Genomic DNA, 141,766 nt, shown 5'->3' with positions numbered 1-141,766 from the left:
AAATTTTTCTCTTTTAGAATCTGGAATATGTCACTCCAGTCTCTTCTGGCCTGTAACATTTCCTCTGAAAAGTCAGCTGTAAGTTTAATTGGGGTTCCCTTGATTTTTTTCTCGTGCACATTTAAGGATTTTTTCTTTTTGTTCAACTGAGGAGAGCTTGATTATCATGTGTCGTGATGAAGTTCGTTTTTGATCAACTCTGATGGGAATTCTGTAGCCCTCCTGTATATTATTTTCTAATTCTTTGCTCAGTTTAGGGAAGTTTTCCTGTATTATTTCATTGAATACACCTCTAATCCCAGCTTCTCTTTCTGTACCTTCTGGAACACCCATAACTCTTATGTTAGACCTTTTAATCATATCTTTTAATTTTTGGATATTATTTTTAGCTTGACCTAGCTCTGCTTCCAGCTTTTTGTTTGTTTCTTCGTGATGGCAGGAAATATATTCTAATTCTGAAATTCTTTCTTCTGCCTCATTCATTCTGTTTTTGAGACTCTCCACTGTAGTTTTAATTTGCTCTACTGTGTTCTTCATTTCTGATATATCAGCCTTAATTTGATGTATTACTGCTATTTCTTCTTTGAACTCTTGTTTGTACTTCTCATTGTTGACCAGGAGCTTTGCAATGAGTTTTCTGAGTTCTTTGTCCTCCATTTTCTCAATGTCTTCCTCAGTTAACTCTGAGAATGGGCGAAGCTTTTGCTCTTTTGTTGGAGAGACTTTAATAACATTCATAGTGTTTTTTTCTTGTCTTTTTCCTTTTGTAATTGTCAATCTGTTTGACGACATCTCTCTGGTCTGTTACCTCAGGTGTATAAATTGACTTTAATGCTCAATCAGTACCCTGGGTTTAGGAAACACAACTGTCCTAAATAATTGCTTTGCGTGGCACTGATTTTATAGGCAGCACTGAGCTTATTACCCCCTGCTAGCCAACACGTCTAAGTACCTCCTGAGGTCGTCCTGGGCAAACTTGGTGGCCAGAAAGATCAGGGGGCTGTCGCAGTCAGCTCCAGGGACTACACAGACACCCCCAGGCTGCAAGACTATTGCCGTGGGCTCAGCTCTGTGCAATCAACCAACACCACACCCACTCTGGATCTCCACTCAGGGTTCACACCTGCTATCCTGCCACCCGATATGGCTCCAGGTGGAGAACCGCAGCTGCTAGCTTTCAGCTCCAGGGACCACACCGACCCCACAGGGAACAGAGCCAGTGCTCCCCTCCACCCCCAGATCAGATCCGCACAGTCAGAAAGGGGCCTGTGTGCCGTTCTGTCAACTCCGCCCTGAGTCTCTCCACACAAGGCGGCCCCCCGAGTCCCCGACTCCCTCTGTGCGCAGCTGGTCCCAATCACCCAGCTCAAACCGTCAGGTCCCGGGCCACACTCGCCCTCCCAACCCCCCACACAGACCCAGGCTCCAACCTGGTAGCCACAACGTCCGTGTGGAGGCCACCGGCGGATGTCCAGCTGGCACTGGAAATGAATCGCTGGAGTCCGGACCACCGGAGCCCACGGCCCCGAAGGCTGGCGAGTCCCCAGCCAGCCACAAGGTCAGTCACGGGAGCTCTTTGTGCCAGGAAAGCCAGGTATTCGCCCGCCACCACCGCCCAGCGCAGGGACTCCGAGTCTTAAAATTCCATTCTTTATGTTATCAGTCTAAGATGTTTTGTTGTAGCAACCCACAAATAAGATGAGGGTGGCATGAGCTTCTGTCGCGGGCAGCAGAGCCAGCAACGTGGGCACGGCGAAGGTCCGGGGGTCGGGCGAAGGTCCGGGGGTCTGGCGGAGGTCCGGGGGTCAGGCGGAGGTCCGGGAGTCAGACGAAGGTCCGCAAAAAAGTTTTCTTATGCCACAAATATTGTGTGAATAATTCTCGAAATAACAATGTTAATGTGCTTTAAAATTAAGCAAGCTGTTCTATTATACTTTATATAAATATTATAATATTATGAACATTTCTTAATTTTCTCCCTTGAGAATTAATTCTAATTTCTCTCCTATTCCTAAATATAATTTTTTTTTAAATGTTGTGAATAGGATTCCCTTCTTGGTTTACTTTTTAGCTGTTTGTTATTGGTGTATGGAAATTCTTTGTATTTTAACTATATGTTCTGAAAGTTACTTCGTTTCAGTTCTTTTTTAAAAAAATTTACTTCTTTTTATTATTATCATTTTATGATGCACTTCCATAGGCCCTGGGATTTAACTTATCCCTTCCCCAATTGCCCCCCCCCCCACTGAGTTCCCCTATATCATTACTATAGCTCTTCATACACAGTCACATGTCCATCATTGCGGACATGGACAATGGCAGAGTCCAGCATCCTATTGTCAAGATATAGCAAACCAATTTAGTGAAAGTCCATCTTTGTCTGGAAGTAGAGATCAATACTGCATTGTATCCTCACATCTGGATATGATAGTCTCCATTACACAGTTACTATACATGCCCTTCAATGAAAAAGCCACAATATCAACAACAGGAAGAAATAAAGAAATTTACAATGCCATGAAGTTAAATAACATGCTGCTAGATATGATAGTCTCCATTACAGCTATTGTACATTCCCTTAACTGAAAAGCCACAAAGCAAAATCAACAACAGGAAGAAAGAAAAATAAAAAGAGCTCAGTGGTTGGGTATATTTTCATCTATATAATCATGACATCTACAAATACAGATAATTTGACTTGCTTTTTACTAATTTGAATGTCTATTGTTTCTTTCACTTCCCTAATTCTCTTACCAAGATTTACAAAGCTGTATTAATTATAAGAGTGGTGAAAATGGATATTTTTTGTCCTGTTGCAGTCTTAGAGGAAACATTTTCAGCATTTCCCCATTCAATATGATATTGTCATCTTTAATATATAGTGTTTATTTTAGTAATATTCCTCTATACCTAACATGTTGACAGTTCTTATCATTTTTATAATAATCTTATACATTTCTTTCCTGCATCTACTAAGATAATTATACAATTTTAGTTCTTTTTGCTGTTGATGTGATTTTTGCATTAGTTGATTTGTGAATTTTGGACTGTCTTTGAATCCCTGGGTAAAAAACTCCTAAGTCATGGTCTGTGATATTTAAAATGTGTTATTGGGTTTGGCTTGCTGATAAATTTTGTATCCCTGTTCGTCAGGGAAATTGATTTGTAGTTTTCTTTGTTGCTATTTTTTGGGTCCTTGAATAGCTTCATTATCAGAGTAAGGCTAGCCGGATAACATTTGGCAAAATTCTATCTTTTTAGTTTTTTTTAATAGTTTCAGCAGCATTGAAATTAGTGCTTCCTCTAACACTTTGTAGACGTCACCTGTAAAGCTATCAAACCCTGAATCTTATGAAAATGAAGATTTAGCTTAAAAATTGAGATGTTACTATGAGTCCAAAACTTTATTATTGTATTTCACAATTTTGTGAAAGAGGAAGTTGACTGCAGTACAACCTATGTATTTTCAGTTCAATGTAAAAATGGAGATTTCTTGAAAACGAAACCTTTCTGAGGAGTATACATTGATTACACTTAGCTTACATATAAATTTTAAGATAGCTGACATTTAAATCAGATTGGATCTTCTGATCTATTAAAATAATCTTTTTGTGCCACTTTTAATTTCTCACAAATTATTTCATAGTCTTTAGTATAAAAGTATACGTTCTACCTTTAAATATGGAAATCTTGTTATACTTTAAATATGGTTATTACACATAATTAAATCATCTTTTCATTTCATTTAGCAAATTATAGCAATGTGTAAATTGTATTTTCCCAAGTTTATTGCTGTTATATATAAACTGATATTTTCATATTACAGATCATTTCAAATTATGTTCTCTTTCTTCCTAATATTAAAAGACAGTATCTAGTTTCTTACCACTAAGAATGAAATTAGCTGTAAGTTTTATAAGGGTCTTGGTCACATGTTAAATTATTTGCATCTTTGTTCATTTATTGATACAGTCATGTTTTCTTTCATTTTCTTGTTATGTAAGGTTACATTAATCCAGGAATTCACTGCTGATACATTCCCATGGATCATTATTATTTTTTCATCTTCATTCCTGAAATTATTGATAAAATTAAGGCAATGATCTGGACCTGAGGGTTGCTTAATTGTAGATAATTTTAGAGTGTTTTTTAAATAATAAATTATTCTGAGTTTGTATTTCATCAAATAAGTTTTAGTAATTCCTGTGCTTTTCATGAATTTAGTCAATTTAATTAGATTGTTGAAAGCAGTTTTGTAAATTAGTTCATATTTCCTTAAATCCCTGGTAATGTCCAAGATACAGGATGATATCACCTTTTCTATTTCTGATCTTGGGAATATTATTTGCCTTTAGACTGTTCTTCCTATTTCTTTTCCCCACTTTATTTATTGTTTAGAAAGAACCCTTCTGTCACTGTATTTGCTGTTGCTTATATTATTAATTTCTCATTTTACTTGCATCTTTCTTTTCTAGTTATAATATGATCTTCTATATTAACTTTTTTAAGAATAAAATTATTTGTTTCTAACACGTTTAGGATTATAAGCACTATACTAATGTATCTCATCAAGTTAGAAATTGTTCAGTTCATTATTTTCTCATTTTTGTAATGAATTTTATTTTTAATGGAATATTTATAAGCATTTGGAGACTTTCCAAGTAATTATCTACTGCCTCTATTTTAAATATTATGGTAAAAGATGAGAATTTTGCAGTATTTCAGTTTTACAAATTTACTGAGTGTTATGATATAGCATATATTATACCTTGAGGAGAGTTCCATATACCCATGAATATATATTTAGTAGTCATACAGTTGAAAGCTCTATAATTTTCAGTAATTAAACATGTTTACATTTTATTTAGATGATGTGAATTTTAATTTTTATATAATTTAGAGAGAGTAGTTTTAGGATTGCATGTTTATTATTGTGAGTTATTTTCTATTTATGTATTTGATCTCTAGTTTTCATACCTTTATCATAATTTTTAAATTTATCTCTTGTTTTTGTAATGTAACATGTTCATCTTGGATAATATTTGTAATGCTGAAGTCTCCTTTGTGTCACATTGGAATAATATAACTAAATTTCTTATACTTAAAATTGCATGTTGTTTTATCTTTGTGAGCAGCCTCCTTATGTAGTTTTTTTTTTAACTAATGTGACTGTCAGTGACTTTTCAGCTACATTCTTTCTAGTATGTTTTTATTCAGCCCAAGATCATAAATAATTTACTTTGCGCCCTCCAATGTTACTTAAAATAATTCATTTAGTTGTTCCTTTCAATTCAGGAATTTTCATTGGATTCATTTTTACAGTAGCTTCTATTTCTTGTGTTTATTACACTTAACTCCCTATAAACATTATTCTCTACTCAAAAATATAAAATTATTTTATTTCTTGAAAAATATTTGAGATGTGCAGAGTAAGACAGGAAGAAGAGGGAGGGAAGAAAGGAGAGTGAGTGAGAAATCCCATCCTGTTTCTCCAAATGCTCAAGTAGTTAGTGCTGGTTTAGGCATCTGGTAGCCAAGAAGTCAATTCAAGAACTCAGTACAAGTCTCCGATATAGATGACAGAAACACAATTACTTGAGTCGTCACCACTGCCTCTCAGGGTCCACATTAGCAGGAAGCTGGTGTCAAAAGCAGGAACCAAGTGTAGAATCCAGGCATTCTGATACAGACGTGTTAAAAATCAGGCCAAATTTCCACCCCCAAACTTATTTTTAATAGATTCCCTACTCCTATTGTATTTCTGTTAACATACATGTAAATGAAGTCTCCAAAAACTGTGAGAATAGTTAGAAATATTAAGCTAGGAAATATTTTAATATAAAATATATTTATCTTCAAATATTTTAAATCATTATGGTTTTGTTTTTAACTAAAGCTAAGATATATTATTTGGTTGTGAGTATGATATCTCTGCATTATAATAATAGAGAAAAATGGGGTGGGGATGAATGTAATTTTAATGGTGTATTTTTCTTATACTTTTACACGAGTTTTACTATATTAACTCTTCAAGTATATTGTTATAACTTAATAATTTTATAATTACACATATATATTACATTAACACAGAACCTCACTGAACAGTGGAGTGAAACATAGCTACACAGGCAGCAGCAGCATTAAAGCATAATAATGAAATAATACTTGATTCACCCAGAATAACAAAGAGCTAAGAATACAGGGATCTGTAAAAAAACAAATGGCAAAATGATAGACCTACATCCAGTCGTATTGATAATTAACTATACTTACATTTTTCATTGCCTGGTCAAATATTAAGTCATGCATTTTAAAGCTTGTTTGAAATTTTTTTTATTAATTTTTTATCAACATTACGGATTTTATGAAGCTTTTGCCTTATAAAATTTGATGATAAAATATTTATATTCAGTGGTTTTAATCTAACTTTATATTCCTAACTTCCCAACTAAGAGTAATTTTCATTTTTATTGAATGTTTTCTTAATTTGTTATGTTTTTATTTCTATTAATTCAAACCTTAATCATTCCATTCTATTATTCATCCAACTGACAGCACCCTGTTAATTTGCCTTTGACATTTTGTATTTGTTCTTCTGTAATTGTTAGTTTAAAAAAATTATGGTACTTATTTGCCTTTGTATTTTATTTTATAACTGATGTTTTTCTTCTCACTCCAGTGATTTGCAATATATCATATGATGGTTTGATAAATTTAGATTTTTGAATATATCATATATAGTTAAGTGTTTTATTTGGTCAACTGAATTTAGAAATAAACTTAATATAAACATCCTTGTATGAAACATGAATCTTACACATTTATAATTTTGTATTCATATAATAAAATAATAATTTTTATAAGAGTTCCATGTACTGAGTGTGTTCTAAAATGTGAAAGATTCCATGTTGAAATATTTGTAAACATTGCCTTTTAATTTTTCCAATTAACCAATGATGCATGTGTTAGTATTAATCTGACACATAACCTATGCAGCATATAATATATATATGTATATGCCTATACAACGATTATACTTCAGTTTTTTCTGAAATTGCTTTTTTTTGAGTATTCAACATCTTTGTGTAGATTAAGCAACTTGGAGAAGCTTAAAAATAAGGCTACAGTGATCAGCTACTGGGAATAGCAATAATAGTGGTAGTCATAATTAATAATACAATATTTTAGATGAGTATATCTTACTATATATAATGTAATTACCAATTGCAAATCTATTCTGTCAGGATTTACTCTGTTGGCAGAAATCAGGGCTCTTAATCTCATTACTTATTACATTTGCAATTTATTTTGAATTGCTTTATTTTATTTATTTGAAACTTTGATTGACTGAAAGAGGGGAAGAAAAGAGAAAAAGATCTCCCAGCTGCTGGTTCTGAAATGATAACAACAGCCAGGGATTGGGCTAGGATGAATCAAAGCCAGTATCCAAAAACTCCATCTAGGCCTTTTGTAAAACTGGCAAGGTTTCAGTACTTGAGTTATCATCTACTTTCTTAGGCACATTAGCAGTGAGCTGGATTGCAGGCAGAGTAGCTTGGACTCTCAACTGATTTCTCAAATGGGAGCAAATGCCATGTCTTAATCCACTACACTACAATGCCAAGTGCTTGTGAGTGATTTTACATTATGAAATGTATACAAATGCCTTATATTTCAAAAAGGTGAATAGGTACCATATAATCAACAATTCTGTATTGCTAAGTATTGCATTGTCACCTCTTCTTTCATGGTGTTATGTCCACATCATTCTTTAGTCTCTTTCTCATTGGCAATAATTTCTTTTGGTTATGAGACGTAGCAATAACAGGGAGAAAATGGACATTAATAATCTCCAGTGATTACAAGCAATCAATATTTTATGGATGGTTGATTAATTAATTACATCACAAGATCTTATTGAGAAAGATACAAATAAGCAAGAAGTGCGAAAAGGTAAAATTCACGAGTAAAATGCTTAGATTTGACATCATATTACTGTACATTGAAACAGGAAAGAGCCATTGCCTGTGATGATGCATGAAACTCCCCCTAGCCATGTTAGCAGTGAACCTCATTAGAGTACAATCTCTTAAAATCAGATATATATCTACCTGAATTCTTTAGCAGAAATCCATTCGATTGATTTTCCCTGATTCCTGATGTTGTAGTCTGCATTACATCCTTGATTGTGGGGTTATATGTGCTTATTTTGTTGTCCCCTTTGTTGTTGTTGTTTTGTGTTTTTAATGGATGTTATATTAGAGCAAACATGATATCTGACCCTTTGGGGTTGGCTCATTTTCACTAGCATAATGGTCTCCAGTTTGGAGCATTTGGCTCCAAACAATTATATTTCATTTTTTAAATAGCAAAGTAATATTCCATGGAGTAAATGAACTACAGTTTCTTTGTCTAGTCCACTGTTAATGGGCATTTAGGTTGGTCCCATATTTTTGCAATTATTGAATATGCTGCAATGAACATAGGGGTGCATGATCCTTTCTCATATATCAAGTCTTTTGGATATATTCCTAGAAGTGGGATTGCTGGATTACATCATAAGTGAATTTTCAGTTGCCTGGGTATTCTCCATACTGACTTCCATAGTGGTTGCACCAGCCTGCACTCCTGGCAGCAGTGGAGTAGGTTCTTTCTCCCCACATGCTCTCCGACAAGTATTGTTAGTTTCAGATATGTAGCCCATTCTCACTGGAATAAAGTGGAACCTCAGTGTTGTTTTATTAAATTTCCCTTATTGCTAGGGAGCTTGAGCATTTTTTTCATATGCTTGTTAGCCATTTGGATTTATTCCTTTGAAAAGTGTCTACCCATATCCCTTGCCCATTTCTTGATTGGTTTCATTGTTTCATTGTTAATAGTTCAGGAGTTCTTTGTATATTCTGGATTTTACCCCCTTATCTCCTGTGTAGCATGCAAAGATTTTCTCCCATTCTGTTGGTTGCTATTTTAATTTGTTAATTGTTTCCTTTGCTTTGCAGAAGCTTCTTAGCTTAATATAGCCCCATTTGTTTATTTTGGTGTGGACTTTGCTTTTGATGATGTTTCTAGGAATTATTTTCCTGCACCTATATTTTGTAGAGTATTTCCAAAGTTTCCTTCCAAAGGTTTGATGGCTTATGAGTGTAGGTTTAGATCTTCTCTCTATTTAATTTTGATCTTTGCGTATGGTGAAAGGAGTGAGTCTTGCTTTTTATTTCTACAGGCTGCTATCTAATTGCCTCAACAGCATTTATTGAAGAGACCTTACTTTTTTCCTGGGTTGTTTTCTGTCTTCTAGTCAGAGATGAGATGGCTATACAAGTATGGGCTGCCTTCTGATGTTGTTATTATATTCCATTGGTCTTCCTCTCTGTATCTGTGCCAGTACAAGGCCATTTTGATAACTACCACACTATAATATGTTCGAAGTCTGGGATTGCGATCCTTCCCACTAGGTTCTTATTCTTCAGAATGGTTCTGACTATTCCTGGTCTTTTGTGTTTTCAAATGAGCCTTTGTGTCATTTTTCTGTGAAGAATGTTCTTCGTATTTTGATTGGAATCACATTGGATGTATATATTGTTTTTGGTAATACGGGCATTTTGATGATATTGGCTTTACCCATCAAGGAACATGGTATATTTCTCCTATTTATTCTATCATATCCTTCTATTTTTGTGTTTAATGCTTTATAATTTTCCTCATAGAAATCTTCCACATCTTTGGTAAGGGTTATTCACAGGTATTTTATTTTCTTCTCTGTTACTTTGAATGGTTTCATGCTTGTTAGTTCTTTTTCACCGTTGAAGTTGTTTGCATACACTGGGGCTGTTAATTTCTATTCATTTATTTTGTATCCTGCCACTTTGCCACTCATGTAAGTTCTGGCAGTCTCTTTATTGAATCCCTTGGTTCTCCTATGTGTAGAATCATGTCATCTGCAAACAGAGATAGCTTGACTTCTTTATTTCCAATTTGAATACCTTTGACTTCTTTTTCTTGTCTAATAGCATTTGCAAGTTTTCTAGTACTATATTAAATACCAGTGGTGATAGTGGACATCTTTGTCTGGTTCCAGATATTAGCAAGAAGGCTTCCAATATTCCCCCATTCAGTATGATGCTGACGTTGGGTTTTTAACATATTGCTTTGATTATGCTGTGGATTGTTCCTTCTATGCCTGTCTTATTTAGAGTTTTTATCATGAAATGCTGTTGGATTTTATCAAATGCTTTCTCTGCAACTATTGAAAATGTCATATAATTTTTGTTCTTCAGTTTCTTAATTTGATGTACCACATTTATAGAATTGCTTATGTTAAACCATCCCTGCATGCCAAAAGTGAATCCCAACTGGTTTGATTGAATGAATGATCTATCTGATGTGGGTTTTTTTAAAATTCTGTTGGCGAGTAATTTGCTGAAGTCTTAGCATCAATATTCATCAAGGATATTGGTTTATACCTTCCTTTCTCTGTTGTTCCTCTTTTTTTTTTTTTTTTTTCGATATTAAGGTGATGTTTTCCTCACAGAATGAGTTTGGAAGAATTGCCTCCCCTTCCATTGTTTTCAAAAGTTTATGGAGAATTGGAGTCAGTTCTACTTGGAATGCTTTATAGAATTCAGCAGTAAAACCATGTGGGCCCAACTTTTCTTTTTTGGGGAAGGCCTTGATTATTGATTTAATCCTGCATCTGTTATAAGTTTGTTTAGGTTTTCCCTTGCCTTGTGACTAAATTTTGGTAGATGGTGAGAGTATAGGAATCAATCCATTTCATGGAGTTCTTCTGATTTGTTGGCATATAGTTGTTTCTAGTAATTTCTAATTATTCTCTCTAGAAATGTGGCATCTGTTATTATGTTCTCTTTTTCATCTTCAATACTATTAATTTTTGCCTTCTGCCTTTTTTTGTCAGTTGGGCCAATGGGATTCCTGTTGTATTTATTTTCTCAAAAAACCAACTTTTTATTCTTTCAATTTTTATATACTTTTTAAAATTCAATTTGGTTTATTTCTTTTATTTTGATTATTTCTTGCTTTCTGTTCTTTGGATTATTTTTGCTGTTGTTTTTTAGTTCCTTCATGTTATGTATACTTAGCTCATTTATCTGCTGTCTTTTATGTTCCTTGATGTAAGCACCAATGCAACAAATTTACCTCTTAATATTTCCTTGGCAGTATCCCACAAATTTTGGTATGTTGTGATTGAGTTTTCATTGACTTCAAGAAATCTTTTGATTTTTTTCTTTCACTTGTTATCTGGCAAATTGTTCATTCAGAAGCATTTTGTTCATCTTCCAAGATTTTACAAGTTTCCTGGGGTATTTTGATTGATTGATCTCTAGTTTCACTCCATGGTGGTGTGAGAAGATGCATGGTATGATTTAAAATTTTTTGAAGTCAGTGAAACTTTGTTTTGTGCCCTATCATGTGGTCCATTTTAGAGAAGATGCCATGTACAGCTGAAAAAAAATGTATATTCCGTGTCTGTGGGATGGAAGGTTTCGTATATATTAAGTCTATTTGTTCTATTGTCTGTGTGAGTTCTGTTGTTTCTTTGTGGAGTTTCTGTCTCATTGATCTATTGATGTTAATGGGCTGTTAAAGTCTCCCATTGTTATTATATTGGCATCTATGTCTCCCCTTAAGTTTCGTCAATAATTGCATCTTATAGCTATATGCTTTGGTGTTTGGCATGTAAATGCTTATTATTGTTCTTTCTTCTTGGTTCATGGCTCCCTTTGTCATTATGTAGTGTCCATCTTTATCTCTCTTAATGTGTCTCATGGTGAAATCTGTATCATCTGATATTATAACAACTACACCAGTTGATTTTTTTCTTTCCATTGGTGTGAAATGTCCTTTTCCATCCTTTCACTTTCAGCTTCTTTGCATCTTTGTTGATTAGATGTGTCTCTTGTAGGCAACAGATAGTTGGTTCCTGCTTTTGATCCATTCTGGTAATCTATGTCTTTTTATTGATGAGTTTAGGCCATTTGTGTTCATAGTTAATACTGAGAGGTTGTGATTTAGCTTTGTTGTGTGTGTGTGTTTAATTTCATTTTCTTTTATTGGCTTTCATGAGAAGATCTTCCCCTTTGCCATCTGTGTGGTTTACTTCCTTTCTTTCTGACTTGAACACATTTCTGAGGAGCATTTCTAGGGCTGACTTAGTATTGACATATTCTTCTAACTTCTCTTTACTATGGAAACATTTTATTTCATTGTTAAATGTAAATGAGAGCTTTGCTAGGTATATTATCCTTGGTTTGCAGTTGTTCTGTTTTAGAATCTGAAAAATGTTATTCAATTCTCTTCTTGCTTGAAGGATCTTTTCTAAGAAATCAGCAGTGATTCTGATTGATTTTCATCTAAATGTTATTTGGTCATTACATCGTGCTTATTTTGATATTCATTCCTCATGTTCATTTGATGGGAGCTTAATAATCACATATCTGGATTAGTGCCTTATTGGGTCTAATCTGTTTGGGGTTCTCTGTCCTTCCTGAAATTGGCTTGCCCTTATATTCTCAGTGTTTGGGAAGGTTTCCTTTATAATTTCATTGAATGCTTCCTGCAATCCTGCCTTTCTTTTCACATTTTATCCAATTCCTATAGTTCAAATTTTCAACTTTTTGATGGTGTCATTCATTTTTTGGATAGATTTCATTGCTTTGTTCAGATTGTCTTCCAGAGGTTTAATTAATTTTGTGTTCACATATTGGTCATCTTCTATTTCTGATATTCTTCTGCAGCATTCATTTTGTTTGTTAGGCTATCTATTGTGTTGTTTAGCTCTAGTATTTAATATTGAATCTTTTTATATGATGATGTAATTCTTGAATTTCTTGAGTTCTTCTCAACGTTTTTCATTGTCTCTGAAGAGTTTCTTTATGACTTTTGTTATAATCCCTATGTGGAAGCTTCTCAATGTCTTCATCTTACAACTCTGAGATTGATGTGATCTTTTGATCATTTTGGGGGAAGCACTAGCTCCTTCATCTGTATTATTTCCCTTTTTACTGCTTCTTCCCTTATCTGTGTGCTATCTTGTCACTTTGAGTCTTTAGCCTCTGATGTGTTGCTGGAGATTTTGGGGATGACTTGCCTGTCCCATATCCTGGTGGCTACTAGGGCAGAGAACACATGCTGTGTTCCTGCTTGTGAATGGAGGGGAGGGTTTCTCCTTGACCTGCCTTCTTTATGCATTGGATGGGTCATGGGAATACTTTGTACTCCTATCTCTCCAGTCAGACAAGCAACCAGAACATTCACCAGTTGATGCTTCTCAGCTCACTCACTCTCTTCAACAACTGAGGTCCCTCACCTTTCCCGCCCCCTCCCCAAATAGATAGCAGGGATGCTTCTGAGACCTCTTTCAGGCAGCTAATCAGTAAGAATGTTCCCCACCAACTGCTTTGTGTACGAGGAGCTGCGCTTTCCAATACTGGTTATTTGTCACCAGAGGTTCCTCAATTTCCCTCACCCCCAATGTGTAAGCAGCAGCAGAAATATGCTTCAGCCACCACTTTTTCACTTCCAGTGTCTGTACTTCACCACTCAGTGTCTGAGAGAATCCTTTGAACCCAAGGGATGCCATGTCTGCCTCTCAGGTGATTCCAGTGTCCTTCTGGGTGGCTCAAAACTTAGAGTCTTTGGGTGCAAATGGGTTCATATTTGCCCCATATGTCTCTCTTTCATAGGGTCCATTCCCCAGCTGCCCTCTCCCCAATGGCGTCCCCTTCTCAGGTATGGGTTGCTCAATTCAATGCCTGTAGATTTCTCCTCCAGCTGGCTTTCTTTCACAAGTGCTCTGTGTGTCCATCTGCCTCCCTCTGTCTCTTTTGTAGATGAAGACTCCTGTTGGGAGTCTCTCTGTATTCATTCAGAACTCTCCAGACTTTGTTTAAGTCCCTGTTTGCCCTGGATGGCATCCACATTCACCTTCTCGGGCTGTAGGCTACAGTCTTGAGCATTTTCAGTGGCTATGCATTGCCTGTGTGGCATCTCTCTCGATCTTGTAGAATCTGGGGAGTTTCAGACACCTTGAACAGCAACTCTATTCTATTAGCTCTCTGCTCTATTGGATCCTGTCCCTATCTTTCCACACACAGGGAATAATTTCTTAAGAATCATTCAAGAAGCATTCCTATATCAATTAATGGTCTTTGTAATATCAGCCCTTCTTTCTTTTCTTTATAAAGTATGTTGATGGATCATATTATCCAATGATAAATGAGAGGCTGAAAAAATGTACCTTAAAAGGAAAGAAGCCAAGCCAAAATGAGTTTGGTTTTGGGCTGGGTGGAGTCCATGGATACTGAATCTAAAAAAGCAACTCCTCTTTTGTTCCCAGTGTATCTAAGTTACACCTGCCTCCTTTTTTTCTTTCAGTTCTGTGGTCAATTTCTTCTTTATATTAGTTGGAAAATGATCATTTGAATTCCTAGATTCAGATTTGCAGTTGCTTTACAAGCTTAGCAAAATGTGAACTTTTTCTCACCTTGCCTGTGTATTAAGTCACTATGGAGAGATGGGTCTGACTTGAGTCATTACAGTATTCACTGGCACAGTAATAAAATCTGATGGTAACTCTAGCCATATATCCAATAAATTTGTAATCGTTTCATGATTACAGCTCCATTAGAAACTCTGAGTTAGAATGAAATGTTCCATAGGGTACAAAAAAAAAAGAATTTGTTGCAAGCCTAGCCTGACCATACACTTGCAAAAGAGATAAGTACACTTTAAATAAAATGTAAAAGCAGTAAAGTTTTAAAAGAAGTACATCAAGAGGAAAGATAAAGTCACTTAAATAAATTGAAAGTGCCCAAATCACCACCCTGTAATGTACTCTAATATAAATGATTATTATGATAACTACAAAACAATGATTTCCACCAAATTAGCATAAACAATTTCATTTACCACCAAAAATGCCATGTAACCTAGTATAGGACTGAGAATATTGATCAGTTTGTCCATCTGTTCATATTTTCCTTTTGCAGAATAGTTCAGTTTTCTTGGGGAACTAGCATTTGTAAGGTGAAAGTGGTAGAAAGCTGCTTTGTTGTGAAGTATCATATAGAAACCTTTACAAGGATTTCAAAGGACTATTGCTTTTTGGTCAATTGGGTTTTAAGTTTTTCGCCTTCATGGACAAGTATAATTGCTTTGAAATATTAGAATCCTGAAATATTTGATTAAGAGAATTCCTTAGAATATTAAATACCTTTAGCCATTATTTCTTGTATCAAAACAAGCTTGTTTCTGTGAAAGGCAAAGTTACAAATGTAAGTGAAGAGACAGATACTGTCCATTAGCTGAGGATCTCACATAACAGGCAGAGGAACTCAAGCAGTTGAAACATCTTCCCATGTTTTCTATGCGCTTTAATAGGGAAATGGACTAGAAGTGAAGCAATGAAGAAGCCATCAACTGCAGTTTTAAGCAAATTATATAAACACAGGTATTCAGGTGCATACATATATTAGCAAAATGGATGGTATAATGCAGACAAGCATACTGGAAAGGAAAGTTACATCGCAGTATGAGTCTCTACTTCTTAATAAAAGCAAAATTCCCATTTTGAAAAACATAAATGTACCCATACACATACCTTCTGATCATGGCACCTATATTGTAGCTTCATCTTTAAAGAAAATTAAAATGATTCTGTCTTGAACTGGGGCTGCCAAAGTGTGTTACAGAAAATGTTACAAATATTCAACATGAGAGGCTATACAGTGGACTGTTTTGGGGACAGTGATCTGAACTCTCCTAAGAGAGGTGGGTTTATATTTCTCTTACTTCACTGACTCACAGGCTGTTTACAACTTTTCTGTAGACAGTGAAGGTTCCTTCACAAAGCTGTGCACTGTCTATACCAAGCTTGCAGAAGGACAGTTCAAAATGACATTGTCTGACATTGTCTATACCAGTATTATCGGAGCACACTTAAATAGCAGACTGATGGAACTGTAACTCCTTATGAAGAGTGTGACAGTATGGGAAAAGCCAATCAGGGGGCAGAAAATAGAGGGGAATCCCAGACTGTACAGAATTGGATGATAAATTTCAAAAATAAAAAATAATTTTTAAAAAATGGCACATCCTTGTTAGTGGTAACAGCATCAACATAGCTACCATATTCTACAGCATCTTCTGCAAGAAGAGATCTTAAGGTTCTGGACCATGATATATAAATGTCATGTTAATATTCTATCTTATCAACTCAAATTGTTGATTTCCCAATGACAATATCTACATGGAATATGGGAAGGAGGCATAACTGCTTTGGAGTTACCACAATAGTGAGGAAGGAACTGTTTCTTTTTCATTGTTTTCTATTTCATTGATTTACTTGTGAGCTCTCAGTCTCCACCCTACTAGTCAGCTCTTTATCTCAGTGGTGCTGTTTTCAAGCTATTGTAAAATTGAATGAGTAAAAGTTAGATTAGGATTTTTCTTACAAACATTTGTAAGATGAATAAAAAAAACACTTGATGGGTGAATGCACCTCCCTGTATGTACACATATATGTGTGTGTGTGTGTGTGTGTGTATATATATATATATATACACACACACACACACACACACACATATCCACAAATGGAAGGATTTGGACTAGAAAAGTGAAAAGTTTTCTCAAGAAAAAATATTTGTGTTGTTTTAATCACAGCTAAAGTACAGATTATGAAATTTAAACTTAAGAAATAGAAATACAATATGGGCCACTCATATTAAAGTCATTACTAATGTCCTTGGTAGTCCATTGCTGGAGTGAGGCTAGGCAGGAAGTTAATAACAACAACAAAGAAACATTAATGCAACTAAAAATGGCTACAATGAATTTTTTTGTCTCTAATTTATCTTCTGACAATTGTACTCTAGAGAGTCATAAATAGTATAAGACCTTTCTTCAGTATGTTCTTCACTCTTCTGGGAAGGATCCACCTGTATACAGAAAAGCAAGATTCATCATTAACAAAGTTCTATATAATAACTAAGAAACAGATCACAAAATTATCTTCTAAATTAGACTTCAGTATGAAGTTGTGGTATCATTCCTGGAATTAGTCTATAAATCCCAGCAGTTAACATATCCATTTTAATTACTGTCACCTTTCCATTCACCTTTGACTGTTATGAGCTCCTTGAAAGTATATTTTTCATATTCTGGTATCAGTGCTTACTATATTTTCTGATTGTAATATGTAATTAACAAACATGGTTTAATTCTTTGAGGGCTTACTAAATGACTGAAACAATGTGTGGTTATATACAGCAAATCTCTATGTGTCCATAAAAATACTTTAACTGATCACAGAAAATGTATTTAAAAATAAATATATCTTTTATAAACATTTTTAATTCTCATCTAGTATTGTCATAATGCATACTTTTGTATGTGTCCTTATGTATGTCTGTGCACACACACATGCATAATGCTCTCTATATATGTGTTGTTAATTCTCTCAGTCTGGTATGATTTTAATATAAAGAAACATGTAATTTAAAAAGTAGAATAAGACAAGCATCTTCAAAGTGATTGTTGGAGATTCAGGTAAATATGCTGTAGAGCACAGAGGAGCCTTTAGCTGTCAGCAATATGTTAGATTCCATGAAAGCACCCAGAGGGAGTTTTATACTCTTCTTGTGTCTGGCATAAGACATGGAATACAGGTGATGGTACAGTAATACTTATTTACTGAATAAATAACCAAAGTCATGAATGACTGAATGGGTAATGGGTTATGGGAAGGCACTTATCACTTTCATGAGACTTATATCTGGACACAATTCATACAAGTTTTGAGTTAATGCTGAATGTTTTCTATGATCCAGTTTATTGAGAGATGACAACATGCAATAATCATGATAGAATTCTAAATATGAAGTGACAGACATGTTAATTGCCCAGATTTCATCATTATATATTGCATACATGTATTAAAACACCACATTAAATCCCACAAATAAGTAGTTATGTGAAAATTTTATTTGTATTTAAAATAAAAACAATATACAAGTAATTTTAAAATGTATAGATTAAAAATAGATATCAAATATCCATTCATGATTAAAGCAAGATAAAACATTATCAGTTGGAAATACAAGAGAATTGAGTTCTTTTTTGACTACATATATAAACCACCTCAAACTCAAAAATAGTCAAGAAAAAGGAAATTTTATATAAAACTTTTACATCAGACTGAAAATGTGGGATTTTTGTCTTTCTGTGTCTGCTTATTTCACTCATAGTAGTGTTCTCCAATTCTACTCATTTTACTTCTGTAAATATCAGCATTTTGTCCTTTTTAAAGATGTGTTGATTTTTCTTGGTAAGTCAGATTTAAAGAAGAGAGAAATTTAATTCCCCAAGTGCCCATGACAGCAGGACCTGAGCCTATCTGAAGTTGGGAACCCAAGAGTTTCTTCCAGGTCTCCCATGTGAGTGAAGGATCCCAAGGATTTGGACTGTCCTCTACTGCTTCCTGGACCACAAACAGGGAGCTGGAAGGGAATACATATATATTACATATTGTGTGTATACACACACAATTTTACTTATTCATTCATCAATTTATGGACAGCTATGATTGACTCCATATTTAGCTATTGTGAATACTACTACAGTACACAAAGGAGTTCAGCAAATTTTCTTGTGCTGATTTCTTATATGTTCTCAGAATAGAGATTTCTGGGACATACAATTGATCCGTAGTTAACCTTTGGAGGAATCTCCATGTTGCTCTCCACATTGGATGTGCTGATTTTCAATTGCCCCACCGTGTAGTAGGGTTTCCTATACTCATCCATACCAATAAGTGTTTTTTTTTTTTTTTTGTCTTTCTGATAATAGACATTCTAAGTGAAGTGAGATGGTACCTCACCTCGCTAAGGTTTTTATTTCGATTTTCCACATGGATAGGAATACAGAGCATTGTTTCACATATTAGCCCTCTGTATTTCTTCTTTGAAAAAATTTCTTTTTAGACCCTTTGCCTGTGTCTTAACTGTATTGCTTTTTTGTAACAGTTTTCAGCACCATGTATAAACTGGATATTAATCTTTTATCAGATGCATGATTTCTGTACATTTGCTCCTGTTCTATCACTGGTTTATTCAGTCTGTTGATTGTTTCCTTTGCTTTGCAAAATCATCTTATATTGACAATCTCATTGTAATTTGCTTTTATTGTATGGGATATCAGGATCTTATGGAAAAGAGCATTGTCTATTTCTAGGTAATGGAGAATTTTTCTTATTTACCTATAGCAGTTTCAAGGTTTATGGTATTAATATCTCTTGATTCATTTTGAGTTTTTACTCCAGGAGTATTTTGGACAAGATTTCGAAACATAAATTGGTTGTGTAGATACATATTTAATTCTGAGGTTATAATGCTGTTTCATTGATCTGTATGTCTATTTTAGGTGTAAATACCTTGCTGTTTTTGTTACGTCTGCTTGGCAGTATGTTTTAAAATCTAATATTGTGATACCTCCATCCTTGTTCTGTTGTTTTGTTCATTGCTTTGGTTGTTTGGGGTCTTCGATATTTCCATTTTAATGTGAAGAATTTTGTCCTAATTTTATGAACACCCTTGGTATTTTGATAAGTCATTAAATATGTACATTTGAACAGAGTGTACTTTGTACGTATATCAATCCAATCCATGGTCCTAGGAGCACTTTCATTTTCCTGTGTGCCTTATTCAATTTTTCAAATTAGTAGGTCTTTCACATCCTTACTTAAATTTATTCCAAGAACTTACAGGGGTTATATTTTAGGTATTGTGAATGAAATTAGTTTTCTCAGTGACTTCACTATTTTACTTTTGTCTGTTTATATAGCATGCTGGTAATTTTATGTATTGATGTGGTAACCTTCGTGTTTGCTGAGTTCATTTAAATCTCTTGGTAGTGTTTTAAAGTTCTTCCCTTCATAGAATCATGTAATCTTCAAATGTTTCAATTTCATTACCCACAGTAATCTAATCAGGCTTGCTAAATCATCATTATTTAATTTTGATGATATTTAAACAGAAATGTACTTATTTTATATTTTTCAGTTTGGCACATAGTTCATAATAGTTTTCAATTACTCTTTGCACTTTTTAAGTTTCTGTTGCAATAATTTCCTTCTCCTTGACTAGCTTTGAGTTTGGGGTGGTTTTATTGTATCCTTGAAATGTTATTCACTTGATATTGTTATATTTATTTATATTGGTACATTTCACTTTAATTTTGCTAATAATACTTATGCTTTATCAGTTTGTTTAGGTATGTTTTTTATTTTTTATTAATTTCAAGGAATCTAAATTTTTCTTTTTATTTCTTTGGTGATTCATTGTTAATTAAGGAGTTGTTCAATTTCTATGTATTTTTTAATTTGTTTGTTCATTATGTTACAATGCAGTTTCATAGCCTCTGGGATTTCCCTTACAGAATTTTCTTGTTTGCTCCTTTTTGGTTTCATTCTATTGTGGTCATAAAATATATGATACAACCTTACTTTTTTGATTATGTTGAGATTGCTTTTAGACTTGCATAAAGTCTGCTAGAAAATATCCCATGTGCTGTGAAAAGAATTTGTATTCTTCAGCTTTTGGATGGAATATTCTGTACACCTGTGTTAGGTCCATTTTACTTATTTTTTTTAATTTCATATTTCTATGATCTCCCCATTAGTCAAAATGAAAGATCAAAGTCCCATAAATGATTGTTTTAGAGTTCACATCTTTTTTCATTAAATCTAATAACTTTGTTTTACAAAATTAGATGCTTCAGCATTACGTGTTTATGTGTTTACCATCGTCATATTTTCTTGTTCAGTATAAAGTAAATTTTTCTTTCTCTTTTCACACACTTGTTTTGTCTAATAACATAGCTATCCCTACTCACTTTTGGTTTCCATTAGTATAGAACGTATGTTGCATTCTTTCAGGTATAATCCATGTATGTTTACTAGCACATTTTCTAATAAGGGGAATATGGTTGTACCTTATTTTTTCCCTTCATGTTAGTTGTGTCTTTTAAAAGGAAATTTAATGCAATTTAGTCCATTCTTATTCAAAGTTATTACTGATAAGGAATGGCATGGCTCTGGATTCTGCCTACAAAATTTCTATGGTTTGTTTGTATGTCTTTTGTTGTTTTTAGTATGCTTGAAACTTTCACATATTTTCATGATAAAAAAAAAAATCTGTTTCTGTATCTAGGAAATCTTAAAATCTCAATGTATAGGACATAAAGTGATGAATTTCTTCATATTTTTTCTTCTAATTTTTCTGCATTTGTGAAAAAATATCTTCAATAATTAAAGTATTCTGGGATGACAGGCTTTTTTTGTTTTCTATCAGACTTTAAAATGCTACCATTCCTTACTGCCCTGTAGTTTCTTTTGAAAAATTGCCGACATTCAAATGAGAGTTCTGTTAACTTTGATCTGATGAATTTATCTGAATAGGCATACTTAGGGAAGTTTCACTATGATATATTGTGGCCATGTTCTTTTTGGTCATGTCTATTTGGTTCCTTTTTTAGTCCCTTATTTATATGTCCATACATTCCACATTTGGGAAGATTTTCCCCAAATATTTTATGAAATAAATTTAGTAAGCCACACCTCTTTCAACATTCAAGTATTGCTTCATGTAATTGTGCCCCAAGAGATCACAAAGATTTTGATTTTCCTTCCTCCTTGCTTCCTCTCATCCCTTTCTTCTTTTCTTCCTTTCTTATTCTTCCTCCTCTTCCTCATCTATCTCCTTTTCCAGCACTTCTTTCCCTCTGTACTAGATCTGTTTGTGTTCTGACATTGCCTCTTCTGATTGATCTATCTAATCCTTTCAATGCTATTTTCTTTACATTTTGAATTCTGAATTTCTCATATTTATGTTTAGTTCTTTTCTAGTACTTGCTTTCTGAATTTCTCATTTGTATATGTATTGATTTACCAACTTCATTTAACTATGTATATACCTGTATTCTCTTATATTTTTGAGTATCCTCATAAAAATTTTTAATATTTTATTAAAATAATTATATATAATCCTGGGTTACTTTGTGATATTTAATACATGGGTACAATGTTTACTAAAAACAGTGTAATCAACACCATTCCTTCCTTGACATTAGTGCATGATTGGAGTCTTGAAACTTCCTTTTTCTAATTATGTATAGTATACTATATATGTATATATATATATACACATACATACATACATGTTCATATATATACACATATAGTTATGAGTTATAATCACATCACTATGCTATATAACACTAAGAACTTATTACTATAATGCAATTCTGATTTTTACCATTTATCCACATTCCCTACATTTACCGTTGCCCCTCCCAGCCTCTTAATCATTCTTTTACATTTTTTCAATGTGCTTCCTTTGTGGGCTAATTCTAAAGCATTGTGTTCCTTGAATACATCTTATCATCTTGGATTCCTTCCTTGCTTCTGTCTTTTTCTTGATTTTTATGCATCTGGGGGGATCAGTTATTACTTTTAAATGGTTGAATGATTTTTCTTTTATGAAGATGTACTTTTCTATGTTGTTTGCATAGGTTCAGTTTTGTGTAGTTAAATGCTACACGTAATCCAGCCCCTCTGTACCTTCTTTCACCTTAGTTGATGGTGATCTAAGTGGAGATCTGAGATGCTGCTGTAGAGAAGCTCAAATCCCTCTTCTCCAGTTCCACAGCTGCCTTCTCAGCGAGGAACTGAAGTCAGAAGTCCTGGTGGTGAGACTGCTAGTCATGCGGATCTGACACACACAGCCACCACCTAGGTCAGGAACTGGAGAGCAGTACTTTACAGGGGGCTGATCGGGTTGGTTCTAGAAGCAGTCTGGCCAACAACTGCAACCACTGGCCAACTCTGGAGCCCCCAAAGAAGTGCAGAACAGCACAGAGTGATTGGACCACTAGTCTCTTCATGATGGTGTATCAGGAGCTGTGGAAATAACCTTGACTGTGACAACAGAGCATCCTTAGCCTGAGACACCCTCCACAGAAGGAACCAAGAGCCTTGACTGAATGGCTTTCTAGTTTTGATCAAATTCATTAACCTCAGATGACGTTAGCAGAAGGGCCAGAACCCTGAACAAGCAACATGTTAGGACAGGCAGGATGTGGCTGGATTGACTGCCTCTGGGAGGGGTTAGAACCCCAAGTGGTTCTGGGGAGTCTTTGCACCCCCCCTTTTGCTGGGCTAAGTGTTTTTACAATCATGAATGTGACAATTCTATCATGCAAAATCAAAAACATACTCACAGCTCTGAGTTACAGTGGGAAGAATGTTCAGGGCCACAGGAACCCAAACTGGAGTCCTGGCGTGCAGTTTCTAGTTCATAAATGTTGTTATAATGGTCAGGAGAGATTGTAGGGGAAGAAAATTTTTAAGATTTGCTTTATTTACTTGAAAGGTAGAGTGTCAGAGGAGAGAGAGAGATAAAGATATTTTATATACCCTAGTTAAACCCCCAAGTGACCACAGTTTTGGGGGCTAGGCCCAACCAAGAAAATGGAGCATCATTTGCTTCTCCCACAAGAATAGGCACCAGAGTGCTTGGTTCATCTTCCACTGCTTCCTCGTTCATATCGGCAGGAAGCTGGATTGGAAGTAGAGCACACTAATATGGGTGGCTTGATGTGATGCTACACAGTACTGGACCCAGAAGGACAATTTTCAAGTCTGAGATTGAAGGTTTCCCTACTTCTAGAATCCCATGGGATGGAGGTGCATGAAGCACTCTGTGTTGAGGTAAAAGAGTGATAATGTGGTCAAAGATTCCAGTATAATTGCTGCTTTTGGGGTCTGAATGGTTACAGTCTTCCTTGCTAGGGTGCTAGAGTATCCCCTGGGATGAGGCACACAAGAGTTTCAATCTTCTGTAGCAGTGTGTATTGCAACAGTGAATCCTTTCTCAATGTGATACCACACTACTGTTGTCTGTACCCTTGAGGTAAGGGAAGATAATGAAAGTTTCTCTCTCTTAAGCAGATTAACCATGAGTTTCCCAGGTTACTGTCTTGACTAGGTTCCTGATCTGTGATGGCCTGGCCATAGCTCTCTTTAACAGGTTTGGCTGAAGTAGGGTGTTTGCATGCAGAGGGGCTCTACTGAGCCTCTCATAATCACCTTTTACCATGCATCAGGATACCTTGACCTTGGGGATAGGCTATCAATTGCCAGTTGACTCCATTCCTCTTTACCTGCCATTGTCCCTGGTTTTCATGTACTGTTGCATTCCTACTTTCCTGCAATGCTCATCCTTGAGTAGTAATGTTGAGATGCAACTATTCCATGGTTGCTTTTCTTCTGTTTTGTGAAGGATGAGATGAACACTGGGCACCTCTATTTAGCCATCTTGTATCATCTACACCTTTTCTGTGTAACTTATCCTAAATAAATATTACAAATGTAGTACATTGTATGCTTAAGTCAACATGATTTCTTCCATTTGGGATTGCTTATATTTTATAGTGGCAAACGGATGGAGAAACATTATGAAGGATCTTCCAGGAGTTTATGGGACTGTATTTTATGAATAAATATGCATAGATTTCACAATATTTTTACCCAAATAGACTTATTCTTTAATTAATTTTCCTTTGGGGTTTTTAAAGTGTCTTGCATATTAACATACTAACAAAACTCCAGAACTTACGCAGACTTTTCACAGGACCTCCAGTATAGTGAAACAGCAGCTTACTCACATGCTCTTCTGCTTGTCTCACTTTTTGTTTCAGTCACCATTCCCTACTGAGATGTATTAAGAATGTAAATTATTATAATCCAATTTGCTCCTATTCCTCAGAGATTCAGATGCAAACATTTGAATTTTAAAAAGTCACAAAATATAATAAACTAAAACAGAAAACAACTTCTTTTATGTTACTAATAACCAAGGACAAACTAGACCTTAAAAAAAAATTCAGGGAATATGTTACATTATAAAATCCCATGCAGGATGGAAAAATCTGGAGTTAAAACCGTATAATCATACTAGGAATGATTTAGCTAACACTAAGTTTATTCTAGTCCCTGTGGATATTACTTTATAAAATTCTAACACATATGCTGTGTACAATACCTACAAATGCAAGTTATTTCCACAGTTTCAGAAATGACATAATCAAGGCAAATACTAAGTATAACATATATTATTCTCATTTTGAAATTCTTCATTTAAAGTACATGTTTGATGGTAACATTTCATGTATTAGTAGAGAATATGGTCTATTTTCATCCATTCATTGTAAAAAAAAAAAAGTAGCAGTGTAACATGTAGTGTAAGAACTGTCCTAGAAAATGGCAAAGTAGAGAAGAGATGGTAAGAGTCCCTGCAATTTATAAAAATATTATCAGTAGGCATAGCTGCTTCTCAGGAAGAATGTGGCTGCTACCATAGTTTTCCTGCATCCAAATTTCCATCCTCTGGGTTTTCCTGAATGTTTCTTTTCAGGTCTAGGTTGTAAGTAATAGTCTGGAGAATTTTGTGTCATCAACACAATATCAACCTCAAAAACTATTCAATGACCTGTTCAAAGTTTCAATAGCTCTATGAGATTTTCAAGTCAGTTTTTTGTTTGTTAGCTTTTGTTTGTTAGCTTTTGTTTTTTTATGACTAGAGGCAATGCATCGACACTTACTAAAACTCTTAGGGGAGATACATTTGAGAAAGTTATATCTAGCACATTCTATCTGTACCATAAATGTTAGTTATGACACTGAGAAAACATGCATTTAAAAATTAGTGAATATGTTATACAATTAAATTCTGGCTCCCGGAAATACTAACAAAATTATCTGTTCACAAGAAGAGATAAATGTGTTACATTTTTGATAGAGTATCAACAACAGGTTATAGAGGCAAAATCAGAATACTTGAAATTTTGAAGTTCCATTTAGGTAGAATCTTCCAGTGAGGGGGCATAATATCCAAGTTTAGATCCTTGACTAATTTTGAGTTTATTGTGTACATGGTGAGGATAGGAGCCTGATTTCATTCTTCATTCATCTTGTTTTTCCAGCTTCATTTATTGATGAGACTGACATTTCTTCAATGTATGAGGTATCTTCAAAAAGTTCTTGGAAAATATAGATCTTGAAAAAGTATGTGTAGATGTAAAAAAAAAAAGCGCAAATAAACACATCTTTTATTTCCAGTGTTTTTATACTTTTTGAAGTACTCATGTAGTCTTGGCAACTTCGTCAAAAATCAGTTGGCTTTAAATATAAGTTAATTGCTGTTTATCATGTTTTGTTCAAATAAGTATATGTCCATTTTTCCACCGTTTCAAGTAATTTTCATAGCTTTATCTTTATACAATGTCTTGAAGTCAGGTATTGTGAAACTTTCCAGTTTTATTCTTCTCACTTAGGTTGTGTTGAATATTACTTAACTTTTGTTCTTCCATGTGAGTTTTAGGATTTTCCTCCATGTAGATACCTAATGTCCTGCTTATTTTGATGGAGACTATACTGACACTGTATGTTACTTTGACATTAGGTGCATTTTAACCATATTAGTTCCTCTAAGCATTCAGCCTGAGATGTCTTTCCATATTTGTGTCTTTTATGATTTACTTCATTAACATTTTATACTTTTCATTATAGATATTTTAATTTTTAATTCTTGGTAAATTTACTGCTAGATTCTTTCTTGTGGCTTTTGTGAATGGGAATGCTTTTTTAGTTTCCTTTTAAGCTAGTTCAATGTTAGCTTTTAAAAGTGCTTTGGTCCTTTATATACTGATTTGCTAAATTCATTTGCTGTCCATGAAGAGACAACCTGAAAATTGGCAAAAATGTTTGCAAATGATTCATCTGAAAAAGGATTAATATTCATAATATGCAAGAAATTCAAACACTGTAGAAATTATCAACCCAAAATTATCCAGCTGAAAATTGATATTTCTCAAAGGAAAGTATATAAATCACTAACAAATACATTAAAATTTTTGTCCAACATTATTAATCACAGAAGTGCAACTCAAATCCATAGTGATATATTGTCTAAATCCAATTAGAATTTTTGTTTTCAAGAAGGCAAAAAATGATGAATGCTAGTGAGGAGAAAGAGGAAAACTCATACACTATTGGTAGGAATATAAATTGATATATCCATATGGAAAACAATATGAAGCTTCTTCAAAAATTTCAAACTAGAACTAATGTGTGATCCAATAATCCCGTTACTGAATATACAAAGGAAATTATGCTTTGCAGTACTATTGGCAATACTCAAAATTGTTAATGAACTGAGATGCGGTTTAATGGATAAATCTTTTAAATATAGCATAATGATGAAATCTTATTGAACCATAAAAGGAATGGCATCCTATAAATTGTGGCAGCATAGGTGAAATTGGGGGACATTGCATAAGCTAAGATAATCAAGGTGCAGAAACACATATTCTCATTTGTGAAAGCTTTTAAAAGGTTGATCATGTAGTGCTAGAGAGTAAAACATATGTCACTAGAAAATTAAGTGGAGAGGAGTGGACAAAGTGTGGGTCATAGGCATCAAAATACTAGAAGATTGGGTATTTATTGCTATGTGTTATAGGCCACAACTATTTGATGATAGTCTGCCATAGTTTATTATACATTTCAAAATAACTGGAAAGGAGATTTTGACAATTTTTAATACAGAATAATAATATTTAGGGAAATGGATATGCCAATTATCCTGATTTGATCATTACATATTTTATACATGTAAATATGTCAATTTTGTAAACAGAATATTATGTACTTTAATGTTATTTAACATGAGGGAGGAAACATCCTGTGAATTCAGATCAATGAAAGTTTCTTCTAGATTACAGGCTATGGCTATCGCCATTGGATCAAGGGAGACATTTGAGTAAAGTGATCTTTGACAATTCCCATGAAGTTAAGTGAGAATACTAAGAACACAGATTCAAATTGGTGGAAATTTTTAGGATAGTAAGATGACTCCAAAGTGGGGATCATTGAAGAATTATGTTAAAAAGTATCCTCATGTTTATGTTTTTAGAGAATTGTGGCTAGCAATGAGTTGTTTAAATCAGAGATGACCAATTTTGGATAATGTAGGGGCCAATTTAATAACAAGTGAGGTTCAGAAATCCACTTACCCATCAGCTATTAGCATAAAAAAAGGTTTGACTGACTTGTAATCTGTCAGATTTGAGGGTTTTACCTTAGATTAACAAATTTAACTTCTATTTGGAAATGTTATGCCCTTTCTTATATCTACATACATATATATGCATGAATATGGATGTATATATGTATTCACGCACATGGTGAGATGAACCTTAGGGCTTGTGTCACCTTTAGATCACAGAAATTGGTCATTAACATTATGAAAAGAGGAGACCCACAGAGAAATTTGAAGTCATTGAAGTCCTTGCAAAAGTAGGATTGTGTATGAATAAATCCAGGGGACATGATTCAAGTATGCAATAGACAAAATGAGTGCAAATTATTTTGATTAAAAGGCACACTATTTTAAAAAAACACAAGTCTGCAACTATAAAATATGCAAAAAACACTCATTCATTTATTTAAAATATTTACAGATAAAGGGAAACAGATCTTCCATTCACTGGCTCATTCCTCTATTGGCTGCAACAATCTTGGGCTGGGCTGGGCCAACGCCAGGATCCAAGAGCTTCTTCCAGGTCTGCCACATGGGTGGCATTCTCTGCTGCTTTCTCATGCCCATATAGGATTCCAACATCAAAAAATAGCAGATTAACTTGGTTTATGACAGTACTGGGGCCCTCGTTAACTCAATTTGAGTTCAGTACACACATTCTGTTTACCTATTAAACAGAAAGGACAGTATAAAAATATGAAAATTAGTTTAAGTATGAAGGAAACTATGATAGGCAGTGGCATGGTGAAATACCTGGGGAATACTGTAGAAACATAACAATACTGTAGAAACAATAATTTTTCATTTCTGGGGAAGAAGTTGTATAATAGTACACACACGGTAACATCCATAGGAACTTTTTCCTTCAGGCTTGGTGACACAGATATTTCACAAACTGAATTTCAAAGAGAAAACAGAAAAAGAATGAGAGAAAACAAATGGGACATCCAAGAGCTGTGAACAGATTTTAAAGGTGCAATGCAGATATAATCGAGACACTGGATGGAGAAGAGATACACAAAAGAATAAATAATTGAAGTAAAACTTGCCCTAAACTTTCCAAGATTAAAGACAGGCACAAAATCATAAACTCAGAAATATCATACAACACAAAAGTGAAAATGCAAAGAAGGATAAAAAACCTAGGCATGTCGTTTTTAACTTCCTGTACACCAAAGACAGAGAAAACCTAGAAAGTCGTAAGATAAAAACTTATTTATAAAAAACAAGGATAATCATTCTAGTGTACTTCTACCAAGAATTATAAAAGAAGACAGTAAGTGAAAATAAGTTGTTACAGGGGAAGTCTGTTTAGAAATCTATAACTAGAACATTTATCTTTTAAAAAGAATTTCTGGAAAAAAATGAGATATAAATTTCTAGCGAACAAGCCCTATAGGAAATGTTAAAAGAAGTTCTTTCACAAGGAAAATATACAAATTTGAAACTTGGAAGGATGAATGAGGTATAATAAAATGTGTTTATATTAATCTTTCAAAAGACCTTTCTGAAGCAGTAACAGTGTTAATTTGTTGAGTGATGAGGGTATATGGATTAGTAAAAAGAATGAGGGTAATGTCATAAGTACGGGTTATGTTTTACCAAAATATAGAAGAAATTGTGATTCATCAAAACAAACGGATTAGGACACGATATACTAGAAAAGGGTTTAGATAGATAAAAGTAAAGTGATAAAGAAGTACCATTATGAAGCAATTGAAGGACAGCTAGTATAGCTGTATTGATTGCAGACCAGGTACATTTCAGGGCAAAAAAGGATGAAATTACACAGTGATAAAAGGTGAACTCTAATAGACATAATACTCAAATGCATTTAACAACAAAGTATCAAAATACAGGGTGTAAAAAGAAAAACAGAAAATAGATAAAGCCAATGTTATAGCCATACACTTCAATATATTGCTGGTAGAAATCAATCTAGCAGTCAAAAAAAAAAGGAAAAGAAAACAGTGAGGATATTAATGGTACTGTAAACTAGCATGTTTGAACATTATTTATAGTATACTCTATGCAAAATAGTACAACATGTATTATTCTAAAGCTCACATGAAACATTCACCAAAATAAATCATATCATAGGCAATAAAACTTTAACAAACATGAAATATTTTGTGTCTCAGGACACAAGAGAATAAAACTAGAAACCTTTAAAAACATTGATATGAAGACCCCAAGTTGGAAGTTAAATACACATCTAAATAATGATATATCAAGAACAACTCAGTTAATGAATTGAAAATGATTTTAAAATAAGTTTTTGTGAAGAGACTGCTAAATACAATTAGTGGGGTGAAGTGAAACCCTTGCCTAGAGGGAAAGTTTTCCATTAAATTCATGAACTAGAAAAAGAAAAATGATACAAAATTCATAATAGTAGTTTTCATATTATGAAAATATATACATAAAGGGGGATACTCCAAATCTTAAGCAAGCAGAAAAAAAACACACATAACAAATATTAGGATAAAAGTGAAATTTAAACAGGAAAAAGCTCAGAACTACCAAATCCAAAAATTGTTTCTTTAAAAAAGTCAATAAAATTGTTCAACTTCTTGACAAATCAAGGGAAGAAAGAAGATTAAACGATCAATAGCAGAAATAAATGCATTTGAATTACCCTAGATTTTCACACAAAATCTAGACTCACTGGATAAATGACGATATCCTGTTGTGTGAATTTTGAAAGGCTATAAATAAATTTGAAATTTGAAACAAACAAAGAAATGCAGAGCTCTTGTTACTGGTCCCATGGACTTGTGTATGTATTCTTCCTTCACGCGTGACTGCAGTATTTGTTTACCTATTTAACAGAGGTCCTGTTCCTGGGTTCACAATCCAAACACCCATGAAGGCCATGGGCATAGGCCAGGGTCAAAGTTGGGAGCTGAAAACTCAATCCAGGTTTCCCACATGAGTTTCAAGAACCCAATTACTTAAGCCATCAGCAATGTCTCCCATGACCCACAGCAGCAGGAACCTGGAGGCAGAACCCAAAGCCAGGTACAGAAATCTGGTTCACCACCATGAGCTGTGAACATCTAAGTAGCACACTCACCACTAATCCAAATGTGACACTCCCAACAACAGACATTTTTAATATGGTTCTAAGAACAATTCTTCCCTCTAAAATGTGAAAAATGATATGGATAATTCCCTTGGAGGGGAAATTTATACATTCGCAAACTGAATGGTCATATAGTTATTACTTAAATTGAATTAATAAACTTCCAGAGAGAAATCACCAAATGGACTATTTTACTGTTGAATTTTATCAAATATTTATGGAAAAATAATACCAAATTATCCGTGATCAGTTACAGAAAATACAATGCAAACACTTCTTAAATAATTGTATCAAATCTCTTTTATGCTAACACCGTAACCAGAAAAAAGACATTACAAAAGATTATACTGATCAAAATCCCTCATGAACACTGACATGAAAATAATAAAATATCAAATTTCATTCAGCAATGTACAGGAAAAAAATCAATTGAATTAAATCCCAAATCAACAGGGACTTATACCTGGTATTCAATCCTGCTTCAGTCTCCAAAATTAGACCACGCCAATAGCCAGGAGGAGATAAGTCATATGGTCATTTCATTAGATGTGGCAAAATAATTTGACAAAAATCAAACATCCATTTTCAATGCAAACTGTCCTCAAGAAAGCTGTACAGGGAAATTTTTTCAACTAGATAAAGAAAATCTAAAAGCCAAAAATCCTATAGTTTGTGTCATACTTAAGAGATGGGAGATTATATATAATTTCAGGAGCAAGGCAAGGATGACTTGCACTGTGTTTATGGAACATTGTAATGGTAGGTATTTTAATAAATACAAAGTAGTAAGATATACATATTGCAATATAAAAATGCAAAACTATATTTATAGATGGCATCATTGCAGTAAAAAAAAAAACAAATCACAAAAAAGTAAAGCCTCCTAGAGCTATAAACATGTATGATAATGCAAAAGAATGCAATGATAATATGCAAAATCACTTTATGTCAGTAAACAGCTGCAATTTGGACAAAAAAGTATAATGTCACACAAAACCCTAAAATCAAGGAACAAAATCCTTGGCTTTAAATATAAATGAGTACAGGATACCCATAGTCTATGTGCAGAAAACTATCAACTTTGATAAAAACAATAAAGAAAATTTAAATAAATAAGCAGATATTCTGTGTTCACATATTGGAAGACTCACTATAGTCTAGATGTCAGTTCTTCCTAATTTGATCCATGTACTCAAGCAGTATTTTTCAAAATCTGCAGACACTGAAAAACTGTTCTTAAATTTTGTAAGGCATGACAAAGACTGAAGATACAAACTGAAGAAAAACAAAGAAGTTTCACATTACCTAACTGTAAGTCTTTTACTGTAAAACTGCAGTGATCCAAACAGTGCAGGATTTGCAAAACTCTACACAGAGATCAATGCTACAAAATGGTGATTGCAGATATATATGACAGTTAACTGATCTTTGACAGAATTGCAGCAAGTAATGGGTAATCTTTTCAATAAATAATAAATGGCATTCAATGAATGGTTCTGGAATGAAGGCATATCAACACACTCTAAAGTGAACTAATTCACTTTATTTACAAACATTGACTCAAAATATTTCATATTCATAGAACTGTTTATACAAATGTGAAAATTTTAAAGTTCTAGGGAAGATTGAATACAAATGCATGTGACCTTGGGTTTTGTGATAAGTTCTTTTGTTTTGTTTGAAATTATTTTGGCAATCTTTACATAGTTGATTGGGGCACAAAGGGTCAAGGGCTACAGAAAAGTGGGCAAGACTATTGTTTCCACATTAGTACTTTTAAAAGATTTATTTATTTTTATTGAAAAGTCAGATATACAGAGAGAAGGAGAGTCAGAGAAGAAGATCTTCTATCCGATGATTCACTCGCCAAGTGAGCGCAACGGCCGGTACTGTGCTGATCTGAAGCCGGGAGCCAGGAGCTGATCTGGGTCCGCCACGTGGGTGCAGGGTCCCAAGGTCTTGGGCCGTCCTCAACTGCCTTCCTAGGCCACAAGCAGGGAGCTCACTGGGAAGCGGGGCCACCGGGATTAGAACCAGCAACCATATGCGATCCCAGTGTGTTCAAGGCGAGGACTTAAGCCACTAGGCCATGGCACCGGGCCCCCATTTTTTTTTTTCTGTATAAGATCTTAAGATACAAATCCAAACCTCATACAACATGAAAAATAATGCAGAACTTTTAAAAATAAATCAAACGCTCTACTTGGCAAAAGGCATTCTGTTAGTGAAGACACAGGTTACAGATTTAGAAATACATTTTCAGTACATATATCTGGTGAATATTTTCTGTCTAAATGCATAAAGTGCTCTTAAAACTTAGCAGTAAGGAAATACACAATCCAATTAAGAAATTAGTAACATATTTTAAGACATTTCACTGAAAAATTTACTGATGACAAACGTGGATATGAGTAATATTTTCTGCTATTAGAGAAATGCAAATTGAACAGTAAGACAAAATAAATATAGTATAGCTGGTAAAATCTGAGGATTGGATAATGCTAATTACTGGAAACGTGTGGCATGGTTGGATAGTATTGGAGAGTGGGGAAATATGCTAACATAAATAACAATGAAATTAATGAAATCCGTAATTCCATAGGCTTAAGTCCAGTTCTCTACTTGAAAAGTTGCTTGCAAGGATGTGTGAGTTTCATATTTTAAAGTTGGCATTAGAACAAGTCTGTAATTGAAAGAATGACCAGAACTTGAACTTAGGAACTCTGAGAATTTGGGCATCTCAAATGGCATTGAAAGTGATACATCAAATATCTGCACCCCAAAAATCAGTTTCTTTATTTAAAGATGTATTCATTTTTATTTGAAAGCCAGATTTACAGAGAGAAGGAGACAGACACAGGGAAGTAGCTTCCCATCTCCTGGTTCATGCCCCAAATGGCCACAATGGCTGGGACTAACCCAATTCAAAGCCAGGAGCCAGGAGCCAAGAACTCCCCCTGGATCTCCAACAGAGGTGCAGGATCCCACGGACCTGGCCCATCCTCTGCTGCCTTTCTCAGCCATAAGCATGGAGCTGGATGAGAAATAGAGCAGTCAGGATACAAACTGGAGCCCAGACAAGATGCCAGCACTTAAGGCAACTTACTAACCTGTTAAGCATGGCAACAACAAATAAATACAATTAAATGAATCTCTATGTGAAATAATAGAGGTGGGTGATGAACCTAGTAGTTACGATTTTGATAAATAACTTACATTTCAACTTATATTTAGTACATGAGATACCTTGCTTGAGCTTACTTCTAGCACAGACCCTGGGACGCACCTCTGATGACTTCTTGGCATCAACTAGCCATATTGAGTATTTGGGAAGTGAACCAGCACATTGGAGCTCAACCTTTTTCTGTCTCTATGTAGCTCAAATAAATGTAAATGTGTTTTTTTTTTCAAAAGTAAAAATAAAATCTAAAGATTTTTATTTAGGAACATGAAAAACAATAATTATTTAGGAAATGTTCTTTATCCTATATTATAAAACAGAATTGAAAATAAGTAAACATTAAGCATATTGGTTTCCAGCTGGGAACATTTGTATCTAATGGCAAGATTTCATTTTTTCTTTATGACTGAGTAGTATTCCATTGTGTAGATGTACAACAATTACTTAATTCATTCCTCTGTTGACAAGTATCTGGCTTGAGTTCATGCCTTCTCTACAGTGAATTGTGCTACTACAAATACTGGGTTGTGAGTTACTCTCAAGTGTAGATTTCGTATCCTTTGTACATATTGTATGTTATTTCTAAAACAACCAATATATAAATTACAACGTATATATATGTCTAAACAAATACATATATATATATATATTTACATTCGTACTATAAGGGAGACTAGCAAATCAGGAAATAAAAGTACTATGCAGTATGCTTCTCGATTTCTGAATAAAAGACTCCCAATGAAATTCTTAAATATACTACCAAAACACTAGGTTTTCCATCTTTTCCAGTACTTACCATGTCATAATACATTTAAATGCCCAAAAGTTAAACTTATGATTGGAAAAATAGCCATGGGGAAAAATGGGACAGGAGAAAGGGAAGACAGTGGAATGAATCCCTATACCTACAAAAATGTATTGTGGAAAACAAACATTGAAAAGTTATTGATACTTTATAAATAAAAAGTGATTTCAAAAATATTTTGGTACAAATGAGATGTAGTTTTTATCTTAATTATCACACTTCTTCTGTCCTCTTATATTTAGAAAATTCAGAAAGAGGATTTTCCAGCTTCATGTTCCAAGAACTCGTTGCCAGTACCTAAACTGGCCAGACTCTTTTTGTGAAAATGCCAACAAACATTTGCCTAAGGGATTAGGGATTCCAATCCTGGCTAGAATTTTCAGAACCAAGTAGATATGTAAAAAGAAGGCTATGGCGAGAGTCATGATATTTTTTGATAAATTTATGCTCCTAAGTTTTATGCTAATACACATACTTGAGAGATTATTATGAAATGCTATAGACAATTCAAAACGTAGATACAGATGCAGAAATAGTTAAGAGCAAAGAGGAAGTATCTTTTGAGAATTTAGGCAAGGCCTAAACGATAACGTCATGTATCCTTTAGCTGATCTTAGCCATTGTAAAAGCTATTTTTTCCAAATTCTAGGGGGATTAAAACACATTTATCAAGTGCTTTTCAGTGCAGTTTTAGAAAAGATTTACAGCTATAGCTCTGTATATCTGTAGATATACAGAGAGGAGATGCAGAGAGAAAGATCTTCCATCCGCTGGCTCGCTTGGCAACAGGTGTAGCTAAACCGATCTGAAACCAGGAGGCTAGAGCTTCTTCTAGGTATCCCATGTGGGTGAAGTGTTTCAAGGATTTGGGATATCCTCTAGTGCTTTTCCAGGCCACAAACAGGGAACTGGATGGGAAATGGAACAGCTGCGACACAAACCATTTTCCAATCAAGATGCAGGCTATTTTAAGACAAGGATTTAGCCCCTAGATTATAGTGCTGGGCCCAGGCTCATTTTTAATCTACGGCCTATTCATGGGCTCTGACATGGAGTCCTTCCTTCAGTTGACTTCACTTGACTGACAGAACATGCATAGCAGAGGCCAAATGAGAACCTTCACATTAGGGGATGCCAAGGACTCAGGCATTCAGTTATCCGCTTCTTCCAAAAACTCAGACTACTGTTTGGGTCTTGGAAATTCCATACACAGAATTACTGATAGCACTCTTGAAATTTTTGTGCAGAGCCAGATGTCAGCCACATGCTGTATTCAGAAGCTTGTTGATTTTGCTATTGATTTTCACCACTTCTGGGCATGACATTTTCTGAAGTTTCTGGATATAAATCTGTGAATGGAACAGATCAGACCCTTTCTCCTATCCATTTTTACGAAACATTTTTCCACAAATTGAAATGCAAGTAAGTGAGTGGCAAGGACTGATCATTTATCAAATATTAACGGTAGAAACCCAGGTTTGGTAAAAATACAGAAAATGATAAGGCAAAAAGACATGTCAGACTGTAGTATTAGTTTTTCATATGTAATTACTTCTCAACCTTTTGTATAAGAAGTATAGCTTTCCATATATAATTATTCACAAAAGGAAGCACAGAAGAACCCTGACATGAAAGAGTTGGCCTGCTAATGGCAAAGCAGCAGACACCATGGTAAAAAGTCAAAACTTTAGAAAGAGGAATCCTGGAACAGATGGAAGGAGAGGCAAGACATGCTCTTTAGCCCGAATCTACGTCATCACAGGGATCTTCTCTGCTTCATGAAACTGGCCTGGAAATAAGAGGGCAATGTGCAAGCAAATTCACTAGATTGACATAACAAGGAAAACTCAGAAATTGGAATAATACAAACTTCTGTGTCTATTTCTTTTTCTGAATTACTCTTTTCCCACCATTTATTTATGGATATTGGAGCCGTGCACCCTGCATATTCTATGTATCTTTATTCTTTTGATATTAATTTTTAAAAATCCTATTTCTGGACTACCTACTACTTGTTCTTTTACTAACTAGGTTCTCATGAAAACATACCTTCCCTTAGAAGAATGTGTTTTGTCTTGTACTGTGCCTTGGAATCTGTTAGGAAGGGATCTGTCCTGTATATTGGGTGGAGCTGGATTTGGAGTGCACAGGATACATGGCATGTGGGTTGATAAATGTGTGTTTCCTTAAACCAAAAGGGGCTGGAAAAAAGTGGCAGGCATCCTTTGCTGGTAAACTGCCCCGAATGACAAGAGAAATATTCATTTTGATATGTCCTAGGAACAAATTCCAGTGGTTTTATAAAAGAAATTAGCACAGTCTTTCTTGCAGTAATGGAAAATCTTACACACATGCAGAGCATCTCGACTCTTTTTGCTCAAATATAAACGTTTTTAAAACAGTTCATGGAAAATGGAATTTGAAGATAAAATGTGTATTAGCTCAAGAAGTTTTGATATGCATGGCTGTTCCTTTAATAATGTGTTCCCATGAAATTTTTAAATATTTATTTTTTATTGCATTTCATTTTATCACATTGTCTCATAGGCTCTGAGGTTCCCCCCCGTGCCCTCCCCCCTTGGTGGATTACTCCACCTTATTGCAGTGTTACAGTTCAAATCCAGTCTTGTTTCTTTCATTGCAAGCATGTACCATGCATAAAGTCCAGCATTTTATTGTCCAGATCAATTCAACAGTTTCTTGGGGAGACTGTCTCTGCTCTAAAAGCAGAGCTGGCAGAATATCATCCCGAACAATTAAAAGCCATAACATAACACCGATAACAGTTTACAACATTATGGGGTTAATTGACATGGTATTGAGTGACTGATATGTTAGAAAATGCAAGTTCTTAACCACATCCTGTGACTACTTCATTGACATTTCAATTTTAGTTTGTATACAACTGGCTTCTATCCACCTTAAAATGGCTATAGGATACTATTTAGCTGTCTCATGTCTATTTTCATTTTAGTATTTAGCAGTTCATTTTGTCGAAGCATAATTTTTACTGAACTTGGCAGATTTTAGGATAGTTCAAACTGGCTTATGACTTTAACAAGGCATATGTCAACAATTGAGGCACAGAACAGTTTTAGAAGGGATGTGCAGAAAAATCTTCAATTCCCCAGTTAGGAGTAACTTATTTCCGTGTCCTACCTAGTAAGGTATACGTGAGTCCCGCTGACTGTTTCCTGTCTGGTTCTAAGCTTTCTTTGTTGTTCTCTATCTATTCTAATTTTTGTTGTTGTTTTGTTTTGTTTTTTTGTTTTGTTTTGGGGGGCCTCCAGGGCAACCCTGATAGTCATTGCAGGAAAGGGGGGGGATCCAGTGTTGGAACTAAGTAAGGACCAGAGGAAGTTCCTCTCCCAAGTCCCAAAGGAAATTTACTGTTATTCTGTTTCTGTGGACTACTCAGGGTTCCTGGCTGTTATTCTGATGACATTGAATCCTGCAAGGGAGGATTTGGGCTTCTTCCATCCCATGTGGGAGATTCAAATGTGAGTGAATAACCTCAGAGTTCTCAGCCTCGGAAGGTACTCCAATTCCCCGTGGTCTCCTTGGCAGTTGCCTTGTAGTCCTTGGTGCCGGTACTGATAGTCCTTGGTGAGGATCCAGGAGTCTCCAGGGTTGGGAAAACTTTTTAAATATTTCTTATATGTGTTTGTGGTGTGCTATAGACTAACGAACTGGAAAGAACAGAGACTTTCAAACATCAATAGTGACTAATATATTACAAGGGAAACTAGTTACTGACTTATAAGAGTCAATTGAATTTCTGCAATACTGTTATATCTTTTTAAAATTTATTTATTTATTATTCCTCATTCATTAATTACATTGTATTATGTGACACAGTTTCATAGGTACTTGGATTCTCCCCACCCCTCCCCAAACCCTCCCACCATGGTGGATTCCTCCACCTGTTGCATAACCACAGTTCAAGTTCAGTTGATATTCCCCCATTGCAAGCATATACCAAACATAGAGTCCAGCAGAACTCGCATTTACTTTTAACATATTGGTTACTCATTACTATGTCAATTAATTCCATAATGATGTAAATTTTTGCTGATGGTATGTTGGAGCTTTTAATTGATCGGGATGATACTCTGCTGGCTCTGTCTTCAGACCAGAGAGGGTATACCTAAGAAGCCATTGAACTTGACTGGACAATAAGATGCTGGACTCTATGTTTGGTATATGATATATCTTTCAAAACAGAGTTTGTTATGGAAAGCAAAATGAAACATCCAAAATAATAACTAAGAGTGGCCATATAGCCTAGTAGTTGGGACTCCCCTTGAAATGCCTTCACCAACTAGTGGAGTGTGTAGGTTCAATTCCTGACTCTGATTCCTGGCTCCAGGTATCTCCTAATACAGATTCTGGGAGACAGAAATGATGAGTCAGGTATTTAAGCTCCTAACACGCATGTGGAATTGGTTGAGTTTCTACCTCTGACTTCTGCCTCAGCCTACCCACAGTTCTGGCAGACATTTAAAGAGCGAATTAGCAAATGGAATTTCTCTTTCTCTATCTCTCTCCCTTCCTTTTCCCTCCCTCTCTCCCTCTCCCTCTTTCTCTCTCCTTCTCTCACTTTCTCTCTTCCTTCACTCCCCCCTCCTCCATCTCTCTATCTCTCTTTCTCTCAGTTATAAGACCAAGATGAAACTTGACTACCACAGTTTGTGCTGGGGAATTAAATACTAATCATTGCCACCAGGAACTCTTATTCATAAGTTAAGAAAAATAATCAGCAAACAAAACAAAATAGAAATAAAACAGAGATAAAAACACTTTAGGGGAAAATATACTTTTTATTTATTCCCATATTATATGATAGAGTGGCTTTTTCCTGCCACCAACAAGCTCATTCGCACAAAAAGAATTTACCCAAAACTTCAAAATTTTACAATTAGATCAAATTGCCCATGAAAGAATCCAAAGACACATTGTTTTTCAGAAACAATTTTTACAGGATATACAAAAATAAGTCAAGACAGCCTACTAGAGTCAATATTTCCATGAATCCTGTGACAGCAGATTATAAAGCTACCACATTTATAAAATATTAAATATTTTATATTTTAATTTATTTATATAAAGTGAGCAAATGTCACATATTTCACAATAGAGATCTAGGATTAAGTGATACTTGTCACCCTGCCCTTCCTCCTGCACACCTGCACATATTCCATAACCAACCCCTTCCATTTAAAAATTTTTTTTTTACTATTTTTTTAAAAAGTTCACAATGGCATACTCCAGTTAACTTTGCAAACATAAGTTTAGCATTCCATTAGGTAAATAATGCAACAACTATCAAATAAAAAAATTCTGTACCTAAAGGTATAGACAAAGTCTGTAAACAAAAATCGAATTTCAAAATGTCAATCTCGAACATTTAGGTTACATTTTGTGTATTCTGTGTCGTAATTACCACAGATCAAGGAAAGCATGTTTGCCTTTTGGGAGCTGGCTTATTTCACTAAGTATGATGGCTTCCCGTTGGCATCAATTCTGTTGCATAAGACAAGATTGAACTCTTTTTTATGGCTGAATATTTTCATAGTATATATGTAACATCTTCTTTAACTAGTCATCATTCGATAGACATATGGGTTGATTCTATATCTTAGCTAGACATATGGATTGATTCTGTATCTTAGTGATTGTGAATCCTACTGCAATATACATGCAGGTACAAATAACTCTCTTATATGCAGATTTCATTTTGTTTGGGTATTTTCCCAGGTGGTATAGCTGCACCATATAGTAGATCTATTTTCAGATCTCTGAAGAATTTCCATACTGTCTTGATCATGGTTGTTACTAGTCAACATTCCCAACATCAATGGAAAACAATGCCTTAACCCCAACATCCTTGCCAACATTTTTTTTGGAGGGGGCGTAATAGCTATTCTAACTGGAGTAATGTAAAACCTCATTGTGGTTATTTGTATTTTCCTGTTGTGTGTGTTCATGGGTCTGCTGACCATTTGTATTTTGACCTTTGAAAATTCCCTGTATGACCATTTTTTAATATCTTTTGTTTTATTGTTGTTGAATTTCTTGAGTTCTTTATAATCCTGGATATTAATCTTCTATCAATTTCATAGTTTGTAAATATTTTCCACATTCTGATGAATGACTCTTCACTTTGTTGTTGCTTTCTTATAGTGCAGAATTTTCAGGTTATGTAATCCCATCTGTTTATCTTTATCCTAATTGCTTGTGCATATGGAGTCTTTTCCAAGAAGTCCTCATCTATGCCTGTGTTTTATAGAGTTTCCCATATGTTTTCTCTTGTAATTTAATGGTATCAGGTCATAAATTTAGATCCTTGATGCATTTTCAGTTGATCTTTATATAAGGTCTAAGGTAGGGATATTGTTGCACACTTCAGCACGTGTAGATCCAATTTTCACAGCACGATTTGTTGAAGAGACTTTCTTTCATCCTCAGATTGATTTCAGTTTGTCTAAAATTAGTTTACTATGTATGTGTGGCTTAACTTCTGGGATTTTTACTTGATTCCATTTATCCTCATGTCTGTTTTTGTGCCAGTGTCAGGCTTTTGGGGTTATTATTGTCCTATATCACATTTTGAAGTGGATGTTGATGTCTCCATCATTGTTTTGTTGTTTAAAACTGCTTCAGCTCTCCTGGGTCTTTTTTTTTCCACGTGGAATTTACCATCACTTTTTTTTAGATCTGAAATTGATGTAGTTTTATTATTGTGATCTTATTGAATCTGTAAACTGTTTTCATAATATGAGCATTTGCATATTAATTCTATTAATCCACAAGCACTTTCCCATTTTCGTGTCTTCTATTTCTTTCTTTAATGTTTTACAATTTCATCATAAGGATCCCTCACATCCTTGGTTAAATTTAGTTCAAGTTATGCAAGTTTTTTTTGCAGTTATTGTGAATGGGACTCATCTTACAGACTCTTTATCATTCATAGAATTATTATAATTTTGACAGTGCTGCATATTTCTAAGACACACAAAGACTAATCAAGCACTTAGTGAATCACATAATTTTAAACTTTCAGAATTCTGGATACCTAGAGCCAATAGAGGAAATAATTTTATATATGTAACTAGACTGGGATACCCTACAAATATCAATAATTTGTCTACTAATTATTTCCAGTCATTTGAATAAGTACAATGAATAAACCATAACCTAAAAAAAGAATTCCCTGACTAAATTGTATCAAACCATTGGTTTTCAGTGATACACGCTTTATCATTAACTTTATCAAAAATAATACTCTCTGGCAAGCATAACATTTCCCTTTTTTTATTTGGATGATTGAAAATGTTGGCTTTTATCTTAACCAGTGATCTGCTATGCTGGAAAACACAACTGATTACATAATTCTTGTTAAATGTGTAGGTTTTACAAGGTGAACTTTTCCACTGGACATGCAGATACTGGAACTCCCCACCACCACCAGAAAGTGTGTTATTGGTAGTTTGCAGGAGACCCAGCACAAAAATGCTTCAGTAACAGCCTGTACTGTACAGAATCCTACCTCTGCTGTTGATGACTTGCAGTGCTATCAACGTGAAGGAAAAACTCAAATGTACACATACTTCACCTGTAGTTCTATTATCTAGAATTGAGTGGGCTGTACATCTCAAGGTTAAATTTTCCATATGTAAACTAGCTAGTACTATGTAACCTGAGGAGAAACCCTTCTCTAATGGATGAACACCAGAGGCAGCAGAGGTGATAAGCTTGTTACTTTCTTCTTAATTATCTTGTTGATACTAACTTTGATATTATTTCATATAACTTAAATATAAAGCTTCTTAAGTACTTTTAGAAAAAATTGCACCCTCAACCTCAAGGAATTTTATACTAATTACAAATTGTCAAATATGGGACAAGATCACAGGACAATAATTTCTTTGTCATAATATTTCACATTTACCAATTGTGAGGTACACATTTAGAGAAATGCAAAATTTCAAATCTGTCTGTAGATAGATCAATACTACTCAAATAAAATATCCTTAATCATCTCCATGCTTTATGTGATTGAATACACTGATAGGAAAAAATAATCAACTAAGCTGAATATTGTCGTAGTCAAATAGAAACATTTTCAATAATATTGCAAAACTCCAAAGTGCTCACTATTTTTTGTAGACATTGATATAAAATTTATGAAAGCTACAATGGTTGTACCAATGAGGAGAAAATATCCTGGCTCCAATGATAAAGGTTGTTTTAATCCCCCAAATATGCCATAACTAAAGAGCTAACATGTTCAGACATGTAATACATTTATGATGTAATTAAGTGGACGAAAGTTTAATGTACAGTATATGTTAATCTAACACATAAACATATAAAAATAAAATATGTTTAAATATATTTTATTTAGTTTGGTTACTGTGAGTAAATTTTGTTCTGTATACAACAGTTGTTACACAGAGATCAAAATTTTGCGATCAAATTAAATGAGACCATTAAATACAATGTTAAGGGGAATAGAAAAAAAAGGTCACAAATGCGAACTTGTATGACATAAAACTACTGACAAGTTTAGTACTTTGGAGCAACTGTAGGAACCTGTGGTTCAGATGCAAACAGAATGAAACCAAAAGCTGGTACAAGTCATAGCAATAAGGAACAATTAGAATCGAACTTTAAAAAGGGAATTTCACCAAAGTTTGTAAGTTTTAAATATATATCCTTGACACATATATGTCAGATGACTATCTTTCATGGAGATAGAATTTATTGCAAGTCAAATATTATTGACAGATATTATCAATAGGCAGTTGGATGGATTTGTCTTTAAGATATAAAGTGAACACTTTTTAATATTACAATATTATTTTTATAATTTGATGATCCTATTCACCACCTTCAACAAATATTCCAAAATCAGCTTGCAATTCAATAATTATTATAACCTAGGAGCACTGCCTGAGGCTGTCTCTCTGTGGCCTCATGGGTCCATCCCTCAGGCTGTCTTTGTAATTCATGTTGGAACTGATAATATGAACACACCTTCTTCAGGAAATGTTATATGGGCAATTGGACTGTTTTTCTTCTCCCTGCATTGACTTACAAGATTAATATTGTTGTATAATTTATTGATCACAAGAAATAATTGGAACATAGAATAAAAATTCAAACTACAACTTCAAATGATCAAGCATCATCTCTTGATTTCAGTTCTGTGTAAGTTGCAAAAAAACAAAATCAACAATCCAAAAAATTGCCTCAAACTGTAAAAACACTCAGAAAAATATGAAAAATCATAATCTTGAATGATGGATGACTATAGTTTATTTGGAAAGAGAGAGAGCATGTATGCAGATCTTCCATCTTCTGGCTCAATTCTGAAATTCTCAAATACGAAGTCCCCATAGTTGGGATTAAACCAGGCCTAATGAAATCCTGGAACTGAATCAAGTTTTCTCACATGGATGACAGGGACTCAGTTACATGAGCCATCACTCTCTAACTCCCAGGGTGCCCAGTACCAGGAAGTTAAGAGCAGAAGCAGAGCCCAGACACAACCCCAGGCACTCAACTTGGATTGCAGACACCCCAAGTACTGTCTTACCCACTATGCTAAATGCCAGTCTCTCAAAGACGAGTCTTTTCTTACATGGGGCTACTCAAAGAATCTACTTAATACAATATGCACACTCTAGGCCATTTTCAAGGGTTCATTACTCCAAACTTAAGTTTAAATATCATCATAATATCAGCACTTCATTGTATATATAACATTGGCATTATCAGATACAAAGAAAAGATTAATGCACAAAGAAAAATCACAATTATAATGCAAACTTGACAGATATTCTAGTGCTATAACATGATTTGAAGAGAAAATGATTGTGGATAAACTGAGTTTTTTCTACTGATTAAATGTTTAGTGTCTAAGTAATTGCCCATCCTAAACATACTTTCAAGAATATAGGCATATTGCCAAAGAAAATTATAAACAACAAAATGTAAGAGCAACATTAAAAGGAACTATCAACAAAGAAAATTGTACAGTGACAATAACAATTAAGACAGAATTCAGGAGTAGGCAGTTGATTCCATATTTAGGATGTCCATGTCCCACCTTTGAGTGCCTGGATTCAATTCCTGACTGTTGCCAATGCAGATCCTGGGAGGCACTGGTGATGGCTCAGGTAATTGGGTCCCTACTACCCTCAAGGTAGAACTGTATAGTGTCTCTGACTCCCAGCTTCAACCCTGGCCTTAACCTCAGCTTTTGGGGCATTTGGGAAGTGAACCAATGAAAGGGAGTTCTCTCGCTGCTCCCTTTGTCCTTCCACCCCCTTCTTTCCCTTTGTCACTCCCTGTTTTTTTCTTACTCTTTCTTTCCATCTCCATTAACCTGCCTCACAAAAATTAAAAATAATAAATAGTTCATATAAGCTCAATGTAATTACAGGAACTAATTTTTACTAAAGATTCCCTAAAAATAAAGTAAAACATAAATAATGTCAAAAAATTCTATTACTTTGTAGTCATTTCTAGGCTACCAGCATTATTCAGGGTAAATGTATTACCTCAAAAAAATCAGTTAACTCTATGAATATATTAATTAATTGACATTTGGCCTTATATCAGGATTTTTTTTCTCCAGCAAAATGAAAGCTTCCAGTTATTCTTCAGATGGTTATTTTAACTACAGTCCATGTAATCGCCAGTTTTTTAAGATGCTTTATGTGGTAATATTTTTCAAGACCAATGGATACCTTTGTTGGGGCTACAGTGGTATGGATCAATAGTGAATCTTAGAGCCTGTCTTAGAACATATAATGATGCACCATTCATTCTCAGTGGAACTACAGTAAAAATGAGATAAAATCCTTAAATAAGGTGTTGGAGATATTTTGCTCTTTCTAGAGTATTCAATTTAAATTGGAGAAAGTACAAATTTTTGGTTATTCAGTTTCATATGCCCTTGACTAATCTACTTATAATACAAAGTTTTGGTTTCCCCATGATTTGATGATCATGATTTTTGAAGATCACTGTATTTCAACACACCAGCACTGTTACAGCTAGGAAATATTCAGGTGGAGTGTTTTCCTACAAAAGACTGGCCTTTCAGAAAATTGTTTTAACTCAGGAAAAATATTAGTGACTGATGAACTTAACACTTGACCATGAGTAACTGACCTACTTGAAAAGAACATCGTCCCTTTTTCATGAACATAATTTTTATACTTAGAAGTTTTATGACTTGTTGGAATTATCCCTGATTGGATAATTCACTTATAGTGTACATTTTTACCATACATTATACAGAACTGTGAGGTCAATGTTTATGGATAAATGAGGGAAAATAACAAAACTATTGTAATTATACTCAGAAATTTGATGTGAGGGCACGTGTTTTGCTCTTGATTTAGAAACTGGCATAAAATCATGGATATTATAATATGATGTTATGTATAACATGTTATGTTTTGAATGTTATATGTTGTGTATAAACTAAAATTGAAGTATAGGTGAGGTGGTCACAGAAGGTGGCTGGGAACCCGCATTTACTTTTAACATATTGGTTACTCATTACTATGTCAATTAATTCCATAATGATGTAAATTTTTGCTGATGGTATGTTGGAGCTTTCAATTGACTGGGATGATACTCTGCTGGCTCTGTCTTCAGACCAGAGAGGGTATACCTAAGAAACCGTTGAACTTGACGGGACAATAAGATGCTGGACTCTATGTTTGGTATACGCTTGCAATGGGGAAACCTCAACTGAACTTGAGCTGTGGTTATGCAATAAGGTGGAGGAATCCACCATGGTGGGAGGGTTTGGGGAGGGGTGGGGAGAACCCAAGTATCTATGTAACTGTGTCACATAATACAATGTAATTACTGAAGTTAAATAATAAATAATTTAAAAAAAAAAAAAAAAAAAAAAAGAAAGACAACTGGTTTCTCTGCCCATGAGTGGTAGGTGGATTTCAATTGTTACTCTCCATCTCTTAATTTCAATAATTAGTCTCCATCTTTCGGCAGAACACACAGTAAAAAAAGGGAGACACAGGAAAGCAAATAGCTTTTAGGGAACAGCAAATGCATCGGTCACACTTGAATTACTCCAGGAATGAGGTAAAATATCAGAATGAAAACTCTACACTGTTGTCATATTGACACCGAAATAAAAGTGAAGGAAATGGATGTTGAATGCTTACATTTTATAATATCGTTGAAGCAAAGCAAATAAATCAAAAGTTTAAGCATAAAAAAAATAATAATATATAATTTCCTTTTTTACTTGCATTAACTTTTCCCATTTTTAAAATTATTGTTATTATTATTTAATGATACAGTTCCATAGACTCTGGGATTTCCCTTGATCCCTCCCCAGATCTCCTCCCCCAACACATTGATTTCTCCTATATTATTAAAATGGTATAGTTCTTCATATGCAGTCATAAGTCCATCATTGCGGGCATGCACAATGGCAGAGTCCAGCATCCTATTGTGAAGATATATTTAACAGTTTCCTGCAAGTCCATCTTTGTCTGGAAATAGAGATGCATACTGCATTGTATCCTCTCATCTGGATATGATAGTCTGCATCACACAGTTACTATACATCCCTTACATGAAAAGCAACAAAACCAAATTAACAGCAGGAAGAAAAATAGAAATTTTCAATACCATGAAGTTAAATAATATGCTACTGAATGAGTAATGTGTTTCTGAAGAACTAAAAAAGAAAATCAAGAAATGTCTTGAAGAAAATGATGCAATCATTTGATCTGTGAGTCACTGAAGAATTTGAGAAATAAAACTATTTTGAAGAAATAAAAATAAAAACCAAAACATTAAAATCCATAGATATAGTTTCCACTGATCTTTGCTTGTGTCATGTTTAATTAATGGGTTTAAGTCATTTACATTCAGAGTTAATATAAAAAGGTGGTAATTTGGTCCTGACATTTTGGCAAGGGGTTGGTCATTGTTTGATTTAGTCTTCTGTTGTTATTTTACCAGGATGTTCTTCACATTTGTCTTTGGTTTGTGTGGGTGCTATTCATTTTCTCTGTCAAGAGAACATCTTTAAGTGTTGTTTGTAGGGCAGATCTTAAGAGTTGTATTTTTTTTTACCATGGAAGAATTTTATTTTCAAAGACAAAGGAAAGCTTTGCTGGATATGTTATTCTTGGCTGATAATTTTTTTTTTCCTTTTAGAATCCAAAATATGTTGCTCTATTCTCTCCTGGCCTATAGAGCTTCCTGTGAGAGACCAGCTATGACTCTGATTGCCACCCCTCTATATGTCATTTGATTATTCCATGTACACATTTAAGGATCTTTTCATTATGTTTGATTGAAAAGAGCTTGATTATAATGTGTCATGGTGAAGATCACTTTTGGTCAATTCTGTTTGGATTTCTGTGCCCCTCCTTAGTGTTATTTCCCAAATATTTCTCTATATTAGGGAATTTTTCATTTATTATTTTATTGAATACAGCTTTAAACCCAGCTTCTCTTTCTGTGTCTTCTGAAAGTCCCATAACTCTTATATTTGTCCTTTTAATAGTGTCTCTTGATTCTTGAATACTTTTTTTAGCTTGACCTAGCTCTGCTTCCAGATTTTTTATTGTTTTCCCAGTGTGACAAGAAGTATCTTCCAATTCTGAAATTCTTTGTTCTTCTTCCTTCATTCTGTTATTAAGACTTTCTATTGAGTTTTTAATATGATCTATTCTGTTCTTCATTTCTAATTATTTATCTTGCTTTTGGTTTAGTGCTGCTATTTCATGTGTAACATATTCCTTAAATTCCTTGAACTCCTGTATGTGCTTCTCAGTTGTTGATAAGAAGCTTTAAAATGAGTTTCCTGAATTCTGTATCCCCCATTTTCTCAAGGTATATCTCAGTCAACTCTGAGGTTGGCAAAGGCATTTGCTCCTTTGCAGGGGAGTCTTCAGTAATATTCATTGTACTTCTGTTTATTCTTTTGCTCTTGGTCATTGTACATCTGGTTAGCAGGCTCTTCTCCTTAGGGCTGGTTTCTAAACTGTGTCACCCACAGATTTACAGTTCTTTTTACTTATGCATTTGGTACCCAGTGCTTTGTTTTCAGTCACTTGTGCCAGGCCCTCCATTGAATTTGAGGTCTGGGCTCTTCCATCATGGTCTTCAAAGCCCCAACTCCTGGCTCACCACTTTTCACCTCCTTTGATCCCGTACTATGATTGCATTGTTGCCTGTACAACTTGTCTTCAACTTCTGGTTCAAGCCTACTGGCCATTAGGTCTGAGGGCAACCTGAACCTGTTTTGACCTGTAGAATGCCAAGTTGGTATTATTTTCCCTGTTGTTCCAGTTAAAAGTGCTCACCTGGGTGTGAGCTCAACACATGCAACTAGCCTTTGCCACAGTATTCAAAATGGCACCAGATTTGCCACTGGTGGAGAACAGGATCTGCTGGATTTTAGGTCCAGGGGCTACCCGGATCTATTTTGGTGAAATCTGTAGTTTGCCTTGTTGGTGCGATGGATTGAGCCACAAATGAAGTCTCTCTACGCTCAGTGCATGAGCAGTCCTGTCGCAAAATCTCTGCCTCTACACAAAATGGCACTCGATTTGGCTCTGTTGAGAGTATGGGCTGTGAGATCCACCCACCTTGTTCCCATACTGCCTGTTTGCGATCTACTGCTCTGTCTCTGCTCTTTGTCAAATCAAACAAATATGCAGGATGGCCAGTTCTTTTCCTGGGTTCAACTGGTGATCTCTCAGTTAACTCCCTTTTTCACCTGGCTGTTGGTGGAGCTCTGGCCACTGGTAGAGTTCATTTCCCTGCTTGCTGACTGCCACTGAGTTATCTGGTCATTGCAACACCACACCATTTTGTCTGTTGCTTTCCTGTGTCCATCAGCCTCCAGGTTACTCTCTACTTCGACCTGTCCACTCCTATTTTCTGGAATGTGCCCTGTGTGCTTCATCCTAGCTAATGATTCTCTATATGTTTAAACATGTCTTTACCCTATTTTCCCACCTCAATTCCTGTCAATATGTAATTTCTATGTCGAGAGTTTCAGTGGGTTCAATGTAGTCACTAAATAATTAGAATTAATGTCTATTTTACTGATGCAAGTAACTTGAAGTTTTAGCTAAAAGTAGTTAACATTTCATGCATGAAATTACCTAAAGAAAATACAATTTATGCTTTTTCATTGGTGTGTGTTATAATACTTCATAAAATTTTCCCATGATAAAAATCTAACTTCCATAGTATGCTGAGCAATGTAACTTAAAGTTGAGTAAATCAATAGGCAATCACTATTCATATATATATATTTTTATATATATATAATATATATATATTTTTCATTGCATTTCATTTTATCACATTGTCTCATAGGCTCTATGTTGCACCATTCCCTCCCCCCCCGTGCCCTCCCCCCTTGGTGGATTGCTCCACCTTATTGCAGTATTACAGTTCAAATCCAGTCTTGTTTCTTTCATTGCAAGCATGTACCATGCATAAAGTCCAGCATTTTATTGTCCAGATCAATTCAACAGTTTCTTGGGGAGACTGTCTCTGCTCTAAAAGCAGAGCTGGCAGAATATTATCCCGAACAATTAAAAGCCATAACATAACATCAACAAGAGTTTACAACATTATGGGGTTAATTGACATGGTATTGAGTGACTGATATGTTAGAAAATGCAAGTTCTTAACCACATCCTGTGACTACTTCATTGACATTTCACTTATAGTTTATATACAACTGACTTCTATCCACCTTAAAATGGTTATAGGATACTATTTAGCTGTCTCATGTCTATTTTCATTTTAGTATTTAGCAGTTCATTGTGTTGAAGCATAATTTTTACTGAACTTGGCAGATTTTAGGGTAGTTCAAACTGGCTTATGACTTTAACAAGGCATATGACACCAGTTGAGGCATAGAACACTGTTGGGAGGGGTGTGCAGAGAAATCCTCCATACCCTAGTTGGGAGTAATTTATTTTCATGTCCTACCTAGTAAGGTATGTGTGAGTCCTCACTGGTCATTTCTTGTCTAGTTCTAAGCTTTCCTTGTTGTTCTCTGTCTATTCTAATTTTTGTTGTTTGTTTTTGTTTTGTTTGGGGGGCCTCCGGGGCGACCCTAATGATCATTGCAAGAGAGGATGGGGATCCAGTGTTGGAACTAAGTAAGGACCAGAGGAAGCTCCTCTCCCTAGTCTTGAAGGGAGTTTATTGTTTTTCTGTTTCTGTAGACTGCACAGGCCTCCTTGCTGTTGTTCTGGTGACATTGGGCTCTGCAAGAAGGGATTTGGACTTCTTCTATCGCATGTGGGAGATTCAAAATGGGAGTGGTTGACCTCAGAGTACTTAGCCTCAGAAGACACTCCAATTCCCCGTGGTCCCCTTGGCAGTTGCAATGTAGTCCTTCGTGCCCATGCTGATAGTCCTTGGTGAAGATCCAGGAGTCTCCAGGGTTGGGATACAAGTCTCTTGTCCACCTTCTCCACTCTGGGATCCCCGCTGGTATGTGCATATGATCTCTTGTTAAGAGGTTGTCAGGATTGCTCTTGATACCCCCTATGTCTTTGTGATTTTACTATTTTCTAATGCTGATTCGAGTCTGTTGTCTATAAGTTATCTGTTACGTTCTTGATAGATTATGCTTTACGTCTGCCTCACACATTCTAGGGAGATGGAAGATTTCTCTGCAGTCCCTTCCCATTGCCAAGAAGCATAGGGTCTTAAAAGTGCATTAGGTTTTACAGTTCTTTGACGTATATCATGAGCAGTCTGCCTCACATTGATGGTTGGTTCATTGATTACATCACATTATGTTGTTGCATGAGATACAGGTTGTTAGATGTTGAAATAATATTACATTTTACAGGTACCATTTTTCAGATTGACAGCATTTCAACTTAAATTAAGGCAAGCATGTGGTATCTAACGTTTGGGATTGACTCATTTCCCTTAGCATAATGGTTTTCAGTTGGGCCCACTTGGCCACGAAGAACTGCATTTTGGTTTTTTTTGTTTTTTTTTTGTTTTGTTTTAAATAGCTGAGTAGTATTCCATGGAGTAAATAAACGATAGCTTTCTTATCCAGTCTTCTGTTGACGGACATTTTGGTTGCTTCCAAGTTTTTGCAATTATTGATTGTGCTGCTATGAACATGGGGGTGCGTGTAGGTTTCTTGTGTAGCAGGTATTTTGGATATATTCCTAGGAGTGCTATTGCTGGATCATATGGTATGCTGATTTTGAGTTGTTTGAGTGTTCTCCATACTGATTTACATAGAGGCTGTACCAACCTGCAGTACCACAAGCAGTGGAGAAAGGGTCCTTTTTCCCCACATCCTTGCCAGCAGATGTTGATGGTTTTTTTGTATATGAGGCATACTTACTGGTGTTAGGTGGTACCTCATTGATGTCTTAATTTAGATTTCCCTTACTGCCAGGGAACTTGAGCATTTTTTCATATGTTTGTTTGCCATTTGGGTTTGTTCCTTTGTGAAATGTCTGCCCATTTCCTGTGCCCATTTCTTGAGTGGTTTGTTTCTTTTGGTGTTTTGGTTGTTCTGGAGATCTTTGTATATTCTGGAGATTAGCCCACTATCACCTATGTAGTGTGCAAAGATCTCCCATTTTGTGGGTTGCTTTTTAACTTTCTTGATTGTTTGCCTTGCTGTGCAGAAGCTTCTTAGATTGATGTAGTCCATTTGTTTATTTTGGTCTTGACTGCTAGCGCTTTTGGTGTTCTATTTAGAAAGACAGGGCCTACACCTAGTTCTTGCAGGGTGTTTCCAACATTTTCTTCCCAAAGTTTGAAGGTTTGTGGATAAAGGTTTAGGTCTTTTATCCATTTAGATATGATCTTAGTGTATGGTGAGAGATGTGGGTCCATCTTCTGGTTTCTGCAGGCTATTATCCAGTTGTCCCAACAGCATTTATTGACGATACCTTCACATTTGCATGGGTTGTCATCTGGTTTTTTTTTTTTTTTTTTTTTTTGGTCAAAGATTATTTGGTTGTATCTGCATGATCTCACATCTGTTGTTTCTATTCTGCTCCATTGATCCTCCTCTCTATCTCTGTGCCAGTACCAGGCTGTTTTGATAACCACCACTGTCCAGAGGTCTGGAACTGAGTTTCCCCTTGTTAACTTCCTATTATTCAGGATGGTTCTACCTATTCATGGTTTTTTGTGTTTCCAAATGAACCTTTGTATCATTTTTTGGAGTTCTATGAAGCATATTCTGGGTACTTTGATTGGGATTGCGTTGAATATATATATTGCTTTTGGTAGTATGGACATCTTGACGCTGTCCATTTTACCTATCCAGGAGCATGTCCATTTTACCTATCCAGGAGCATGTCCATTTTACCTATCCAGGAGCATGTCCATTTTACCTATCCAGGAGCATGGGAAGTTTCTCCATTTTTTGAAGTCTTCCTCAATTTACTTTTTAAGCTTACTGTAGTTTTCTTCAAATAGATCTCCTACGTTTTTGATGAGATTTATTCCTAGATGCTTCATACTCTTCTCTGCTATTTTGAATGGTACCATGCTGGTTAGATCTTTTTCCATCTTGGGGCTGTTTGCATACACTATGGCTATTGCTTTTTGTTCATTTATTTTGTACCCTGCCACTCTACCAAACTCTCATATAAGTTCTAGCAGTCTCTGTATTGAGTCTCTTGGTTCTTCTATGTAAAGGATCATGTCATCTGCTAATACTGAAAGCTTGACTTCTTCATTTCTCATTTGAATTCCTTTAATTTCTTTTTCTTGTCTTATGGCCTCAGCAAGTACCTCTAGGACTATGTTGAATAGCAATTGTGATAATGGACATCCTTGCCTTGTTCCAGATCTCAGTGGGAAGGGTCCCAGTTTTTCTCCATTCAATATAATGCCAGTGTTGGGTTTTCTATATGTTGCTTTGATTATGTTGTGGATTGTTCTTTCTGTGCTTACCTTGGTTAGGGTTTTTAGCAGGAAGTGGTGTTGGATTTTGTCAAAAACTTTTTCCGCATCAATTGCTACTATTATGTGATTTTTGTTTTTCATTTTTTGGATGTGGTGTATTACATTTATGGATTTCCAAATGTTGAAACATCCCTGTATGCCAGGGAAGAATCCTACTTGGTCCGGATGAATGATCTGTCTGATGTTTTATTGAATTCTATTCGCTAGGAGTTTGTTGAGAATCTTAGCATCAATGTTCATCAGGGAGATCTGTCTGTAGTTTTCCTTCTCTGTTAGTTCTCTATCCGGTTTTGGGATTAGGTTATGTTGGCTTCATAGAATGAGTTTGGAAGGGTTGCTTCCTTTTCTATTGTTTTGAAGAATTTGTAGAGGATTGGGGTTAGTTCTGCTTTGAATGATTTGTAGAATTCTGGAGTGAAACCATCTGGACCTGGGCTTTTCTTCGTTGGGAGATCTTCAATCACTGATTTGATCTCTGCCTCAGTTTTAGGTTTGTTCAGGTCTTCTGTTGCCTCTGGGTTAAGTTTTGGTGAGTGGTGGGAGTCTAAGAACTTTTCTATTTCCTGATGATCTTCTGATTTGTTGGAGTACAGTTGTTCATATTAGTTTCTGATTATTTTCTTAATGGTTGTGATGTCAGTTATGTTGCTTTTTTCATGCTTGATGCTGTCAATTCTCATTTTCTCTTGTTTTTTTCTTTGTCAAATGGGCCAGTGGGCTGTCTATTTTGTTTATCATCACAAAGAACCAGCTTTTTGATTCTTTGATTTTGTGTATAGTTTTTTTTTATTTCAATTTGGTTTATCTGCTCCCTTGTTTTGATGATTTCTTGTTTCCTTTTGTTTGTAGGGTCATTTTGTTGCTGTTTCTCCAATTTCTGGAGGTGTGTGTTTAATTCTTGTAATTGGTATCTTTCTTGGGCTTTGACATAGGTTCCAATTGCTATGAACTTACCATGCAACTTTGCTTTGGTGGTGTCCCACAAGTTTTGGAATGTTGTATTTAAGTTTTCATTGGTTTCCATAAATTTTTTTATCTCATCCTTTATTTCTTCTCTGACCCATTGTTCATTTAGTAGCCAATTGTTCAACCTCCAGGTGTTTATGTATTTTCTGGGGCGTTTTGATTTATTGATTTCCAGTTTCACTCCTTTGTGGTCTGAAAAGGTGCATGGTATTATTCTGATTTTTTGAAGTTAGTGAGGCTTGCTTTATGCCCTATCGCATGGTCAATACTGGAGAAGGTGCCATGGGCTGCTGAAAAAAAGTGTATTTTGTGTCCGTGGGGTGGAGGGTTCTGTAAATATCTACCAAGTCCATTAGTTCTATGGTCTGTGTGAGTTCTATTGTTTCTCTGTTAAGTTTCTGTTTCTTTGATCTGTCTGTTGGTGCTAACAGAGTGTTGATGTCTCCCACGATTATTGTATGTGCATCTGTGTCCACTCTTAAGTCCATCAGCAATTGCTTCACGTAGCTGGGTGCACTTGTGTTCGGTGCATAGATGTTTATAAAGGTAATCTTTTCTTGCTGGAAAGTTCCGTTCAGCAATATGAAGTGCCCATCTCTGTCTCTTTTGATGTTTGTCACGTTGAAGTCTAAGTCATCTGAGATTAGAACAGCTACTCCAGCCTTTTTTTCTCGTCTATTGGTGTGAAATATCTTTTTCCATCCATTCACTTTCAGTTTCTTAGCATCTTTTTTGGTTAGATTTGTCTCTTGTAGACAACATATGGTTGGGTTCTGTTTGTTGATCCATTCTGTTAATCTGTGTCTTTTGATTGGTGAATTTAGGCCATTTGTGTTTAGAGATAATATGGAGAGGTTGTGATTTTGAGCAGCCATGAGCATGTGTAAGCATGCAAGTGTGTATTTGCGTATATTAGTATCTCTGATCGACTGACTTTGCTCGTATGGATTTTAGTGGGGAGGTTTTGGTTTTCCTTTTTTCTTTCTGGGTTTAGCATCTTCCTAAGGAGATTTTCTAGAGCTGGTTTCCTGCTGGCGTATTCTTCGAGTTTCACTTTATTGTGGAAGAATTTAATTTCATTCTCTAATACAAATGAAATCTTCGCTGGGTACATTATTCCTGGTTGGCAGTTGTTTTCTTTCACAATTTGAAAGATTTTATCCCATTCTCTCCTTGCTTGGAGTGTTTCTTCTGAGAGATCAGCCATGATTCTGATTTGCCTTCCCCTGAAAGTAATCTTGTCCTTTCTTCTTACTTGTCTCAGAATAGTTTCTTTGTATTTGCTGTAGGGGAGCTTGAGGACCAAATGTCTGGATGAGGATCTCTTTGGGTCGAATCTGTTGGGGGTTCTCTGTCCTTCCTGGATTTGTGATGGATTTATATCTCCAGTGTTCTGGAAGTTCTCCTGTATTATTTCATCGAGCACCCGTTGCAAGCCTATCTCTTTTTTCACTCCTTCAGGAAGGCATATTACACTAATATTTGACTTTTTGAGGTTATCTTTCATTTCCTGTATGGACCTGTTGGCTTTGTTCAGGTTTGTCTCCAATTGTTTGATGAGCTGCTGACTTTCATTCTGATGGTCTTCCATTTCTGATATTCTATCCTGTGCTGTGTTCATTCTGTTGGTTAGGCTCTCAACTTTGTGCTCTAAGTTGAGGATTCCATGTTTCACTTGATTTATTGGCGCAACTCTGTTGAGTTGCGCCAATGCCTCTGGGCCTCTAGATGAGCACAACAAGGAATTCCGCTGGAGTCCCCAGTGGCTCGCTGCTTGGCTACTCGGGGTCCGAAGCCCTGACCTGCGTCAGGGAGCTCTGCGACCCAGGCCCAGTGTGTGGCTCCTCTCACTGTTACACTTTCTCAAAGGTGTTCCCCTGTTGGGAGGCACACTGCTGTGTCCCCCTTTGTCTGCGCCTCTGCCCAGATTGGCAGGCTCTGGGTCTCCAGCTGAGCACAGCAAGGAATTCTGCCAGAGTCTCCAGCTGCTTTCTGCTCGGAGTCCACAGCCCCGAGCTGGGTCAGGGAGTTCTGCAGCCCAACCCCAGAGCGTGGCTCCAGTCCCCCACTGCACTTTCTCAAAGGTGCTGTCCTGTTGGGAGGCACGCTGCTGGGAACCCCTCTGCTTGTCCTCTACCTCTGCATGGGTTGATTGCCCCTATGTTCAATCCTGTAGCCACCTCTAGGGTCTCCAGCACTCCAGTGGTCTGTGGCCCCCGCTGGTGTGGGTATTTGTAAAAGGTTTTTCTAGCTGCCTTTGTCTTCTCTGGATTGGCAGAGACTCCCACCGGCCTTCCTCCTGCCTGGGATTGCAACTCACCAAGTTTTGCACAGCATGCTGCCTTTCCTTTCTTTCTTTTTCTGGCTGTCCCTCCAAGCTGTGTGGTTCTTCTTACTTTGGTGATGTCCAGTGACCTTCACGCTCCTCTCCCTGCAATTCTGTATCTCCTGGTTTGTTTCTTTGCTGGGTCGGTCCCTCTCTCTCCATACTCCACTGTATACCAGCTCTCTGTGGTCGGCCATCTTCCCCTCTCACAACCACTATTTTTTTAGAGATTTATTTATTTTTATTACAAAGTCAGATATACAGAGAAGAGGAGAAATAGAAAGGAAGATCTTCCGTCTGATAAGTCACTCCCCAAGTGAGTGCAATGGCCGGTGCTACGCCGATCTGGAGCCAGGAGACAGGAACTTCCTCCAGGTCTCCCATACGGGTGCAGGGTCTCAAAGCATTGGACCATCCTTGACTGCTTTCCCAGGCCACAAGTAGGAAGCTGGATGGGAAGTGGGGCTGCCAGGATTAGAATCAATGCCCATATGGGATCCTGGCATGTTCAAGGCAAGGACTTTAGTTGCTAGGCCACACTGCCAGGCCCAATAGGCAACCACTATTAAATATCAATCTATATGTCAGAATACCAAAATAATCTGACTCCATCATTTTAAGTATAATGCAGTAGAAATATGCTATGAATGAATTCAATTGTTTTTAATATGGCCTTGATAAACCTTAGCTTTGCTAAATTGTGCAACATGTATTCCATTTGAGCTTTCATTTAAGAAATGACTGATGTATTTATTTGAAACATAGAGTGACAGAGAGAAGAAAAGTCAGAAAGATGACTTCTTTTTTTATTTTAATTACATTTCATTTTATGACACAATTTCATAGGCTTTGTCTGCTGGTTCACTGCACCCCCAAACAACTGCATTTGTCCCAGTTGGGCCAGGCTGGAGCCAGGAGCCTGGAACTCCTTTTGGTCTCCCAAATAGATGTCAAATGCCCAAGTTTTGGGGCTACTTTTCATTGCCTTCCCGGGCATGATTGCATGGAGCTACATCAGAAGCAGAGCAACTGGTATGCAAATATGGGATGCCAGTATTGCAGTTGGTGGTACAACCCACTGTACCACAGTGATGTATCCAATTTCTTTTTAATAAGTGGTTGACCTATTTGGTGGAGTTATCATGGAAAAATTGTCACTGTCTCCTAGACATTCATTAAAATACTATTCAGGTATTTCTGACTCATGATGACTGCCTCTACACTACAACCTTCTTTTGCCCTAGCAACACGGGTTGTTATATCACCACTGAGCTAATACTATGTTGTTCTAGGTTTATTGTATATATTGACCATTGATAAGGACTCACAATATAAAAACAACATGTATGTTTTACAGATTTGAAATTCTTGTATATGGGTTGTTCCAGATGCATGAAAATAAATACAATTCCAAGTGGTTTGACATCTCATTTTCAGATTTGAAGTTTATGATGGCTTCATGAGTAATATTTTATGCTAGTTTATATGCAATTGACCATGGCAATAGTTATTAGCCTCTAAATACAAAGAAACATAAGTTTTGTCCATGTATTTAGTGAGTTTACAACTCACATTTTAAAAGATGGATCATTTTTCACAAGAGTGCTCACAGAAAAGGACTCCAGAACACGCAATGAAAAAAAGGAATTTCCCATGAACTTTTAAAAATTTTCACATATTAATCCATTAAGGGAATAAATGTATGAGATATAATCCCATGAAAGGAGTACACTTTGGTTTGAGCACCTCTCCTAATATTACCCAATTAGATTAAAAAAGAAAATTAAGATCATGGCCCATTATCCTAATATCAAATTGTACTACACCGTTATCCTGCAGAGAAAATATCAGAACTATTCTACTTCAGTATAAAAAATTCATTAAGATTTGTCTGGTAGAATAGTCAAGGTATATGTGGAGATTTGTCAGAGTTTTGGTCAGTGAAGACTATGTTGTTTGGGATGGAACTGTTTGCTAAAAATAGTAAGTAATTGGGCTAATCTGAGCTCTAGGCTTATTGATACTGCTAGACCCAGAAGTCGCAATTGATGATAGAATAATTTTTCTTTGAATGTGAGAAAGTGAAATCCTTTACAGGAAATTAAGCATTCCCAATCCTGTTTATATATTTTGAATTTAACATTCTCCTTCCATAAGGTTTATTTCACTGACCTATAATATGGGACATTAAGGAATAATTTTGGAGAATTTCAAATCTCATTATATCTTTCCATAAAATAGGCAGCCAATAGAAAAACATTTGCTGAAAAAAGGTGAGTGACACCAATTGGCCACATGTAAAATCTGAAAGATACTAAGATTATCATATTACATAAGTATATGCTGAAGACAATTATGTTTTCACATTGAGACAATCAGATATTGGTAATTCTTCTGAAATGACCTGTGGTCTTACTTGATGTGATCTTATGGGAAAAAATTTTCAACTGAACTTGATATAAATAGATGCTTGCATGCACTGGTACTAGGGACAGATGGAACTTTGATAATAAAGAGATACTGCTAAAAACTGGAATTGGTATTTTATGCAAAAACAATATTAAATAATTAAAGAACCAACTATTTTTTTCTTGTTTTTTTTCTTTTACTTTGACAATCATTACATAGTTGATTAGGGCACAAAGGGTCAAGGGTTACCAGAAAGTGGGTAAGACCATTGTTTCCACATTTGTGTGTGTGTATCTGGGGTAAGGAGGGGGTTAAAGGGAATAGCCCCACCCAACCTCCCACCCCATCTCAGGGCCTCCAACATGGGGCATGCTCTGAAGGCACTGCTCAAGTGGTTTTGATAGTTCAACAGTTCTGAAATGCTGCCAATCTCGTCATTCCAAGCATGATAAAATCTCTCCAGAATCCATTGGCAGACATAGTCCACTTTAAAGTTTCCATTTGCCCAGATCTTCACTGCCAACACGTGGTTGGGCAGATGATCCATTTGTAAAGAACCAACTATTACTGGATGCTCAGGTTTTAAAATTACATAACTTCAATATTTTTCAAGATAATGAACTATATATGTGAATTTGGCAATTCCATTGCTTCTGAAATGAGCAGGTTCAAAACCAAGGCATAGGACTTCTGTTAAGCATTCTTCACTTCCAGAAGTTGTTCCACAATTTGATTGCATTCATAAGATAAAATAAGTATTCTTGAAATTCCCTTGAAAAATGCTTGAGACATTGCCTGACGTCTAGTAAAAAGTATACAGGGACCAAGACCAAGGAGACAGAAAACAATTCATACTCCCAACACAATGCAAGCAGCACAGCTAGCATTTCAAACAATCCAATAAACCGACAGTGGCCACTGAATGAGATAATCAACCTAGGCAGAGGGGGTGGGGGATAGAGAGAAGCACAGAAGGAACAAATTAACCCCTAGCCTCCTTCTGCTGTTTGTTCACATCAGTACTTCACCTTGTCTCACAGATACCAGCCAACACCCTTGGGTAATGCTGGTACAGGGGAAGGATTGTGATCAAGGCCACAGTGGTCTATCAGGTGGTGTTGCCAGACCTGTTGGCAAAGGGAATGTCCTGAGAATCCCATAGCAAGCCACTCTATCTGGACCCTGGATGTGGGATGTCATGCTATGGGATACTCATGGCAGGATGCCTGGGGTTGGGCCAATAATGAAACGTGGTAAAGGAGTCTGTCCAGGAATACACTTTCTCAGGGAGGTTCACCCAGGACCTGTATTGTGAGTTGCCCTGTATAAGCAGTGGTGGTGAAGAAGGTTCTGGGCTGCCTTGAGGGTGGTTAGAAGTGTAGAAACACTGAGGATCAGGCTTTTGTGCGAAGGAAGGACTTAGATGAGATGGAAGGCAATGTCCATGAACCATACTGAGGCAGGGAGGGAGGTCTGGGAGCAGCCAGATTTGCAGGTGCTGGGCAAGTAGGAGCTTCACATGGGTTTCCTGGACACTGCAAAATAGGTTGCATGGACACTCCAGCAAGTACTGGGTCAAGGTAATGCTGATCCCTGATTTTAGTGCTTCAGATTCATCCCTTGTTCACACTGGGATCCAGTGTGTAAATGCACCCTGGATGGGGGCACCCAACCTCAGAGGGCCAAGTCCTGTTAGTAGGCCAACATCTCCTTTGTACCTCTTTGGGTGTGATTTATGCCAACCATGCTCTGTGGCCAAGGGGCTGTTGGTACTTCTTTGTCTAGTATGGGTTCCCACCAGTACATTGGTATCAGAGGCAGGAAAGGCTAGTCTCTTTAAGCTTCGTGAAGGGCCTCAAATGTACCTCAATCTTCCCGAGAAAAACTGGTGGAGGGATTCTCAGGAAAGGTACATAGAGTTTGCCTATACAGCCATCAATGATGGCTGCATAGGAAGCTTGATCTAGGTCAACATGAAGAAATGTGCCTGAGATCAGTGGGCCCAAACTTGATCCTGCTGTCAATTAACATTGAATCATTCAATGTCCTGAAATTATATAAAATATAAAGCCATATGAGTTCATATCCCAGGTTTAAGGATGCAGGGATACAGTTCCAGAGGCATATGCTACTACTGGTGGTCCTGATGACAAAAGAAGCTAGGGATGTCCTGTGGTAAGCTAGTCATTCCAAAACTTGGATGAAAAAATTAAATCATTCAGAAGGATTCCTACTGCAGATGCCATGGTGAGACCTTATATAGTCTTGAGAATCATGATGACATAAAATCATAAACAATAATATTACACAGAGGCCCACCAGGTTCACAGTGCTGTAAGAAGAACTAGGGATCGCCATGTCTTCCGGATTAAAAAAAAAAAAAAACTCCACTGGCCCTGGAAATTTATGACATGCAACCCACCAAAAGGTCCACAATTTCACGCAAGTGCTCATAAAAGATGAATAAACCACAGAGAAGGATCAAACTTAGCTCAAACATCTCAATGTGATTTCAGTGAAATTAGAGGTCCCTTTGGTATAAGGAAACACAGGTCCAGGTGACTGTAAATGGATAACTGAAGCAACGTTCATGATCAGTGTGAGTCATCACAAACAGGATAAAAAATAAAAAAATCTGAGTCATTTGAAAACAGACTCAAGCAAAACACAAATGTGAGAATTAGGCATGTTTGCATATCTGAAGTCTCACATAAAATCATGGCCAGGTGCAAAAAGAGACAGTCATGAAAATGATACATGAAAAATATTTCAAAGGCTAACAAATTCCTCCTCTGTTTCACAGCAATGGTAAAAAATTCACAAGACAGATTTTAAAAATTAAGTAATATGTTACAAAAGGAATTATACAAAGCATGCTAAAAAACAAGGAAATAAATCTGTTGAGAGTCGGCTATGGAAATACGAAGCAGAAAGGAAGATAAAAAGGCCGAAAAGTACTGTGGCAATAAATTGAAAAACAGAGGAAAAGCAACAATAATGATTTAGTGCATAAAAAATTTGCAAATTACAAAAAAAAAAAAAAAAACGGGCAAGAGAGGAAATAATCAAAGGATGAAAAACAGGAAATGAAGGCACTAAGAAAAAGTTGGATGGAGAGAATAAATATGATGATGCATACTCTTAGTCAAAAAGAAATTAACCCGCAGCACAAGACTTAGCCTCTTGTCCAGCCCCGTGACTATTCCTCATCTCTCTAAGCTGTCCAGGTCTGTGGTGTGCAGAGGAACGTATGTGTGCAGGGCAGAACCTGAGCTCCTGGATGCGGTGTGTGCTCGCAGCCTGTTCTTGGGTAGCTCGGGACAGACACTGATGCCATGTTGTTAGGTGTGAGACGAGGGTTGTGAAGGGCCCTCCCTGAGTAAAGCCCCTGGAACCAATGCTGTCATGCCAACACTGTGGCCCTGCTTGCTTGTGCTGCCAGGAATGTGCCAGGATGTGGGCATCAGGGGCAGGAAAGAGAGGCACACAGAGTGTCTCAGCGGGGCCATGTGGGCCAATGGCACCTGTGGGTCTGGGGCACCTGTGGGCCCAGTTGTCCCAAGCCGAGTGGGCGGAGCTTGTCTGCCCCAGCACGCAGCCTGCCTGCCTGGACACCCTCAGCTGCAGCATGGGGACCACAACCCACCCAGAGCCAGTGCACTCAGAAGCGGCTCATGCTGCTCTTCTCACCCACCCGCCTCTGCCTGTCCCACAGATGATGTCTCCACCGGAAGCCCCCATCCCTTCCACTCTCCTGCACTCCAGGGCCACTTGCAAGAGCACAGAGCCCATGAAATGCTGCTGCTGCCCACCCTGTTGCCAAAAGACATCTCTGGGACTTGTCATGGTAAGCCAATCCACCTGTTCCCTGGAGGTGGGAGGGCGCATCTTGTGCCACCTGCTCTGCTGCTGTGCCTTGCACTGGGTCAATGATGAGATCCCATACTGAAGAAAGGTGATGACTTAAAAAAGTCATGCTCAATAGGATTACGCTGAGGCCCAGCACAGTCCCAGTGTGACCAGAGGACCCTGGGGGCCCCACATGTGTTCTCGGGAGAAAGCCATGCACACTGGGGACGTGGAGGCCCCCAAACAGGCCAAGACTCAGTTCCTGGTCTCGAGTAGTTGCTCGGGCAACATGAAGCCAGCCTTGTTCCTGCTGGGATTGCTGTGTGTTCCCCGAGGTGCAGGAACTAGGAGACACTGGAGGCTCCTGTTCCGGCCAGCTAGCCCAGTAAGGTTGACAAGGGTAAGGATCTCGGGATGAGGGACTAACACGTAGATCAGAGATGATGGAATTCTCTCTCGCCCAGGCCTCGTCCGAGGCCTGCTTTTATTGCCTCCTCTCTTGACCTTTCACCTATTTTTTGTTTATGCTTTCCCCCACACCCTCATCAGCATAATATTGGATACAGCTGAGTTGGATTAGACCAGGTACTTTCAGCCCGAAGCCCAATCCCTGTAGTGTTCAGCTTAATGAGTGCTAACCAGCTCCTTAGTATACAACAGATCCCCCTTTTCTCTTTTAAAGCAGACTTGAATGTGCCTGTCTTAGGTTGTAGACTCTCAGGTTATCAGCCTTACCCATCATCGGAAATCTCCATAGCATGACGGAGCCCCTGTCTTAGGTTGGTCAGTGCCCGGTCCATCTTACCCATCACTGGCTGCCATTCAATGTGTTGCCTGCTACAGATGCAGAAACCATACTTGGGGAGGCTGGTAACCCTGTACCATGGCTAGGAGTATTTTTAGCTCGGTAGCAACCAGCAGACAGCAGTTCCAGGGCTTGGGAAACATTTTGCACTTGCATAGGTGATACACACAAAACGGCATAAGATGGGGTACAAGATGCCTAGACCAAGTCTGACAGCAACTGCTGTTCCTCTGCCAACAAATCAACCCGCAGTTACAATGCAAGCATGCCCACCCGCTCATGTTCATCAGTAAAGTCCTGTTGCCCGTAACTCTGGCAGTCTGTTCCGCGACCTTGTTCACTGTCACCATGGTAGCTGGTGGTGGCAGCTGCTGATGTACTGGCTATGATGGTCACCATTATGCCAAAGTCTCTTTTATTCTTTATCAGGTCAACAAAGGCTTCTCCATCAGTCCCAACAGTCACAGGTAGGATTCAGGGCAGGTGCAGGATAACAGCAGAATCTCAATTGCCATTCCAGCATGCTATCAGGGTGCACTGGAACTTGGTGTCATTCACTTCAGAGGCGTTTTCTGTACGTAAAAGAGAAGTTGCTCCTGTAAATCTTTTACAATTGTGTCCAGATGTGATGGCGCCAATGGCTCAGGTGGCGCAGACGGCTCTGTGCCTGTCCAAGAGAGATTTTTGCTTGGCTCATGCTCTACAGATGGAGGATCCTCGACAAACTCACTTCCATTCTTTTCCTCTTCATCCTCCTCATAAGAGGACTGCGAATCTTCTTCACGCACTTTCTCCAGACATTGTCTGGTTTGGGGTTCCCTCTCCTATTTTACCCTGGTTTGCAGCTCTCTCCTCCTTCTAATGGACCATTTTTTATGGTGGGGTTGCCCCACTGCTTGAGGGGATGGCAAAGCACTTTTTGCCAAGCGCCTGAGAAAGAAGGTGACTACAATGATAGCAAACCATGGGAATACGTCGCAGACAGTTTCAAAGAAACTCTGTGAGGCCTTAATCTTAGTGTCGGTGCCTTGTGACTGGAGCAGATCTTTGATTCCTTTAATTACCTGCACTTTCGTGAGTTCTTGCCCCATGATAATTTTACTTATGCCCCTGCAAAAATTTCTAAGCCTGCCTCTAGATTTCTGGGGTCCCTCAGATTATCCCTTGTGCCTGAGAACGGGGAGAAGGTCTGGGGATGTAATTAATTATACCCCTCCAGAGTTTTTAAATTCTAAAATTGCCTCTGGATTTCCAGGGTCCCTCAGATTGTCCCTCGTACCACAGAACGCGGGGAAGGTGTGGGGATTAAATTAATTATGACACTCCAGAGTTAAATCCTAAACTTGCCTCTGGATTTCTGGGGTCCCTCAGATTGTCCCTCATGCCCCGGAAGAGGTAGAGGGTCTGGGGATGAGATTGATTATGCGCTTCCAGAGTTCCAGGGGTCACTGAGATTTTCCTTGTGCCCTAGCACAGGGAGAGGGTCTGCATGAAATCAGTTATGACCCTACAAAATTTCTAAATTTTAAACTTGCTATCATAGGTCCAGGAGTCCCTAAGATGTCCTTCTTGCATGCCCCACGTTAGGTGTTATTTGTTTCGGGCTGCTAGCATAGTAACGTGGACAGGGTGAATAATCTGGGGATGAGGCAACAACAAGGAAACCAGTGATGTGAGAAGTCACTCTCCACCTCTCTCCGAGGGCTGATTTTATTGCCTCCTCTCTTGACTTTTCACCTAGATTTTGTTTACCCTTACTTCCATACCCTCAGTAGCGGAAACTGGATACAGCTGAGTTCCATTAGACCAGGTGCTTTCAGCCACAAGACCATTCCCTGTAGTGCTCAGCATAACCAGTGCTAACCAACTCCACACCAAACAACAGGCTCCCTCTTGAGCTTCTCTCATGCCCTTGTGTCTTTCAGTGAGACGAGCTGCCCCAGGGGACCATGGCACCGCAGGTGGCAGGTGAGTGTGCCGTGGGTTCCACAAGTCTCTGAACAGAATGTGTGGCTCACACAAATCAAGGCAGGGCAGTGCAGCCTCAGAGCCATGGGAAGGCAGCCTGGTGCGGGGTGGCCATGCGGGAGATGGGAGCCTTTGTTCCCTGAGGCTCAGCAGCTTCGCCTCACACCCTGGTCAGCTGCAGGAGCCAGGCTCCTTGTGGAAAAGCTCGAGAAGTGGCTCTCGATGTGTGTGCATGCAGTGGCCAAGGGCTTGCCTTTCAGTGTTGGTGCAAAGGTGCAGCTGTGGCCAATGATGCGTCTGAGAAGAGGTGTGTGTCAGGTTGAGTTGGAGGTGTGTGTCATGGATCACACAGTGGCACAGAGGCAGGACTGGTGAGGCAGCTGGCTGTGCAGGTCCCAGCTCCACTTGCCTCAGAGGGATGCGCCAGCTTGTGGCCAGCCGAGGACACCACTCTGTTAGGTCACCTCGGGCAGGACAGCTGCAGGCAGTGCCATTTGGGTCCCGTGCCCACAGCTGGCACTGTCTGTCTGAATTGCATGCCATGCCACGCCGCATGGCTGGGCTTCAGGCTGTCCTGAGCGCAGCCCAGGTGCCAGGGCTCCCTGAAAACGGATGCCTACACCTACACGGGTGGCTTCCAAGCCACACCACAAGACTTAGCCTCTTGTCCAGCCCCGTGACTATTCCTCATCTCTCTAAGCTGTCCAGGTCTGTGGTGTGCAGAGGAACGTGTGTGTGCAGGGCAGAACCTGAGCTCCTGGATGCGGTGTGTGCTCGCAGCCTGTTCTTGGGTAGCTCGGGACAGACACTGATGCCATGTTGTTAGGTGTGAGACGAGGGTTGTGAAGGGCCCTCCCTGAGTAAAGCCCCTGGAACCAATGCTGTCATGCCAACACTGTGGCCCTGCTTGCTTGTGCTGCCAGGAATGTGCCAGGATGTGGGCATCAGGGGCAGGAAAGAGAGGCACACAGAGTGTCTTTCAGCAGGGCCATGTGGGCCAATGGCACCTGTGGGTCTGGGGCACCTGTGGGCCCAGTTGTCCCAAGCCGAGTGGGCGGAGCTTGTCTGCCCCAGCACGCAGCCTGCCTGCCTGGACACCCTCAGCTGCAGCATGGGGACCACAACCCACCCAGAGCCAGTGCACTCAGAAGCGGCTCATGCTGCTCTTCTCACCCACCCGCCTCTGCCTGTCCCACAGATGATGTCTCCACCGGAAGCCCCCATCCCTTCCACTCTCCTGCACTCCAGGGCCACTTGCAAGAGCACAGAGCCCATGAAATGCTGCTGCTGCCCACCCTGTTGCCAAAAGACATCTCTGGGACTTGTCATGGTAAGCCAATCCACCTGTTCCCTGGAGGTGGGAGGGCGCATCTTGTGCCACCTGCTCTGCTGCTGTGCCTTGCACTGGGTCAATGATGAGATCCCATACTGAAGAAAGGTGATGACTTAAAAAAGTCATGCTCAATAGGATTACGCTGAGGCCCAGCACAGTCCCAGTGTGACCAGAGGACCCTGGGGGCCCCACATGTGTTCTCGGGAGAAAGCCATGCACACTGGGGACGTGGAGGCCCCCAAACAGGCCAAGACTCAGTTCCTGGTCTCGAGTAGTTGCTCGGGCAACATGAAGCCAGCCTTGTTCCTGCTGGGCTTGCTGTGTGTTCCCCGAGGTACAGGAACTAGGAGACACTGGAGGCTCCCCCTTGAGCTTCTCTCATGCCCTTGTGTCTTTCAGTGAGACGAGCTGCCCCAGGGGACCATGGCACCGCAGGTGGCAGGTGAGTGTGTCGTGGGTTCCACAAGTCTGAACAGAATGTGTGGCTCACACAAATCAAGGCAGGGCAGTGCAGCCTCAGAGCCATGGGAAGGCAGCCTGGTGCGGGGTGGCCATGCGGGAGATGGGAGCCTTTGTTCCCTGAGGCTCAGCAGCTTCGCCTCACACCCTGGTCAGCTGCAGGAGCCAGGCTCCTTGTGGAAAAGCTCGAGAAGTGGCTCTCGATGTGTGTGCATGCAGTGGCCAAGGGCTTGCCTTTCAGTGTTGGTGCAAAGGTGCAGCTGTGGCCAATGATGCGTCTGAGAAGAGGTGTGTGTCAGGTTGAGTTGGAGGTGTGTGTCATGGATCACACAGTGGCACAGAGGCAGGACTGGTGAGGCAGCTGGCTGTGCAGGTCCCAGCTCCACTTGCCTCAGAGGGATGCGCCAGCTTGTGGCCAGCCGAGGACACCACTCTGTTAGGTCACCTCGGGCAGGACAGCTGCAGGCAGTGCCATTTGGGTCCCGTGCCCACAGCTGGCACTGTCTGTCTGAATTGCATGCCATGCCACGCCGCATGGCTGGGCTTCAGGCTGTCCTGAGCGCAGCCCAGGTGCCAGGGCTCCCTGAAAACGGATGCCTACACCTACACGGGTGGCTTCCAAGCCACACCACAAGACTTAGCCTCTTGTCCAGCCCCGTGACTATTCCTCATCTCTCTAAGCTGTCCAGGTCTGTGGTGTGCAGAGGAACGTGTGTGTGCAGGGCAGAACCTGAGCTCCTGGATGCGGTGTGTGCTCGCAGCCTGTTCTTGGGTAGCTCGGGACAGACACTGATGCCATGTTGTTAGGTGTGAGACGAGGGTTGTGAAGGGCCCTCCCTGAGTAAAGCCCCTGGAACCAATGCTGTCATGCCAACACTGTGGCCCTGCTTGCTTGTGCTGCCAGGAATGTGCCAGGATGTGGGCATCAGGGGCAGGAAAGAGAGGCACACAGAGTGTCTTTCAGCAGGGCCATGTGGGCCAATGGCACCTGTGGGTCTGGGGCACCTGTGGGCCCAGTTGTCCCAAGCCGAGTGGGCGGAGCTTGTCTGCCCCAGCACGCAGCCTGCCTGCCTGGACACCCTCAGCTGCAGCATGGGGACCACAACCCACCCAGAGCCAGTGCACTCAGAAGCGGCTCATGCTGCTCTTCTCACCCACCCGCCTCTGCCTGTCCCACAGATGATGTCTCCACCGGAAGCCCCCATCCCTTCCACTCTCCTGCACTCCAGGGCCACTTGCAAGAGCACAGAGCCCATGAAATGCTGCTGCTGCCCACCCTGTTGCCAAAAGACATCTCTGGGACTTGTCATGGTAAGCCAATCCACCTGTTCCCTGGAGGTGGGAGGGCGCATCTTGTGCCACCTGCTCTGCTGCTGTGCCTTGCACTGGGTCAATGATGAGATCCCATACTGAAGAAAGGTGATGACTTAAAAAAGTCATGCTCAATAGGATTACGCTGAGGCCCAGCACAGTCCCAGTGTGACCAGAGGACCCTGGGGGCCCCACATGTGTTCTCGGGAGAAAGCCATGCACACTGGGGACGTGGAGGCCCCCAAACAGGCCAAGACTCAGTTCCTGGTCTCGAGTAGTTGCTCGGGCAACATGAAGCCAGCCTTGTTCCTGCTGGGCTTGCTGTGTGTTCCCCGAGGTACAGGAACTAGGAGACACTGGAGGCTCCCCCTTGAGCTTCTCTCATGCCCTTGTGTCTTTCAGTGAGACGAGCTGCCCCAGGGGACCATGGCACCGCAGGTGGCAGGTGAGTGTGTCGTGGGTTCCACAAGTCTGAACAGAATGTGTGGCTCACACAAATCAAGGCAGGGCAGTGCAGCCTCAGAGCCATGGGAAGGCAGCCTGGTGCGGGGTGGCCATGCGGGAGATGGGAGCCTTTGTTCCCTGAGGCTCAGCAGCTTCGCCTCACACCCTGGTCAGCTGCAGGAGCCAGGCTCCTTGTGGAAAAGCTCGAGAAGTGGCTCTCGATGTGTGTGCATGCAGTGGCCAAGGGATTGCCTTTCAGTGTTGGTGCAAGGGTGCAGCTGTGGCCGATGATGCGTCTGAGAAGAGGTGTGCGTCAGGTTGTGTTGGAGGTGTGTGTCATGGATCACACAGTGGCACAGAGGCAGGACTGGTGAGGCAGCTGGCTGTGCAGGTCCCAGCTCCACTTGCCTCAGAGGGATGCGCCAGCTTCTGGCCAGCCGAGGACACCACTCTGTTAGGTCACCTCGGGCAGGACAGCTGCAGGCAGTGCCATTTGGGTCCCGTGCCCACAGCTGGCACTGTCTGTCTGAATTGCATGCCATGCCACGCCGCATGGCTGGGCTTCAGGCTGTCCTGAGCGCAGCCCAGGTGCCAGGGCTCCCTGAAAACGGATGCCTACACCTACACGGGTGGCTTCCAAGCCACACCACAAGACTTAGCCTCTTGTCCAGCCCCGTGACTATTCCTCATCTCTCTAAGCTGTCCAGGTCTGTGGTGTGCAGAGGAACGTGTGTGTGCAGGGCAGAACCTGAGCTCCTGGATGCGGTGTGTGCTCGCAGCCTGTTCTTGGGTAGCTCGGGACAGACACTGATGCCATGTTGTTAGGTGTGAGACGAGGGTTGTGAAGGGCCCTCCCTGAGTAAAGCCCCTGGAACCAATGCTGTCATGCCAACACTGTGGCCCTGCTTGCTTGTGCTGCCAGGAATGTGCCAGGATGTGGGCATCAGGGGCAGGAAAGAGAGGCACACAGAGTGTCTTTCAGCAGGGCCATGTGGGCCAATGGCACCTGTGGGTCTGGGGCACCTGTGGGCCCAGTTGTCCCAAGCCGAGTGGGCGGAGCTTGTCTGCCCCAGCACGCAGCCTGCCTGCCTGGACACCCTCAGCTGCAGCATGGGGACCACAACCCACCCAGAGCCAGTGCACTCAGAAGCGGCTCATGCTGCTCTTCTCACCCACCCGCCTCTGCCTGTCCCACAGATGATGTCTCCACTGGAAGCCCCCATCCCTTCCACTCTCCTGCACTCCAGGGCCACTTGCAAGAGCACAGAGCCCATGAAATGCTGCTGCTGCCCACCCTGTTGCCAAAAGACATCTCTGGGACTTGTCATGGTAAGCCAATCCACCTGTTCCCTGGAGGTGGGAGGGCGCATCTTGTGCCACCTGCTCTGCTGCTGTGCCTTGCACTGGGTCAATGATGAGATCCCATACTGAAGAAAGGTGATGACTTAAAAAAGTCATGCTCAATAGGATTACGCTGAGGCCCAGCACAGTCCCAGTGTGACCAGAGGACCCTGGGGGCCCCACATGTGTTCTCGGGAGAAAGCCATGCACACTGGGGACGTGGAGGCCCCCAAACAGGCCAAGACTCAGTTCCTGGTCTCGAGTAGTTGCTCGGGCAACATGAAGCCAGCCTTGTTCCTGCTGGGCTTGCTGTGTGTTCCCCGAGGTACAGGAACTAGGAGACACTGGAGGCTCCCCCTTGAGCTTCTCTCATGCCCTTGTGTCTTTCAGTGAGACGAGCTGCCCCAGGGGACCATGGCACCGCAGGTGGCAGGTGAGTGTGTCGTGGGTTCCACAAGTCTGAACAGAATGTGTGGCTCACACAAATCAAGGCAGGGCAGTGCAGCCTCAGAGCCATGGGAAGGCAGCCTGGTGCGGGGTGGCCATGCGGGAGATGGGAGCCTTTGTTCCCTGAGGCTCAGCAGCTTCGCCTCACACCCTGGTCAGCTGCAGGAGCCAGGCTCCTTGTGGAAAAGCTCGAGAAGTGGCTCTCGATGTGTGTGCATGCAGTGGCCAAGGGCTTGCCTTTCAGTGTTGGTGCAAGGGTGCAGCTGTGGCCGATGATGCGTCTGAGAAGAGGTGTGCGTCAGGTTGTGTTGGAGGTGTGTGTCATGGATCACACAGTGGCACAGAGGCAGGACTGGTGAGGCAGCTGGCTGTGCAGGTCCCAGCTCCACTTGCCTCAGAGGGATGCGCCAGCTTGTGGCCAGCCGAGGACACCACTCTGTTAGGTCACCTCGGGCAGGACAGCTGCAGGCAGTGCCATTTGGGTCCCGTGCCCACAGCTGGCACTGTCTGTCTGAATTGCATGCCATGCCACGCCGCATGGCTGGGCTTCAGGCTGTCCTGAGCGCAGCCCAGGTGCCAGGGCTCCCTGAAAACGGATGCCTACACCTACACGGGTGGCTTCCAAGCCACACCACAAGACTTAGCCTCTTGTCCAGCCCCGTGACTATTCCTCATCTCTCTAAGCTGTCCAGGTCTGTGGTGTGCAGAGGAACGTGTGTGTGCAGGGCAGAACCTGAGCTCCTGGATGCGGTGTGTGCTCGCAGCCTGTTCTTGGGTAGCTCGGGACAGACACTGATGCCATGTTGTTAGGTGTGAGACGAGGGTTGTGAAGGGCCCTCCCTGAGTAAAGCCCCTGGAACCAATGCTGTCATGCCAACACTGTGGCCCTGCTTGCTTGTGCTGCCAGGAATGTGCCAGGATGTGGGCATCAGGGGCAGGAAAGAGAGGCACACAGAGTGTCTTTCAGCAGGGCCATGTGGGCCAATGGCACCTGTGGGTCTGGGGCACCTGTGGGCCCAGTTGTCCCAAGCCGAGTGGGCGGAGCTTGTCTGCCCCAGCACGCAGCCTGCCTGCCTGGACACCCTCAGCTGCAGCATGGGGACCACAACCCACCCAGAGCCAGTGCACTCAGAAGCGGCTCATGCTGCTCTTCTCACCCACCCGCCTCTGCCTGTCCCACAGATGATGTCTCCACCGGAAGCCCCCATCCCTTCCACTCTCCTGCACTCCAGGGCCACTTGCAAGAGCACAGAGCCCATGAAATGCTGCTGCTGCCCACCCTGTTGCCAAAAGACATCTCTGGGACTTGTCATGGTAAGCCAATCCACCTGTTCCCTGGAGGTGGGAGGGCGCATCTTGTGCCACCTGCTCTGCTGCTGTGCCTTGCACTGGGTCAATGATGAGATCCCATACTGAAGAAAGGTGATGACTTAAAAAAGTCATGCTCAATAGGATTACGCTGAGGCCCAGCACAGTCCCAGTGTGACCAGAGGACCCTGGGGGCCCCACATGTGTTCTCGGGAGAAAGCCATGCACACTGGGGACGTGGAGGCCCCCAAACAGGCCAAGACTCAGTTCCTGGTCTCGAGTAGTTGCTCGGGCAACATGAAGCCAGCCTTGTTCCTGCTGGGCTTGCTGTGTGTTCCCCGAGGTGCAGGAACTAGGAGACACTGGAGGCTCCCTCTTGAGCTTCTCTCATGCCCTTGTGTCTTTCAGTGAGACGAGCTGCCCCAGGGGACCATGGCACCGCAGGTGGCAGGTGAGTGTGTCGTGGGTTCCACAAGTCTGAACAGAATGTGTGGCTCACACAAATCAAGGCAGGGCAGTGCAGCCTCAGAGCCATGGGAAGGCAGCCTGGTGCGGGGTGGCCATGCGGGAGATGGGAGCCTTTGTTCCCTGAGGCTCAGCAGCTTCGCCTCACACCCTGGTCAGCTGCAGGAGCCAGGCTCCTTGTGGAAAAGCTCGAGAAGTGGCTCTCGATGTGTGTGCATGCAGTGGCCAAGGGCTTGCCTTTCAGTGTTGGTGCAAGGGTGCAGCTGTGGCCGATGATGCGTCTGAGAAGAGGTGTGCGTCAGGTTGTGTTGGAGGTGTGTGTCATGGATCACACAGTGGCACAGAGGCAGGACTGGTGAGGCAGCTGGCTGTGCAGGTCCCAGCTCCACTTGCCTCAGAGGGATGCGCCAGCTTGTGGCCAGCCGAGGACACCACTCTGTTAGGTCACCTCGGGCAGGACAGCTGCAGGCAGTGCCATTTGGGTCCCGTGCCCACAGCTGGCACTGTCTGTCTGAATTGCATGCCATGCCACGCCGCATGGCTGGGCTTCAGGCTGTCCTGAGCGCAGCCCAGGTGCCAGGGCTCCCTGAAAACGGATGCCTACACCTACACGGGTGGCTTCCAAGCCACACCACAAGACTTAGCCTCTTGTCCAGCCCCGTGACTATTCCTCATCTCTCTAAGCTGTCCAGGTCTGTGGTGTGCAGAGGAACGTGTGTGTGCAGGGCAGAACCTGAGCTCCTGGATGCGGTGTGTGCTCGCAGCCTGTTCTTGGGTAGCTCGGGACAGACACTGATGCCATGTTGTTAGGTGTGAGACGAGGGTTGTGAAGGGCCCTCCCTGAGTAAAGCCCCTGGAACCAATGCTGTCATGCCAACACTGTGGCCCTGCTTGCTTGTGCTGCCAGGAATGTGCCAGGATGTGGGCATCAGAGGCAGGAAAGAGAGGCACACAGAGTGTCTTTCAGCAGGGCCATGTGGGCCAATGGCACCTGTGGGTCTGGGGCACCTGTGGGCCCAGTTGTCCCAAGCCGAGTGGGCGGAGCTTGTCTGCCCCAGCACGCAGCCTGCCTGCCTGGACACCCTCAGCTGCAGCATGGGGACCACAACCCACCCAGAGCCAGTGCACTCAGAAGCGGCTCATGCTGCTCTTCTCACCCACCCGCCTCTGCCTGTCCCACAGATGATGTCTCCACTGGAAGCCCCCATCCCTTCCACTCTCCTGCACTCCAGGGCCACTTGCAAGAGCACAGAGCCCATGAAATGCTGCTGCTGCCCACCCTGTTGCCAAAAGACATCTCTGGGACTTGTCATGGTAAGCCAATCCACCTGTTCCCTGGAGGTGGGAGGGCGCATCTTGTGCCACCTGCTCTGCTGCTGTGCCTTGCACTGGGTCAATGATGAGATCCCATACTGAAGAAAGGTGATGACTTAAAAAAGTCATGCTCAATAGGATTACGCTGAGGCCCAGCACAGTCCCAGTGTGACCAGAGGACCCTGGGGGCCCCACATGTGTTCTCGGGAGAAAGCCATGCACACTGGGGACGTGGAGGCCCCCAAACAGGCCAAGACTCAGTTCCTGGTCTCGAGTAGTTGCTCGGGCAACATGAAGCCAGCCTTGTTCCTGCTGGGCTTGCTGTGTGTTCCCCGAGGTACAGGAACTAGGAGACACTGGAGGCTCCCCCTTGAGCTTCTCTCATGCCCTTGTGTCTTTCAGTGAGACGAGCTGCCCCAGGGGACCATGGCACCGCAGGTGGCAGGTGAGTGTGTCGTGGGTTCCACAAGTCTGAACAGAATGTGTGGCTCACACAAATCAAGGCAGGGCAGTGCAGCCTCAGAGCCATGGGAAGGCAGCCTGGTGCGGGGTGGCCATGCGGGAGATGGGAGCCTTTGTTCCCTGAGGCTCAGCAGTTTCGCCTCACACCCTGGTCAGCTGCAGGAGCCAGGCTCCTTGTGGAAAAGCTCGAGAAGTGGCTCTCGATGTGTGTGCATGCAGTGGCCAAGGGCTTGCCTTTCAGTGTTGGTGCAAGGGTGCAGCTGTGGCCGATGATGCGTCTGAGAAGAGGTGTGCGTCAGGTTGTGTTGGAGGTGTGTGTCATGGATCACACAGTGGCACAGAGGCAGGACTGGTGAGGCAGCTGGCTGTGCAGGTCCCAGCTCCACTTGCCTCAGAGGGATGCGCCAGCTTGTGGCCAGCCGAGGACACCACTCTGTTAGGTCACCTCGGGCAGGACAGCTGCAGGCAGTGCCATTTGGGTCCCGTGCCCACAGCTGGCACTGTCTGTCTGAATTGCATGCCATGCCACGCCGCATGGCTGGGCTTCAGGCTGTCCTGAGCGCAGCCCAGGTGCCAGGGCTCCCTGAAAACGGATGCCTACACCTACACGGGTGGCTTCCAAGCCACACCACAAGACTTAGCCTCTTGTCCAGCCCCGTGACTATTCCTCATCTCTCTAAGCTGTCCAGGTCTGTGGTGTGCAGAGGAACGTGTGTGTGCAGGGCAGAACCTGAGCTCCTGGATGCGGTGTGTGCTCGCAGCCTGTTCTTGGGTAGCTCGGGACAGACACTGATGCCATGTTGTTAGGTGTGAGACGAGGGTTGTGAAGGGCCCTCCCTGAGTAAAGCCCCTGGAACCAATGCTGTCATGCCAACACTGTGGCCCTGCTTGCTTGTGCTGCCAGGAATGTGCCAGGATGTGGGCATCAGGGGCAGGAAAGAGAGGCACACAGAGTGTCTTTCAGCAGGGCCATGTGGGCCAATGGCACCTGTGGGTCTGGGGCACCTGTGGGCCCAGTTGTCCCAAGCCGAGTGGGCGGAGCTTGTCTGCCCCAGCACGCAGCCTGCCTGCCTGGACACCCTCAGCTGCAGCATGGGGACCACAACCCACCCAGAGCCAGTGCACTCAGAAGCGGCTCATGCTGCTCTTCTCACCCACCCGCCTCTGCCTGTCCCACAGATGATGTCTCCACCGGAAGCCCCCATCCCTTCCACTCTCCTGCACTCCAGGGCCACTTGCAAGAGCACAGAGCCCATGAAATGCTGCTGCTGCCCACCCTGTTGCCAAAAGACATCTCTGGGACTTGTCATGGTAAGCCAATCCACCTGTTCCCTGGAGGTGGGAGGGCGCATCTTGTGCCACCTGCTCTGCTGCTGTGCCTTGCACTGGGTCAATGATGAGATCCCATACTGAAGAAAGGTGATGACTTAAAAAAGTCATGCTCAATAGGATTACGCTGAGGCCCAGCACAGTCCCAGTGTGACCAGAGGACCCTGGGGGCCCCACATGTGTTCTCGGGAGAAAGCCATGCACACTGGGGACGTGGAGGCCCCCAAACAGGCCAAGACTCAGTTCCTGGTCTCGAGTAGTTGCTCGGGCAACATGAAGCCAGCCTTGTTCCTGCTGGGCTTGCTGTGTGTTCCCCGAGGTACAGGAACTAGGAGACACTGGAGGCTCCCTCTTGAGCTTCTCTCATGCCCTTGTGTCTTTCAGTGAGACGAGCTGCCCCAGGGGACCATGGCACCGCAGGTGGCAGGTGAGTGTGTCGTGGGTTCCACAAGTCTGAACAGAATGTGTGGCTCACACAAATCAAGGCAGGGCAGTGCAGCCTCAGAGCCATGGGAAGGCAGCCTGGTGCGGGGTGGCCATGCGGGAGATGGGAGCCTTTGTTCCCTGAGGCTCAGCAGCTTCGCCTCACACCCTGGTCAGCTGCAGGAGCCAGGCTCCTTGTGGAAAAGCTCGAGAAGTGGCTCTCGATGTGTGTGCATGCAGTGGCCAAGGGCTTGCCTTTCAGTGTTGGTGCAAGGGTGCAGCTGTGGCCGATGATGCGTCTGAGAAGAGGTGTGCGTCAGGTTGTGTTGGAGGTGTGTGTCATGGATCACACAGTGGCACAGAGGCAGGACTGGTGAGGCAGCTGGCTGTACAGGTCCCAGCTCCACTTGCCTCAGAGGGATGCGCCAGCTTGTGGCCAGCCGAGGACACCACTCTGTTAGGTCACCTCGGGCAGGACAGCTGCAGGCAGTGCCATTTGGGTCCCGTGCCCACAGCTGGCACTGTCTGTCTGAATTGCATGCCATGCCACGCCGCATGGCTGGGCTTCAGGCTGTCCTGAGCGCAGCCCAGGTGCCAGGGCTCCCTGAAAACGGATGCCTACACCTACACGGGTGGCTTCCAAGCCACACCACAAGACTTAGCCTCTTGTCCAGCCCCGTGACTATTCCTCATCTCTCTAAGCTGTCCAGGTCTGTGGTGTGCAGAGGAACGTGTGTGTGCAGGGCAGAACCTGAGCTCCTGGATGCGGTGTGTGCTCGCAGCCTGTTCTTGGGTAGCTCGGGACAGACACTGATGCCATGTTGTTAGGTGTGAGACGAGGGTTGTGAAGGGCCCTCCCTGAGTAAAGCCCCTGGAACCAATGCTGTCATGCCAACACTGTGGCCCTGCTTGCTTGTGCTGCCAGGAATGTGCCAGGATGTGGGCATCAGGGGCAGGAAAGAGAGGCACACAGAGTGTCTTTCAGCAGGGCCATGTGGGCCAATGGCACCTGTGGATCTGGGGCACCTGTGGGCCCAGTTGTCCCAAGCCGAGTGGGCGGAGCTTGTCTGCCCCAGCACGCAGCCTGCCTGCCTGGACACCCTCAGCTGCAGCATGGGGACCACAACCCACCCAGAGCCAGTGCACTCAGAAGCGGCTCATGCTGCTCTTCTCACCCACCCGCCTCTGCCTGTCCCACAGATGATGTCTCCACCGGAAGCCCCCATCCCTTCCACTCTCCTGCACTCCAGGGCCACTTGCAAGAGCACAGAGCCCATGAAATGCTGCTGCTGCCCACCCTGTTGCCAAAAGACATCTCTGGGACTTGTCATGGTAAGCCAATCCACCTGTTCCCTGGAGGTGGGAGGGCGCATCTTGTGCCACCTGCTCTGCTGCTGTGCCTTGCACTGGGTCAATGATGAGATCCCATACTGAAGAAAGGTGATGACTTAAAAAAGTCATGCTCAATAGGATTACGCTGAGGCCCAGCACAGTCCCAGTGTGACCAGAGGACCCTGGGGGCCCCACATGTGTTCTCGGGAGAAAGCCATGCACACTGGGGACGTGGAGGCCCCCAAACAGGCCAAGACTCAGTTCCTGGTCTTGAGTAGTTGCTCGGGCAACATGAAGCCAGCCTTGTTCCTGCTGGGCTTGCTGTGTGTTCCCCGAGGTACAGGAACTAGGAGACACTGGAGGCTCCCCCTTGAGCTTCTCTCATGCCCTTGTGTCTTTCAGTGAGACGAGCTGCCCCAGGGGACCATGGCACCGCAGGTGGCAGGTGAGTGTGTCGTGGGTTCCACAAGTCTGAACAGAATGTGTGGCTCACACAAATCAAGGCAGGGCAGTGCAGCCTCAGAGCCATGGGAAGGCAGCCTGGTGCGGGGTGGCCATGCGGGAGATGGGAGCCTTTGTTCCCTGAGGCTCAGCAGTTTCGCCTCACACCCTGGTCAGCTGCAGGAGCCAGGCTCCTTGTGGAAAAGCTCGAGAAGTGGCTCTCGACGGGTGTGCATGCAGTGGCCAAGGGCTTGCCTTTCAGTGTTGGTGCAAGGGTGCAGCTGTGGCCGATGATGCGTCTGAGAAGAGGTGTGCGTCAGGTTGTGTTGGAGGTGTGTGTCATGGATCACACAGTGGCACAGAGGCAGGACTGGTGAGGCAGCTGGCTGTGCCGGTCCCAGCTCCACTTGCCTCAGAGGGATGCGCCAGCTTGTGGCCAGCCGAGGACACCACTCTGTTAGGTCACCTCGGGCAGGACAGCTGCAGGCAGTGCCATTTGGGTCCCGTGCCCACAGCTGGCACTGTCTGTCTGAATTGCATGCCATGCCACGCCACATGGCTGGGCTTCAGGCTGTCCTGAGCGCAGCCCAGGTGCCAGGGCTCCCTGAAAACGGATGCCTACACCTACACGGGTGGCTTCCAAGCCACACCACAAGACTTAGCCTCTTGTCCAGCCCCGTGACTATTCCTCATCTCTCTAAGCTGTCCAGGTCTGTGGTGTGCAGAGGAACGTGTGTGTGCAGGGCAGAACCTGAGCTCCTGGATGCGGTGTGTGCTCGCAGCCTGTTCTTGGGTAGCTCGGGACAGACACTGATGCCATGTTGTTAGGTGTGAGACGAGGGTTGTGAAGGGCCCTCCCTGAGTAAAGCCCCTGGAACCAATGCTGTCATGCCAACACTGTGGCCCTGCTTGCTTGTGCTGCCAGGAATGTGCCAGGATGTGGGCATCAGGGGCAGGAAAGAGAGGCACACAGAGTGTCTTTCAGCAGGGCCATGTGGGCCAATGGCACCTGTGGGTCTGGGGTACCTGTGGGCCCAGTTGTCCCAAGCCGAGTGGGCGGAACTTGTCTGCCCCAGCACGCAGCCTGCCTGCCTGGACACCCTCAGCTGCAGCATGGGGACCACAACCCACCCAGAGCCAGTGCACTCAGAAGCGGCTCATGCTGCTCTTCTCACCCACCCGCCTCTGCCTGTCCCACAGATGATGTCTCCACTGGAAGCCCCCATCCCTTCCACTCTCCTGCACTCCAGGGCCACTTGCAAGAGCACAGAGCCCATGAAATGCTGCTGCTGCCCACCCTGTTGCCAAAAGACATCTCTGGGACTTGTCATGGTAAGCCAATCCACCTGTTCCCTGGAGGTGGGAGGGCGCATCTTGTGCCACCTGCTCTGCTGCTGTGCCTTGCACTGGGTCAATGATGAGATCCCATACTGAAGAAAGGTGATGACTTAAAAAAGTCATGCTCAATAGGATTACGCTGAGGCCCAGCACAGTCCCAGTGTGACCAGAGGACCCTGGGGGCCCCACATGTGTTCTCGGGAGAAAGCCATGCACACTGGGGACGTGGAGGCCCCCAAACAGGCCAAGACTCAGTTCCTGGTCTTGAGTAGTTGCTCGGGCAACATGAAGCCAGCCTTGTTCCTGCTGGGCTTGCTGTGTGTTCCCCGAGGTACAGGAACTAGGAGACACTGGAGGCTCCCCCTTGAGCTTCTCTCATGCCCTTGTGTCTTTCAGTGAGACGAGCTGCCCCAGGGGACCATGGCACCGCAGGTGGCAGGTGAGTGTGTCGTGGGTTCCACAAGTCTGAACAGAATGTGTGGCTCACACAAATCAAGGCAGGGCAGTGCAGCCTCAGAGCCATGGGAAGGCAGCCTGGTGCGGGGTGGCCATGCGGGAGATGGGAGCCTTTGTTCCCTGAGGCTCAGCAGCTTCGCCTCACACCCTGGTCAGCTGCAGGAGCCAGGCTCCTTGTGGAAAAGCTCGAGAAGTGGCTCTCGATGTGTGTACATGCAGTGGCCAAGGGCTTGCCTTTCAGTGTTGGTGCAAGGGTGCAGCTGTGGCCGATGATGCGTCTGAGAAGAGGTGTGCGTCAGGTTGTGTTGGAGGTGTGTGTCATGGATCACACAGTGGCACAGAGGCAGGACTGGTGAGGCAGCTGGCTGTGCCGGTCCCAGCTCCACTTGCCTCAGAGGGATGCGCCAGCCTGTGGCCAGCCGAGGACACCACTCTGTTAGGTCACCTCGGGCAGGACAGCTGCAGGCAGTGCCATTTGGGTCCCGTGCCCACAGCTGGCACTGTCTGTCTGAATTGCATGCCATGCCACGCCACATGGCTGGGCTTCAGGCTGTCCTGAGCGCAGCCCAGGTGCCAGGGCTCCCTGAAAACGGATGCCTACACCTACACGGGTGGCTTCCAAGCCACACCACAAGACTTAGCCTCTTGTCCAGCCCCGTGACTATTCCTCATCTCTCTAAGCTGTCCAGGTCTGTGGTGTGCAGAGGAACGTGTGTGTGCAGGGCAGAACCTGAGCTCCTGGATGCGGTGTGTGCTCGCAGCCTGTTCTTGGGTAGCTCGGGACAGACACTGATGCCATGTTGTTAGGTGTGAGACGAGGGTTGTGAAGGGCCCTCCCTGAGTAAAGCCCCTGGAACCAATGCTGTCATGCCAACACTGTGGCCCTGCTTGCTTGTGCTGCCAGGAATGTGCCAGGATGTGGGCATCAGGGGCAGGAAAGAGAGGCACACAGAGTGTCTTTCAGCAGGGCCATGTGGGCCAATGGCACCTGTGGGTCTGGGGTACCTGTGGGCCCAGTTGTCCCAAGCCGAGTGGGCGGAGCTTGTCTGCCCCAGCACGCAGCCTGCCTGCCTGGACACCCTCAGCTGCAGCATGGGGACCACAACCCACCCAGAGCCAGTGCACTCAGAAGCGGCTCATGCTGCTCTTCTCACCCACCCGCCTCTGCCTGTCCCACAGATGATGTCTCCACCGGAAGCCCCCATCCCTTCCACTCTCCTGCACTCCAGGGCCACTTGCAAGAGCACAGAGCCCATGAAATGCTGCTGCTGCCCACCCTGTTGCCAAAAGACATCTCTGGGACTTGTCATGGTAAGCCAATCCACCTGTTCCCTGGAGGTGGGAGGGCGCATCTTGTGCCACCTGCTCTGCTGCTGTGCCTTGCACTGGGTCAATGATGAGATCCCATACTGAAGAAAGGTGATGACTTAAAAAAGTCATGCTCAATAGGATTACGCTGAGGCCCAGCACAGTCCCAGTGTGACCAGAGGACCCTGGGGGCCCCACATGTGTTCTCGGGAGAAAGCCATGCACACTGGGGACGTGGAGGCCCCCAAACAGGCCAAGACTCAGTTCCTGGTCTCGAGTAGTTGCTCGGGCAACATGAAGCCAGCCTTGTTCCTGCTGGGCTTGCTGTGTGTTCCCCGAGGTACAGGAACTAGGAGACACTGGAGGCTCCCCCTTGAGCTTCTCTCATGCCCTTGTGTCTTTCAGTGAGACGAGCTGCCCCAGGGGACCATGGCACCGCAGGTGGCAGGTGAGTGTGTCGTGGGTTCCACAAGTCTGAACAGAATGTGTGGCTCACACAAATCAAGGCAGGGCAGTGCAGCCTCAGAGCCATGGGAAGGCAGCCTGGTGCGGGGTGGCCATGCGGGAGATGGGAGCCTTTGTTCCCTGAGGCTCAGCAGCTTCGCCTCACACCCTGGTCAGCTGCAGGAGCCAGGCTCCTTGTGGAAAAGCTCGAGAAGTGGCTCTCGACGGGTGTGCATGCAGTGGCCAAGGGCTTGCCTTTCAGTGTTGGTGCAAGGGTGCAGCTGTGGCCGATGATGCGTCTGAGAAGAGGTGTGCGTCAGGTTGTGTTGGAGGTGTGTGTCATGGATCACACAGTGGCACAGAGGCAGGACTGGTGAGGCAGCTGGCTGTGCCGGTCCCAGCTCCACTTGCCTCAGAGGGATGCGCCAGCTTGTGGCCAGCCGAGGACACCACTCTGTTAGGTCACCTCGGGCAGGACAGCTGCAGGCAGTGCCATTTGGGTCCCGTGCCCACAGCTGGCACTGTCTGTCTGAATTGCATGCCATGCCACGCCACATGGCTGGGCTTCAGGCTGTCCTGAGCGCAGCCCAGGTGCCAGGGCTCCCTGAAAACGGATGCCTACACCTACACGGGTGGCTTCCAAGCCACACCACAAGACTTAGCCTCTTGTCCAGCCCCGTGACTATTCCTCATCTCTCTAAGCTGTCCAGGTCTGTGGTGTGCAGAGGAACGTGTGTGTGCAGGGCAGAACCTGAGCTCCTGGATGCGGTGTGTGCTCGCAGCCTGTTCTTGGGTAGCTCGGGACAGACACTGATGCCATGTTGTTAGGTGTGAGACGAGGGTTGTGAAGGGCCCTCCCTGAGTAAAGCCCCTGGAACCAATGCTGTCATGCCAACACTGTGGCCCTGCTTGCTTGTGCTGCCAGGAATGTGCCAGGATGTGGGCATCAGGGGCAGGAAAGAGAGGCACACAGAGTGTCTTTCAGCAGGGCCATGTGGGCCAATGGCACCTGTGGGTCTGGGGCACCTGTGGGCCCAGTTGTCCCAAGCCGAGTGGGCGGAGCTTGTCTGCCCCAGCACGCAGCCTGCCTGCCTGGACACCCTCAGCTGCAGCATGGGGACCACAACCCACCCAGAGCCAGTGCACTCAGAAGCGGCTCATGCTGCTCTTCTCACCCACCCGCCTCTGCCTGTCCCACAGATGATGTCTCCACCGGAAGCCCCCATCCCTTCCACTCTCCTGCACTCCAGGGCCACTTGCAAGAGCACAGAGCCCATGAAATGCTGCTGCTGCCCACCCTGTTGCCAAAAGACATCTCTGGGACTTGTCATGGTAAGCCAATCCACCTGTTCCCTGGAGGTGGGAGGGCGCATCTTGTGCCACCTGCTCTGCTGCTGTGCCTTGCACTGGGTCAATGATGAGATCCCATACTGAAGAAAGGTGATGACTTAAAAAAGTCATGCTCAATAGGATTACGCTGAGGCCCAGCACAGTCCCAGTGTGACCAGAGGACCCTGGGGGCCCCACATGTGTTCTCGGGAGAAAGCCATGCACACTGGGGACGTGGAGGCCCCCAAACAGGCCAAGACTCAGTTCCTGGTCTCGAGTAGTTGCTCGGGCAACATGAAGCCAGCCTTGTTCCTGCTGGGCTTGCTGTGTGTTCCCCGAGGTACAGGAACTAGGAGACACTGGAGGCTCCCCCTTGAGCTTCTCTCATGCCCTTGTGTCTTTCAGTGAGACGAGCTGCCCCAGGGGACCATGGCACCGCAGGTGGCAGGTGAGTGTGTCGTGGGTTCCACAAGTCTGAACAGAATGTGTGGCTCACACAAATCAAGGCAGGGCAGTGCAGCCTCAGAGCCATGGGAAGGCAGCCTGGTGCGGGGTGGCCATGCGGGAGATGGGAGCCTTTGTTCCCTGAGGCTCAGCAGCTTCGCCTCACACCCTGGTCAGCTGCAGGAGCCAGGCTCCTTGTGGAAAAGCTCGAGAAGTGGCTCTCGATGTGTGTGCATGCAGTGGCCAAGGGCTTGCCTTTCAGTGTTGGTGCAAGGGTGCAGCTGTGGCCGATGGTGCGTCTGAGAAGAGGTGTGCGTCAGGTTGTGTTGGAGGTGTGTGTCATGGATCACACAGTGGCACAGAGGCAGGACTGGTGAGGCAGCTGGCTGTGCAGGTCCCAGCTCCACTTGCCTCAGAGGGATGCGCCAGCTTGTGGCCAGCCGAGGACACCACTCTGTTAGGTCACCTCGGGCAGGACAGCTGCAGGCAGTGCCATTTGGGTCCCGTGCCCACAGCTGGCACTGTCTGTCTGAATTGCATGCCATGCCACGCCGCATGGCTGGGCTTCAGGCTGTCCTGAGCGCAGCCCAGGTGCCAGGGCTCCCTGAAAACGGATGCCTACACCTACACGGGTGGCTTCCAAGCCACACCACAAGACTTAGCCTCTTGTCCAGCCCCGTGACTATTCCTCATCTCTCTAAGCTGTCCAGGTCTGTGGTGTGCAGAGGAACGTGTGTGTGCAGGGCAGAACCTGAGCTCCTGGATGCGGTGTGTGCTCGCAGCCTGTTCTTGGGTAGCTCGGGACAGACACTGATGCCATGTTGTTAGGTGTGAGACGAGGGTTGTGAAGGGCCCTCCCTGAGTAAAGCCCCTGGAACCAATGCTGTCATGCCAACACTGTGGCCCTGCTTGCTTGTGCTGCCAGGAATGTGCCAGGATGTGGGCATCAGGGGCAGGAAAGAGAGGCACACAGAGTGTCTTTCAGCAGGGCCATGTGGGCCAATGGCACCTGTGGGTCTGGGGCACCTGTGGGCCCAGTTGTCCCAAGCCGAGTGGGCGGAGCTTGTCTGCCCCAGCACGCAGCCTGCCTGCCTGGACACCCTCAGCTGCAGCATGGGGACCACAACCCACCCAGAGCCAGTGCACTCAGAAGCGGCTCATGCTGCTCTTCTCACCCACCCGCCTCTGCCTGTCCCACAGATGATGTCTCCACCGGAAGCCCCCATCCCTTCCACTCTCCTGCACTCCAGGGCCACTTGCAAGAGCACAGAGCCCATGAAATGCTGCTGCTGCCCACCCTGTTGCCAAAAGACATCTCTGGGACTTGTCATGGTAAGCCAATCCACCTGTTCCCTGGAGGTGGGAGGGCGCATCTTGTGCCACCTGCTCTGCTGCTGTGCCTTGCACTGGGTCAATGATGAGATCCCATACTGAAGAAAGGTGATGACTTAAAAAAGTCATGCTCAATAGGATTACGCTGAGGCCCAGCACAGTCCCAGTGTGACCAGAGGACCCTGGGGGCCCCACATGTGTTCTCGGGAGAAAGCCATGCACACTGGGGACGTGGAGGCCCCCAAACAGGCCAAGACTCAGTTCCTGGTCTCGAGTAGTTGCTCGGGCAACATGAAGCCAGCCTTGTTCCTGCTGGGCTTGCTGTGTGTTCCCCGAGGTACAGGAACTAGGAGACACTGGAGGCTCCCCCTTGAGCTTCTCTCATGCCCTTGTGTCTTTCAGTGAGACGAGCTGCCCCAGGGGACCATGGCACCGCAGGTGGCAGGTGAGTGTGTCGTGGGTTCCACAAGTCTGAACAGAATGTGTGGCTCACACAAATCAAGGCAGGGCAGTGCAGCCTCAGAGCCATGGGAAGGCAGCCTGGTGCGGGGTGGCCATGCGGGAGATGGGAGCCTTTGTTCCCTGAGGCTCAGCAGCTTCGCCTCACACCCTGGTCAGCTGCAGGAGCCAGGCTCCTTGTGGAAAAGCTCGAGAAGTGGCTCTCGATGTGTGTGCATGCAGTGGCCAAGGGCTTGCCTTTCAGTGTTGGTGCAAGGGTGCAGCTGTGGCCGATGGTGCGTCTGAGAAGAGGTGTGCGTCAGGTTGTGTTGGAGGTGTGTGTCATGGATCACACAGTGGCACAGAGGCAGGACTGGTGAGGCAGCTGGCTGTGCAGGTCCCAGCTCCACTTGCCTCAGAGGGATGCGCCAGCTTGTGGCCAGCCGAGGACACCACTCTGTTAGGTCACCTCGGGCAGGACAGCTGCAGGCAGTGCCATTTGGGTCCCGTGCCCACAGCTGGCACTGTCTGAATTGCATGCCATGCCACGCCGCATGGCTGGGCTTCAGGCTGTCCTGAGCACAGCCCAGGTGCCAGGGCTCCCTGAAAACGGATGCCTACACCTACACGGGTGGCTTCCAAGCCACACCACAAGACTTAGCCTCTTGTCCAGCCCCGTGACTATTCCTCATCTCTCTAAGCTGTCCAGGTCTGTGGTGTGCAGAGGAACGTGTGTGTGCAGGGCAGAACCTGAGCTCCTGGATGCGGTGTGTGCTCGCAGCCTGTTCTTGGGTAGCTCGGGACAGACACTGATGCCATGTTGTTAGGTGTGAGACGAGGGTTGTGAAGGGCCCTCCCTGAGTAAAGCCCCTGGAACCAATGCTGTCATGCCAACACTGTGGCCCTGCTTGCTTGTGCTGCCAGGAATGTGCCAGGATGTGGGCATCAGGGGCAGGAAAGAGAGGCACACAGAGTGTCTTTCAGCAGGGCCATGTGGGCCAATGGCACCTGTGGGTCTGGGGCACCTGTGGGCCCAGTTGTCCCAAGCCGAGTGGGCGGAGCTTGTCTGCCCCAGCACGCAGCCTGCCTGCCTGGACACCCTCAGCTGCAGCATGGGGACCACAACCCACCCAGAGCCAGTGCACTCAGAAGCGGCTCATGCTGCTCTTCTCACCCACCCGCCTCTGCCTGTCCCACAGATGATGTCTCCACCGGAAGCCCCCATCCCTTCCACTCTCCTGCACTCCAGGGCCACTTGCAAGAGCACAGAGCCCATGAAATGCTGCTGCTGCCCACCCTGTTGCCAAAAGACATCTCTGGGACTTGTCATGGTAAGCCAATCCACCTGTTCCCTGGAGGTGGGAGGGCGCATCTTGTGCCACCTGCTCTGCTGCTGTGCCTTGCACTGGGTCAATGATGAGATCCCATACTGAAGAAAGGTGATGACTTAAAAAAGTCATGCTCAATAGGATTACGCTGAGGCCCAGCACAGTCCCAGTGTGACCAGAGGACCCTGGGGGCCCCACATGTGTTCTCGGGAGAAAGCCATGCACACTGGGGACGTGGAGGCCCCCAAACAGGCCAAGACTCAGTTCCTGGTCTCGAGTAGTTGCTCGGGCAACATGAAGCCAGCCTTGTTCCTGCTGGGCTTGCTGTGTGTTCCCCGAGGTACAGGAACTAGGAGACACTGGAGGCTCCCCCTTGAGCTTCTCTCATGCCCTTGTGTCTTTCAGTGAGACGAGCTGCCCCAGGGGACCATGGCACCGCAGGTGGCAGGTGAGTGTGTCGTGGGTTCCACAAGTCTGAACAGAATGTGTGGCTCACACAAATCAAGGCAGGGCAGTGCAGCCTCAGAGCCATGGGAAGGCAGCCTGGTGCGGGGTGGCCATGCGGGAGATGGGAGCCTTTGTTCCCTGAGGCTCAGCAGCTTCGCCTCACACCCTGGTCAGCTGCAGGAGCCAGGCTCCTTGTGGAAAAGCTCGAGAAGTGGCTCTCGATGTGTGTGCATGCAGTGGCCAAGGGCTTGCCTTTCAGTGTTGGTGCAAGGGTGCAGCTATGGCCGATGGTGCGTCTGAGAAGAGGTGTGCGTCAGGTTGTGTTGGAGGTGTGTGTCATGGATCACACAGTGGCACAGAGGCAGGACTGGTGAGGCAGCTGGCTGTGCAGGTCCCAGCTCCACTTGCCTCAGAGGGATGCGCCAGCTTGTGGCCAGCCGAGGACACCACTCTGTTAGGTCACCTCGGGCAGGGAGATAAAAAGAGGTAAAGTAGTGCTAAAAGAGAAAACATCCTGACATACTAGTAATCACTAGTGAGCACTTCTTGTTGAATGCATCCTTTGATCATTATGTGGTGTCAATCATCTCTTCATATATTTCAAGTCAAAGTCTTATATACAGCAGCTTTTCTGTTTTGCATCATTGTAGACTATCTTTTTCTGTCTTTTCACTTTCTGTCTCTGCATATCTTTGTGTAATGTTTCTCGTGTATGCCACAAATATATTGATTTTTTTGTTACTATTTGCTAATCTATCATGCCTGATTGATGAGTTCAAGGCATTCAGATTCAGAGTTTATATCAATAGTTATTAATTTGTTCCTGTCATTTTTACAATTGGTTTTTCATTGTTTGATTTAATCTTCTGGTTTTTTTTTTTTATTGGGACATTCTCCACAGTTGCCTTTTGTTTTGGTAGATGCTATTTTCTCTTTGAAGAGAACATCTTTATGTATCATTTGTGGGGCAAGTCTGGAAGAGGCATATTCTTTTAACTTTTCCTTACTGTGGAAAAATTTCATTTCATTTTCAAAGACAAGTAAAAGTTTTGCTTGGTGCATTATCCTGTGCTGACAATTTTTTGATTTTAAAATCTGGAATATGTCGCTCCATTTTCTTATGGCCTGTTAAGTTTTCCCCTGAGAGTTCAGCTGTGAGTTTGAATGGGATGCTTCTATATGTTAATTGGTTTTTTAAATGTGCATGTTTAAGGTTCTTTTCACTGTGTCCGATTGAAGAAAGCTTGACTATCCTGTGTCTTGGTGAAGATCTCTTTTGGTCAATGCTATTGAAAGTTCTGTGATCCTCCTGTATGTTTCCCAATTCTTTTTCTAGATTAGGGAAATTTTCCCTGATTTTGTTGAATATACCTTTAATCCCAGCTTCTCTTTCTGCACCTTCTGGGACTCCCATAACTCATATAAAACACTTTCTTCTGATTAAATTCTTCAATGACTCATAGGTCATAGAGTAGCATCCTTTTCTTCCAGAAGGTTCTTGGTTTTCATTGCTTCAGCGACACATTAGTCATTCAGTAGCATGGTGTTTAATTTTATGGTGTTGTTAATTTCTTTTTTTTTTCCTCTTGTTGATTTTGTTTTGTGGTTTTTCATTTAAGGGAATGTATAGTAACTATGTAATGGAGACTATCATATCCATGTGTGAGATATAATGCAGTATGCATCTCTACTTCCAGACAAAGATGGACTCCCAATGAAACTGTTTACTATATTTTGACAATAGGATGCTGGACTCTCTGCCATTGACCATGCCCACAATGATGGACATATGACTGTTTGTGAAGAATTATACTATAGTAGTAATATAGGGGAACTCAGTGAGGGAGGAGAGAATTGGAAAGGGGATAAGGTAAATCCCAGGGCCTGTGTAATTGTATCATAACATGATAATAAAAAGAGGTAAAATTTTAAAAAAAAACTCATTCTCAAAAGGATTAAGTATGCTGGGACCCAGCCTATAAGTAGTGCTACAGTAAGGTACTGGGGTTCTCATGTGCCTTCCAAGGCAGGAGATTATGAGGAAGGGAGACCTGGAGACTCTCAGGCTGGGAATCCATGCCAATGCTTGAGTTGAAGCTCAGGCCATACTTGGCCAAACCCTGTCTCCTTTGGCTTGATGAAGATTCACTGATTCCCAAGGCCATGCCGGGGTTCCTGCCTTGGCTTCTCTGTGTCTTTCAGTGAGGTGAGCAGTCCAGCAGGATTCCTGGGCATTCCAGGTGCTAGGTGAGTGCTTGACTAATATAAGGACTGGGTGAAGGAACAGAGTTTTTATGAGTGGTGATGAGAATCACGTGAATCCTACCTGAGAGAAGGACCTAGAGAGCCATAGAATGCAGTGACCCAGAGTGCTCATGCAAAACCTGAATCCCTTTGGGTTCTGAAGCCCAGAAAACTTTCCTGACCTCAGCCTTCTGCTTGGCTCCAGTCAGCAATGCAAACACTTCCTAACTGAGGGTTAGGTACATTGGGCTAGTACTACTACTTGGTCTTTATGTGTTGCAGGGACTCTGGGTGTCCTTGTTTGTGTGTCTGAAATGTGAAGACACTGGGGATCAGGTCTTAGTGCTAAGGCCTTGGGATTGAATTGTTAAGGAGGCCTGGACCTGAACTACACCTAGGCATGTAGGGAGAAATAGCAGGACAGCTCACTCTTCAGGTTCTGGCAGCCAGGGATCTGCACATGGCTTGGAAAATACTGGCGCCTAGGTCAGAGGGATGTTCTCAGAAGTTTCTGGGCAAGAAAAAGCTAACACTTAAGTGCCACATGCCAGGACACCTGTAGATGGTGCTACACATGCCCCTTGCCCTTGGCTTGGCCCTGCCGAGGCCTGTCTTTCCCCGACCTCATACTGAGTTGAACCACGTCACAATATCAGGGCCCATCCTGAGACTGGGCTCCTGCTCCTCCACATGAATCTAGAGTTTCTTGAGGGAACTGATCTAAGTTGAAGCCTCATAGACAATCAATGCTTTTACATGTGCCTGAGACAGAATAGAACACCCAAATGCCATAAACATGGCTTGGAAGGCCTAAGCTGAGCTCCTGGGATCCAGTGTGTGCATGCAGCCTGGACCTGGCTACACAGGCCCTTCAGGATGGTGCTGTGTTGGTATGCCCAGAGAACCACAGACAGCTTTGGATGTGTCTCATACAACCAGTCCTCTGGGTCCAATCCCATGCCAGTGCTTGTATGTCCAGTCTTAGACCCACCAGAGCCTTGGTTTCAGCATCAGGGAGAGGGGGTAGCTCCTTGCAACATGGTGACATGACCTTATGGTGCTTCTCTGACCCCAGGACCAACAGGCCTGTGGGTTCATGGAAAAGGTAGGCAGAGCTTTCCAGACACATCATGACAAAATAACTGCCAGACTGACAGGCCTAATCTGAGCCACTGGGGAGATTGCAATCCTGGGTCTGTGTACTTTTCTCAGGGGTCTTCTGTCAAGCAGGCCCCAAGACTACCAATGGGTGAGGCAACTGCATTCTTCTGCAGCAGAAACACCAGAGAAAAACTAGTGGTGAGGGATGTCTATTTATTTTAAAGAGTTATAAGTTTACATGGAGTTTGAAAAGGGGGCAGGAAATGGTGGTCTTGACAGTATTTCCCCCCTACAACAACATTGTGACTGGCTAATAGGTATGTCTGTCTCTCTGGACGCTCCAATGAAGTTATAGGTTGTGAATCACAGGAAGCACAGGAAGATGTGTCCCAAAGCAAGCTTGTTACATGTTGAAATACAGGATGAATGTAGCATTTGACTTTCCAGAATTGTTTACCAAGGAAGTCCTAGCACAGTTCTTAAAGAGGAAGAGAGAATTAGGTGACTCCCATTGCTCTTGCTGCATGCCCAGTGAACAGGCCATGTTGGGGTCTTGGTTAACCAAGACTTTTATCAGGGATTCCCCCAGAGACCCGGTGTGCCATGTGCCTATGGCCTCTTACATGGGCTACCCAGGCAGAGATCCAGGGAAGATCTCCCACATCTCCCCCCTTTGCTCTTAAAACAAACTCTACCACCAAGACTTCTGTCAAAATGGTGACCTTTGTCTTGAGACCCTAAGATGGTGGATCAGATATTGGAGGACAAAATTTAACATAAGAACATCATTTTTCATCACACCACTTTGTAGCCAGAATGCCTGCCACAACATTGTTAATTGTCTTTGATGTAAGTCCAATTTCTGTTGAAGAGTCAGGACAGCTGGTCTATTGATGATTCAAGTCCCAAGGGCATAGGTGCTAAGAATGGCTATGTTGTTCACAGTTTTTACAGTTAAGATGATCTAAGTCAAGGACAGCACAGATATTGCAGCAACAACCATTGTGGTCATGAGGGAGACAGTAGCAGCAATAATGAGACCAAGTGCACATCTGGTCCATATCATGTGCTTGCTTCCAGGGTGCATTCTACTCATCATTCTGCTGGTCTAGCACTGGCACCATTCTTGTTGCAGATTTTGAAACACATATTAAGCCAAATGTGATCAAACAACAACAAGTTGTGAGGTGCAAGATGGAAATATTCCTAACATTAGTAAGGGCTGTAAGATTCCATATGTACGTGTGATCTCTACAAACCACATATGAGACTGAGGAGGTCACATTTTTTGAATAGAATAAAGCAATGCTTCACAGTTTTAGGGTTAGAAAGACACCCAGAAACAGAGAGGCAAGAAAGGATGTTATATAATACCTATTCTCTATTATATCTATAAAGAAAAGCTAAATATATAAGGTGTTAAATTTTGCCAGTATTAACTATAAGGCATATCAGTGTATATAAGAGGTAGCTAAGGAAAATTTTCTGTGATTTGTAAGGTAAAAGGGTGTCTTTAGGTATTAACTTTGGGTTAACAAGCCAGGGATCATAAACATTAGAATCATACTAAAAGGCATGGTCTGGCCTCCAAAGAGGAGACCCTGACCAAAATAGGGTGACATAGGAACAAAATAGGGTGACATTAGGAACATATTACTAATACACCTGTAAATTTGCTGCTTCACTCCTGACTGTTAGTGCTGCACGAGACAACACCAGCAGAAGGGGTCCAGTGGGATTTGGGGTTGTGGGAAGTCACTAGGTCTGATCCACCAATCATTTAAGATCTCCCCATATCACCCATTGTTGGGAGGAGGCTGACCTTCTCCTTTTCCATTGTCTCCTTGATGGTGGTGGGTGCTTCAGGACAAGGTTTTAAAGTTTTTGTGGTGGAAAAGCACAAGTAAATCCTCTTCCCACAGTTAACAAGAGGCTGGGGCCTCTCCATTTTTGAGTATCTGGGTCCCTCCATCAAACCAAAGCAGGTTTGTTGGGCCAGCAAGTGGCATCCAGTAATGCAGAGCTGGTGGCCCACCAGAGGTGGAATTTTGACGAAAATTTAGGGTTAATAGAGCCAAGTCAATGCATTCAAGGAGGGTAGTATATTCACCCCTTCTTAAGTAACCCCTGTCACAAGAACTCAAAGAGGCAAGAGCTAAAACACTTTCTGATCAGCAAATATTGGGAATCATCATCCAAACGCCAATATCCCTCTAAGAAAACCAAACAATTTCACAAAAACAAACATTAAAAGATACACATATGGCCATATACATACACTTCAAAAACTTAAGAAGTCATCACCAACCAAGTTTGGCAGTAGTAGTGTTCACCAAAAATCAGTAAATGAAAATCCATCAAGTCAAGGCAATCTTAAATCCAGACCCTGAGAGAAAAAAATGGTTACCACTGTGAAACCCCTCCACCAGGCTGGCTGAAAATCCAAGCTTCAGCCTTCCAATACAAGCCATCCTAAAAATATATAGCAAACAACCAGACATGACCGCATAACTAAATCATCAAAAGCACGCAAGCAAAAATTTAAACTTCACAGCTCCTTGGACATCCACAGCAGCACTTCAACACAGCAAAATTTTTCCCCATTTGGCATTTGGCAACATTTCAATATAATCCAGTCTGCCTGATCAACTGTCTCCACAAAACAGGAAATAAATCCTTTGATATCTCTAGGAGGCCTCACTGGATTTACCAAAGTCCCCAAATTTTGAAACTTTCGAGTTTTTTGGATTTTTTTCTCTCTTAGGATGCTACGAGGGCTAAAAATATCTGAAACAAGATTTTGTGGTTGTTGTTGTTCTTACCATGGCACAATATAAATTAGGGTTAGTTTTAAAGGTCATGTGGATATCACCACTGCAGTGGGAGCCAGGTGGTTTGTCTAGTAATAATTGTATTAACTGGAGATGTCACAAAAGAAGGCTCAGATCCCCACAAGTTTGGGCAAGTGTTTGGCTTTGATGTAGGCTGAACTGTAGAACCCCAGAGGGGTGTTTCTGATAAATGTTGCTTAGGCAGGATAGAACCCCAAAAGATGGAGTTGGGGGATGTGCAGAGTGCAGCATGAGTAGGAGATAGCGCCATATGAGATGATATGAGGGGACTGGAAACAAATTTAAACAATCATCTGTTGGAAGTAAACAGTTCTTGTAGCTTTCCCAGCAACCAAGTGAATAGTCTCCCTATCTTTCCCAGCAACCAAGTTAGTAAAAACAGCAGCCAAAGATTAGCCCTCAGAACCACACAGGGTTGCACAGACACTGGAACTTAGGTCTCAGAGACTCCTGATGCCCAGTCAGGGAGATGCTGTACCTCTTCTTGAGTGTCCCAGATCAGAGCATCTGTAGCTTGGTTCCATTCATGTTATTTGCTTATGACTTGCCCTATCCCCACCATCACTCCTGGACCATGTTTTTGGGATTCAGAATGAAATGAACCCTGGCATGGGGCAGGAGTAGAAGCAGGAAAACAAGGCTTCATGAGACAGAGGGTTCAGGGGGAACCAGTAGCACTTCATGCCCTCTGTTTACTGCAGGGGCTTTTCAATGCCTGGGTATTTGGACTGGCAGTATACAGGCATTGAGGATCAGTGCAGAGGTGAGGGTCAGGTTGGGTAGGAGCTTAGGCCATGGACTATAAATAGGGAAGGAATTGTGGTCTGGGGAAGTAGAGTACAACTGAATGTAAAGGTGCCTGTGGTCACAGGTATGCACAGATGTTCCAGTCTGATTATAATCAGAGGTGTGCTGACCTCTTACTTTAGTGCCCCATGTCAGGCAACCACAGAGTGGTGCCTGGTAACTCCCTTGTCTGTGGCTTCCCCAATTCCAATCTCAAGGATAGATGTTCCCAGACCCTTTAGCTGGGCTTCAGCCTGACTCAATCCCAACTCGGAGAGCAGAGCTCTTTCTGGCAGGCCTCCACTTCTCCAGGAGCCCTTAAGCCCAACAGGAAAATGAGTAATGGTCCATTACAATGACTGCAGCTGATCTTTGCAAAGTGTTCTGAATCCACTGGTCAGTGACCACATGAGAAATATACATGAGCACTGGACAGCCTGATATACTGAGATCCAGGGTGGGCACAGAGGCTAGACCTCTTCATTATGTATCTAAGAATACTTTGGGAAGTGCCCATTGTGGAAATGTGTATTCAGAAAACAGCCTGAACTTGGGGGCTCAGATCATTGAAGGTGATGCCACATTGCTAGGTAGTTCCTGGGCCCTAAAGGGGCTTCCATGAGTGCATCTGCTGAGACTGATCTTTGGGGCAAAGGTATGCCTGCACTTGCTTGTTCTGCCAAGGTTCTCTGCCATGAAAACTAGTGTACAGGGCAGGACTGAGAGATGAGTCCAGCCCACTACAGCAGAGAGATGCAGCTTGAGAGGAGCTCTGTGGGCCCAGGGACCAACAAGCACACAGGTTCATTCACAAAGTTGGTGGAGCTTTTGACCTGCCATAACAGCAGGGCTGACTACCCAGCAAGCCTGTTTGGGCTGATGATACATAAGTACACCTGGATTCAGTGTACCCCAAGATTGATTCTTCTGTCTGTTCACACTTGTCTCCTCCCTGTCACACAAATCATGCTACTAGAGGGTGCCTCTGTGGGTTCCGATGCCTTGAAGACTGGTCTCCAGCATCCCATGAACTTATACCATTGGCCCATTGGCAAATGAGGCATCTGAGACTATCAATGGTAAGCCAATTCTCTGTACCTTGGAGCTGGGACTGCATTTTAGGGATCCTAGATTTGAGTCAGTGGTGAGAACTCATACTGTCTTGAAGAAATATGATGACTTAAAATTCATGCTCAATAAGATTATGCTGAAGTCCAGCCTAGTGACAGTGCTACAAGATGATTCTGGCATCCTCCTGAGCTTTCCAAAACAGGAGACCTTAGGTAGGGGAGATCTGGAGCTTCCACAGGGCAGAACATAATCTCCATTTTTGAATGAAAGCTCAGGCAGTACATGCCCAAGCTCCATTCTCAATGGACTTGGTGTGAACACCCTATTGACCAGGGACCAAAACCATGATGGGTGTTCTTGCCTAAGTTTGTTCCCTGTGTCTTTCAGCAAGAGAAGCAGTTTAGAGGAGTACCCAGGAACTCCAGATCCCACATGGCTACATTTCAGGGGTCATGACTACTGTGTACAGATGCAAGAGAGCTGATCAGGTTCACTGAAGCTAGTACAATGGACAGACACACAAAGCCACATTAAGGTATTGTTGTTCAGTGCTCCTACATTAGTTGTATACTTCTGGGCTCTGAGGACTTGAACACCTTGCTTGAAGTCTGGGCCTGGTTCATGGGCGAATACAAGAACATAAAATCTCCTGAGAGAAAGTTTACATGGAACAATGCCACCGGTTGCCCTGTGTCTGTGGCTGCAGGGGATCTGGATCACCTTGCTGGTGTGGCAGGACATGGAACACTGGGGATGCCCTTGGGGTCAGATGCAAAAAGGAAAACAAGACCTTGAACCATACTGAACAAGGAAGGAGCTATGGCAGGATAGCTGGCACTGCAAGTGTCAGCCAGCCTAGGAGCTTCAGGTATGTTGGAAGGCTCTGGAGCCTGAATCACAAGGATGGCTTCATCTGTTCTAGTCAGGGAGATGCTTATCTCTAAAGTAAATGTTACTGGCCAGGTAACATGCAGGCCCTGCCACACATACCCATTGCTCTTAGCATCCCCAGGCTGCATGGATGGTCTTTGAACTGAGTTGAGCCTAGCAAGGAATTAATATTTTCTCTGGGCTTCCTTTTCCCCTATGGTAGGCCTCTGGAGCTTCATGAAAGGAGTGGACCAGATTGAAGACCCATACCCATTCCGGTGGTTGGGGATATGACTGAGAATAAGCGGTGCAGCAAAATGGGAGAAACAAAGCTTCAAGGCTTCAGGCTGTACTAATGGGATCAAGTGTGTGCTTATAGCCTGGGCCTGGGCATGGCAGCCCTTCAGGAGGAAGCCCTATTGGTATCCACCCCTGTGCATCATCCTTGGATATATCTAGTGCAACTAATCATCTCGATTCAAGGCCAGGTCAAAATCAACATGTACTGCCCTGAAACTTGATGTCATGACTAGGAAGGAAAGGTGAGGGTAGCTCTTTATGCCACAATGACACAAATGGACTGGAGCTTTATGACTTCAGAAACGATAGTCCCAGACTTAATCAAGGAGGTAGGCAGATCTTTCATAATCTATTGGTGCGACAGAACTGGCTACCCAGTAAGTCTCACCTGGGATAACTGGGTGGAAGTATGGCAGGAGTCAGTGTAAGGTGAGGCTGCTCCTGCTACCTGCTTATATCCTTTCTCCTCCCTTTTCCACACATGAAGCCACTAAAGAAAGTTAGTGGCGTGAGTTAAATGCCTGGAGTCAAAGGCTGTTGTCATGACTCCAGTGGCCCATGAGGTGGTGTTGCTAACCTCATTTAAAAAGATTTCTGGCACTGCCTGTGGTAAGTCAGTCTATCCTGGATCTAGGTGTGGGACACGGCACCTGGAGTTGTCTATGACAGGTTTGTACAGTTGGGTCAGTGATGAGAACTCATACTGTCTTGAAGAGAGATGATGACTTAAAAATCATGCTCAAAAGGATTATACTGAGGCCAAGTTTAGTGACAGTTCTACTAAAGGACTCTGGAAGCCCATACATAAATTACAGGCAGTAACCCTGGAGAGGATACTGCAGAACAGAATGCAATTTCCAGACTCAATCAGACACTTGGAGTAGAATGTGCCTAGACTTTTTCCTCTGTGGGCTTGGTGTGAATTCCATGCTGGGTGATGACACATTGGGGCTTACTCCTTAGCTCCTCTAATGCCTTTGTGTTTTTAATGAGATGAGCTTCCAAGCAGGGCACCTGACAGCACAGTTTCCAAGTGAATTGGGGGGATGGTTCATGAGCCCTATGTATGGGAGCAGGGGTCTGTGTAGTTCACCCATAGTAATACAAAAAGGCACCTTCTGTTTCTGCTGCTGCACGAACTGTGCCCTCGTGGGCTTTGTATGCCTGTATAAACATTGTTCTTTGTGGGGCCCAAGCCAAGAATGCGATGTCTTCCTGGTGGAGGGTTCAGCTAGACTGAGGCAAACACTTGTGTGGGCTGTGGGATCTCTCAGTTGCCTTACCAGTGTGAACAGTGTGTGGACATTAGGGATCAGGAATCTGTAAAAAGATGTGGCTCAGAATGGGTAGAAGGCCGGAACTGTGGACCACACTGAAACAGGGATGGTGGTAGGGGGCAGTGGCTTGCAGGTGCTAGGAAACTTGGAAAATTCAGGTGAATTGAGGGGATGCCGGTGCATATGGAGCATAGGGACTCATTGGCTTTTGTCTTCTCATAAGATTGCCAACCCCAAATTAAATGTCTGAGGTCAAAGAAACTGTAGTGCCATACAAGGTGAGTCCCTTATCTGATGCTTATCAGGCTCAAGGGCTTTCTTTGGCTGGAAACATGGTTGGGCTTCAGTCTCATCTGAGCTCTGCAAAAATTCCAGGAGCCCCACATGGGCCCAGCTCCACTAGTCTAAAGGAGGGCAAATGAAGAGTGGATCACCTTGGGATGCCCATAGGCAACCTTGGGAGGTATAATAGACCATGACAAGCAGCAACCAGGGAAAACATCTCTGGGCATAGGGCATAGATTTAGTTGGCCTCTTAGTAGCCTTAATTGTGTGGCCACAGATATGGAGATACTATAGATCAGGCTTCTTTTCTATGGCCTTGGAATCAGGTTTCAAAATAGACCCAAACCTTAGACCACGCTTTGCATGTGCCAAGCGCCTTGCATTTTCCTGTGGCTTGGGGGACATTGGAGCCTGAGTCACAGGAATGATATAATGAGAGCCTGATCAAGGATAGGCTGACCCTTGGTTTAGTTACCATAGGCTAGACAACAACAAGATGATCTCACACATACCCTTACCCATGCCTTAACCCTGTGTTAAGAAAGCCTGGTGTTTTGTGGCAAATGGCTGGGCTTTGGATGAGTTGAGCTCATAAATGGTACCAAGGCCTCTCCTAGGCTTTGACACCTGACCTTCCACTGAGCCTCCAGAACCTCATGAGTAAACCAACATGAAAACTCAGACCCATTCCAATGCCTTGAAATATGTCAGAATAACAATTGCAGCAAAATAGAAAAATAGTAGAGTCTTGTAAGGGATAGCCCAAGCTTCCAGGATCCACTGTATGCACACAGATTTGAACTATGCACACAAGCCCTTAAAGGCGATGACATATTGGTAGACCATGAGACAAATGTGTGCATCTTATATGACCAATTCTCTGGGCCCAAGACCATGTCAGTGCTTCAGTGTCCAGTCCTGGCCTCACCAAAATCTTGGTGTCTAGGTCAGGAAGGAGAGGTGATGGTAACCCCTTGCTTCAGGGTCATAATTCCCAGTGGGACTTCTCTGACCCCAGCACCAAGAAACCTAGAATTTTGAGGATAAGCTGTTGAAATTTTACTAACCAGTCACAAACAGAACTGACCTCAAGGAAGCCTGACCTGGCCAGTTCATGCACAGATGATGCCTGCCCCTTTCAAAATAGAAATATCTAAGACTGTCCATGGTAAGCCAATGTATATGGGCCCTGGATGTTGAACAGTATGCACATGGATGACCATAGTAAAGTTCGTGGGTTTGGGTCAATGATGAGAACTCATACTGAAGGGAGATGATGACATAAAAATCATGCTTGATAGGATTACACTGAGATTTAGCCTAGTGACAGTACTTCAAGAAGGTCTTGAGGTCTCTAAGTCTTTCCAGGGCAGAAAGCAGCCTGGAGTATTGACCTATGGAGCCACTAGCAGTCAGTATCAGACAAGGCTCCTTAGTGATAAGTGTCTCTTTGGGCTCTAAAGCTGAAGGAAGACTCTCTTGCCTGGCAGTCAAAGACCCAGAGACTCAGGGAAAGATGGGTGGAGCTCTGCAAATGGTTATGCCAACAGATTTGGCAGCATGGTGAACCTGAACTGTGTCAATCAGGTGAAAACATGCCTGATGTCAGTGTATCCTAAACTTGATGTTCATTCACATGCTTCTCTCTCCTCATCACACAGATGAAGCCAGCCCCTTGGGTTCCACTGCACCAGGTGCAAGGGCCATGTTCATGACCTCAGTGGCTCATGAACTGATGCTGCCAGCCCTGATGACGAAAGAGATGCTTGGAATTGCTTATGATAAGACAATCCATCTGGGCAATGGAGGAGGGATGGGGAACTTTTGAAGCACCAGTAGCAAGGTTCCTGGTGTTGGGTCAATTATGAGACCTCATACTGAGAAGAGGTAATGACTTAAAAATCGTACTCTGTAGAATTACACTGAGGCCTAGCCTAGTGACAGTGCTGCAAGAAGACCCATATCAACACATGCTTTACAGGGAGGAAACCCTGAGAACAGGAGACCTGTTGGACCCCAGACCAATATGCAGTCTCCAGGTTGAGAAGCTAATCAGGCAAAATACATCTCAGTTCCTTCTTCCTTGGATTGATGTCTGTTCCATGAGATCTAGGATCAAAGAAATTCTAGAGGTTCCCTCTTAAGCTCCTCTAATTCCCATATGTCTTTCAGTAAGATTAGCACCCTGTCACCCCTGTCCCAGGTAAGTGCTCCTATGTGAGCTGTTCACTTTGGGGCTCTGAGACCCAGAATGTCTTATCTGAAGTGCTGGACTGGTGCAGAGAGTAATCCAAGAACACTAAAGCTTCCTGGCGAAGGGTTTACATGGTGCCAGCATGGCTACTTGGCTTATGTGGATCACAGGGACTCTAGTTAACCTTGTAGCTGTGACAACAAGTGTGGAACGATGAGGATCAAGCTTCTGTGTGACAGTGGGGATTAGTTGGGTAGGAATCCCAGGCTGGCAGGGCAACCAGCAACCAGCAACCAGCTGCGCAGGTGCCAACGGCCTGGGAGCTTCTCATGGGTTGTAGGAATATTGGAACCTAGATCACAGGGACATCCAGGTCAGTGCCCATTCAGGGTGATTATGTCCCCTTATTTGCCCAGATCAGGGGATTATGCTCACTGGCTGCATAGTGGGGCTTCAGACTGAGTTGAACCCAGCAAGAACGTAATGGCCTTTTCTAGTCTGAGCTCCTGCTCCTCCACAGGAGGCCTTAAGGCTCCATGTGAGGAATGAGCCTTGGTCAGACCCAATAGCTGTCCCCTATCTATGGAATGTGTTCAGGACTGCAGTATGCAGCAATAATTTAGGGAATGTGTGCACCTGGGACACAGGCTGAATTCCCAGGTTATAGTGAGTACACACAGACTGGGCCTGGTTACCCAGGCCTGAAGAATAATGCCCTGTTAGTATACATAGGTTCCTACAGGGGACTCTTTAGGTGTATCTCAAGTAATAGATCCTCTGGGACCAAGACTGTGCCAGCCCTTGCTAACCCAGCCTCTATACCTTCAGGGATCTTGGTGTCAGAGGCAGGATGGTGATATGAAGGTAGTCCTTAACAATAGGGCTATGTGAGCAGAGGAGGGCTCTCCATCACCATTACAAAGAGTCTGAGATATTAGTGGAAGACATGATTGGAGTTTACCAAACCCACAATTCCAACATGGCTGGCTGCACAAGAAGTTTTACCTGGGCTGATGATCAAGAGCAGTCCCATAGCTAGTACATCCTGCTGCTAATCCTGTTCCTGCTTTTTGTTCACATGCTTCTGCTCCCTTTTCCACAGATGATGTCACTAGAGAAAGCCTTCATGGATTTGACTATTACCGAGGCCCCAACAGCCCACAAGCTAGTATTTCCAAACATGTTTGCAGAAGGAAGTTTTGGATTGGTAAGACAACCCTCAGGCTCCTGGAGGTGGGATGGTGTACCTGGGAGTTCCTGGGACTGATTCCTGGTATGGGGTCAATGATGAGAACTCATACTGTCTCTAACAGAGATGATGGCTTGAAAAGCAGGCTCAATAGGATTACATCAAACCCAAGTCTAGCAACCATGCTGCAAGAGGACACTGGATTTCCATGTGCTTGTCCAGACAGGGTACTCCAGGGGAAGGAGACTTGGAGGTCTCCAGACCATGAACTAGTCACCAGACTGGAATATTAATTAAGCAGGATCTTCCTGAATTCCTTCCTCTTTAGGTTTGATGTGTGCTCCACATGCTACAGGAATGAAAGGAAGGAGCTGAGGCTATTGTTCTCAGCCCCATTCATCCCCTATGTATTTCTCCACCCTGTTGTCCTGAGTGCATGGTCGTGGTTATGAGGTGTATGTAGAGAGAGTAGATGGAGCTTTCCACACTTGCTGAGACAACAGGTCTGGCTGCCTGGGCAGCCTCGCCTGGGCCACAGTGGAAAGCACATCTGGAAACAATGTGCCCTGCTCCTGCTCCACTTGTCTGATTACAGCCTTCCCATCCATATACCACAGATGATGTCTCCAAAGAAAACCCTATGAATTCCAAGAACCAGAAAATAAGAGCTGTGCTAAAGGACTCAGAGGAAAATGAGCTGGTGCTGCCAGCCCTGTTGGCAAAAGACACTTCCAGAACTGGATATGGTAAACCAGTTCATCTGGGCACTAGAAGTGTGACAGTGTGTCTTGGCGTGCCCACGGCAGGATTCCTGAGTTTGTGTTGCTGATGAGAACTCATACTGTCTCAAAGATAGAATGACTTAAAAATCATGCTCAACAGGATTACACTGAAGCCCAACTTAGTGACATGCTGCAAGAGGACCCTACTCTTTCCATGTGCATCTCCAAGTTGGAAATGCTGGGATCCTGAGTCTTAGAGGCCTCTCAGGCTAGGATGTAGATCATGAGGCCTGTTTGTATATGAGTAGATAGATTTGTTGGGTCACCCAAAGCCTAAATGGTGTGTACACAGATTCACAGAAAGTCAGCTTAGGGCAGTGCTCCTTAGGGGTTTGTGTCCTTTGGGACCTAAACCAAGAATGCCTTGCTTGGAGCCCTTAGCTGTTCTGAGGATAAATATAGTGACAGATAGGCTGTTAAGGGAGGATTCGCATGAGTCTAGTGTTGACAAACAGTACTGGTAGGCTGTTAGGACTCTGTGAAACTTCCTGATATGGCTGGTAGCATGCAACATTAGGAATCAGCAGACCTCCATGGAAGTTAAATGTCAAATTAGGCAGGAAGCCCAAGTCATGGACCACACTAAAACAGGGGATATTGGGCAGGTTTGGAGCTTGCCACAGTCATGGGTACCCTGGAGCCTAGTCATAGGGACATCCCATTTGATGCCAAATGAACGTCCCACTCCTTAATTAACCATCCCTAAAGGGCAGTACCAGACATACCTGTTGCCCTGGGTTTGCGCCTAGCAGGGAATGATCCGTGTGGGATCTTAAGGCTCCACAGGAAGCGTGAGCCATGGTTCAGCCTAATATCCTTACAAAGTCCTTGGTATTTGTCTGTCACCATGGTGGGCATTTACCATGGGAGAAACATGTCACTGGAGTGCACATAATGAACTAGCACAATTTAATATGTGCTAGAAGAATGCAGCAAGAAACCTGGGCCATTGTGGGTAAACTGTTGCAGGCCCAGGGCCCACAGGGCCATTCATTGGAGCAACAGGTGAGACTAATCCTCTCTCTGAGTCTGAAGCCATTCTGATAGTTGCTTCCAACAAAAAAAAAATTTATTTGAGGAAAGTAGGAGAGTTTGGGGTAGCCCCTTACAAAAACAACCCTTTCTAACCCATCCTCTCTGGCCTGGGACCAACAGACCAAAGGGTTTGCAGATGAGTTGGGCAGAACTTGAATGACCCACTTCCCAAGAGGTATGGTAGCCACAGAGGACTCATTTTGGCCAATAGCTGACTGTGTGTATGAAGACAGTATACAGTGGCTGGAGGCTGCTCCCACTGTCTTGTCACACCACTCCCCATCACTATTCCACAGGTGATGTTGCCAGAAGCAGCCTCCTTATGTTCCAATGATGGGTACAAGAGCTTTGGTCACGGCCTCAAAGGCAGATGAAGAGGTCCTGCTAGTGCTGTTTCAAAAGTGGATACCTGAGTCTGCCTGTGGAAATCCGATTTATCTGAAACCTGAAGGTAGGAATCTTGCGGTTGGGTCAATGATGAGAACTCATACTGTTTTGAAGACAGATGATGACTTAAGAATTATATTCAGTAGGATTACAATGAGGCCCAGTCTAGTGGCAATACTGTACAAGGAGTCCAAGCCCCAATGTGTCTTCCAGGGAAGGTAACCCTGGAGATGTTAGACCTGCATCACCACCCAGACAGGCTATCACTCACAGGCTCAAGTAGCTGCTTAGCTAGCATATGTTCAAACTCGTTCCTCTTTGGACTTGGTGTGTACTCCCTGCTATTCAAAGGCCAAGATAACCTTGGGTACTCCATCCTCAGCTTCTCTCATCCCTTGTGTATTCCAGTGTCTGCCAGGCCATTCTGGCGCAACAGATCCAAAGTAAGTTATTGTTAGGGCTCATGAGGACATTGCACAGGAATTTTTTTTTAATTATTTATTATTTAACTTCAGTAATTACATTGTATTATGTGACACAGTTACATAGATACTTGGGTTCTCCCCACCCCTCCCCAAACCCTCCCACCATGGTGGATTCCTCCACCTTGTTGCATAACCACAGCTCAAGTTCAGTTGAGATTTCCCCATTGCAAGCGTATACCAAACATAGAGTCCAGCATCTTATTGTCCCGTCAAGTTCAACGGCTTCTTAGGTATACCCTCTCTGGTCTGATGACAGAGCCAGCAGAGTATCATCCCAGCAATTGAAAGCTCCAACATACCATCAGCAAAAATTTACATCATTATGGAATTAATTGACATAGTAATGAGTAACCAATATGTTAAAAGTAAATGCGGGTTCCCAGCCACCTTCTGTGACCACCTCACCTATACTTCAATTTTAGTTTATACACAACATATAACATTCAAAACATAACATGTTATACATAACATCATATCATCTTAAATTAAGGCAAACATGTGGTATTTAACCTTTTGGGATTGACTCATTTCCCTTAGCATTATGGTTTCCAGTTTGGCCCATTTGGCCACAAAGAACTGCATTTTGTTTTTTTTAATAGCTGAGTAGTATTCCATGGAGTAGATGAACCATAGCTTTCTTATCCAGTCCTCTGCTGATGGGCATTTTGGTTGTTTCCATGTTTTTGCAATTACTGATTGTGCTGCTATGAACATAGGAGTGCATGTTGGTTTCTCATAGAACAAGTGTTCTGGATATATTCCTAGGAGTGCTATTGCTGGATCATACGGTATGTTGAATTTGAGTTGTTTGAATATTCTCCATACTGATTTCCATAGAGGCTGTACCAGCCTGCAGCCCCACCAGCAGTGGAGTAGGGTTCCCTTTTCCCCGCAACCTCGCCAACAAGTGTCGTTGGTGCTTTTATTCATGTGGGCCAGTCTTACTGGCGTTAGGTGGTACCTCATTGATGTTTTAATTTGGATTTCCCTTATTGCCAGGGAACTTGAGCATTTTTTCATATGTTTATTTGCCATTTGGGTTTGTTCCTTTGTGAAGTGTCTGCCCATTTCCCGTGCCCATTTCTTGAGTGGGTTGCTTGTTTTGACATTTTGGTTGTTTTGTAGCTCTTTGTATATTCTGGATATTAGCCCTCTATCACCTATGTCGTGTGCGAAGATCTTCTCCCATTCTGTGGGTTGCCTTTTTACTTTGTTGATTGTTTCTCTAGCTGTACAGAAGCTTCTTAGTTTGATGAGGTCCCAATTGTTTATTTTGGTCTTGATTTCTACTGCATCTGGAGTCTTTTTTAGGAAGTGAGGGCCTACCCCTAAGTGTTCCAGTGTGTTTCCAACATTTTCTTCCAAAAGTTTGAAGGTTTCTGGATGTAGGTTTAGATCTGTTATCCATTTAGATCTGATCTTAGTGTATGGTGAGAGATATGGATCTATTTTTTTGTTTCTACAGGCTATCAACCAGTTGTCCCAACAGCATTTATTGAACAGACCTTCCCATTTGCCTGGGTTGTCGTTTGTCTTTTTGTCAAAGATTATTTGGCTGTATCTGTGTGGGTTTCCTTCTGGCGTTTCTATTCTGCTCCATTGATCTTCCTCTCTATCTTTGTGCCAGTACCACGCTGTTTTGATAACCACTGCCCTATAGTATGTCCAGAGGTCCGGAACTGTGATTCCCCCTGCTAACTTCCTGTTCTTCAGGATGGTTCTAGCTATCCGTGTTTTTTTGTGCTTCCAGATGAACCTTTGGATCATTGTTTCCAGTTCCATGAAGAATGTTTTGGGCAATTTGATTGGGATTGCGTTGAGTGTATATATTGCTTTTGGCAGTATAGACATTTTAATGATATTGATTTTACCTATCCAGGAGCATGGGATGTTACTCCATCTTTTGAGGTCTTGTTCAATTTCTTTTTTAAGCAGTTTGTAGTTTTCTTCAAATGACATGATTCTTTATGTAGAAGAGCCAAGAGACTCAATACAGAGACTGCTAGAACTTGTACGAGAGTTTGGTAGAGTGGCAGGGTACAAAATTAATGAACAAAAATCAACAGCCATAGTGTATGCGAACAGCCCCAAGATGGAAAAAGACTTAACCAGCAAGATACCATTCAAAATAACAGAGAAAATATGAAATATCTGGGAATAAATCTAACCAATGCACAGGAATTTTTGACAAGTCATCTGAAACTAGCTAGAGCTTTGGACACACAGAGCCATTGAAAGGCAACCCTAGGCCTTATCCCTGCGTAATCTTTTGGACTCTGGGACCCAGAATACATTGCCTGAATATTTACCTGGCATAGGGGCTGATCCAGAAAATGAAAGTCTTTAAAGGAATGTTCACATAAAGCTAGGTCTACCACATGACCTGTGTGACCAGTGATGGCTCTGGGATTCTTTCTGGTTTGGCTGAAGTGAGAGAACACTAGGGCTCAGGTAATGGCAATGATCAAATTAGGTAGGAGACATGGGCCATGAGCCACAATGAGACAAAGGCAGTGATTTGGGGGCAGCCAGCTCTGCAGATTCTGAGCAGCCTAAGAGCTTTGTGTTTGTCCCAAGCATGCTAGAACCTAGGTTAGGCATACCCACATCAGTGCTTACTGGGACAGGGCCAGCTCCTGACTCAGGACACCTGCAGGGTGATGCTAGGTTTGCTGCTTCCCAGGATTTGCCTGTTCTAGTAGCTGTCATTCACAGACCATATGGCTGGACTTTGGATTCAGTTGGACCCAGAAAGCATACTAGGGCCCCTTCTACTCCTCAATGGAAGACTTTAAGGCCACATAGGTAGAGTGATCCAAGTTCATCCCTAATGTTTGTGCTCATCATAAAACTGTCCCAGATTGCAGCAAGCACTGACCCTGGGAGGAATGTGTGCCCTTAGGACATAGCCTGAGCACTTGGGATCCAGTATGTGCATATAAGCAGATTCTGGTCAACCCAAAACCGATTACAGCAGTATGTTGATAGGCCCAGGGTCCCACAGGGACCTCATTGGATACAATGTGTACAACTGGCCCTCTGAATTCAAGGTCATGCACGTGTTTGCTTGTCTAGTCTGTTTCTCCAAAATCAGGATGTTTGAGCGAGAAAGATATAGGGGTAGTATACTATGATAGGGAAATTGGCCAAAGGGTACCTCTTTGGCTGAAGAACAAACAGGCCAAAATGTTTATAAGTAAAGTGAGAGGAACTTGCCCCACCTGCCAATATTACGAGTTGGCCTGCCCAGGAAACCTGGATCTTATGGGGCAGATGTGCCCTGCTCCTGCTGCTTTTGTTTTGTTTATTTTTCATGGCTTTAAATGTTTTTAGTTAATTTGTTGATTTTATTTTATTTTTTTTAAAAGATTTTATTGTTATTGGAAAGCCAGATATACAGAGAAGAGGAGAGACAGAGAGGAAGATCTTCCATCCGATGATTCACTCCCCAAGTGAGCTGCAATGGGCCGGTACGCGCCGATCCGATGCCGGGACCAGGAACCTCTTCCGGGTCTCCCACGCGGGTGCAGGGTCCCAAAGCTTTGGGCCGTCCTGGACTGCTTTCCCAGGCCACAAGCAGGGAGCTGGATGGGAAGTGGAGCTGCCAGGATTAGAAATGGCGCCCATATGGGATCCCGGGGCTTTCAAGGTGAGGACTTTAGCCGCTAGGCCGTGCCGCTGGGCCCAATTTGTTGATTTTATTAATCCATGACACAGTTTCATAGGCTCTGGGATTTCCCTTCCGCCCTCTCCAAACCCCCACATCGTTACAATAGTATAGTCCTTCACAATCAGTGAAATCCGTCATTCTGCTATTTGAGTGCATCCTGACATTGTAGACATGGACAAATTACAAAGAGTCCAGCATCCTATTGTCAAGATACTTTCAGCAATATCTTTGGGAGTCCATATTTGGTTTGCAAGTAAAGATGCACACCGCATTGTATCTTCACATCTGTATGTGATAGTCTCTACTACACAGTTACTATACATCCCCCAAATGAAAAGACATAAAACAAAATCAACAGGTCATTCAGTAGTGTGTTATTTGATTTCATGTTGTTGTAGATTTCCTGTTTTTGCTCTTGCTATTAATACCCATTTCTTTGCTGTCCATCAGTAATGTCACCAGAAGAATTCTATGGATTCCACTGTCCCCAGGTCAATGGCTGTGAGTTAAAGCCTCAGAGGCACATGAACTATTGTTACCAGCCCTATTGGCAAATTAGATATTCATGACTGCCAGTGGTAAGCTGATCTATCTTGCCCATGGAGGTAGCTTTGGTCACCTTGGGGTGATCATGGCAGAGTTTCTGGTGTTGGGTCAATGGTGAGAATTCATACTGTCTCGAGAGATGATGACTTAAAAATCATGCTAAGTAGAATTACATTGAGGCCCAGCTTAATGACAGTGCTACAGGAGATACCTAGTGACTACATGTGCTTGTCTTTGGAAAAATCCCTAAGAATGGGAGACTTGCTTGGGCAGGATGTACTTCAGTTCCTTCCTCCTGGGGCTTGGTGTGAGATTCCTACTGGCTGAAGGCTAAGACATGCTGGAGACCTCCTCCTTAGCTCCTCTCATTCTCTTGTATCTTTCAGTGCAAACAGCTGCCCAATAGTGCACCCTGTTGCCCTGGGCCCCAGGTGAGTGCATGGTGGGGGTCATGATGTCTGAGTACAGGAACAGGGATACTGAAAGGGTTACTAGAAGCCAAACTTAGGGGTTGAGCCACAGGAAGACCCTTGGGCAGTACTCCTGCAGATCCATTGAACTCTAAAGTTCTTAACACCTTGTTTGCAGTCTAGCACAGGAGCTGTGCAAATAGAAAAGCGGGAGGGGGCTCTAGAAATAGAATTCACATGGGGCCAGTGCAGCAACTCAGCCTATGCAGGCTGGAAGTGCTATGCTTGGCTTTGCCAGTGTGGCCATAAATGTACAGACACTGAGGATCATTTTTTTTTTGGTTTGGTTTTGTCTTGTTTTGTTTTGTTTGTAAAGGCAGGGAACACATTAAGTAGGAGACTTGGGCATTGACCACAACAAAGCAGGTAAGAAAGTCTAAGGGGTACCCAGCTCTACATGTGCCAGGCCTCATGGAATCTTTCTTTGGCCAGAGGTGCTCTGGATCCCTAGTCAGTTGGATGTTTCAGTCAGTGGCCAGTAAGGGGGTATTCACCACTGACTTACATGCTCCATGTCAGGGCATCTGAGTTTGGGCCCATCCAGTAACACTAGTCACATGACTGAGCATCAGACTAGCTGATTCCTGCAAAGATGTCAGGAGCTCTCCCAGTCCCACACTATAGCTCCTCCTCAGGGAGCCTCCAGGGCTTCACAGAAGGATGGGCCAAGGTCAGCCCAATGACCATACCTTGTTTTGGGGGTGTGTCTGTGAGCACAGTAGGCAATGACCACAGAAGGAATGTGATTTACAGGGCACAGCCAGAGATCTCAGGATTTAGTGTGCGTGTGTGTGTGTGTGTGTGTGTGTGTGTGTGTGTGTAGGCAATCTGATACTGAGACCAAGGCCTGGAGGATAATCCCATGCTAGTTGTCTCAGGGCCCCACATGGGGTCTCCTTGTGTGCAAATGATGCAACCAGACCTCTGACCAAGGCCATCTCAGCTTTTGATTGCCCAGCATAAGTCCTTCTAGGAGTATAGGTAGTGCCTTAAACATTGTCCAAGAGGCCCAAGGGTAAAACTCTTTCTCCAGGACCAACAAGCCCAGAAGTTAGTTGGTGAGATGAGCAGAGCTTGCACAACTCAAATAGACACTGCCTGGGTTACTTCACCTCAATATCAGAGTGTTCACACTCTTTCTATCCCTTTCCCATAGATGACATCAGTCAGCAGTGGAAGCCCGCATCGTTTTCACTATTCCAAAATCCCAAGGGACAATGGCTGTTTTCTAGGGGTTGTCTAGGAATTGATTCCAGGCCTAATCGCAAAGTAAACATCCAGTTCTGCCTGTGGTAAGTAAATCCATTGGGGACCTGGGAGAAAGACTACATAGCCGAGGACATGTGATGTGGTTCTTGATGTTGAGTCAATGATGAGAACTTTTGAAGACAGATGATGACTTAATAATGATAATCAATAGGATTACACTAGGATGTCACTAGTCATGCTGCAAGAGCACACTGGGGTGGGCCTTCACAGGTTTTCTAGGGAATGAGACCCTGGTGGTGGGAGTCCTAGAGGACACCAAGACCAGATAAGTGACTAATTAAGCAGCATGTTCCCATGCTACATTATCCTTGGCTTGGTGTGTTCCTCACACTGGCAAAGAGCTGGGACCATGTTGAGGGCTCTGTCATTATCTCCTTTCAACACTTTGTTTTTTAAGTGAGACAAGCTGCCTAACACAAACTCTGTTCCCCCAGATTTTCAGATTAGTGCATGGCAATATTTGAGGCCTGGGCTGTGAACAAGGGTTTGAGTAGGTAAGCTGAGTGAGCTAGATGGGTGGATTTATGGGTTGACATGACAGGCACCTTGGTTAGTGCTTCTGTTGGCTGAGCTCCTCTTTATTCTGAGCTCCTGTAAGTCTTCCCTGGAGTATGACCTTTCAGATAGGTGTCCACTTATGACTTACTGCCTCAGGTCTGGGCACCTGCTAAGCAGTTCCAGGCATGTCACTTTTGTGCAGCTTGCCCCATGCAAGTTCAGGTATTTCAAAGAACATGCCTGGGCTTTGCACTGACTTTAGTCTAGCATGGATATCAGGCAACCCTCTACACCCGGGTTGCTGTTACTCCATAGGAGGCTTCAAAGGCCCCATGGAAGTAGACCAAGGTCCAGCCAAAGGCTCATACTTAGTCTTTATGGTGTGTCCATGACTACAGTGAGAAGAGACAATGGCTGAAAATTGTCTCTGGAGGACACAACCTGGCCTTCTAGAATCCAGCGTGCACATACTCTGTACACGCAGATTTTCTGATGATACTATGTTGATATTCCCAGACTAACAAGGATATGCTTGGGTACATTCTGGGAGTGAAACCATCATGAGGCTACTTTGCCCAGACTGAGTTCCCGCCAGGGTCTTGGTGTTGGAGGAATGAATGAGAAAAAGAAGTATCCATTGAAGTAGGGTGACATAGTCCAAGGAAGTCACTGTTACCCCTGGAACAAAAGACCTGGAGACTCATGCACAAGGGATGGGAGAAACTTGTCCAACCAGTAATTCCAACAGAGCTGGTGGCTGGGATGCATGACGTTGACTGACTAAGCAAATGCACCATTGGCACATGTGTATCCTGCTCCTACTCTCTGTTCACATCATTACCTTGCCTGTCCCACAGATGATGCCACCACAGGAAATCCCTGTGAGTACCAGTGCCCCAGGGACAAGGGCTATGCTTAAAGCTTCAACAACACATGAGATTGTGCTGCCAGCGCCACTGGCAAAGGAGACATCTAGGACTGTTTGTGGTAAGCCAATGCAATTAGACCTAGAGGTATGAATCTGGGCCTCGAGTACCCAGGGCTGGGTTCCTGGTGTTGGGTCAATAAGACGTCAGACTGCCTCAAATGGAGATGATGTCTTAAAAATTATGTTCAATAGAATGATTCTGAGGCCCAGCCTAGTGACAGTGTTGTAAGAGGACTCTGGGGTCCACCTGTGCCTTCCAAGGCAGGAGACTCTGCGGACAGGAAAGCTGGAGCCCCCAGGTCATGGCTTTGTCCCCCACACTGGAGCAATTGCTCTGATGGGAAGTGTCCCAAGCTGCTTTATCCTTGGGCGTGGTATGAAATCTCTTGCTGAGGGAAGGCCAAGCTTAAAGTTCCCTCCTCAGCTCCTCTTGTTCTTTTATATCTTCCAGTGAGAGAAGCATCTGTGCAGAGCACCTCATACTGTCTTGAACAGAGATGATGTATTAAAACTCATGTTCATTGAACTCTGTTGCCCTGACTCCCAGTTAAGTGCATGGAGGGATCTTGAGACTTATGCAGAGGAATAGGTACCTGACTGATCAACTCAGTCAGCCTGAGAGGTGGGTGTCTGGGGCAACAGGAAGGCAGGGTTCCTGCATGAGTTGTGCCTCTTTGGGTTCTGAAGCCCCAAACACCTTGCCTGAAGCCATGGCCTGATGTGGAGGTCAAGCCAGGAGCGCTAAATCATTCAGGAACACTAAGGCTTCCCTATGAGGAAGGAGGCTAGAGTAGCCATTCTGATTATGTGGACTGTGGGGTCTCTGAGAGTCATTGCCAATGTAACTGTATATAAGTAGACACTACAAATCATGTATCAGTATGCGGACATGATTTGGATTATTCAGGAATCCAGGACTGCAAGGTACACCAAGTCAAGGAATGATGCCTGGCTGGGCAGCTGGTTCTGAAGAACTCATGCAGCCAGGGAAATTCACATGTGTCACCGAAGTGTGGGATCATAGGTTGTATGGATGTTCCCTCAGTGACCCAGCCATGCAGGTGCCAATGCCTGATTATCTGCTCCAGACCAGGGCACCTGCACGGTGGTTGCAGCCATGCCCCTTACCCTGATGGCTTGTCCCATCAGGAGACTGGTGTTCCAGGAACATATGGATGGGTTCAGATTTATTTAAGACCTTCAAGGTTGCCAGAACCACTCCTTAGCTTCTGCTCCCAATCCTCCATGAGACCCCAAAACTCCATCAGGGGAGTGGACCAAGGTTAGTTAGATATCCATACCCCATCTTTGAGATGTGTCCTTGGTGGATGTAACCATGGGGGTAATATTTGTTTGCAAGATGCAGCATGTACTCCCAGGATCCAGTCTGAGCATGTAGGCTGGACCCGGGTTCCCAGACATAGAGAGGGTATGGTGTGTTTGGCCCAGGATCCCACAGGGGGGGCTTTTTGGGTGCATCTAGTGTAACCAGTTCTCTAGTTCCAAGAGTGTTCCAGGGCTTACATGTCCAGCCTGGATCACCACAAGGATGTTGGTTTGGGGGACAGGAAGGAGAGTTTGGGGACAGTATTGCTGCAGAGCATCACAGTGCAATGTGGTCTTTCTGACCCCAGACCAACAGGCAAATTGCTATGTGGTAACATCGGTGGGGCTTGCCACCAGCCATGCGAACAGAACTGACAGGCTATGAAGCCTCATCAAAGCCAATCATGGGGAAATGCCCCTTGAATATGTGTACCCTGAGCTTTCTCTTGCTGTTTGCTCATACCTACTCACTGTGCCAAATATCACCATGAGTTCCACTGCCTTAGGGCAAGTGCTATCCTCAAGACCCCAGGTGCACATGAGTTGCTGCCAGCCCATTGGTCTGGGTTCTACAGGTGGTAGCAGCATGTCTTAGGGTCCCTTAATAAGGTTTACTGGTTTGGGTCAATGATGAGAACTCATACTGTCTTGAAGAGACATGATGACTTACAAATCATGCGCAATAGGATTACACTGAGACCCAGACTATTTATCATGCCTTCCAGAGCAGGAGACCCTGGGGATAGGAAAACAGGAAGTAAACAGTTTTGGACATAGTCCACATGCTACAGTGGTCCTCCAGCAGGATGTGCCCCAAAGTCCTTCCTCCTTGGACTTGGTGTGTTCTTGCACTGGCTGAGGGCAAAGGTCACAGTAGTGCTGGTTCTCTTCTCAACTCAGTTGTATCCTTGTATTTTTTAGTCTCACAAGCTTTTTGGTAGGGCACCTTTTCACCCTGGGTGAAAGGTGAGTGTCAGGAACCATGAGGACTGTGCGTGAGAGCAGTGTTTCTGTATGAGTTACCCAAAGCAAATGGAGCCACAAAAAGGCAGCCTTGTGCAGTGCTCCTTCATGAGTTGTGCCCCTTTGGGCTCTAAGGCCTGGAGATTCCTGGACAAGATAGGCAGAGCTTTCCTTCTGCCAAAATCCACAGGGATTTCAGACCAGGAACATTGTCCTCTGACCAACCAGGAGAAAGCATGCTTGTTGCCAGTGTATTCTAAGCCTAGTATCTTTTCACAACCTTTGTACTTCTGGTCCCACAGATGGTGTCACCAGAGGAAGCCTCCTTGTGTCCCATTTCTCCAGAGCCAAGGGTTGCGGTCAAGATCTCAGTGGCCTGTGACCTGGTAGTTCTAGCCCTTCTTACAAAAGAGACATCCAGAACTGCTCATGGCATCCTGGAATGTATGGGCATATCTTGGGGTGCCTGGAGTGTACAATAATGAGAACTCATACAGTCCTGAAGAGAAATAATGCTTGGGAAGCCTCACCTGGGCCACAATGAGCTGAGCTTAATAAGATACCAACAATCTCTTCTGAGACTGGGATCCGTTTCCCCATGAGAAGTGTTAAGCTGCCATGGAAAGGGTGAGCCTTGGCTTGTCCCAACGACCAGCCCCACCATTGTGTCCTGGACTGCAGTAAACAGCAATCAAGAAAGAAATGTGAGTCCTTGGAACAGAGTCTGAGCTCCTTGGATCAGGTGTACTATCAGGCTGGGCCTGGTTGTTCAGGCACAGATATACATGCCATATTGGTAGGCCCAGACCCCTTGGGAGACTCTTGAAGTGCAAGTCACAGAATCAGTTAATAGGCCATGCCAGCATTTGTTCGTCTTGCCTGGTCCTTCACCAGGATCGTGGTGTCAAGAATGGTGAGGCAGCCAAATGCAGCCAATTGCACCAATAGGATGCTTCTCCAGGCTCAGGATGGAGAGGCCTAGAGGTTTGGGACAAAGTGAATGAAGTCTGTGTGACCTACCAAGGTAACAGGTCTGGCTGACCTGAGTATAGGGACAGGTATACCCTAATCCTGTTCTTGCATTTCTTTCACACCCAACCTCTTCCCTGTCCACAGATGTCATCTCAGGAAGCTCATATGGTTTCCAGCGTCCTGAGGGCAAGGCCAATTATCAAGCTCCCAGCTAATCATGAGTTGATGCTGATAGCACCATTACCAATAGAGACACATAGGACAGCCCATGGTAAGAGAATCTCTCTTGGCCCTGGACTTGTGCAGACATACCTGGTGTTCTTGGCACTGAGTCGATGATGCGACCTCATACTGTCTTGAAGAGTGATAATGACTTTAAAAATCATGCTCAATGAGATTATGCTGAAGCTCAGCCTCGTAACATTTTTTGCAAGAGAACTCTGGGGTCCCCACATGCTTTTCTGGGGCAGGAGTTGCTGGAGACAGGAGGTCTGGAGGTCCCCAGATACTCTGTAGAATGCATCCAAGTTCCTTCCTTCTTAGATGTGACATGTCCTCCCCAGTGGCCAAAATCTGAGACCACGTTAGGAGCTACCTCTTCAGCATCTCTTGTTTCCCTAGGTCTTTCAGTGATATTAGCTTCCCTGTAGGGCACCCTGGTACCCTAGGTCCCAGGTTAGGGCGTACTAGTTGTTATGAAATCTGTATCTCTGAGCAAAGGTCTGGGTGGGTCACTGCAAGCCAAACAAGGTGGTAACTACAGAGCAATATAAAGACAGCCTGGGGTAATGTTCCTCCATGAGCTGTGCATATTTCGGCTCCGTGGATGGAAAGCCATCACTAAGGCATTGGTATAGTTCAGAGGCTGAGCCAATAGGAAAATATTCTCTGAGGGGGGGTCACATGTAGCCAGTCCCATCTCTCGCCTGCCTGTGCTGTGGGGGGGCTCTGGGTTACCACACCCATGTCAAGAAATCTGAAATCACTGATAACTATGCCTCTGTTCAGGGCAGGAATTAATGATAAGAGGCCTGGGCTATGCAACATACCAAGGCAGTGATGGAGGTCTGCTGGAGCATCTAGCTTCACAGGTGTATGTTGTTTCATTTGGGTCATGGACACATTGGAGCCTATGTGGCAGAATTACCCAGACTGGTACCCAGTCAAGAAGTGACAACATCTCATGTAAGTGCCTAAGTTCAGTGTACCTCCAATGCTGTGACCAGTGGGCCTCTGCTTTGCAGCTTGCCCTGACAAAAACCCTTTGTTTGTGCCCATGTACCTGGTCTTCAGACTGATTGAGCCCAGCAAGCACACCAGGGTTCTTCATGGGACATGACTTCTGTTCTGCCACAGAAGGCCTAAAGGTTCCACAGCGAAAGTGAGCCTTGCTGTAGACTAATGATTATTTGCATCTTTAGAAATGATGTTGGTCAAGACTCAGTTGCTCATGAGCTGGTACTAAAAGCCCCATTAAGAAAGAAGGCTGGGATTACCCGTGGTATGCCAATCTATCCAGGCAAAGGGGTTATGGCAGCACAACTTGTGATGCCTTTAGCAGTATTCTTAGGGTTGGCTTGATGATTAGAACATAATGTCTCAGAGAAAAACTAATGACTTGAAAACCATGTTCAATAGGATTATACTGAGGCCCAGACTAATAACAGTGCTAAAAGGAGACAACAGGTTCTCCATTTGTCTTTTGGGGCAGGAAATCCTGTGGACAGAAGATCTGAAGATGATTAAAGAGATGGGATACCCTGTTGTAGCAATGGGACACAGCCTGCTGGTACCTCTCTGGTCCCAACAAACCAGACCAAGGGTGTTTGGAGGAAGTGGGTAGTTTTTACCCAACATGGAACCACCACAGTGTTGGTAGGCCAGAAGCCTTGCCTGACCATAGGGTGCAAGCATAACTGCTTCCAGTGTCTGCTCCTGATGTCTGTTCACACCATCCCTCTCCCTGTTCCACAGAATCTATCAGTCAGATTGTGGAAGGCCCCATTTGTTCTACTATCCTGGATAACATTGGCTGTATTCAAGGCCCCAGTGGTCCTCGAGCTTGTGGTGTCAGTAAAATAGATATATTAGATTTCCCATGATAAGCCAATCCGACTGGGTTCTGGAGGTGGGGCGGTGCATCAAGAGATGTTCAGGGTGGAACTCCTGATGCTGGGTCAATGAGAAGAACTCATGCTGTCTCAAAGAGAGATGATGACTTAAAAATCATGTTCAGTAGGATTACACTGAGGCCCAGTCTAGTGACAGTGCAGCAAAATGGCACTGATTTCCCCATGTGCTTTCCAGGGAAGGAGACCCTATGCATGTGAGATTTGGATGTCTCTCAGGCAAGGATGCAGTATCCACACTCAACTGGCCTAGTAGATGGAATGCACCAAATCTCCTTCTTCCATGAACTTATTGTGTGTTCCCAGCTCTCTTAGGGCTAAGGCAAAGCCATAAGCTCCCTCTTCAGTCCCTTGTGTCTTGCAGTGAGAGGAGCTACCTGACGGGCAATCATTTGTCTGACATTCCAGATGAGTGCAGGATAGAGTCATGCGTCCCAGCTCAGAAGGTGACTTGTTTGGATGGAGTTTCACCTGAAGCTTGACTGAAGAGTAGATTCATGGAGCCACAGAAACACAGCCCTGGACAGCACTCTCTTAGGATCTATGCCAGAGCCAGGAACTGAAGGCCTTCTTGATGATAGATTCACGTGGGGCCGGTGCCACCATTCAGGCAATATATGCTGCAGGAGCTTTGGATGGTCTTGTTGGTGTGACCTGAAGTATAAGAACACTAGGAATCAGGTCTCTATGTGAAGGCAGAGATCAGATTGGGTGTCAGGCCTGAAGTGGGCAATGCCAAGGCAGGAAGGAGAGTTTGGCAAAGCAGCCAACTCTACAGGTCCCAAAAGCAGCATAAGAGCTTGCTGTGGTCACTAGAATGCTGGGAGTCTAGGTCACAGGGATGTTCCTGTTGGTCTCCATTAAGAGACATGCTGATCCCTGACATATATGCTCCAGGACAGGGCATCTAAAAGGCAGTAGCAAGCATGCCTGTTACCCACAGCCTGTCCTAGGACTGGCATTTGCCAACCACATGGCTGTGCTTCAGTCGGAGTTGAGCTGAACAAGGATGCCAAGGCACTTCCTGAGTCTTTGTTCCTACTCCTCCCTGTGAAGGCCTTAGGCCCCATGGGAAGAATCAGCCATGGTTCAGCCAGTGCCATCACCAAGTGTTGGAGATGTGTCCATGAGACATGGTAGGCATCCACCATAGGGTCACCCTGGTCCATAGGTATACCATAGATCATTCAGGAGATTGACCACCCCTGACTTCAGTGCCACATGCCATGCCACCTACAGTGTTGTGCCAGATCATTCACTTCCAGCAGCTTGCTTCACCCCAGAGCTTGCAAATGCAGCTCATATAGATCAACTTCTAACTGAGTTAAACTCAACAGTGCCACTCCTGGTACAGGCTCCTACTTCTGAATGGAAGGCTTTAACATCCCAGGTGTGTCGCTAGCGCCAGGACAAACAGGCTTCGGAATTTCAGGGCATAGTGTGCAGAGCTTACCCATCCCCCACACCAAAATGTGGTTGTCTGGGAAGTCTAATATGGGTCAAAACTGAAAAACACCTGAAACGGGTATACTTAGATCCTGATCCTGCTTTCTGTTCTCACCCATCTTCCTCCATGTCCCACAGTTGATTTTACCAGAACAAGCCCTCCCACCAACCATCAGTTTCAACACCTCTGGATCAAGAGCTATGTTAGCAAAAGCAATATCCAGGACTGCCCATGGTAAGCCAATTCATTCAGGCCCTGGAGGCACACCTTGGGATGCCTGAAGGGAATTTCTTGCATTGGGTTAATGAAGACCTCACACTGAAGAGATGATGACTTAAAAAGCATGTTCAATAAGATAACACTGAGGCCCAGCCTAGTGACAGTGCTACAGAATGACCCTGAATTCCAAACGCATTTTCCAGGGTAGAAGACCCTAGTAAAGGAGAAGTTGGATAACCCTAAGCAGGACACTGCCCCCAGGCCTGAGAGGCTTGCTCCAGCAGGATGCACCAAAGCTCCTTCTTCCTCGGACTTGGTGTGAGCTTCCCTTTGACCAAGGGCCAAGACCATGTTGGAGGCTCTTATCTCAGCTCCTCTTACTCTTCTGTGTCTTTCAGTGAGAGGGACTTCCCAGTGAGGCACCCTGGTGACCAGTCCCAGGTGAGTTAATGGTGAGGGTTATGAGGCTTATACTCTAGAGCACAGGTCTGTTGTGTGGGAGTGAGGGGTTGAGGAATGGACCCATGAAACCACAGTAAGCAAGCCTCAGGCCTTGTTCCTGCATGATCTGTGCCACTTTGTGCTCTGTAGCCCAGAATGCCTTGCCTAAAGTTCTGGCCTGGTGTGGGAGCCAAGACAGGAGTGAAAATGTTTTCTAAGGGAGGTTCCACATAGGTCCAGGACCACTGCTCAGCCTGTGTGGACTGTGGGGCTCTGGGTAACCTTGCGAGTATGATCAGAGCTACAGGGACACTGGAAATTAGTCTTGTGCATGAAGGTGAATATCAGACTGGGTAGAAGGCCAGGGACATTGACCATGCTGAGGCAGAAAGGGAGGTGTGTCACAACAGCTGGTTCTGCAGGGTCAAGGCAACCTAGAAGCTTTCCTTGTCCCAGGGAAGTTCCAGTCAGTGCTAAGTACAGGGAGTACTGATGCCTGACTTAAATGCCTCAGGCCAGGACACAGCCAGACATGCCCCAAGCCCATGCTTGACCCATCCTGGTGCTGGCATTTGCCAGTTATATGGTTGTGCTTCTGACTGTGTTTAGACCAGCATTGATGCTAGGGCAGCTTCTGGACCTAGATTCCTCCTTCCTCCACAGGAGGGCCCAAGGCCCCATGGGAAGAATGGGCCTTGGTCTAGCCCAATGCCATTACTGAGTCTTTGGGCTGTGTGTGACTACAGTGTGCAGAAATCATGGGAGAAGCTTGTCTCTGGGGGGTACAATCTGAGCTCTCAGCATCCATTATGTACCCGCAGCCTGGACTTAGAAGAGCAAGCCATGGAAATTGATGCCTTGTTGGTTAGAAACTCCACTGGTGCCTCCTTGGGTGAAGCTCATAGTCATGCCAGCACAGGCATGGACAGGTCCCCAGCAGGATCTTGGCATTCAGGGCAGGAGAGCGATGGGGGTAACCTATTGAAGCATATGGACATGTATAATCTATACCTATTTGGGTCTTGAGTCCCCAAAAGCCTTGTCTAAAACCCTGATCTAGCACAGGGACCAAGCCAAGAACACAAAGGCTTTCTAAGGGAGGGTCCAAGTGGGGCCAATGTAACCACATGGTCTGTATTCTCAAGGCTCTGACCCCTGCATGGATCACCTCCAGGTTCCATAGTGGGCTATGGTTAGTCTGATGACAACATTCTATCTTTGAAATGTTCCACAACCGTGGAGGGCAGTGACCCTGGATGGAACACATCTCACACAGCACAACATGAGCTACCTGGATCCAGTGTGTTCAAACATGCTGAGCGTACCCAGACCAAGAGAACAATGCCATGGTAGTAGAGTCAGTGTTCCACTGATCCTCCTTGGGTGCATATCGAAGCAACTGGTCATCTGGGATCAATGCAGGACAGCCTTTGCTTGTCCAACCAAGATCCTGCCAGGATCTTGGTATTGAGGCAGGAAGAAGGGGAAGGGGTAGAAATAACCCGTTGTGACAGTGGGGAAGGGCAGAGGTTGCCTTGGTGGTCCTAAGAACAATATATCCAGAGGTTTGAGGGTAAAGCTTTTCCTGTCAGCCATACCAACAGGACTGGCTACATGGGAGTCCTCATCTGGGTAGACAAGGACTGGGTAGAATAATTGGAGCCCATAATCCCTGATCCTGCTATCTGTTCACACCCACCTCCACCCATGTCCCACAGATGATTTCACATGAGGAAACAACTTGAGTTCATTGCCTTAGATACAAGGGATGTGGTTAAGCCTCAGTAGCCCAAGAACTAAAGCTACCAGCTCCATTGGCAAAGGGCACACCCAAAACGGTCCACAACAAACTAATCCATTTGAGCCCTGGATATGAAACAATATACTCTGAGTGCTTTGGGAAGCACTCAGGAGGTGTTGGGTTGGTGATGAACCTTCTTATTGTTTTGAAGAGAGATGATGACTTAAAACTCTTGCTCAATAGGATTACGCTGAGGCCTAGTGACATGTTGTAAGAGAAACCTATGATCCCTGTATATCTTCCAAGGTAGAAGACCATGGAGATGGAAGACCTGGAAGCCCCGCAGGCTTGTTTGCAGTCTCCTGGCTAGAGTCATTGCTCAGGCAGGATACACCCAAGCTCCATGCTCTCCTCTGGCTGAGGGCCAAGGCCATATTGAGAGCCTCCTGCTCAGCTCTTCTTATCCCTTTGTGTCTTTCAGTGAGATGAACCACCTGGTGGAGGACCGTAGTATCCCAGTTCCTAGATGAATGCTGGCTAGGTGTTGTGAGACCTGTTCACTGGGTGGGTCATCTGAAGTCAGACAGTGGGATGGACCTACAGAAGTACAAGAAGGCAGTCTCAGATAGTGCTCCTTTGTGAGCTGTATCCCTTTGGACTCTAAGGCCCAGAATGCCTTGCCTGAAGCCCCAGCCTGGATGGGGGCTGAGCCAGTACTGTAAAGGCTTTCTGAGAGAGGGTTCACATAGTGTCAGTGCTATCACTTGGCCTGTGTCCATGGCACAAACTCTGGGTTGCCTTTTTGGGGTGGCCAGAAGGATGTAGACACTGAGAATCAGGGCTCTGTGTGAAGGTTGGACTGAGAATGGATCATGAACCAACAAAGGCATGCCTGGAGGTCTGATGTAGCAGCCTGATCTGCATGTGTCAGATAGGCCGGAGCTCTTGTTGGTTTAAGAGACACTGGAGCCTAGGTCACAGGGAAAATCTAATCAGTGACTCATCAGGGAAAATACCAAGGTCAGGAAGGTCAGGGCATCTGCAAGGTGATGCCAGACATACTTCTTGCCCTTGGCTTGTACCATTCAGACTGTCATTTCCAAGTCATCTTATTGAACTTCAGACTTAGTTAAACCCAGGGTGAATGCCAGGGCCCTTCCTTGGCCTGGGCAGCTCCCGCTCCTCCTTAGGAGGCCCCCAGGTCCTGTGGGACAAATAGGGCATGATAGTCTACCCAACGCCAGTACCTAGTTTGTGGGATGTGTCCAAGACTGTAATGACCACTCACTAGGGATTGTCTCTGGAGAGCACAGCATGAGCTCTGGGATCCAGTGTACATAAGCAACCTGGGCCTAGAAGTCCATATCCAAGGGAGCAGCACAGTATTGGTAGGATCAGGGCCCCATATGGCCTCCTTGGTTGCAGCTCATGCAGCCCATCTTCTGAGTCCTAACCAGGGCCTTATCCAGCCTAGGACCCACACAGGACCTTAGTGTCAGTGGCAGGAAGGAGGGGTAGCAGTAGCACCACATGGCAAAATAAAGGGGCAGAGGTTGCCTCTGAGAGCAACAGGCCTGGAGGTTTGAAGGTGAATTTGGCATTGCCTGCCCCACTAGCCACACCAAAATGTATGGTTACATAAGAGGACTCACCTGAGTTGATGGGATGAGAGCACCTGGATCTCATAAACCCTGCTCCTGCTACCTGTTCATACCATTCCCCCTCCATGTCCCACAGATAACTTCACCTGAAGGAACAACATGAATTCCATTGCCCTGGAAGTAAGCTCTGTGATCAAGGCCTCTGTGGCCAGTGAACTGGAGCTAACAGCTTCTTGACAAAGGGGATGTCTGGGACTGTCCATAGTATTGCAATCCATCTATGCCCAGGAGGTGGGTTGCCATGCAGAGTTCCTGGTTGTGGGTTGATGATAAGATCTCTTACTGTATTGAAGAAAAATGATGACTTAAAAATCATGCTCAATAGGATTATGCTGAGGTCCAGCCTGGTAACAGTGTTGCAAGAAGACCCAGGATCACCATGTGCCTTTATAGAAGGAAACCTGGAGACAGGAGTCCTGAATGTCCCCCAGGCCAGGATGCAATTTTTATTGTAAAGTGGCCACTTCATCAGGATGTTCCCAAGCTCCTTTTTCCTTGTGTTTGTCGTGAGCTCCCTATTGGCTGACGGCCACTTCCATTTTGGGAGCTCCCTCTTCAACTCCTCTTTTCCGTTTGTGTCTTTCAGTGAGAATAGCTGTCCAGTAGGGCATCCTGATGTCCAGGATCCCAGATGAGAGCATTGTAAGGATCATGGTGCATTTTCACACAGGGCATTTGGATGGAGTCATCCAAAGCCAGCCTGACCCTTGGACCCACAGAACCACAGGAACGTATCCTCAGGCCTTGCTTCCTAGTGAATTGTGCCTTTTTGACTTCTGAGGTTCAGAATACCTCTAGAGTACTCCTCAGTTGTGGTAGCAGACACAGGAGCTTACAAGATTCATAAGAGAGGGTTTACATGGGATGAGGACAACCAGTTGACTTGTACAGTCTATGGGAGCTCAAGGCTAACTTGCTTGTGCAGCTGAAAGTGTGAGGACACTGAGTTCCTGGTTTCTGTGAGAAGTGATGCTTTGGTGGGAGACCTAGGCCATGGACTACACCAAGGCAAGGAGGGAAGTCTAGTAGGGCAGTTGGCTCTTAGGTGCTGAACAACCTGGGCACTTCATTTAGGTCAATGAAACTGGAGCCTAGTCACAGGATTCCCCAGGTTCTTGACTGTTCAGGGTGTGCCAATGTCTGGCCTAAGTGTCCTAGGGCAGACCACCTGAAGAGCAATGCTAGAAGGGCCCCTTGCTCACAATTTACCTGTCCAGGGTCCTGAGTTCATGGATCACATGACTGAATTTCAGACTTATCTGAGTCCAGCATGCTGTACCTGGGACTCTCCTGGGACTGGACTCTCACTCTTCCATGGGAGATCCTGAGGTTCCACAAGAAAAATGATCCTTGCTCAGGTCCAATGACCTTTTCCCATGAGTGAAATGTGTCAGGGACTGAAGTGTGCAGTGATAATGGGAGGAATGTGTGCACATGGGGTACAGCTGGAATACCCAGTGTCTAGTGTGTACACACAGGCTATAATGGGTAGCCTGGCACTGATAGTGATGCCATGTTGGTATGCCCAGGGCTCAAATGGGGTATCCATGGGTGTGTCTCATCAGACCTGTCCTAAAATGCCAAGGCTATGCCAGCTAATCTTGCTTATCCAGCCTGGGTCACTTTCAGGATCTTTGTGTCAGGGCAGGAAATGTAAGTAGTGGTAGCTTTATGTGGCAAGTGAATGTGGTCCTAAGGTGCTCCTCTGGTACTATAAATAGAAGTCCCTGATGTTTGTACATAGTAGATGAAGGTTTTCCAACCTTCTTCACCAATAGAACTAGCTTCCCATGATCCTGACCTAGGCCAATATGGCCAAAGCAATCTTAGGACTTCATCTGCTGTCTGTTCAAACCCCTCACCATTCTTGTCTCACAGATGATGTTACCAAAGTAAGCCCCCATGAGTTCTACTACCCCTGGCGCTGGGCTTCAGTGAAGGCCAAAGTGACTCATGAGCTAGCTCTGCCAGAACCATTTGCAAAAGCAACATCTGGGAATGCCTATGGTAAGCCATTCTATACAGGTACTGGAGATGGAGTGTCACTTGGAGTGATATGGTGATGTTCCTGGTGTTGAATCAATGATGAGGTCTCATACTGAAGAAAGGCCAACCTGTTACTTAGGTGTCCCAAGTCCATGTGTCTTCAAGGTATTGTATTAGCCTGTGGATTGTATTGTTGAGTGGTTGTCATCCCATGCTACATGGCTGGGCTTTAGATTAAGTTGAACCCAGTGTGTATGCCAAGACAATTCTTAGCCCAAGTTTTGCTACTTCTCAGGAGGACCCCTATGCTCCACAAGAGGAATGGGCCAAGGTCCAGCAAAATTTCAGTGCCTAGTCTTTGTAATGACCATGACAAAAAGATGCTTAAAGCTGGAACTTGTCTCTGGAGAGAATAGCCTGAGCTCTGGGATCCATTGTGTACAGACAGGCTGATCTAAGAGCCTATACCCAGAGGGCAGAACAGTATTGGTAAGCCTGGGCTCCATGTGATCTCTGGTAATAGCTCATTTGACCAGTGTTTTGGGACCAAGATTGTGCTAGTATTTGCATTGCTTGTGTATCTTCAAGGAACTTGGTGGCATCAGCAGAAAGAAGTCAAGGAAGCTCCTTATACCAATGCAATGAGGCAAAACAGTGACACCATAAATTCAGAGGTCAGCAGGCTTGGAGGATGTTCCAGAGTCCAGTAAGCAAAGCTTGCATCACCAGCCATGCCAACAGGGCTGGCTACATGAGCATCCTCTCTTGAACTGATGGGGTAAAAGCAGTTCTGGGGTCGTGAACCCAGGTCCAGTTCCTGCTTGTGGTTCATGCACATCACCCTCCATATCCTACAGATAATTCAACACCATGGGTTCCACAACTCGGAGGTCTAGGTCCCAGAGGCTCATGAGCTGGTGCTGCAAATCCTCTTGGCAAAACTGGCATTCAGGACTGCCTATGGTAAGCCAGCCCATCTGAGTTCTAGAGGTGGAACAATGCACAAACCTTCCCACATTTTGTTGTATATTTTGGGATATAGGGACTTGCCTTTATGTGCCACATGGTTGGGCATTAGAATGAGTTGAGCTCAGCAATGTCAACGCTTCTCCTGGTATGGACTCCTGCTCCTCCATGGGAGGCCTTGGTAAAGCCCAATGACCATTCACTTTGAAACATGTCCCAGACTATGGCACAGCAATCATGCGAGGAATGGTCAGTAGGGAGTGAGGGTGGGGATGTCACAGCCTGAATTCTCAAGATCCAGTATGTGCACAGAGGCTGAACCTGGTCAGCCACACAGATAGCAGTGGCATGTTGGTGGGCTCAGATCCCCACAGGAGCCTCCTTGGGTGTGGCTTATGCAGCCAGTCCTCAGATCCCTAACCCATGCCAGTGCTGTCTTGTCTAGCCTAGGGCTCCACCAGAATCTTCGTGTCAGACAGGAAAGGTACATAGTGGTAGACTACTGTAGTAGGGTGGCATGGCCAGGGGCATCCTCTTTGGCCCCACAACAAACAGGCCCAGAGTGAGTGATAACAAGTCCAGCCACCCAAAAGTATGACCTAAGCTGATGAAGGGAAAGCACACCTCTCCTGTTCCTGCTTTCTCTTCACAATCGCCATTCTTCTTGATCCACAGATGATGTCATTAGAGGAAGCCCTCATGGGTTCCATTACCCTGGGCTTAAGGACTGATGTCAAGGCCTCGGTGACCCATGATGGTGCTACCAGCCCTCTTGGCAAAAGAGACATCTGGGTCTGTCCATGGTAAGCCAATCCATCCGAGTTCTGGAAATGTGATAGTGCATCCTGGGGTACCAATGTTAGAGTTCCTGGGGTTAGGTCAATGATGAAAACTCATACTGAAGAGAGATGATGATTTAAAAATCATGCTCAGGAACCTTCCAGCTGGTGCCGGGTATCAGGTTCATCAGAGACAGGTACACCCCATGTCCACAGCATTCTCCATCCAGAGTCATGACTTTACTTTGGACTAAGCTGAGCCCAACAAGAATGTCAAGGCTCCTGCTGACTCTGAATTCCCACTTCTCCACAGGATGGCTTAGGACCTAAAAAGGAGTGTTATGGCCCAGCTTGATATGTATCAGATTGTTGAGATGTGTCTGCAACTGTCATGGGCAACAAATAGGGGAGAAACATGTCTCTGGATGGCACAGACTAAGCCCCCAGAACCCAGTCTGCATGCAGTGTGGACCAGGGTGCCCATGCCCTTTGAGGGCAATGCTGTGGTGGTAGGCCCAGGGATCCACAGGAGTATCCTTTGTGGCATCAAGTGAACCAGTCGTCTGGGTCCAAGGCCATGCCAGTATTTATCCAACCCAATTTTCTTCCAGGGACTTTGTGCCAGGAGCAGGAAAGAAGAGTGGGGCTACCTTCTTGCATCAGGGTGGCTCTTCCCAGTGGGGTTTCTCTGGCCCCAGGGCCAACAGGCCTAAAGTTAGGGATGAGGTGTGTGAAGCTTGCCCAATCCACCATGCCAACAGGTCAAGCTGCCTAATAAGCCTTACCTGGTCCTGAAAAGCAACAGTTATCCTGAAGCCAGTGTACCATGAGGTTGATCCAGCTTATCTACTCATACCACTCCCCCTTCCTTTCCCACAGATGGTGTCACCAGAGGAAGCCCCATTATGTTCCAAAAGCCTGAGGGCAAAAGCTGTGGTCATAGCCCCTGTGACTGATAAGCTGGTGTTGCCAACCCCATTAGAGAGGAAGACATCTGAGATGCCCATGGCAAACCAATCTATCTGGGCCCTGGAGATTGGGAGCACATCTTCAGGTGCTCATCAAAGGGTTCCTGGGTGTTACGCTGATGATGAAACCTCCTACTGTCTCTAAGAGAGATGATGACTTAAAAAATCATGCTCAATAGGATCATACTGAGGCCCAGTGACAGTGCTGCGAAGATCTCAGTCTCCTTGTGCCTTCCAGGAATAGTGTAACTGTGTAGAAGAAACCAGGGGACCCCAGGGCAAGGCACAGTTCCTAGCTAGAGTGGCTTCTCTGAAAGTATGTGCCCAAGCTGTTTCTTCTTGGCTTGGTGCTAGTTCCCCACTGATTAAGGGCCATGGCCATGCTGGGAGCCCCCCCTCACCTTTTATTGATATCTTGTATCTTTCAGTGATAATAGCTGCACAACAGAGCGCCCTGGCTTTCCAGGTCCGAGGTGAGTGTATGGAAGGGATCATGAGGTCTGTGTACAGCAGCAAAGGTCTAGATGGCTCAGTTGGATCCAGCCTGAACCACAGGGGAATGGTTCATGTGAAGCCAGGGCCACCACTCAGTCTATGTAGGCTACAGGACCTCTGGGTTGCCTTTCCAGTGTCTAGAGGCATGAGGTCACTAGGATCAGGCCTCTGTAAAGCCGGGGCTCAGATTCAGTGTAAGCTGTGAGCCATGGATCACACCAAGGCAGGGAGGGAGGTCTGGCAGGCCAGCAGGCTCTGTAGGTGCCAGACTAGAGCTTCACAGAGTTCACAGGAATGTTTGAACCCATGTAGCAGAGATATCCAGGTTAGTGCTTAATGAGGGAGTGTCAACACCTTAGCTAAGTGCTGAAGCTAGGGCACCTGCAGGACTGTGCCATCTGAGTCTCTTTCCTTCATTTTTGCCCTGTCCAAGATCTTGCATTCATGGGCCAGATGGCTGCGCTTCAGACTGGGCTGAGCCCAGCAAGGATGAATGCTCGAAGAATGAATCTTGGTCTGGCCAAGTGACCATTCACTGTCTTTGGTATGTGTCCTGGATTTCAGTGTGCAGTGATCATGGGAGAAATACGTGACCCTGGGGCACAGCTTGAACTTGAACTTCCATAATCCACCATGTGTACACAGGCTGGACATTGGCAACCAGGTACAAATGGCAGTCAGGTTGGTGGGTCTAGGGGCCTACGGGAGCATCCATAATTGTGGCTTGTGGTACTGTTTGACAATATCAAAGCCTTGGCAGTGCTTGCTTTTCCAGTCCAGGTCCCTATCAGGAACTTGGTGTTGGGAGCAGGAAAGGGGTAGGGTAGTCTAAGGATGGCCTAAAGGTACATCCCTGACACAAGGGCCCAGATATTCATGGGCATAGTGGGAGGAACTTGCCTTATCTGCTGCCCAGGAAGCCAGACAGACACGGGATAATATGACAATAATATGTGTTCCTGGGTCTTGCTCCTGCTTTTTGTTCACACCCATCCTCCTCCATGTCCTACAGTTAATGTCACCAGAGGAAGCCCCTTTGGATTCCATGACACAAGCTCAAGGAACTGTGATCAAGGCCTCAGCAGGCCATGAACAGATGCTGACAACTCTGTTTGCAAGAGACATCTGGAACTGTCTGTGGTAAGCAATCCATCATGGTCCTGAAGGTAGGATGGCACATCTTGGAGTGTCCATGGTATGGTTCTTGGGGTTGGGTCAATGATAAGAGCTCATACTATCTAGAAGATTCGTGCTCAACAGGATTACTCTGAGGCCCAGGCTAGAGACAGAGTTGCAAAGGGACTCTGGTGTTTCCATATGCTTGTCCAAGCAGCACATCCTGGGGATGGGAGACCTGGATACTACCAGGCTCAAGTGGCTGCCTAAGCAGGTTGTAGCTAATACCCTTCATCCTTGGGCTTGGTGTGTGCTCCTCTGACCCAGGGCTGAGGATACACTGGGGGTTTTCTCCTTAGTTCTGATCATTCCCTTGTGTCTTTCAGTGAGGCAAGCTACCTGGCAGGACATCCTAGTAGCCTATTTCAGATGAATGCATGGCAGGGGTTATAAGGCTTGTACTTGGGAGTACAGGGGTCTGTGTAGGTTACCAAAAGCCAGCCTAAGGGTTGGATCACAGAGAGACAAACGACAGCCTTAGGCCAGGCTCCTCAATAAGCTATGCCCCTTTGGGCTCTGAAATCCAGAACACCATGCCTGAAACCTGGCCTGGGGTGCAGGCTAAGCCAGGAATAGAAAGGCTTCCCTAGGGAGGGTTCACTTGGGGTCAGAATCACCACTCAGCCTGTATGGGCTTCTTGGGCCCTCAGTTGCATTGCCAGGATGTCTGGAATTGTGCAGACACTGCAGATCAGTCCCCTATGCAATGATAGGCTCAGATTGAGTGGAAGGCTCAGCCTGTGGACTCTACTAAAGCAGGAAGAAAGATCTGGTTGAGTAACTATCTCCACAGATGAGCTTCAAGTGAGTTTCAGGGAACCTGAGCAGAGGAATAAAGTACACTTAGCCAAAATGCCCTGATCCTGCCCCTGCTGTGTGTTCCCCTCCATATCACACAGATGATATCAGCCAGCAAAGGACATTATTATAAGTTTCACAGGTTACAGCTGCCTGTGAGCTGGTGGTGTCATCTCTTGGCAAAGTAGACATCTGGGATTGCCCGTGGTAAGCCAATCCATCTGACTCAGAAGGTTTGCAATACACATTATGGTGTTCTTCGCAGAGTTCTTGTGTCTGGCTTAATGATGAGGCCTCACACTATCTCAAAGAGAGATGATGACTTAAAAACCATGCTTAATAGGATCATGCTGAGGCCCAGCCTAATGACAGTGTTGCAAGCAGGCTATGGGATTCCCTGGTGCCTTTCAGACACCCTGGAGTCGGGAGCTTTGAAGACCCCCTGCCAGGCCAGGATGCAATCTTCAACCACAAGCAACTACTAGTGCAGGATATGTCCAAGCTCCTTCCTCCTCAGGCTTGGTGTGTGCATGTCACCCTGGCAGAGGGCTGGAGCCATGATGGCAGCTCTTTTTGTGCCTTTGTGTTTTTCAGTGAGACATGCTGCCTGGTGTGATACCCTCATACTTAATATCCCAGGTAAGTGCTTGCCAGGGCCTGAGCTTGATCGAGAAACAGGCATTCTGAGTTGATCATCTCATATTCTCTTTGACATTAGACAGCAGCCACTGTTTCCTTTCTGACCCTTGTTTTGGGATTATCATGGGTTGGCTGGTTCAGCAATGTAGTGGTGGAATGCTTTCAACTTAAAACCTTAAACAGATCGAATATCTTTTCCCAACCATTGAACCAACCACCTTTATTTCCCAAGTATTTTGGACTGACTGTCCCAAGTCTACAAGAGGGGTCCTTCCTCAGAACTTCTCAATTTATCATATTGCAGATATTTCTGTATGAGCCACTATCCCTCAACCAGGGCAATACTCTGTTTTGATCCCTATGCACTTATCCATTCAATGCCACTGAAGGCAAAGCCTCGTTCGTTCTCATGCCCTGGGGCACTGTCTGTTGACCACTTGCTCAACATAATACTACTGATCTGTTTGCAAAGGAATCATCCAGTCTGGGGGCCAAGTCCAGTAGACAACCATTTGGTCTGGCACTGACAAGGAAACTGTCAGATGACTTGAAATTCAGTGTATCTGTAGCAGGCTAATTTTTAAGTTGATAATTTTGCATAGCCTATAGATGATGCTGTAAATATCCAGATGTTCCTTAGTGCAAAAAAAAATTCCCACCTCTATTAGAGTCAGATGCCAATTTCCAAGTGGATGCATGTGAGGGTCGGGGTCACCCGGTTTTGATTCAATGATGAGATTTTGTTTTGAATGATATGACTCAAAAGCCATGCCTTTTAGGACTATGGAGAAATTCAGCTTAGTAATTGTGGTTGAATGGGATTTGGGGTGTTAAGGATTGGAGTCTTTGAGGCCCTGAGAGCCATAGGATATCCCTCCCCATGCATGTCCTGCTGTTTGTTTATTTATCTGTAATTTCTAGTAGCATGGCCTATTTTAATTTCATTCTTTTGCCTTCTATGTGTTTTTCAGTAAGTCATACCTCCAAAAGATGTAAAATTTGTTATTATAGGTGGTCAGTGACTTTCTTTGATGACACACATATTTAATATAAACTATTGAGGTGTGGCCAAACCAGACCCTGGGCCATTACTTCAACTTATTCAGACAACTTGAATATCAATATCAAAATTTTTCTCCTTCATGTAAATTTTGTGAAAATATATTTATTTCAGATTTTCTTTGATTGAATATTGCAGAATTTTTTGTTCTGTGTTACCTAGTTCAATGTTTAATATTCTATTTGAGTGCATATGTATACCCATACAATTTTTTCCTATAATATTGTGGGATTCTAACACTGTTACACTATTTGCTGTCACTAATGAAATTCCTGTAACTGTAGAATTGTAGGATAATGATAAAGAATAAGAACTTGAGATTTTTGTATATGATTTGCCTCTGAAGATAAAATCAAATAATCTAGCCAAATCAATACACAAACTTCATTTCCTGAGCATAATATTATATCATTTGTGAAATAATGAAAGTATTTATTACAAATGAGGAAAGGTATTCTCAGAATTTGTGGGGATTATGTTCACAAAGTCATTTGTGAGTCCCATTATAGGTTTTCTTTTTTTTTTTAAGATTAAAAGTTAGACAAAGTGGGTGGGGTTGTGGAGAGAGACATAGAGGAAGCTTCCATCAACTGATTCATTCCCCAGATAGCTCAGCAGCAGGGTTGGGTCAGGTCAAAGCCAAGAGCTTCAAGCAGGTCTCATGTGAGTACAGAGGTCCAGTACTGCTGGAGACCAGCTCCAGCTGAGTTCAAACTTCAACAAAGCATGTGTGGACTTGAAGAGAAGAGATGGCTCATGTTATGGCTCAATGATCATAATGGACAACCCAAGAAAGCTGTCTCTTTTATTTATACAGAAATCCTCACAAGCTTTCACATGGACTTTACATCATGGTTAAGAGGGTGTTTCCAAAGATAATTCTGCAAGCTCACTTTAAAGAGGCCATTATCCATTCTGACCTTGCAGCCAGGAATTCCTCAGCTGGCAGCATTTATTAATCAGTAATACACTCCTACTGCATTTCTCTTACTACAACTTATCTAATCATTTAAAGGAGAAAATATATCATGAAGGGAAAAACATAAAGATCAGAAACAAAAAATTTTAAAGATAAATTCCCACTACAACCACAGGTTTTACAACCACTTAATTTTTTGAAAACATGTTTTACAATGTCAGTACAAACATCCTTGAGTTCCTCCAGCCTAAGGGTCATGGGAGCCTTCAAGACAACATAAATTGTTAAAGTCCTGCTCACCAAGACAGTGTTAATGACATTGGTTATTAAGCTCACATCAGTTACAGAAACATTCTCACAAGGGCAAACAACAATGCATCAACACATTTCAGAATTTTTTAAGGGGTAGCGTCCATGAAACTGCATTGAAGCGGCAGAAGAGGCATTTACCTTGCCTTGCCAGCAGGGGAGCCATTCTCTGCACACCTCCGCAGCATTGATTCCAGCTGCACCTGCACAGCTCCCAGCACAGTGCTTCAGCCATCTTCTATTGTTTTCCCAGGTAGATTAATTGCACTTGATCGTAGCCAAAAGGCCTAGAAGTGATTGGGTGGATTAATTGAAATCTGTATGAGATGTAAGTGGTTAGGACTCCAATCAATGCTAATATAGAACGCTGGTGTCACAGGCAGCAGCCTAACTGACTTTGTCACAATGTCGGCCCTCTGTGGATTTTCTTATCAATAAGTGACATAGTTGCTTAGTGGAATCATCTCCAAAATTAGTCACATATTTACTAAATTTTGTTAAAGTAACATAAAGTATTGTAGTACAATTTCTATTGTCCTATTTGCTTCTAGATAAAAATTTGGGGGCTAGAGTATGCTTTGGCCTGCTGCCACTACAACTCAGGCATCCAGTAGTGAATCTAACTGGTCTCCCAATCCTTTGAACCATTGGTTTAAGGGTATCATCCTGATAAGTGCTTATTTCACAAAGAATTATGCTGAAACCCAAAAGAAGTCACAATCCTTAAAACAAAGTGTGGAAGGCCATAAGATTTTGGGCTTTGTAGGAAGAAGCCTTCTAAAAGATTCCAAGAACATTAAAAAATTTTATTGTGTGCTTATTATTCTCCATTTTCACACACTGTTGGCATAGATATTTTGGCTTATTTTTTAATTCATTGTATGATGTCTTAATGCTCAACTATCAAGAGGCACACCATTCTCTACCTTTGGTCATTTAAAACATTCTAAATATGCTATTAATTGATTAGACGATGGCCTTTAACATGATTACACCTACTCATTCATATAAAATGAGCAAGGAAGGGCCTGGAGCAATGACTCATTGGCTAAATCCTCTCTTTGCAAGCATCAGGATCCTATATGGACACCATTCTTGTCCTGGTTGCTCCGTTTCCCATCCAACTCTCTGCTTGTGGCCTAGGAAAGCAGTAGAGAATGGCCCAAAATGCAGGGGCCCGACACATGTGAAAAACCCAAAAGAAGCTCCAGGTTCCTGACTTTGAATCAGCTTAGCTCTGCCATTGCAGCTACTTGGGGAGTTTACTTGTGGAAAGATCTTTCTGTCTCTCGTGTTCTCTGTGAATCTGCCTTTCCAATAAGCATAAATCAATCTTTGAAATTAAATCAATAAATAGAATGAGCAAGGATGTTTTCTTCCCAATGAGGGACTGATACAATGATATCCTCTAAAATGTCCACCTGCTGAGTTACCTGCTGTGAACTGAGTGCTGGTGACATGTTATTAGAGTATCAGTGTGGTTTGAAGAATGATTATTTGTTACTGATGGACTTGTTTGGATCAAAGATGAGCATAAATATATGAGGATGCTGAGGTCCAGTTGTATTCCTCCTAATAGAACATAATGACTTTGGAATTGGCTCAGTTGATGACCTTCTTACTATTACGTGTCTTTTCAATTTTTGCAGCACACAATATTTTCATAAAATGTTATTTGAATACAACTTCACACTTTATAATCCAAGAGGCAATTGTTATTATCAGTCTTCTGATAGCTTGTGAAAGAATATTATTGAGTATAAGAAATTTGAGGAGCAAACATCAATAAATGAAATACTGAAGCTAATAAAATTAAGCAACTATAATGATTTTGGCAACAACTTTAAATGCTAGGCAAATATGTTCATTATAATGGAGCCAATGTTGTGCATTAATTTTGGTGCGTTTTCTTCTATGGTTTATTTTCTTTGTACTATTTTGCTGCAGGTTGACCACTAGAATTAGTTATTATACTTCTTGGGATACAGGTAAGCAACTTCCCCAGTGCTTTTTAAATTCCTTGTTTGCTCCATGGCCAATAATACCAGGACTTCAGGGTATCTGAGTTTCTGCTTTCAGACTCAATAGACAATATTTTTATGGTGGATATATTTCCCCATGAATGTCCCTCTTGGTTGCACCTTTTAAAAAACCCTTTCTTTTTGAGATAATCTAAATAAATTGGGTTTTTTAATTAATTATTATGCATTATGTGACAGTTTCATAGGCTCTGGGAATCCCCCCACCCCTCCCCACGCCCCTCCCCCCTGGTGGATTCCTCCACCTTGGTGCAGTATTACAGTTCAAATTCAATCAAGATTCTTTCCTTGCAAACATATACCAAACATAGAGTCCAGCTACTTATTGTCCAGATGGGTTGAACAGTTTCTTGGGGAGACCATTTCTGGTCCAAAGTTAGAGCTGGTAGACTATCATCCCAGTCAATTAAGAGTCCCAATATAACATTAACAGCAATTTGTAACATTGTGGAATTGACATGGTTTTGAGTAACCAGTATGTTAAAAAAAAAAAAAAAAAAAAACAAGTTCTGAACCACAACCTATGATTTGCTCATTGACATTTCAATTTTAGTTTGTATACAGGACCAGCTACTATATACCTTAAAATGGCTATAAGGTACCATTCAGCTGTCTCGTGTCTATTTCCTTTTAGTATTTAGCCATTTGTTGTGTTGAAGTATAATTTTACTGATCTTGGCAGATTTTAGGATAATCTAGACTGGCTTGTAACTCTAACATTACATTTGTCAACAATTAAGGTGCAGAACATTTTGGGGGGGGGTGTGCAGGAAAGTCCCCAACACCATGGTGAAGAGTGACTAATCTTCGTGTCCCACCCAGCGAGGCATGAGCAAATCCATGCCAGCTCTTTCCTGTCAGATTCCAAGCTCTACTTTTTGTTGTTTGTCTATTTATTTTAGGTTTTTTTAGTTTGTATGATTGTTTGTTTGCTATGAGGGGTTTTCACAATAATAGTGGGAGACCTTAACACCCCGCTAACAACAACAGACAGATCAACAAAACAAAAACTCAACAAAGGAACAACAGAGCTTGTACAAACATTAGAACAACTGGACTTGGTAGACATTTATAGAACTTTTTACCCCAAGGCCACAGATTATACATTTTTTTCAGCAGTACATGGCACCTTCTCCAGGATCGACCACATGATAGGACACAAAGCAAACCTAAATAACTTCAAAAAGATAGGAATCATACCATGTACCCTCTCAGACCACCATGGAATGAAATTGGAAATTAGCAATTCAAAATGCCCCAGGAAATACAGAAACTCTTGGAGGCTAAACAATATGCTATTAAACGAACAATGGATCAGAGAAGAAATTAAAGATGAGATCAAAAAATTTTTGGAAACCAATGAAAACTCTGACACAACATTCCAAATCTTATGGGACACGGCCAAAGCAGTGCTGCGGGGTAAATTCATCGCAATTGGAGCCCATGTCAAGGCCCAAGAGAGGCGTCAAATACAGGAACTAAGCACACACCTCCAGGAATTGGAAAAACAGCAGCAGAAGAGCCCCACATACAACAGGAAGCAAGAAATCATCAAAACAAGGGAGGAAATTAATCAGATAGAAACAAAAAAAAAACTATACACAAAATCAATGAATCAAAAAGTTGGTTTTTTGAAAAGATAAACAAAATAGATACCCCACTGGCCCGACTGACAAAGAAAAAACAAGAGAAAGCAAGAATTAACAGCATCAAAGATGAAAAAGGCAACATAACAACAGACACTGCAACCATTAAAAACATAATCAGAAATTACTACAAAGCACTATACTCCAACAAATCAGAAGACCACCAAGAAATGGAAAAGTTCTTAGACTTATACAACCTGCCAAAACTTAGCCCAGAGGCAACAAACGACCTGAACAAGCCCATAACTGAAGCAGAGATTGAATCAGTGATTAAAGACCTCCCAACAAAGAAAAGCCCAGCTCCAGACGGCTTCACTCCAGAATTCTACAAAATATTCCAAACAGAACTAACCCCAATTCTCTACAAACTCTTCAATACAATAGAAAAGGAAGCGACCCTTCCAAACTCATTCTATGAAACCAACATTACCTTAATCCCAAAACCGGACAGACATCCTACAGAGAAAGAAAACTACAGACCTATCTCTCTGATGAACATTGATGCTAAGATACTCAACAAAATCCTAGCCAATAGAATTCAAAAAATCATCCGACAGATCATTCATCCGGATCAAGTAGGATTCATCCCTGGAATGCAGGGGTGGTTCAACATAAGGAAATCCATAAATGTGATACACCACATCCAAAAACTGAAAAACAAGAATCATATGATAGTATCAATAGATGCAGAAAAAGCTTTTGACAAAATCCAACACCACTTCCTGCTAAAAACCCTAACCAAGATAGGCATAGATGGAAAAATCCACAACATAATCAAAGCAATATATGAAAAACCCAACGCCAGCATCATACTGAATGGAGAAAAACTGAAACCCTTCCCACTGAGATCTGGAACAAGACAGTGATGTCCACTTTCTCCACTGCTATTCAACATAGTCCTAGAGGTACTTGCTGAGGCCATAAGACAAGAAAAAGAAATCAAAGGAATCCAAATTGGAAATGAAGAAGTCAAACTTTCACTATACGCAGATGACATGATTCTTTATATAGAAGAGCCAAGAGGCTCAACACAGAGACTCCTAGAAATTGGGTTATTTTTGACATATTTCTTTTTTATCATTTTGCATAAGGTAAAAATAATCACGTAAAGAAATTCAAATGTGGTAAATATTGATTTAATATCCTTACCTGAAAACTTGGGTCATAGATATTTCTACTCATATTTTCACTGTAATCACTTTTTACTGTATGCACGCCTTAAAATTTCAGCTGACTAAAGATTTTCAAAAATCTATTCCAATAAATTTTATCTGTTGTTTTTGTGTTATATATATATACATATATATATACACATATATATGATCAAGTATATGCGTGCATTGTATATATGTATGTATACATATAATTTTGTGTTATTTATACACTAAAAAAGAAATGTCCACTGCACAATTTACTGTTCCTCCCTCATAATGAACTCGATAAGCCTGCACAACATAAATCTGGGCATGGAAATGCTTATGTGTTGGGAGACTGCTTGTCTGGATCGATGATGAGAAAAAATGTCTGAGGATGCTGAGGGACTCATTCCAGATGTCAATCTGAGGTCCAGACCAGTGGTTCTGTAATGGGACACATAAGACTCTCAAAGCCCGGCGACACCCTAGTAATAATAGTCCTTGTGGGCGTGCTTTTTCTGTCTCAGAACACTTCCTGAAAAAGCAATGTGCTCCATGACCTGAGACTTGATTCCCTTTGCTTATTTTAAACAGAAAATTATATGTAAATAAGAAGTAAATGAATATTAAAAACATGTTCTTGAGTAACAAATTAGTAAATTTATAAAATTGAATTGAGAAAGAGGCAAGCAATTCTGATGTGTGTTGAAAGTCTTATGACCATTATGCTGAAAGAGAACCCTGAATGTCTACATTGAATACTGATCACAAAACCAATGTCAGTGTTTTGTCATTTTATTGCTAAATATTTTCTAAAATAATGTCTTTGTTTTTCTTTCTGTCATGGTTTGCCGAGATAGAAGATCTAGAACCTGCCTGTTCCTCATTTTAGAGAAAATGGGTGAGTAGTCAAACCAGTATCTTTTGAATTTATATTTCATGTATTTTGTGCCAGCTTAATCTTTTGAGCAGCTTATTTCAGGGTATTATTGTTATAGTGCCCTTTTTTCATTGATACCCTCAGCAAGGTCATCTACTCTATTGAATACATATCATTATTTCTGTCAGTCTAAGACTTTTCTATTTTTATGGAAACATAAAATTCAATGATAGTTTTGGAAATTTCATGTTTGATCAGAAGATATTTCATTGAAATTCAGTGTTGTACCAAAATATTCTATTTCCTGATTTATCTCACTATCAGAATTTCTAGAACAAGGCTCTATGGTTCATAAGGTCTGTTTATCCATCCCAATTTATCACTACTTCTAATTCAGTCATTATGGATTCACTTTAATTTTCATTTTTGCAAAATGAGAAATTATATGTGTCTATGGTATATATGAAATAGTCATAAAAATAAGATATTTGGGTCTGTATTCAGTACTTACCATTGGGATTGTGCATATTTGTTGAGCTGGTGATTTCCAATCAGGTGTTCTATACAAAAATCTTGCATGGAAAATATATTCCATCATAGTGTTCCAATTATTGATTAATACATTTCCGAGGATTTTTTTTCTGCTAGATTATATCATTTGGTGCTTATACAACACATGCCATTACAGTAGCATTTCTTACTAGAAGTCATGCCAGAATAATCTTTTTCTTCCAATCACTGAAATAATTTTAATTGCAAGTGAAGTTTAAATAATAATATCCAGAAGTTCTGAAACAGCACTGTCAAATAAATTATTCAAATTTCAATTATTATAATTTACATACATAAATAAATTCTTAATTCAGTTGTCTGTGATGGCCAATGTGAAGATGACAAGGACAGGATAAAACTTATTACACTGATGAAGCAGTGTTAATATGAAGAAATTAAACAGGAGAGTTTTAACAGTGTAAAATTAGAGAAATTAGGACAATTTCAGAAACATACTTATCTCAGTTTTATCATTGCAATGGGAACTCTAAAATTTTTAGTATTACATGTATTTCTTTCCATTTAACCTAAACAGATTTGTATTGGTATTGGATTTCTTTCGTAAATATATTTGCCTTTGGTGCCGACAATGCAAGCTAGATGATGAACAAATAAGAAAATCAATATAAAGCTGTAAGTGAAGGTCCCTGGTTGAAGTAGTAAATCACAAAACACAAAAGTTTTCAACCCAGCATGTTTGCTTACCTTTACACAAGCAGGTTGATTACCACATGAAACTGATACTATGTTGTCTCACTGAAAGATACAGCATTTCCTCAAACACATTTTGTTTTATATTACTCCTTTGCATTTTTTATGACTTCTTCAGATGACAGTCCAGGTAAATGTATGAGCGATAGGTGTGGGATGGTGGAAGGGGCAGAGGCAGGGAGTTTGACACAGAAAAGCAGACCATCAGGCCACTGGTGTGCTCTGTGGTTAATAGTCTTGTGGAGGTTATAGCCCCCCCCACCACCAAAAAAATCCTGGAGTGAGCCCACAGGTCAAACATCCCAGGAAAAACAGCAGGACTGAATGTCTTAAAATACAGTATTTCACAATTACGTTTGTAGCTTCTAAGTATGCAAGTTGTGTAAAGACAGATGCATTGTCACTCGTCTGGGCCAGCCTGTTGTATGGTACACTCATTATTTATATACTCAAAAAAAAATCATCATATTGAGAGATTTGGCAAAGTGGGCATGCTGAAATAGAGACAGGGCTGTAAGTTTACATTAGAGATGCTCTTGGTTTTTAGATAAACACATCTAAGAGAAAATTTGGAAAACACACGAGACAGGAAATTCTTTCTGTGACCCCTCCAGCAGAAGGACTCAGCTAATTTTCTGAGAGACGAGAAATAGGGCTGTTGTTACTGAATAGGAAAATTAATGTTATTTTCATTTGTGAGAATGCATACAGTTATTGCATTCCCCTTTATTCTTAATATTCTTACCTATTTAATCTTTAACTGACATGTAATAATTATACATATTCACAGAGTATAGCATGATAATTCAATTCATGTGTAAAATGTGTAATGAACAGTCAGGGTAATTAACATATCTGTCACCTCAAACATTTCTTTGTACTGAGACCATTCTATTCATAGAGACAGAAAAATTAATGAAAGAAGTGAAGTGTAAATACAGATTAAGGAAAAAAGACACATTTGTGTCTCATAAAGCAATCTGTAAATTGGTATTTTGTAGTAATGTTTTTTCAATGTGGCAAAAAAATACACTTAGGGTAATGAAAATATATAAAGCTATTATTAGAAAGCTTACACAAGGTGTTGTTTTGTTGATCCCCTTTACTCTGATAATCTATGCAATGAATAGTGAAAATTTTCTCTTAAAGCATAGTTTATTCCCTTCTGGTTGTTGTGTACATGTTCTTTGAGTAGCATTCTTGAGCTGATCGGTAATAAGAACTAACATGTTTCCTGTGACGTGGCAAAACTTTAGACTCCAGCCTGCCTGAATGGAGGGGCGGGTTGTGATTACTTCCTTTGGTTGATGCTTGAAGTTCCTGAAAAACTATCTCAATATAAGTCTAAATAGGAGATGTTAGCTAAAGGGTGCTAAATAAAATTTTTCAAGGTCTGTGAGTTATTATTATTATTATTACTATTATTATTATTAATTTATGATACAGTTCCATAGGCTCCTGAGATTTCCCTTATCCCCTCCCCAATTCCCACCCACCCCACTGCCGAATTCTCCTGTATCATTACCCAAGTATAGTTCTTCATACAAAGTCATACGTTCATCATCACAGGCATGGACAATGGCAGAGAGTCCAGCATCCTATTGTCAAAATATAGTAAACAGTTTCATTGTAAGCCCATCTTTGTCTGGAAGAAGAGATGCATACTGCATTGTAACCCCACATCTGAATATGATAGTCTCCATTTGACAGCTACTGTACTTCCCCTTAAATGAA

General features: G+C 43.2%; 32 non-coding genes and 5 pseudogenes across 32 annotated transcripts; all 37 read left to right on the top strand.

The window, feature by feature from the left end:
- Positions 1 to 62,178: 62,178 nt before the first annotated feature.
- Positions 62,179 to 62,257, top strand: LOC118759340 (small nucleolar RNA SNORD115). Its single transcript, XR_004996133.2, has one exon. It is a non-coding gene; the product is annotated as a small nucleolar RNA SNORD115 (small nucleolar RNA).
- A 1,606-nt stretch (positions 62,258 to 63,863) lies between these two features.
- On the top strand, positions 63,864 to 63,941 carry LOC131480621 (small nucleolar RNA SNORD115). Its single transcript, XR_009245675.1, has one exon. It is a non-coding gene; the product is annotated as a small nucleolar RNA SNORD115 (small nucleolar RNA).
- Positions 63,942 to 67,968: 4,027 nt separating this feature from the next.
- On the top strand, positions 67,969 to 68,046 carry LOC131480620 (small nucleolar RNA SNORD115). Its single transcript, XR_009245674.1, has one exon. It is a non-coding gene; the product is annotated as a small nucleolar RNA SNORD115 (small nucleolar RNA).
- A 1,695-nt stretch (positions 68,047 to 69,741) lies between these two features.
- Positions 69,742 to 69,819, top strand: LOC131480619 (small nucleolar RNA SNORD115). The gene has a single exon (XR_009245673.1). It is a non-coding gene; the product is annotated as a small nucleolar RNA SNORD115 (small nucleolar RNA).
- Positions 69,820 to 71,514: 1,695 nt separating this feature from the next.
- Positions 71,515 to 71,592, top strand: LOC131480618 (small nucleolar RNA SNORD115). Its single transcript, XR_009245672.1, has one exon. It is a non-coding gene; the product is annotated as a small nucleolar RNA SNORD115 (small nucleolar RNA).
- Positions 71,593 to 73,287: 1,695 nt separating this feature from the next.
- LOC131480617 (small nucleolar RNA SNORD115) lies at positions 73,288 to 73,365 on the top strand. The gene has a single exon (XR_009245671.1). It is a non-coding gene; the product is annotated as a small nucleolar RNA SNORD115 (small nucleolar RNA).
- Positions 73,366 to 75,060: 1,695 nt separating this feature from the next.
- LOC131480616 (small nucleolar RNA SNORD115) lies at positions 75,061 to 75,138 on the top strand. Its single transcript, XR_009245670.1, has one exon. It is a non-coding gene; the product is annotated as a small nucleolar RNA SNORD115 (small nucleolar RNA).
- A 1,695-nt stretch (positions 75,139 to 76,833) lies between these two features.
- Positions 76,834 to 76,911, top strand: LOC131480615 (small nucleolar RNA SNORD115). Its single transcript, XR_009245669.1, has one exon. It is a non-coding gene; the product is annotated as a small nucleolar RNA SNORD115 (small nucleolar RNA).
- Positions 76,912 to 78,606: 1,695 nt separating this feature from the next.
- LOC131480614 (small nucleolar RNA SNORD115) lies at positions 78,607 to 78,684 on the top strand. The gene has a single exon (XR_009245668.1). It is a non-coding gene; the product is annotated as a small nucleolar RNA SNORD115 (small nucleolar RNA).
- A 1,695-nt stretch (positions 78,685 to 80,379) lies between these two features.
- On the top strand, positions 80,380 to 80,457 carry LOC131480613 (small nucleolar RNA SNORD115). The gene has a single exon (XR_009245667.1). It is a non-coding gene; the product is annotated as a small nucleolar RNA SNORD115 (small nucleolar RNA).
- Positions 80,458 to 82,152: 1,695 nt separating this feature from the next.
- LOC131480612 (small nucleolar RNA SNORD115) lies at positions 82,153 to 82,230 on the top strand. Its single transcript, XR_009245666.1, has one exon. It is a non-coding gene; the product is annotated as a small nucleolar RNA SNORD115 (small nucleolar RNA).
- A 1,695-nt stretch (positions 82,231 to 83,925) lies between these two features.
- Positions 83,926 to 84,003, top strand: LOC131480611 (small nucleolar RNA SNORD115). Its single transcript, XR_009245665.1, has one exon. It is a non-coding gene; the product is annotated as a small nucleolar RNA SNORD115 (small nucleolar RNA).
- Positions 84,004 to 85,698: 1,695 nt separating this feature from the next.
- On the top strand, positions 85,699 to 85,776 carry LOC131480610 (small nucleolar RNA SNORD115). The gene has a single exon (XR_009245664.1). It is a non-coding gene; the product is annotated as a small nucleolar RNA SNORD115 (small nucleolar RNA).
- A 1,691-nt stretch (positions 85,777 to 87,467) lies between these two features.
- On the top strand, positions 87,468 to 87,545 carry LOC131480609 (small nucleolar RNA SNORD115). The gene has a single exon (XR_009245663.1). It is a non-coding gene; the product is annotated as a small nucleolar RNA SNORD115 (small nucleolar RNA).
- An 8,408-nt stretch (positions 87,546 to 95,953) lies between these two features.
- LOC118759331 (small nucleolar RNA SNORD115) lies at positions 95,954 to 96,034 on the top strand. The gene has a single exon (XR_004996127.2). It is a non-coding gene; the product is annotated as a small nucleolar RNA SNORD115 (small nucleolar RNA).
- Positions 96,035 to 97,740: 1,706 nt separating this feature from the next.
- On the top strand, positions 97,741 to 97,821 carry LOC118759324 (small nucleolar RNA SNORD115). Its single transcript, XR_004996121.2, has one exon. It is a non-coding gene; the product is annotated as a small nucleolar RNA SNORD115 (small nucleolar RNA).
- A 2,041-nt stretch (positions 97,822 to 99,862) lies between these two features.
- On the top strand, positions 99,863 to 99,938 carry LOC118759329 (small nucleolar RNA SNORD115; annotated as a pseudogene).
- Positions 99,939 to 100,476: 538 nt separating this feature from the next.
- On the top strand, positions 100,477 to 100,552 carry LOC118759337 (small nucleolar RNA SNORD115; annotated as a pseudogene).
- A 1,541-nt stretch (positions 100,553 to 102,093) lies between these two features.
- Positions 102,094 to 102,173, top strand: LOC118759334 (small nucleolar RNA SNORD115). Its single transcript, XR_004996130.1, has one exon. It is a non-coding gene; the product is annotated as a small nucleolar RNA SNORD115 (small nucleolar RNA).
- Positions 102,174 to 102,823: 650 nt separating this feature from the next.
- Positions 102,824 to 102,902, top strand: LOC118759333 (small nucleolar RNA SNORD115). Its single transcript, XR_004996129.2, has one exon. It is a non-coding gene; the product is annotated as a small nucleolar RNA SNORD115 (small nucleolar RNA).
- A 1,387-nt stretch (positions 102,903 to 104,289) lies between these two features.
- LOC118759325 (small nucleolar RNA SNORD115) lies at positions 104,290 to 104,370 on the top strand. Its single transcript, XR_004996122.2, has one exon. It is a non-coding gene; the product is annotated as a small nucleolar RNA SNORD115 (small nucleolar RNA).
- A 4,644-nt stretch (positions 104,371 to 109,014) lies between these two features.
- Positions 109,015 to 109,092, top strand: LOC118759328 (small nucleolar RNA SNORD115). Its single transcript, XR_004996125.2, has one exon. It is a non-coding gene; the product is annotated as a small nucleolar RNA SNORD115 (small nucleolar RNA).
- Positions 109,093 to 110,742: 1,650 nt separating this feature from the next.
- On the top strand, positions 110,743 to 110,815 carry LOC118759339 (small nucleolar RNA SNORD115; annotated as a pseudogene).
- Positions 110,816 to 112,204: 1,389 nt separating this feature from the next.
- On the top strand, positions 112,205 to 112,282 carry LOC118759335 (small nucleolar RNA SNORD115). The gene has a single exon (XR_004996131.1). It is a non-coding gene; the product is annotated as a small nucleolar RNA SNORD115 (small nucleolar RNA).
- Positions 112,283 to 114,021: 1,739 nt separating this feature from the next.
- On the top strand, positions 114,022 to 114,102 carry LOC118759322 (small nucleolar RNA SNORD115). The gene has a single exon (XR_004996119.1). It is a non-coding gene; the product is annotated as a small nucleolar RNA SNORD115 (small nucleolar RNA).
- Positions 114,103 to 115,664: 1,562 nt separating this feature from the next.
- Positions 115,665 to 115,746, top strand: LOC118759330 (small nucleolar RNA SNORD115). The gene has a single exon (XR_004996126.1). It is a non-coding gene; the product is annotated as a small nucleolar RNA SNORD115 (small nucleolar RNA).
- Positions 115,747 to 116,909: 1,163 nt separating this feature from the next.
- On the top strand, positions 116,910 to 116,989 carry LOC118759338 (small nucleolar RNA SNORD115). Its single transcript, XR_004996132.1, has one exon. It is a non-coding gene; the product is annotated as a small nucleolar RNA SNORD115 (small nucleolar RNA).
- A 520-nt stretch (positions 116,990 to 117,509) lies between these two features.
- LOC118759323 (small nucleolar RNA SNORD115) lies at positions 117,510 to 117,590 on the top strand. Its single transcript, XR_004996120.1, has one exon. It is a non-coding gene; the product is annotated as a small nucleolar RNA SNORD115 (small nucleolar RNA).
- A 1,619-nt stretch (positions 117,591 to 119,209) lies between these two features.
- LOC118759336 (small nucleolar RNA SNORD115) lies at positions 119,210 to 119,281 on the top strand (annotated as a pseudogene).
- A 2,209-nt stretch (positions 119,282 to 121,490) lies between these two features.
- On the top strand, positions 121,491 to 121,571 carry LOC118759327 (small nucleolar RNA SNORD115). The gene has a single exon (XR_004996124.2). It is a non-coding gene; the product is annotated as a small nucleolar RNA SNORD115 (small nucleolar RNA).
- Positions 121,572 to 123,233: 1,662 nt separating this feature from the next.
- On the top strand, positions 123,234 to 123,314 carry LOC118759326 (small nucleolar RNA SNORD115). Its single transcript, XR_004996123.1, has one exon. It is a non-coding gene; the product is annotated as a small nucleolar RNA SNORD115 (small nucleolar RNA).
- Positions 123,315 to 126,801: 3,487 nt separating this feature from the next.
- Positions 126,802 to 126,878, top strand: LOC118759341 (small nucleolar RNA SNORD115). Its single transcript, XR_004996134.2, has one exon. It is a non-coding gene; the product is annotated as a small nucleolar RNA SNORD115 (small nucleolar RNA).
- A 907-nt stretch (positions 126,879 to 127,785) lies between these two features.
- On the top strand, positions 127,786 to 127,867 carry LOC118759332 (small nucleolar RNA SNORD115). The gene has a single exon (XR_004996128.2). It is a non-coding gene; the product is annotated as a small nucleolar RNA SNORD115 (small nucleolar RNA).
- A 1,512-nt stretch (positions 127,868 to 129,379) lies between these two features.
- Positions 129,380 to 129,443, top strand: LOC118759343 (small nucleolar RNA SNORD115; annotated as a pseudogene).
- A 976-nt stretch (positions 129,444 to 130,419) lies between these two features.
- LOC118759342 (small nucleolar RNA SNORD115) lies at positions 130,420 to 130,500 on the top strand. The gene has a single exon (XR_004996135.2). It is a non-coding gene; the product is annotated as a small nucleolar RNA SNORD115 (small nucleolar RNA).
- Positions 130,501 to 134,586: 4,086 nt separating this feature from the next.
- On the top strand, positions 134,587 to 134,627 carry LOC118759382 (small nucleolar RNA SNORD109A). Its single transcript, XR_004996172.1, has one exon. It is a non-coding gene; the product is annotated as a small nucleolar RNA SNORD109A (small nucleolar RNA).
- Positions 134,628 to 138,254: 3,627 nt separating this feature from the next.
- Positions 138,255 to 138,321, top strand: LOC118759381 (small nucleolar RNA SNORD109A). The gene has a single exon (XR_004996171.1). It is a non-coding gene; the product is annotated as a small nucleolar RNA SNORD109A (small nucleolar RNA).
- Positions 138,322 to 141,766: the final 3,445 nt, after the last annotated feature.

Source organism: Ochotona princeps, chromosome 6 (genome assembly GCF_030435755.1).
Source record: "Ochotona princeps isolate mOchPri1 chromosome 6, mOchPri1.hap1, whole genome shotgun sequence".
In the NCBI taxonomy this organism is placed as follows: domain Eukaryota; kingdom Metazoa; phylum Chordata; class Mammalia; order Lagomorpha; family Ochotonidae; genus Ochotona; species Ochotona princeps.
Note: the sequence above shows the minus strand (reverse complement) of the source record. Positions and strands in the feature narration are given on the sequence as shown.